Source organism: Ascidiella aspersa, chromosome 9, assembly GCF_963924565.1.
Source record: "Ascidiella aspersa chromosome 9, kaAscAspe10.2, whole genome shotgun sequence".
Lineage (NCBI taxonomy): Eukaryota > Metazoa > Chordata > Ascidiacea > Phlebobranchia > Ascidiidae > Ascidiella > Ascidiella aspersa.
In genome coordinates this window covers 20,703,203-20,842,345 of record NC_139455.1, presented here as the reverse complement: position 1 = coordinate 20,842,345, position 139,143 = coordinate 20,703,203, and the positions used below count along the sequence as shown (strand labels likewise).

Genomic DNA, 139,143 nt, shown 5'->3' with positions numbered 1-139,143 from the left:
ATTGTGCATTGTGACGTCATAGTGTTGCATTGTGCTTTTATAGCTGCTGCGTTGTCCCTGTGAGCTGTTCGCCTGTACGGTAACGGTTTTAAAGCTGTACATGATTGCTTTACTTAAATAACGTGATTCGTTAGAGGTTAACAAAGCCGAGCTGATAGCAAAGAAGCAAGTGCACCCGTCCCATTGATACCATTAAAAACAACGTGTTATTTTGTGTTTATTTGTTTATATTTTCAATGGACCCTGAGCAATTTAAAAAAAATTGGGGGGACCGTTGCGTAATTTTTTTTAAAAAGTTTGAGAACCACTGGGCTAAAGTCTTAATGATGTACTTTATTAGTTTAAAATGTTGTTATGGGCAGAAACGTATTTTATTGTTCGAAAATTACATGTCTATGCATGTTTCTTTACATTTAAATAGATTATTAGTTGGTTTTCTTATACTTTTTACAAGGCATATAAGCAAGTAAGCCATGTGCGATGATAATATATATAAACCGAAAGCCGTTCAATAATACCGTATTTCTTCGGGTCCAATATTTGCGCTAACATTATCTTTACACAGCGATGTTTAAATCAGTTTCTACTTAAACAGAGTGACGTAACCAGCTCTAAAAATGACTGGGAGATAACCTTTATGATTCTTATTTAGATACTTTTACAAGACGAGGCGATCTTTATAACACCTATATTGGTAAATTAATTAAAAATGCCTATTTTGAAGCCGCTGTCGCAACTCAATACTATTTATGTGGGCATGTTTTTCACGCGAATTCGGGCCGCAATTTTTATTTAACCATCGGTACAGGTCCGTCGCCATTTTAAGCGTTTCAGTTGCTTTCTAATCTATCCCCTTATAGAACTTCGGTTTGCTAAATTTAAAAATGACAGTCACACTAAAGTTACAAGGAAGCAGAAAATTTCTTTGCGGCCCTAAAATTGAAGCTCATAACCGCAAGCTTTTCGTAGAACTTATTTTAATATGATCTACCCTGATAAAAATTAAAAAAAAGGCTTTTATGTGGCTCAGAATTCTTAAACACAGAAAAACATGCGGTTTTTGTCAGCCAAAAAGAAGACTTTCTATTTAAAATTCATATTTTCGTCACGAGCACGTTTGTCGTGCTTGATATTGTGTCGCGATGTTAATTTGGGAGAAATAGTGAGAATTGGTTTATTGGTCGGAAAATCCAACCTATATACTGACAAGTGGCAGCAACCCAGACTAAACAGTAAACACAGACAAAATTCAAGCTAAACTTCACGGCACGACCGGATAAACCAATTCGTGTTTTTAGGGGAATGAAATGAATTTGCATGTTGCTTTTTAAGAAAATTTGGGTGCGTTTTTTATTAAACTAAAAATTAGCATCCAACAATCAACACCAAAAGGAAATATGTATTTGAGGTTTACACGCAGTTACACGCATTTATTCTGTTTAAGAAAATCGGTTCACCATGACACATACTATAAAAAGGCTCGATAATAGGATTGATATGAGCGTCTTGAAATATCAATTCTAAACAAAACAAAAAACACGTAAGTCCCCTGAAAATGTTTTGTCAGCATGGTCGCAAAATAGAGTGCCTGCTGATATCACAGCCTAGTGAAATAATTACGGTCGAAATTAAAATTTAATCACAGCGCGTTACGAACAGTGGCATTTTCGGCGTTATTCACATTCCAACGGACTTTTTACACCGTTACTTGCTCTGCAACATAGCACCGCAGGGACGCGAGAGTTATAAATGACTTTCTCCGAACGCTGTTCGGGCACACGTTAAGGCAGCAGTGATTGGCTTCTTAATTTCGACTGGTAACTGCTGTGCGGGAGACCACCTATCCGCCACAAGCTAAGGCGTTACGAAATCGATTTGCGGCTAAATTTAGCGTCTTGCCATTATTTTTGGCAACGCTCAGTCGATTTAGAAGCCGTCGTGTCTGATTGTTGCTATCGAATGCAACTTACCAACAAAATACCATTTTAAGTGATACCCTTATAACTGGCAAAATACCCGGACCCGGGCTTAAATTGAAAAATTTTGATGAAGTGCATTAGATGTGGAAAGTTGTGCTAAAAATAAAACCTTAAAAATTACTTTGTAAAGCGACTTGGCCCCATGAATAACAATTTTTCCATCCTGTTCAACATTTATTTGTTCAAAGTTTACCAATTGTTTTGAAAAATTGTAGGCTATTATCTTTTTGAAGTTTTACTAGAGGCCGAACGTAAATTTAGATGGATTAGTCAAGTTTAGGATAACATTGGAATTTCCACTAAAGCGACTTCACAAACAAGTATTAAGTGCTGAGTGTATTGCTAATGTTAAATAAAATCATATTTCCTGTGTGATTCAATCGGCATTTCTCCAGACGGAAAACAGACGGAAAACTGCACTGTTTTTTTTTACCTTAACCACATTTGTTTAAAAAACACTGTGACTAGGTCTATGACGACAGAACAATTAATCGCGACAAAATGTTAGCCATAAAATTGAAAATATTGCTGCACTGTTTTTTATGACTAAAGATAAAAAAACAAGTCTTGTCTCTAGAATTATACGTGATTTATAGTTCACCCGCAGCGCTTATGTGCATTCCTGAGTCAGACCAAGCTCATGGTCAGACAGTGTTTAATGGGTTACATCCTTTATTTAAGAATCAGCAGTTTATATTTTAGTGTTTTAAGCTATCAAGCAAAAGTCACAAATAAATCGTTGTACATTGTATGTAAACACATTTTTGTTATTGAAAGCATTATTGAAAACTTAGTTTTAGTTCTTAAATACGACATTTATAAGCGTACAAAGTTACTATATTTTTTAATGAACTTTTAAAGTGAATTATTTGTTAAACAAAAGCTATCACTAACAAAACAAGCCAAAATCCTGGCAAACTGCAGAGTTTCCACTAAGTCTTTGAATCTTTAAAAGTATTTTATAAAGTCATTTAAAAAAATTTGCTTTCCAATAGTCTTTAAATAATCTTTGAATTTCATTTATGTGCATTGTACAGCTTAATACAGTGGTTCTCAACCGCCGGTCCGCGGACCGGAGCCTGTACGTCACAATGTTCCAGGTGTTGTGCCCAACTGCTACAGCTCGTTTAAGTCTTAAATTTTAGGACCAGTTGTATGTGAAAAACTTTAATAGAACCACGTATAACACGTATGATATCAAAGCGACAGCAGCAAATTGCTCATTGAATGAAAGTTTCCATTCTTTGCTTTTAAGTTGCATTATTTTGTCATATTTGCATTTTGGGTTGATTTTGATTTTTGAAGGTCCACCGGTCCGCAAAATTTCTTTTGAAATTTTACCGGTCCGTAAGATAAAAAAGGTTGAGAACCACTGGTTTAAGACAATTGTTTAGTTTAGAAAGTGCCATTGTAAAGCAATTATTTTAAATATTTTTCATAGCGTTGACCATTCCATTCATAGTATCCTGCTTCTCTTTCCAAATTATCCATACATCCTATATCGGTACTCAAATTTTAAAGTAAATTTATATAAGATACCATTAACAACTCAAAAATTTGTATATGTTAAACATGTGCTGAGTTTTTATTCATTGCGTTATTTTCATTTCAAACTTGACTTTTTTGCACTGCAAATAGTTAGGAACTAAAATTCACCTTGGATATTTTTGCATACCTGCTGTATATATAGCACTGCAATGTCCGTAAGTGCTATACAATTGCTGCATAACTTGGCTGACGCGTTATGGCTTCAATTTTAATTTTAATCACAACCATGATACCTGCCACTTTACATTTGCAGGACTCTAATTTCAGACAAGCTTAGCTATAGTCGGCCTAATCATGTTTAGATACATAGAACCGCACTAATTTCAACTATATCAATCAATCAAAGCATGCGTGTAGTGCGCTTTAAATGTAAAGAAGCATATTATGTTTAGGCCTATCCTTAATTAAAATTATTTTATAATTCCAGCCTAATCAATCTTGTTTTTAATCAAGTCTGACGATATGGCCACTTGTTATACGAATTAGCCTAAGTCTGCATATATAACAAACCTTGTTTTGTGTAAGACTGTACCTACCTGCTAGCTACTCCTGCCTTCCATTTGTACAACTGTAGAGTAATTGCAAAAAAACTGAAAACCCCTGATATACCTGTTTGTAAAACGTTGTTTAAATGGAATTGTTAAACAGGTGTAGAAAAGCGTTTTTCTCGTCGTTTTTTGTTATTTTGCTAAATTCGTTTTTACGTGTTGGGAAACTTTGCCTTAATACGACATTTATCAGCTATTGAAGTGGCAGCAAACAAAAATGTAAAACTACAATATCTGGAAACTACGTTAATCACATTGCCTTTCTAATGCCGGCCGAAATTTCCCGCAAAAATATGAAGCCTTAACAGAGCCGCTGATATGGTAAATACTTGCGACGTGTTGAGAGCGATTATAAGCTGGAAATGCCCAACTTCTAAATGAAGGTTCAATTAGTTGTCAATGGTTTCTTGATCCTGTTACTAACAGGGCAAAGCTTTCTTTGTAAAAAGAAATTTTCCACCGGTTAATTGGATTGAAAAATTTTACACGAAAGACTCAAAGATAAACAAAATGCATGATTATGTCAACTTACATATTTAGTTTATAAATACACCCATGTTTAGGTAAGTTTCATTAATTCGGGGCCTTCTAGACACATTTGGTAATAGAAATATAGCAGCACTAATGCACAAGCCCAAAGACAGTCAGACAATTACGCTAATGTGTTAATTAAGGGTTTGTCATTTCCGATTTTTTCAAAATGTTATGTGGATATGACATACGCTCAAGGCCAAAGACCAAGGGTATAACTATACATCTCTAAATGTATGCGTGTTGGTTATGCTGCTGATAAGTCATGTTTTGGGTATGGTTAGAACAACAAAACGTCACGACCGCGCAGAAGGTCACCACCTCAAATTTACATTACCACGAACTTTAAAACAAACCCAATATTGGTTATATAGGCCCGGGGTGCCGTACTTTCGAAGTAATGTCGATGTGTTGTGATGTACGTAACTTGATGTTTACATTAAAACAAGATTCAATCGAAACGCAGTGTTATAGTAAAAATTGTAAGGTGTTCCTAGAAGGCTGTTTACTCAAGCCAGGTGATTTTTTTAGCGTATTTTCTGTTTTTTTTTTCATCTATAGAATAGATAGTTATAACACATATCTTGCTCATAGATTACTGCTTTAAACAAAGAACAAACATTTTAGGCATATTTAATGAAAAGTATTATGTTGGACATGAATATTTATTGTCTCTTTTAAAACTGAAATGGCAGACAAGTGATAATAACTCTGTTTCACTATCGTAAACTCATTTTATTGATTGATTTGACCTACATATATTTATTGGCAGTTATAACGCAATAAGACAGACAAACTTTTTTTTTAAATAATTGTATTACACGCATAGGCAGGTAAAAGTTAAAAAGGCACCAAGGTGCTTGCAATAAATTATTGCTTTAAACTGCAAAACGTAACAACAGAGCGATTGTACCACAAAGATATTGCAATGTATAAAAATAAATATGAAGGAAAAAGGGGGGACAAATAAATAATAATTTGACGATTTCAATAGCAGCTAAAACGGGGCGATAAAACTCACGAAGGACATAACACTTTCAATTTCACTTTCACATTAAATGTGAACTTTTGCTACAACCAACAGAGAACAATTTGTCGCTCACATTGTAGAGTCTTTCACCGGCGATGAAATGACACGCAAAAGTTTTTTTTGTGGCAGCAGCATTTGGTTGAACTCAATAAATAAAACACGTGCCGAATAGTAGAACAAGTACATTTGCTGATAAGTTGCGAGTTACAGTGATAGCAAAATGGCCGCGGCCAAAACGTACGGGACGTGCTGTTGACAATTTTTCAATCAAAGTCGGACAATCTCGCGCAGTAAGTGGGGTCGATCAAAAGCTCGTTAAATCACACGGCGGTCTTTCAACTTGGAACGCATCAGCGTCATTATCCACTGAGCTATATTTTCAAGTCGAACAAATTTCCCGCCCCGGTTGCAATTTCGACGCCAATCACTGCACAGGAATGTCCTTCGCGAAACAACCAAGTTCGTACCAGTCACTATAACCTCGCTCTGCTCTGCCTCTTTCCGCTGTGTACTTTGTACTCCACAACCATGGCGACCCTTTCTTGGTCGCCTGACGCTGTAGATTTCGAGGACAAACTAGACGAGGAGTCGGTATGGTTCCGGAGCACTTGCTCTTCTTGTTTTTGGTCTTTTCCGGCCACGATTACTTGGTTGAGGTCGCTGGAACCATCTGCTGCTTGTTGGTTGGTTTCTAAGGATTTGTCATTTCTCCTGTGGGCAGAAATATTGCGGTTTAGGCAACTATATTTGTCTGTGAAGTTTAACATTATACAATACATTTACAAAGTCAGTTTAAAGTTTTAAAGTGCCACATCCCTTATCAATGAGTTAAGTGTGTTTGAAATGACCCAAATAAGTCTATATTTGTTGTTATTCTAGCAGAGCTAGGTCCCCTTGGTCACACTGTGCAGTCTGCCCACCTTTTAACATACTGAGCCGCAAAACAACATCCGAGCATGACTGAAAACAGTCCCAGGGCAAGGTAGGGGGCAACCTGGCCCAAAACACCCCGCTGGCCCCCACCTAGCTGGTTGCTCTGGGTTCCGTCGACGATCATGGGGCCGTCGCCCGACTGGTCAGTAGGAAATCCCCCGGCTACCCCCAAAAGACGGGCCGCACATCGCTCGCCAGAGTAGTAGCGGTTGCACCTGCGCAAAGCAGACAAAACAGATGTTAGCAAACCTCAACAATGCCGGTCTTGTGACGTCACAACTGGTCAAATTTGAACGAAAACCACAACGTTTGGATTTGAATTCTACTGATTGCCGTTGGCGTTTAAGGCGGTGGTGAATTGCGTGGTCTAGTTTATTCAGTCGATTTACTTATGTAGATAGTTATAACTTAAAAGAAACAACACGAAAAGTATATTCGTATTTGTAATACCGATAATAATCAATTAAAATACCGTAATATCGATAATAATTAATGAGATAAAGAATTTACCTGCAGAATTTATTTTCAACGTCCCCGCTTATCGTTTTGAAGCAAATCCCGTTTCCTTGGCAAAAGCTCTGGTCTTCACAAAATACTTCGGATTCGACGTAGGCTAAAAATTAAAAAAGAAAAGCCATGAACGAATGATCTCTCTTCATGGCCTGCAGACATGAAAATCCGCTGACTCAGCATTACCAGGTGTGAAAAAATCCGAGTTGTTTTTTACGGATTTCGGTAATTCTGCGAAACTTATGACATCACGATATAAAAGACGAACTCGGGTGAATGTTCGGCGGTCGCTTAATCATCGACATAAGGAAGTTTCAGACTCCGATATTTTTATCTTGCGATTAACCTGGTGGTCGATATTGCGAAACAACGCCGCAGATTATAGTTTTGGAATCAAAGCGTGTAAACAAAAGCTTTCCCTGTGTACGATCTACGATCCGTTACAGTCAAAAATACTTGCTTTATGTAGTAAATATTGTCAAATGTTTATAACTAATTGTAAACTGTTTAATCATAGCTTATACATAAACGAAATCGCCGCCATTTGTGATTTAAAGATTGTGGTAAAAGCGAGTGTTTAACTTCAGAAGCGTTTCCACAAACATGGCGCCTTCATCATACATATTTAGAACGCCAACCAATTTATCCTCTGAGAAATCTTATAAAAGTCTAATCTGGATGATTTCGGGTCGCCAAAGCCGCCTCACGAATAAGAGATTAACACTTACGTATTTGTCTGCAGTCCGAGGTGTGCTGGAGAAAGACGCTCTTTTCGTAGATTTTCAGCTTTAGGTTTTCTTGCCTTTCGCAAGCGTGCGTCAGTGCCTTGCATTGGCTTGCAGGCCAACGACGGTGCGACATGCAATAGTAGGTTGCGATTTGTTTCTCCGCCGGACTGTACGGCCTACAGTCGATGTTGCACACACAGATCTTCGTAACTGCAGGGTAAAAGTGGAGGACGTTATAGAACCGTTGTATGCATCGCGAACGTTTATTTATGGTGCATTGCTTCGCCACATTACTTACTACTTGATTGATTTAAACATGCTAAATCACGCGATGTGAAGAATTATCTTCTGACAACGCCCCTATTTAGCATTTTAATTTTAGTCTATTTAGGTTTTCCACTGCTCGATTCGCGTTTGTACGCGTCCAGCAAAAAATTGAATTCCAAATGGTTTTATGAGCGAGTCGTACTCTTACCTTTATTACATGTTCCAAGAAAAGAACAATCGTCGTCCGTTTCGCATGATTGTGCGAGACTTGCTCCAATTATCACGACCAGAAGTGAAACTGTAAAATAAACAAGGTGGCGAATAAGTTACCAATCTTAAGCTGTGTCAATACGGGGATAATTTTTAATTTTCACATGGACTTAAAATTTTGTTTCTGTTAATCTTTAGATTCCAAAGGCCTTTAATTTTTGCGAGCTTTGCAGAAACTTTAAGGCCAATACTCTGCTTTTCAAGCCACAGTGTATGTTATACAACGCAAGGCGCCCTATTATGATATCACGTTTGGTCGAAATTACTAGCAGACATGCTTGAAATTCGTAGAGTAGAAGTAGCCGGAGGATTGTGGTTAACAGATAGAAGTGGCATTCGAAATTACGCCGACGGTGGTGTTAGCTCGCTTGTAAGCAGAAACACAAGCCCAGCAGACAGGCGCTGCCGGCCAATCAAATAGCTAGCACGCGCACATGTCGGCTACCAGCTAGGCACGTTTGTGGTATGTTTGGGTTGTAGCACAAGCAGAAGCCTGATAGAGCTCGGATTTGGAGCGGGCAGATTAGGCCTGGCTGGCCGACGGCATTCGACAGACAAGTCGTGCATGATACCGCGACACACTCGCGGGCACGCTTTCACAAACGTGACTGTCCGCACTGGACCTCGATTTACAAACTAGACATCGGCATGTCTTCGATGGACCACTATGTTGATCCTTACCTGTTGCTACAATCGTTGATGCTGTCTTCATCTTCTTTGAGTTTTTGTTGCGTTGCTTGTGTGTTTTCGTTCCTTGGCGAGGTAAATTCTTGTAACGGGGTGACTCTTGTAAAACCAGCAGACGTGTTAAAAATACAACAAACTTTCTGCTTTTAGGGAAATTCTAACAGCGGCGCGGTTGGCTGAAAAAGAGAGATTAAAGAAGTTTAGCCACCAATAAAAAACATGATTATACAACCAATATTTCTGCCTGCTTGATCTGCCGCAATTTTCAAACTGAACTTGCTTTGATAATCTTGGCTGTTCTGGAAGAGCACCCAAAGTGCAGCTGCAGCGTTACAACTCGCCTCAGCAAGAGAGGTCAAAATAGCAGCACGAAACGCAACTTGGAATATCACGAACGGCGCTCAAAACTGAAAGATCGCGAACGTAAATTGCCTTTTCCCGTGTCAGATCTTCTTTAAGTCGCCTTCACAGCAGCAGCATTCAGCTGTGTGTTGCTCGCAAGCCACGTGCTGCCGTCTCTGTGGCAGAGCAGCGTTACTCAGCGTATTTATAAGGCACGCCCGTTGTATGACGTCACAGTGCTTTCCTGCGACGCTCGGAGGTTCGCGATCGCGCGGCGCTGTTTGGTTTCGACGACGTAATACGGATTCGACGGCGATCAAGATGCGGCCAGCGATCGCTCGCAGACAACGGCAATTCTCTTTTTCGCTGCTGCGGCCTGAAAAGTTGTTTGGCGCTATTAAAAGCAAAAAAATTGACCGGTTTTAGCAGATGATACTAAATTATCTTCTGCGCGTTTCCGAAAATACCCGCCCTAGCTTTGATGTTTGATTATTTACCTTTACCGTGTAGCTGACTGGAAGGTCTATTGGACTCATCGCTTCTCCGGCCGTGTATAAGTTCCTTGTCATTCCTTGTGTATTTGAATTTCAGTGCGAACGGAAAATAAATTACTTACTTAATTAGGCTTTTCTATTTTTTAAGGGGCAAAGTCGATGTTTTTACTTCTTTTTTCGGTAATTAATTTCGAATATTCCGTTGTGCGAAATGTCAAAAAGGACATTAGCGATCTTAAAATAGCGGTTTGTGCATGATTAGTTCAACTACAATAGGAGTTTCTTCCACTTAGCAATTATTACTTTAATGTTGTTCGAATTGTCCATGTAAACTACATTCAACTATGTTTTTTTATATCAAATTACTGTCTATTGCAAAATAAGCACAAAACTACAATCCAACTATGAACTATTATTTAGCTTGCACAATATACAAATACAAACGTTTACTAAATCACAATGGAAAATTAGTTTAGGTAAACATGTTGCGCAGCCAAAAATTTGCAAAATACGACAATGTCAAACACCAGAGTGTTTTTTTTTTCACAAGAAACAACGTTGGCAGCTTGGAGACCACAAAAACCACACTCTATCTGCGAGCGTTGATTAGTAGCATGTCGATTTAGGTATGGTTTAACTTATACATCAAGGAGTTGCAGCTGTTCAGGCAAAATAATGCCAAACAGCAGGGGCAAAAAGGCCATGTCAGTTTGTTGTGCCTATCTCACTGGCATTACTGCAATCTTAAAGGGACGATTGGCATCTGGCAGGAAAACGTACGTACATAGAGTCAAAACTCTAGGCCGCCGGCAAGTGTTTTTGCCACCTGACTGCCGGGATTCCTTGCTCTTCTTCGCGGTAAAAAGGGCGTTTTCTTATTAATTACCGCGCGACTGGACTGAGATGAAATCGTTTCGACTTGCAAAGCGAAAGGTATGCGCAGCATCTCTTGGTTACCTGACGCTGAGTCGAAATTTTTTTCGACGATTAGACTTTTGCAAAATTTCTGTAATTTTGTAGTTTTGCCAAATTATTTGTCGGAAACTAAGTTGTCAGCTTTAAGCAGAGTTCTTGTATAGGTGGTCTGGATGAAAACGAAATACCTAAAAACTGGAAAGATATTTTAGGACTCGATTTTGCTTGCCTTTTCTTGCTTATGTTGGTGTATTTGCGTGTTTGCAAACAGAAGGCAAAAGCATATACCCTTACACGTTGATATCTTTTGTATGTATTGCATTCAGATAAAGATTTTGTTAATTGCGTTTTTTTCCTATTAAAAAGAAATTGCTTGGCGGTAACCGTCGCATTGTTCGACGAATCTATGAACGAACACCTAACTCTTTTTATTTTTTTTATTAATCTAAGCTTTTTTTATGCATAGCCTCAGTTTAAACAATCTCAAGTTTTTCATTTTATAAACTTCGTACGCAACGTTTTAAAGATTTGGTAAATTTATTTTGGTGTTCTGAAACTGTGTTGTTTCAGTTGGAAGTGATTATTTCGCAACGGCGCTTCGGTTAAGCACGTGGTCCGGTCTGCTAAGCGTTTGTGAAACTCTGCCAAGCCTTCGGAAATACTTCAGGATCGTTCAATTGCTATCTCGGCTTTGGAACGTAAAGGCAATCAAGAGGAACATCACCATTTGACGTCATAACAATTTTTTGCCCTGGGGTGACGACTGCCTTAGCACAACACTTGAACTGCCGGTGAAGGAGAGATTGCGTAACAAGCAACGGGCATCACAATCATGAATTACTTTCTTTTTGAAAAAGAAGATAACGAAAAATTTCGGACGAAATATTTGACCAGATCGGGCGGTTATATTTTCATATATTACGAAATAGGACTACCGCGGAATTTTTTATTGGGTCATCGTTAAGGACACATACACATAGGTATTCTGGGAATGACGAATCGTTTGGAGAATAAACTTGGGTGATTAAGATATTGTTTCCGTCTGAGAAAGTTATTTTTCCAATATTATGGAAAATCTCGTGCGTTTAAGCTTACGTCCGACGCCGGATGCGTATAACGCCGGAAATATTAGTTGGTGACAATTCGTCATCAAATCATCGTTAAATGCTACTTAAGGAAAGGACTTTTAATTATTTACCTTATATGGGTGCGTTTTCACGATGAACCAAAAAAAACGATTTAAAGTCAAAGGCGATAAATCTTGTCCGGTCGAAATTTTAAACTAGGGGCGCAACGCCAGATTGATTCAGCCTATACGTAACTAAAATTATTTCAAATATCTGAAAACGTCAGGTTAAATTGTCGCGAGGGGCAGTTATTTCGCGCTGACCGCGCTTTACGTTCTTCGACTCGAAAACATAAATATCACGATCGTTCAAGCAAGGCAAGCTGCAGGAAACGGAAGTCAGTATTTGCTCGTAATTTTGTCGCGTGCTGGGCAAAATTGACTCGCTGACTGCTTTCTATACTTAGCCCCAGTCGTGTTATTTCTGTTTTCCCACGTACTTTTGCCTTGATAGGCCCAATTCGGCCCGAGCTCATCACAATTGCCTTTTAGAAGTCGACGTCCCATTTTGCGCCGTGTGTATAGCGTTACCAAATCGCATTTTTAAATCAAAATTTACTCATACAGAAATAGGCTAAACATAGCGAGCGCGGCAATTTAAAACGGAACGGTCGGTATTTTTAACTCATATAGCTTTGTAGTGATGAATTTCGCGAGGGCGATTTAGGTGTAATGTTACTGTTTTTGACCCCAGCAAAAGCGCGACGCGCCAACGTACACGTGCCGGCCGATTATGTCGTTAAGACGCTGGTCCCTTTCTCTCGATATTGAGTTCGTGCCGTTTTTGTGAATGGCGCCCTGCTGAACAGCACCGAGGGAAAACACGCGGCGTACCCGGTTCGGCCGTAAACATGTTGTTTATGAGCCACGCGATACACATGAGTAACTCACGGAGTGACGCGTCTTCAAGCAGGCATCTAGAACACTTATAGTATAAGATTCGTAAACGAGTTAAGTGAACCGCGAAACGGCTGAAATACACCGGCGAAAAATTTTCCCGATAGTTAGGAGAAGGCAAACCTAGCTAACCCTGAGTAAAATGCTCGTTGATGCATTACAAACAGATTACACCGCTTCAAATCGAAAATTGGGGTTTTATTTACCTGTCATTTTATTTCGTTTCTCCCATCACGGCCATTGCGGCGCACTTGCGATTTCGTTGAGTCACTTTTTGCTTCCGCTGAAAGGAAAAGGCCCCCTGATTCAGCAGCGAAAAAATAATTGATTGCGTAAAAAAATATTTATTTTTGGCTCTGTGATTTGTTGGCACGGGTTTGGAATTTTTCGATTGAAATCCTAAAAGGAAGCGGAATATATAGAGCTTTAGAGTAATATTAAATAACATGCAAATTATGTCCGTGGCATAAATCCCCAAGTCGCAGGAAGCAAGATGCTATACGAATTCAAATTTTGCAAACTCATTACGAAATTTCGAAAAATCAACTTTGCGATTTTAATTATGAAACTACTATATTTAGACAACCCACAGTCATAAATAACTTTCTACAATTTTAAATTTCTGAATATAAGTAAACGTCTTTCTAATTATTATAGTTATATTCTCCTTTTATTTCTATAGACTTTGTCGCAAACCATCGTATACAATCTATTTTGACGCAAAGAAATGGCTTCGTCCTCCTAGCGACGTCATCATGCTTTGTTACGTGTGTACCACGTCATACAGTGGTTACGTAGGTCGAACTTTATCGGAGAAACGGTCGCGTGATATTCTTATCGCTGCATACCCTCGGGGTAAAACGTTAGACATCAACTCTTTGATGCCGTAGTGCGCAAAAGGGATTATTATTATCATAAAAGTCGATAAAAGTTTGGTTTTGCATAACAATAGGTCAAGTTAAAAATTAGATTTTAGCAAAAAAATCAAAAAATAATCACACACCTATATTTTAAATGAATTCTGCTTGCAAGTACGCCGAAACTTAAGTCATTAGTTTTGTAAAAAAATTCGGAATGTGACCAATTTTTTTGTGTTCTTCCCACTTTTACAAATTATTATGTTGGAACTGTCGAGTACAAGTAGACGGCATTGGTGCTTATTTTTTTTGTTACCTATATTAACATGACGTATTACGATGAACACTAAACTGTTAAAAATTACAAAGAACAAATTAGTCAGAAGAAATTTAGATTTTGGGGAACGGGAGAAAAAGCTGGTACAACAGGAATAACTCGTGTGGTGGGTTCTTTCAGGTTTCAAGAATTAACGTAAATACTCATGTCCAATGTTAAATAAAGCCGCCATTAGGACGAATACAAGAATAACCCACTTGGTCATGTTTCGTGTAATTCCAAAATGGAATATTTGAACACACCGTTGAGAGTCTAATCCCGTTTTTTTATTAGTCTTTATGTGCCAAATTTTTATGAAGAAAAATCAGTGCCATGAACGGTTTTTTTTTAAGGTTTGGTTTGGGTGACCGCTAAGTAGTTTTAAGAGACCGCAAGTGTTTCATTTAAATACCAAAAAATAGCCATATTTGCTTAAACGAATTATTTATTATTTTTTGGGAAACCGCTGGAGAAATTTGGGGGACCGTTTCGATCCCCCATAACACCTTAAAAAAACACTGGCCATGAAGGCTGATCGAAACTTTTAAATTTAATAGATTATTAAGTTGAGAACAGATTCTGAAAGTATGCACATTGGAGATATTTTTCTCCCTGTATAGCAACAGAAAGTTACAGCGCTAATAAAGTTGTTCTGGCATTCGTTGAGCAAACTCTTCATTTCCCAGTAAACCGGATGGACCGAGCCACAAAATATCAGTTTCTTTGGATATTAGGTTTATAAAATAGAAAGCGGTGTGCCTTTCCAGAACGCTGCCTTCCGATCCCAGGGGATCCAGTTAAGGCCGAATGCGGATTACGTTGCATATTTGTCCTCTTGGAGAACTCCAATGCAACACGGGATGCAGTAGCGTATAAAGTTCTGAAAGGAGCGTGATTCTAAAAATGGCCTGTGCGTATCATCGGTCGCAAGTAGGCTACTCGAGACAATAATACACATGTGTTCCCAAATATAGGTTACGCCGAGTAAACTTACCACCGAGGTCAGAAAACTATTTCGATGAGCGTGGCGTGAAAGTGTCCCGCCGAGAATTCGCTTTACACGTCGCGGTACCGCTGGTACGTCATTTCCGGTGACGTCACTGGGCGTCGTGCAGAGAATCGTTCACGTGACTCGCTTAATAACGAAGTTAAGATATTTCAAACTTCGACCGTTTCAATCACGCGGCTCTATTACGTTGTTTGGCGATAATTATAAAGTGTGAGGGTTTCGCTCCAATAGCCTTGATAAAATGTCGGGCGAATCGTCCAAGGGGAAAATGGTGGTTACTGTAAATTTTGACGTCGCATTTTTAGAGACGTTACCGCGAAAGACGTGCGCTGACCAAATCCCGGAAATATTTTTACTTAACCACAAAGGATTTAAGTAACGCATGGCCTGAATCTTAGCTTCTTTAAGGCCGAGTGACCTACATTGCTGAGATTCCAAGAAGCTGTAAAGTGTTAATAACAAGAATTTCTTCCTTTAGACCAGCGGTCGTTAACCATTTCCCTTGCTGCACCCTTTTCAAATCACCAAACAATTCTCGCACCCCCTCCTTGCTTAAATATCTAAGCCATTGTAATTTTATTTTTATACAAGTAACTAATACTACAATAACACCATACCGAAATGTGAGTTAGTTTTGCATTTAATTGAGCAAAGAAATAAATTACAGTAATACATTTTCGGTGTTTGATTCAGCATCCCCACACATCCTTGGAACAGTTCTCACACCCCTGGTTAAGAAACCCTGCTGAGACAATTATCACAAAGACAATGCAAGACGCAACCACCCCGTTTGGTGGGTTTCGCATTCGCTTACGACAAGGCAATAGTTAATATCCGAAATCGCGTTTATTGCTACTCATTTAGCGCCTCTAACTTCGCGAGCTTAAGGTCGGGCAAAGTTCGCCGCTATCTTGTTTTGAACAGCGAATGGGGTCTCGAAGCTGATAAAGCTAAATGTCACATTCGTGTCGCAAGATTTCTTCGCTGGGCTCGCAATTTCCTCAGAGGAAATGCTGATTCCACTTTCGCTTGCTTCTCTGTAGATTTGGGGGTTTTGCTTGTCGAAGATCGCGTGTTTCGATTGTTAATAATTAATACAAAAACTGTAAAAGCAACGACCAAGTAATTTGTTTATTAAGAAGATGTTTTTGCCAAATCATTACGCTATTTATGGGTCATTATTTCAGTTCTGGGATGTATGATGTAACTGTAATCTAAATGAGTGCTCCGCAACCATGTTTACTTGCGGATCAAAGCCTTTAATTCTTCGGCACGCTTATTGAAAAATATAACTTAAACGACAAAAGACAATCGTTTGTTTCAAAAGATTTCAATTTTTTTCTCTTTAGGGATGCATATGTTTTGAAGTACCATCAAAAAGGTAATTCAACAAGACTCGAGGCAAAAAAGGATAGACAAGCCATTTTGACTAAACACAAAAATTTGTCATTTGCTTCAAGAAGTCGAGTTATTTTTATAATTCAAGGTAATTTGTTTCATAGTTAAAATCGCGTCGATTAGTCATTTAAACGGACAAATTAATAATTTCTAAACTACAATGCGGGTTTGTAAATAAAAATGGTATTTAAAGGATATTTTGCCACAAAATTTGACAATTTCGTGAAACGCGGCATAAAAAAATTGCCATATTGTTGTTTTAATATATGTTCTTTAGCTCTTGTTTAAAATACTTTAACTCAGAGGTCACTTGCTCTAAAAAAGCTATGTTACGAATTTCTAAAGAAAACTTTTCCATAGTTTAAGAACGCGAATATCGCATGTTGATTGGTAAAAAAATCTTTTTTCAAGCGCCTCGTCGCAGAAATAGACTGCGCGTTGCTGGTGGTGAAAAGTAGGCCGAAACGGTCTTTAAGTTTAATTCACGTTTTTAGACGCCCTGTTATGGCGCAACTTTGTGACGTCATCTAAACAATTTTTTTCATTTTTCGGTGAGACAATTTTTGTACCCATCTTTACTATATTATTAAGGTTGTCATAATAAGCAACATAGCAACATTTTTTTAAATTTCTACAACGCTCGCCTCAACTTTGATTGGATGACCGTAAACGCGTGCTATAGAGTTCGAAATTACACGATAAAATAAGAAATATGGGCTTTAAGGCGTAACAAAATATTGTGGAAAAAAAATTTGATTGTTGTTATTAAATTTATATTTAAAACGATGATAAAAGGTATGAGTTATTAAAGTAATTCAGTTGCTGCTCTGCACACCTGGCACTTACCTATGGCACACCGGCGCAGAATTTATCTGAGCATTTCTCTAAAAGCCCATATTTGAATTTATATATTTAGCTCTGGGAATATTTTTTGGAATAGCTTTAAACCTTTGGATTAAATGTGCCAAGAAGTCGTCATACTGAAAGTATTGACTGAATTGAACTGGAATAAGAATTGCGAAAGCACGTTTTTGCTACCGACAGTTTGCCGACTTTATCTATTAAGGCAATAAATGGCCTTGGGCTAAATTCAAATACCTTCGCTGCAGGTGTCATTAACGAAATTGAATACAGAAATTACAAGCTCCACTGCTTTCTGCGGATTTTCCGGCTTTGCGTTTGTTTGCATTGCAGAGTAAGATTTCTCCAGATTAGGGTGCTTTTATGCAAACCATTCGTAGACCTACCTCTAATCTTATATTGGACTTATCTTTTTTTTGTCACTCGAAAAACAGAATATATATTTGAAACGTTGAAGTATTCGTTTTGCATTATCTTATGTACAACGATTACCAATTTTGACATTTTTTGTTAACAAATTCAGTAATTTTTTTATTTATCTAGCATAACGTGGTATTTTGAAACTTTTGAGAGCTTTTCTATTTTAATAAGTCACCAATTTTTTACTCCCTTGCAAAGCGAAAGCCTTATATAGCAAAGTTCATTGTACTTGTTTAACTGTAGGCCACCTGTAAGTCCTTAGGGTTCCAATTATGGATTTGAAATCGCATAACAGCCTATATGGATAAAGGTGTGCTCTTTCTGAACGCGAATTTCCGTTTCGAACAGCTCCAGTTAAGCCTGAGCGTGGATTATCTGCATATTTGGTAGCTTATGATCCGAAATGCAGCAGCACGCTATGCACTTCATAGAAGGTTTAGTGAATGGAGTAACTAACATGCTCACAGTTTATAGAACTCCTCCAAACCACCCGAAATACATATACGAAAAGCGAATTTCCGATGTTCCTATATGAGGGCTGTAGCGCATTTTACAACATATTTTTATGCTACATAATTACAGATGGAATATATTAACTTGTTATAGCTATGTGCATTGCAAAATTGTTAAAGGTTTGACATGTTTTCGAGTTTTAGCTTCCATTGTGTTATGTGTTCCATTCCAGATTTTAGTTGCTAAATCCTTGGAAGGCACGGGTTACACACCTCTAGAAGTTATACAATCTGGTGTCAAATCGCTTCTAAAATAATACTAACGCAGGACAAGAATTGGGACTGCTATATATAAATTTATTAACAGGAGATTTGCAACTTCTATTTTGTAGATGTGGTTGATTTCCGAATATAATGTAGCCCAAGTGAAAATCACCAACTCGGTACAATGTTACCGTTGGTTTATTATCACGTTAGTCTTGTGAAGGTTCTGCTTACACGCGAAAACATTGCTAAAAGGTCGTTTATTAAGTAATGTTCTTTATTTATGGTCTTGTCAATCATATATGATTTTGTCAAATCCTAATTATTTTATTTAGATCTCTCCAGACGTTCACGCGGCCAAAATAAAGTCAAGATACGTCGCCAGGGCTATTTTAACGCTATATTTAGGGTCAGAGTTTCATTCTACAAGTCTTTCACGTTCGGCCCTTTTGCGATTCATTTTGACGCGATGATGATACGTCAGCGTTGGCACGAATAGACAACATTTTCACACAACGTGAATGCAAGTCTCATTTTGGCACAAACATATGATGAAGTAATGTCGTTACTTATAAATAACGATATATGACCTGATTGTGAATCTATTTTTATCCTAAAGTTTTCTGGTTATGCCCCCTGATATTGTGCACGCGCCTCGATATATTCAATTACTATCGTGCCTTATTTCTCCAACTTATGGCTTGCGGTTCACTAGGAAAAGAAAAATATATTGGCTGCACATTATTTCAACGCAATAATATCATAACTTGACACTCACTGATACCCTACACAGCAAGGCAATAGGTAAATACGATAATATTGTTCGTTTTTTATTATATGGTTTAAATTCCGCCACGCATGCTTGACTATATGCCTATTTGTAACACAAAAAAATTATTTTCCCAGATTACAAAAAAATCGCGCGGCCAAATTAAGAATCTTCAGAGGGTAGCCTACTGGTGTGCCTCGGCAAACATTTTGATAATCACCGCTGAAGAGACATACCTAACTTACATTCCCTTAGTTTTTAAAGTTTTACAGACGTTACGTTTATAAACAATAGATGTAACTCAACATAACGACGAATAATGTTTGTACATTTTAGCGTAGATTTGCGACCGCTGGCTCGCGACTGCCAACAGCGAAATTAGTAAGCCACGTCTAACTCTGCATTAATTTTACATTTAATTAGCGTTATCCTTCATTTAGGCCTACCTTAACTGTAGCCTACTTTTTCTTCCTTTCAAATCCTGAAAGTAAAAACGAATGAAAAGCAGCTTTAAAAGAGTTGCACATTAATTATGCACTAAATCAGACTACGTCAAATTTATTTAAATTGGCACTTTAAAAAGTTTGGGGGAGGCCTGATCTAAAATGTGCAAAAAAAAGAAAAAATTAGAAGAAAATTTGAAAAAGTTACAACTTAAAAGTTAGTACAACGTACTCATTTGCATTTTTTGTTTCCGGTTCTAATGGTCATTTTCACTTCTGTTTAGTAGACTAAATTAAAAAAAAAGAACTCAAAGATATTGAATGAAAATCCTTAGAAGTAGGCCTAAGCATTAAGTTAACCTTCGCAAAACGACCTTTTCAAAACTTTTTGATTGTACATGATATAACAGAATTAAATGGTTTGGAAATATGGTTATACCGTAAATTTATTTGCAGCCTAGTCATGTCACTTTGCGTTTTTCAATAGTGATTGCCCTTTGCTGCCACCTAGAGCCAAAAAATTACACACATGTATTAATGGTGCATATCACGTGCGTTTCTATAGTTCCAAAAATTTGTTTTCAGGGAATCGGTTGTCGTATTCACTGACACGCATTTTTAGTGTCTTTCGGGGGGAATTAGTGGATTAACTTACAACCACTATGAATTGCACCGGTATTTATAATTTTACCGCTATCATTAACTTACATTTCTAACATTTTTAGAAATTACATGAGTACAGTATCCATATTACTGACAAATATTTCCAGACTAGATTACATTTGGTAACGAAAAGATTTTGTGATTTAATAAGATTTTCTTTTTCATTTAATAATTTCAACGCTTGACTAATAACTTGTTTTGCTACGTTACGCTTCATTAAACCACGTATATCTAAATTTTTCACTGAGTTGTCTTCCTAACAATTTTAAACTTAGAAAAATTCACCAAAAACTTGTGTAATGCCTTCGGGCGTAGAATTGTGGGTCAGTGATCAACTGCATGATATTCTGGGACTAAGTGAAAAGGTAAGTTCGTGCTGGTCTAGAATCCTACCACAACGAAAATTACTTTTGCTAGGGTGCGGGTTGGCGTCTGGGTTTGGGTGAGTCAAGTAATATTGAAATCGGTATGCCGCCTTCAACATATAGCCAAACTTGTACTAACTTTAAAATAAACGGACTGCATTTGTGGTGTTTTTACCTAATACAGAAAAATATATTTTGCATACTTACTGTATCATATCTGCGATCTTGGTGAAAAGTGCCATAAAGTGCAGATTGGCATGTAAGGCAGACTTTTTTGCATTGGTTATTATTGCAAAACACTGAGGTTAATTAATATAACTACTCTAGCATTGCCTGGCCCAGCAAGAGAATTCAAAGTGATAGGCTGATTTAAAATTGCAATATCTGTTATATATACTTATAATTTTATCCTAACTCCACATGGGACCTGTAAACTGCTTAAGTTTCACAAACCGATGTTGGGAACCAGTGGTGTATTAACAGTAAACGGAAAGTAAACTTATGACATTTTACTGGTCCTTTAAAAGTGAGAATTAATAGAGAAAATACTTCATAGTTATTGGGTCACAGCTAGCAAAGTTAGAAAACACCCGTCGACAAGTGTTCCAACAGTTCAACTATAAAATGCTAAAATATAAGAACTTGCCTGGATGGATTATATGCGTGTATGTTGGTGTTAATAAAATCTAACCTAAGTTTTGCATAGCACAAGTTTACAAATATATTGTGCACACATACATAGTTCTGTTTTTGCTTTGGATGTGCATGTAGTTGAAGAATAATTGCAAACTGTCTTGTTGTAAATTCTCGATTTGTTTTGTTTTAGCATGTGACCGCATACCTCATTGGATTGTGTGAAAAAAGTGCAACTTCGGATGAGTTTATTCGTAAATTACGTAGCACTGGTACCTTGGAAGTAAATGCAAAAATTGTTGAGTTTGCTAAACAGCTGTTCGATAAGGTATTTTTGTGTTTAAAAGCTGTTATATCTTTTAATGATTTTTCGAAATTACATATACCCGTTAACCTGTGTTAAAATACAAAACCACCATGGTACTATAATAACCTAATTACACAACTTAGTTAAACTTAACTGTTAATTTGTTTAACTTGTCTAACAAACTGGTTAGATTTGATTTTACTTGTTTATAAATTTGTACGTAGGTACACAAATTATGTGTAAAGAAATACTCTGTTAAAACATTTTCGACTTGCTAATTACAATAGGATACTCTTTAATATTTCACCCAATCGATGCCCCCTTGTTTTGACAGTACTAACCTGTATAGACACTTTTAAAACAATTTGCCTAATTCAAGGTGCCTCACAAAAGAAAAGTCGTTACATCAAGCAAATTGGCCGAGCAGCGAGCAGTGGCACTCCAGAAGAAAACCAAATCTTACGCTCTCATCTCGTCTGATGAAGAGGTTACCAAAGCCCCTCCAACAAAACAAAGCAAGAAAAAGAAAATTAAAGGTTTGTATGCTTAGAGGTTCAAGCAAAATAAAACTTTTGTCAAATATATTTTAGGTATGTGTGCAAAGTGCAATTTTTTTTACTTTTAATACCTTGAGACTATACTAAATTATAAATCTTGAAAGCTGCATGTTTTGTATGACCATTCATATAGATTACTGCTTACTTACTTAAATTACTTTTTCCTGCCTGAGTATGAATATTTTAAATAGCTTAATTTCTGTTTAATGCAGTATGTTTCTCAAGCTTTTATATAACTTTCTTTTATCATCGGCATTATGGGTTCTGTTGGAGGACAAGATACTGTTGTGGAACACATACTAAGCTTAAATAACTAAGTTTTGCGTTTATTTAATATTAGGGCTCTAACACTGAAAAATGCGATTTGTAGTACTTGTTTATCAAAGTTTTTAGGTTTGAAATTGTATTATCTTTTCTAATTTTATGTCTCAGCTGAACCGAGCAAGAAAAAACCGCTACCTCGACAAATTCGACATAGAAATACTTCGCAAGCTTCTTCCTCAGAAGACGAAACTATTGTTGCTAAACATGAGTCAACAAGAAAAAATGATAAAAAGGTGCTAATGTACTCTATTTTAAAATAAAAGAATTTCCTAAAAGTTATATAATTATTTTTTCAGATGTTGCATAATTTTGCAGTATATAATAATACCACAATGTATTTTGTAGATTTTGTGTTAAGCTGTATCAATGTAATTCCTAAACAAAACTAAAAAGTTGCTTAAATAGTTGACGCAACTGCACCACTCTTTTGCTGCTATTTCATAACCTTTCACAAGGCAAGGGCTGTAATCTTACTCACTTCAATCTGTGTTTTGCCTAAATATGACAAAGTCAGAGAAATTGCCTATAATTTACAGATTAATTTTGCTTCTATATTTAAAAGCATTACTGGTAATGTAACAGTATTTTGTGTGCAATCCAGGACTCTTCATCTGAAGATGACTGGGACAAAGAGGAAAAGGACCGCAAGAAAGATCTCCTGGAAAGAGATGAATTTGCCAAGAGGATGCGGGAAAAAGATGAAGCCAAAACAAGAAAGATCGTGGATGCTAAATTGGTGAGCTGACTTCTAAATTTTTCCTGCTGTCGTATTACCCTTTCTATTAATAACAGAGATAAAATAATTTTTAGGCTGAAACAATAAAAATACAGAGATGAGAATCATTGAAACATTTAGATTGAGTCATGTGAAATTGCTAATTTTAGATGGTGTATTAAAATTTGATTTAAGTTAAAGAAATTAATGTCACAGTCGTTGGATAAGAGAATAAAAATTACCAAACTGACAAGATCAATGTTAGAATTAATCTGGCTAAAAATTGTTAGATAACAAAATATTACAACTGATATTTGGTGTTCGAATTCCAACAAATTTGGCATACATGCATAAAATGATTTTCATTTGTAATGTGTTTTGGTATTTTTTAAAAATATTTTTGTAAAACCCAAAAATGAGGAATTACCCAGCGCTGTTTCCAATGCAGTTTAAGTTTTTAATACCGTCATTCACCTTAGAACCAAAAATATATTATTTTTAGGCAAAAGAGGCAGAAGATGAAAATCTGACAATCGAAGAGCTGCGAGAAAAGTCGAGGCGCGAATATCTGAAGATGCGCGAAGAGGTGAAGATGCAAGAACTACAAGACGACATCCGCGATGATGAGTACTTGTTCGCAGGTGTATATATATCACAAAAACTTAGTTTGCGAAAATATATAAATATACTTACTTTTGCTTTACGCACTGGATCGTTAAGTCACAAAGAACCATTTTAAAAAAGATACAAAAGAATTGTGTATCTAGTTAAAAATCAGGAAGGTTTTTCATAAAAATTGATAGCTTCAAGAAGTCTTGAAAGTATACAGGTTAAACTTAAAACATTAATTATACACAACCTCATTAGAGCTTTAACTGTTTTTTTTATTATGCTGGTTTGATAATGATTATTTTTTTGTTGTATTACAAAGTGTCCATAAATTGATATTTTCGACCTTTTTCGCTTTTTATATTTCAGAGGAAGAGTTAACTGAGCGTGAAAAGCACGACCTTGAGTACCGACGTAAAGTAAGGGACGTGGCAAAAAATTACAGAGATATTTCGAAGCAGGATAAACGGGGAAGGTAAGAGTAATATATCACAGTAAACCACTTAGTTAGTTTAGTTATGTATTACTGTTTTTGAAGTTTTAGATTTTAAATTTCTAATTTTTTGAAGATATTTCTTGCCGGAAGAGAAAAGAAGGAAAGATATTCCTGACGAGTATGACGAAATGGACAACGCAGATGGTGGGTAAAACACTTGTCGAGTTATAATAATTGCAAAGAAATAATATAGAAGAAAAATAATACCTAACCAATCACCTCTACATGCATCGTTCGAATTTCTAAATTTGATGTTAATTCTACAAAATAACAAGTGGAAATTGTTTAATGAAATTATTGCGACGATGAATTTGCGAAAGTTAGGTATGATAGAAAAATTTAGACAAGATTATGCTCATAACTGAAATTTCCTTTAGTCTGGAATAACAAATACAATTAAATTAAATCATCACCTTGTTTTTGTTTTGCTTCAATTTAAGGACAAAACGGTATTTTAACGACGATCAAGTACAAATAAGTTAAATCAATACCTAATTTTTGTTTTGCTAATTGATTTAATGACAAAAAGGCACTTTAACAGCAGTAAACTATAATTAAATTAATTCAATACCCAAGTTTTGTTTTGCTAATTCATTTAACCACAAAAGGGTTGCAGTCTTACAACTGAAGAATACCCTTTGGAGTGATAAGCATTTAGAACGAGTAACGCAAACGCTTTTAACAACACGTTAACAATACGTTAACAATACCTCACAAATTTCGTTTCAATCCTCGCAATTTTCTACGAAAGCGTAAAGCACACGAAACAATGAAATTAAAACTTACATTTGGCACCACAAGGTTACCACACCAACGTCGAACACCAGCGTTGGGAACAGACCAGGTTAAACGCGGCGGTCACTCACTACGGCGCTAAGGACGCCCAAGCCAAGAAGGACAACTACGAACTTCTCACCGAAGATGATATGATCGAGTTCGTGCAAGCCGCCACCAGGAAGGGGACATTAGACGATGAAGGTAAATCCTTTACTCACATCGCTTTGTGTGTATGCTCGTATATTTATCCCCATTTTTGTAGGGCTGCGGAGTAGTTTAAAAATAATCCGAGTCCCGAGTCCCACCAAATGTGCGGTTTCGTCGACTTTGACTCCACAACCTGTATTCCGCCAATTTGCATAACTAATTTAAAGTGGATATTCAGCAAACCACTAATAGGGGTGTCATACAAATCCATCCACTCACAATACATGGTTGGAAAATATTTCACAATTTGCTATTCCGCCTTTACAATTTACAGTTAGCGGCCATATCAGTTTCAAATTTTGGTACTGCGCATGCGCACGTCGTACTCGGGACTCTGGTAGTTTTACGTGGTCTCACTCGAGTCGCGAGTCCGACCTGAGCAAAACAAATCGACTTCGTTGAGTCCTGAGTTGGACTCCGACTCCGCAGCTTTGCCATTTTTTACTACACTGAATAAACAAGATTAGACAGGAGATGTTAAAATGTTTGTATTGCGTCACGTTGAAACTATTCCTGTCTGTACCAATATAATTTCCTTTCAATTTTACGTGCGCTAAACAGTTTTGTTAAGGAAAAAGGAAACAGAATAATGAAGTATAAATTAGTGCCTCTTTGGTTTTATATTTGGAAAGTACTTACGAATAAGTACCTCATTTTCCAATCCACTGTCTGCTACATTATATGCACCAATTTGTATCTTATTGCGTCTTTTCTTAGAAGAAAAATTTGATATTTAGAAAAGGGAACATATTCGAAATGAGGCAAAATTTTAATATCTAAAATATGTTTTTTTGTATTCCGAACCCTAATTTATTGTTGACTTCTCTAGTTATTGTTTTTTCTTAAAATAATTATCGTTGTTATTAATTCAGAAATGGAATCTGCTCAGATGAGCGAAAAACAGAAAAAAATGCAAACTATCCAAGAAGTGAGGAAATCGCTTCCTATATTTGCTTACAGAGAAGACCTGCTAAACGCAATTGAAGAACACCAGGTTATTATTTCCGCTAAATAGTTGCCGATATCTGGTTGTTAAGCAAACCCATTTTTTGCAATCTCTGTTGTATTTACGACAACATAAACTTAAGAAGTGACTATTTGCCCGGATCGCTCTTTAACGCTTGTACCTGTCCTATACGTGATTATGCAATGTTTGGGTTAGGGTTGGGGTTGGGGTTGGGTTTGGCGTTCTGGTTTGAGTGGTGGTAGTAATAAATTTAAATTACCGAGTTTTGCATAATTTCCATGCAATCTTTTTACTTTTTTTGTCACAGGATTTGCCTCCTGAAGTTCCTATGGGCTTCTCATTGCAATTTTACGCTTGCACCCATTGGCGATTATATGTCGATTTAAACTACTTTAGTGTCCGGGTAGATAGCCTCTTCTTAAAAGATGGTAATTCATAGATCCCGGTATTCGATGTCTTGTACGATTTTTGAAAACTAAAAAATGTAAACTAAATCGACCATGCTATTGTCAACTGTTACTCAAAAATCATGTTCATTTTTAAACCTATAGGTTCTGATCATTGAAGGTGAGACCGGGAGTGGTAAAACCACTCAAATACCCCAGTATCTCTACGAATCCGGTTATTGCAAGGGCGAAATGAAAGTTGGATGCACGCAAGTGAGATTTTGTTGTTTAAAATTCGCAACTATATACAATATGCATTTGATATTTGTTTTGGCTTTGACAAGGTTGTAAGTACAAGCCCTTAAAATTCGATGCTGTAATAAAATTTCATGCCGTGTGATGGCGCTTTTTCAGTTATGGCAACGATGTTTTTTTTTACATTTTCCTTTAGTTTCTTATATTTTTGCTACCGATTCTTAAAACTGTACTGATGAAAATTTTACTGACTTTATTCTAACCATATAGAACTAAATTTTGTACAATTGTCAAGTTAAAAGCTTTTTAACTGATTTTGTTCTTATTTTGGCATTTACAACTTTAATGGAGCTAGCGTGGCCTAAAGTAATGTATGTCGTCGTGCAGAAAACGGGAGAAATCAAAATGGTAGCACCATAAGTTTTTTGCGCAAGTTCTCACAAGCCCATATTTTTCTTGCCACCCCTGCCTCTTAAACGTTGTAACTTGTAACCAGCTTAACACACAGCACTTAGATCTCTTTTCAGCAACTCCAGCCGTAGTTTAAAATTTATGAGTTGAAAGAGCCACATAAAATGGATTGAAGTTTAATTTTGTACAATCACATAAACATGGGCTTTGTAGGCCACAACAGAATTTTGGAAAACATGTTATTAAATTTATATACATGGTACCAAATTTGTTGGCAAACTAGTTTAATGTCGGCATTCCCTTATCTATAACCTTGTTTGGTCACAATACAAATTATAAATATTTAATGAAACGCAAAAACTAGTTTAAACATAAAATACACCTCTTAATATCTTGTGTACTCTAATTCTAGTTCTAATCTAAGTCGAATTTTACTAAAAAATTCTACTTTGTCTAACGGCATTTTACGTCTCTTAGTCAAAAGAAAGAATTTGAAACAGTTTTGTTGTGGAACCAAATGTAATTCAGATTCGTTTTTTGAAGAATTCGGTAATTCTACTCTAATTTGGGAAAACCAAAAAGATCTAATTCTAATCTTGTTTGGAAAAAAGTGAAATGCTCTCATTCTAATTCTAATCTTTTTAAAAAAAACAAAATAAATCTAGTTGTCCAAGTCTGGTTCTGACCAACGTCAGTCCGTTTTTTCCTTTCCCCAGCCTCGTCGCGCAGTTGCTTCAGTTGAAAAAAAATGCTATCGTCCAAAAGTAACCAACGAGCTTTTTAACGTCAGTCTGTTTTTCCTTCCTCCGCTATCAGCAACATAAAAACAACTTTACATCTGAAAAACAATTCTATCGTCCAAAAGTAACAAAAAATTTCGGTACAACGTCAGGTCGTTTTTCTTCCACAGCCTCGTCGCGTTGCAGCCATGTCGGTTGCGTCGCGTGTCGCAGAGGAACTCGGAGTCAAGGTGGGAGCCGAGGCAGGTTACAGCATCCGCTTCGAGGATTGCACCAGCGAACGCACCAAGGTCAAATATATGACCGACGGAATGCTGCTTCGCGAGTTTCTCACCGAACCGGACCTGAAGACCTACAGCGTCATCATGATCGGTAAGTAGGCTTCTTCGTCACGTAACAAAGATATTTGGGTTAAGTAGAAATCGGTATTTAGGTGCTTAAACTACACAAAACGACAAAAAGGAGTGAATTAAAGTGTTATTTTCTTCACGTACCAAATATATTGGGGCCGATTAAAATCATTATTTAAGTCCTGAAAAGATGCAAAATGGTAAAAAGTAAAAAAATAATGGCTGGTTAAAGAAATGTAAAAGTTCTACAGGGTCACCAATCGGTAAATCGCGCTTATAGAGTTTTCTTCACGTAACAAATATGTTTTAGGGCTGATTACACATCGGTGTTAGAGTCTCACAAAGACCCCAAATGAAAAAAAGTCAAAAAATGATTAATGGCTAGTTAAAAAAACAGTAAAAAATCTTATATAACCTTTATGGTCGGTAAAGCGGTTATAGGTTTTTTCTTTTAACAAAGATATTGAGGTTGAGTAGAAATCGGTGTTGAGTTGTCACAAGGAATCAAAATGACAAAAGGTCTTAATTTGGTGGGTAATAAATAGAAAACATTGGTATTTAAGTGCTGAAACGACTAAAAACGGCAAAGACAAAAAATAGTGGCTGGTTTAAGAATAGTAAAATTTCTACATGATCATTATGTTCGTTATAGCGAAAAATATTTTCAAATATTGTAGCACTAGAGGCGAAAATAAATATTTAGAACGACCACAAAATCACTATTCAAATGTATCAACAAACCCTTGTAGCGGTATCATAATTACAATAATGCCTTTTTGAATAGTTATTTTCCTACTTTTCTAGACGCAACTAATATAAAAATGCCCACAAATTCTGTTTTATATGCTAAAAAGACTCAAAATAGGTGAGCTATTCACCACGATCACGCAAACGCAACAAATTTATTAAGGCCACTGTTACGTGTTTATCAACACAGTAAACACCTAAATTGGTTAATTGTCATAAGCCTATAATCTCAAAGTTCTTACTATCATTATAAAAGATTACGAATTGTTAAATAGGGTTTTAGGACGGCGATAATTGTCGATCAGTTTTTGTGAATCAGTTCAAAAAATCAGTTTTCGTGTGCTTAAAATGCCCTAAACACAAGGTCGAAACTTTATTTAACGCCCTGGTGCGCAGCAGCGCCACCTGACGCCTAACCCGCACGACGTTTTCTCGACAGACGAGGCGCACGAGCGCACGCTGCACACCGACATCTTGTTCGGTCTGGTCAAGGACATTTCTCGCTTCCGTCCCGACCTTAAGCTGCTGATCAGTAGCGCGACGCTCGACGCTGAGAAGTTCTCGACCTTTTTTGACGACGCACCCATCTTCCGCATTCCGGGCCGGCGATTTCCCGTCGACATTTACTACACCAAGGTATTATATTTTTTTTCCAATAGGGCAGGTCGCGAAATCCTTTTTTTTAAGTCCACCTGCTTCCAATTGATTTGATAGATCACTTAAAACCGTTGTATAAAATAGTTAAGCTTATTTGAACATGTATTTGTGTGAGAAAATCGGGTTGAATTTTTGCTAAAATTGCAAAATCGGGTAAAAATGCGATATTTCAGCTAAAGCTTAATCTATATTTTTGTTAAATTAAATTCGTTTGTTACGGCTTTAGTCCTATTTTTTAGAAAGGCGAGTGCTTTTTAGTGCTTTTTAGGTAGGATTGTGGCAGGCTACTGTTCCCCTTGATAGTTTTATCTCTTACCTCAGTATTATCTCACGATATCTGAACGATTACGCTATTATGATTTTTTTAAGGCGCTACCAAATTTAATGTTTGTGTATGGGTCTTAGCCGATAGTTCTTAAAACTTTTTTCTAGTTTTTAACGTAAAGTACATATAAAGAAGATTAACATACAAAGAATAAAAATAGGTTGAATCAATTTTAAAATTCCATAACCCCAAAAAATAAATCAAATAAAATTAGACCATAACCAAAAAATAGAACTAAATGAGTTCGGAAAATGAAAATTTTCAAATTATTTTATTTCGTAACTCTATTTTTGCAGGCGTCCGAGGTCGACTACTTGAAAAAAGACTGCATCAATGAATTTTTTTTTTTTTTATTAACCTCTAGGAAAAAAAAATCCCAAAAAACAAAAACAAAAAATAGGTATATAAACAAAGGAGTTCGGAAAATGCAACTTTTCAAATTACTTTATTTCGTTACGACCTTATTACAAGGCGCCCGAGGTGGACTATTTGAAAATAGGCTCAACCAATGAAATGTTTTTTTAAATTAACCTCTAGGAAATAAATACTCCCAAAAATTTATAACCAAAAAAAAACAGGTCTAAATAAAGGGGTTTGGAAAATGCAACTTTTCAAATTACTTAATTTCGCAACAACATTTTTGCAGGCGCCCGAGTTAGACTACTTGAAAATAGACTTAAACAATGATTTTTTTTCTTTGTGCAGGCGCCCGAGGCCGACTACTTGGACGCCTGTGTTGTGTCTGTCTTCCAGATCCACCTCACTCAACCTCCCGGTGATGTCCTCATCTTCCTCACAGGCCAGGAGGAGATCGAGTCCTGCTGCGAGATGATGCAGGTATCAATCAATCCTTTCTTCTTCTTTGTATTCCTTCGTTGAACAAAGTCACAGACCAATTTGGCTACCTTTTGTTTTCTTTAAATAGTTTACAAAATCTAAATCACCCCCAGAGTTCCATCTGCTGGTTTCGAATATAACTGCGGTTAATTGATTTTAACGCTGTAACTATAGAAACGGTCATTTTTTCAGAAGTGGTTTTTGCAAAGGGAATTAATACTGGTCTATATAACTTGTCGTTTTGCAGTGTATAAAATATAAATCTAATTCTAGTTCGAAAAATCCAATTTTAGGACTGGTTTGGAGTAACGTTTATGCCTGAGTGTAAATTTGTAATCTGTAAAGTCGTTTTGTTACCCCAATATCAATCGTTTTTTTTTTTATTTGACTTTAAAGTTATCTCATCCGGATTGCTTAGTCTCCGATAACCTTAATACTGTACGATATAGCTTATCGTTTTACAGATAAAACATAAATCCAATTCTAGTTGGGCAAATCCTGTTTTATGGGCTGCGTTGCGCATGGTCTGGAGTAAAATTAGTGCCAGTGTGTGGCTTAGTAATGTTTAAAGTCGTTTTGTTACTCCAACTTGCAATATAATAATAATAAATTTTCTCCGAAAATAACACCCATAATTCTGGTAAACTCCAGTAATATCAGTTGTGCAGCTACAATTTTTTTTTTATGTAACAGTTAAAATTTCTATTTTAATGTATTTAAAATTTGTGTTGAAGACAAAAACTATTTCGATCTCCTACTAACAGGAAAAGGCGCGTGCATTGGGATCGCGCATCAGGGAGTTAATCGTCCTGCCCATCTACGCAAACCTACCCTCCGATATGCAATCAAAGATATTCGAGCCAACGCCGCCCAACTCGAGAAAGGTAGGTTCTACGAATGAGTATTTCCTTATGTATTTGACATAACCAATAGGGCAGGTCGCGAAATCCCTTTTTTTAAGTCCACCTGCTTCCAATTGATTTGATAGATAGACACTTAAAACCGTTGTATAAAATAATTAAGCTTATTTGAACGTATTTGTGTGAGAAAATCGAGTTGAATTTTTGCTAAAATTGCAAAATTGGGTAAAAATGCGATATTTCAGCTAAAGCTTAATCTATATTTTTGTTAAATTAAATTCGTTTGTTACGGCTTTAGTCCTTTTTTTTAGAAAGGCATGGACTGCAAGTAAGTTAGACCTGCAGAGATAACATTTTATTAGTTATGAAAAAAGTATTAAGCATTGAGTTTTTGCAGAAAATTTCAAAACTATGTTCAGTATTACCAAGCATAAAGTATTTTGCGTGACAACCGTACGTTGACGTATTACCCCCAAACCCAAATAAAATCGAAAAATCTTCTTCGCAGGTCATTGTTGCCACCAACATCGCCGAGACGTCGCTGACAATCGACGGCATTGTTTACGTCATAGACCCGGGTTTCTGCAAGCAGAAGAGCTACAATGCAAGGACCGGGATGGAATCTCTGATAGTAGTTCCCTGCTCAAAGGTGCGTGTTTTTATTCCGCTGTTTTTCAGCCCTTTTTTGGAGGCACACAGCACTTACACAATAAAGTAATTCTGTTTAATACCAAGAAAAAGTTTATTTTAATTCGTGAAAATAAACAACAACTATTTCTTGTTTAATGCAACCTCAGGTCAACGCAATTACAATCCTGTTATTAACCTTATCATTTTTTAATTAATAATGAACAATACCTAATTAAGCAAAACACGATGGAACAGTTAACTGGTAATGGCTTTCATAACACCAAAGCAACTCACGCAATATCTGGGGTCTGCAATTTGCTCGATTTTGTGAAAAAATGTTTATTCATACGTCACATGGAGAACCACAGCTAGATATTTTCGAAATAAATTGAATATCGATAACGAACTTCAAAGTCAAAAAGGTCGAGTAGATCGACATCATCTTGATTAAGATGTTTCAATCTAAACTTGTTTTATCTTCCGAATGTGTACATTAAGATCCGTGCATAGTGTACCCAAATTAAAAATTGCTATGCCAAATGAGAAATAAGACAATTATTGTAGTTTATAACGTGTTTGAAATATCTATAACCAGGTACAGTGAGCTCTGTACCGAGTATATCAAATAAGAAAACACGTTTTACTATAATTTAACTAACAAACGATTATCCTTTATCTAACTTGATCTCTGAGCCACGACATTTTACAAATTTATTGTTTTGATTACGTGCAGCAATCGGCCAATCAGCGCACGGGACGAGCGGGGCGTGTCGGGCCCGGCAAATGCTTTCGTCTTTACACAGCCTGGGCGTATATGCACGAACTTGAGGACTCGACGGTTCCTGAGATCCAAAGAACCAACCTCGCCAACGTTGTGCTTATGTTAAAGAGGTAATTCATTGATTTGCATAGATCACGTCCGTAGCTATATGTTCTGTCTGTTTATGGAAGCTATTGAATCATGTCCATGTATTATCGGAGGCGTATCCAAAAAAAGTTGAAAAATTAAAAAAAAACGTTGTTACACCAACAATTATTTTAGCGCAGACAGCGAACAGCAAGAAACATTAGCACGTCTAACTCGACGTTTTTAGCAAAATTTTAGACGAGTTAATTTTTTTTTGCGAGAATTCGTCCAAATTTTAAGTAACTTAAGCTCCTATAAACGGTTTGTTATTTTCGCTTTTTATGCATACAGTACTTAGAATTGACATTGGAAATTATGTTTGTTAGTAGTGTTTTTCGAATTTTAATTTTTAAGGAGAAAAAACAAGCTTTTGCCAAAACGTCTATAACTTAAACTCGTCCAAAATTTACGTAACTGAAACTCATATGTACGACTTATTGTTCCTCGCATTTTTATGCATCCTCAGCTTTGCAAATAATGTTTGTTATTTTTTCTAATTAAAAAAAAAAAACGATTTTTTCCGAAAACGTCTGTAACTTAAACTCATCCAAAATTTAAGTTACTGAAACTTTTTTAAAAAACGACGTTATTTTTGCTCGTTTTCATGCATCCTCAGCCTTGTCATTGGAAAATGTGTTTAATAGTAATGTTTTAGAAAAGAAATAGGATTTTTTGCAAAACGTCTATCACTACAACTCGACCAAATTTCAGTAACTGAGACTTATTTTTTCTCGCTTTTTATGCATCCTTATTCCTCAGCCTTGGCATCAACGACCTCATCCACTTCGACTTCATGGACCCCCCGCCCCACGAGACCCTGGTGCTTGCCCTGGAGCAGCTGTACGCCCTGGGGGCTCTCAACCACCTGGGTGAACTCACCAAGATGGGGCGAAGAATGGCCGAGTTTCCTGCCGACCCCATGCTATCCAAGTCTCTACTCGCATCAGAAAAGTGAGTACGACTGGAAAGTGTGTTTAATATTTGTAAACTGGTGGTTCTCATCCGTTTTATTTCGCTGCCCATTTTCGTTGCAGGGAAAATCTTTGGCTCAATAAATTTTATGAAAGAAAAAACTATAATAAATGGTTTAGAAGAAAAAAACAAAACAGAAGAACATGTTTCAAACTAGATTATTTATTCAACCGTGCATTAGTGAGATCATTGCTGCCAAACGTTAAATTTAAATTTCATTCACATTCTTTCTCAATTCCTTCCCAAGCCATTATCCCTGTAAAATTAAGTATAGTGACAAGTGACACAAATGAAACTAAATTGGTCTGTGTCCACTTTAAAATGTTTCCATGGCCCACTGGTTGAGAACCGCTGTTACAGATACTCTGTCGAGTAACGAATACGCACAAGGTAGTAGTTGCCAGTGCTCTAAACAAGTAATTTTGAATTGACTTAAAATTAACGTCCAAGCCAAGACTAACTTAATAAATCACTAGTCAAGCCATTGCCATAAAAAATACACTTTAAGCTATTAAAATTGGGTAAACTCGTCCGATTATCAGCAATACCTTAACTAAAAAAAACAAGACGCAATATACATCAAGCCAAATGTTTTATGTTAAAAAAATGAGAATAAATGAAAAAAACATTTATACAAAAAATGCTTATTGAAAGCACTTCCTTTTAGCTCAAGTCATTTGTTTAGAAAAACTTTTGTTTAGAAATTCAAAGCCATTTTTATCCGTGACTTAAGTCATTACACCACTGGCTTCACCCATTCGACTTGATCCTATTCGACAGGGGTGGATAAACAAATGGACGTTTAGTTGGCAAAGAAAAAGCTTTCTTGTTTGCCAAGGTACAAGTGCTCGGATGAGATGCTGACCATAGTCTCGATGCTGTCGGTGAACAGTGCCATCTTCTACAGACCGAAGGACAAGATGGTGCACGCCGATAACGCCCGGATGAACTTCTACTTGCCCGGCGGCGACCACCTTACCCTCATGAACGTCTACAATCAGGTGTTTGTTTTTGGACTGGACATTTCAGTGCTAGCGGGCCCCAAGTCACAGACACAGTAAACCCTGGGTTAAGCAATAATAAGCATGTTGGTTAAGTAAACCCAGTAATGTTTTAATATTATCAGCAGCTTTTGTTTTATCGCGGTAGCAAATGGCAGGCTTGTAAAGTCCATGAAATCAGATCAGGCAGTAATAACCAAGCCAATAAAGTTCAAGAGACTTCATAAAAAAGTAAAAAGTGGCCCGGATCGCTGATTTATGCTCGCACCCATACGTGCTTATTTATTGATTTCGGTTAGGGTTGGGTTTAAGTTTCAAGCTGATCGGAGCTTGAACCCTCTTTGTGATCTTCAGGTCATGATCAATACGCAAGGTTTTTAGGTTGTCGCGCACAGGTCACGAAATTAAGGGACGCTTTTATTAATATTTTTTTAATTCTACAAAGCTTCCCAATGCACCCGAAACCCGACAGCGTGCAGGATTTGCAGATACCATGTGTATGCTCGAAACCTTGCTTACCGAGCACTAAAGCGTTAATTGCCAATATATTGTCAGCATAATAGGTTAAGTTTTAAAACTATTTGTTGCACTAACACTCCTAATTAACACGTAACTTGGCACTTTTTATCACCGCTAAGGACCAACTACATAGTTTTTTTTTATTTACATACAAGTTGACTTTTATTACTTTGGTGATCATAGGCCGATGAAATTTAACAACATTACTTTTGGTGTTTAACTAATGATAAAAGTGTAAAGTATCACGTTTTTTGATACTTTAAGGTCGCGCATTATTTTTTACTATGATAACAAACAGGCATTTTATCATAAATTATTTTTCCATAGTTATATTTTTTTTAATTTTTATTGTCTCTATTTTTTAAAGAAGTTTTTCTAGTTCCCATATCTCCACTCACGTCACTTTCCATTTTTACTATTTTGCAATTTTTTGTGGGTAACACTCTATAGTCAATTTAAAATGCATACAACCACAATTTTATAAAACGAACTTAAACACTTGACAGTAACATAATTTGCTGTTTCCCCCTCCAGTGGGCCGGCACCGACTTCTCGATCCAGTGGTGCTTCGAGAACTTCATCCAGCATCGTTCTATGAAGCGAGCCAGGGACGTGAGAGACCAACTGGCAGGTCTCATGGTAAGAGTCGAGATCGAGCCCTCGTCTAACCCGGGCGACAACGTCGGAATAAGAAAGGTGTGTAATGTGTATGTGTCAGACTTGGACAACTAGATTTATTTTAGCTTTTTAAAATTAGATTAGAATTAGGTGGACCATTTTAGTTTTTTAATTAGATTAGAATTGCAATTAGCTGTATTCTGCTCTAATCAATTGAATTAGAACACTAGAATTATCTAGTTAAGTCTGGTGTGTGTAGTTATGGGGTTGCTGTAGAGACTGATATTTTTTAAACTTTTCAGTTTTGTTGCAACCTTGCGAACCCAATGGATTTTCATTATTTACCTGTTTTAAATTAGTAACAAACGATGCTGTTTAGTGTAGGTAAATTTTATTGCTAAAAAACGGGGATCCGTATTTTTTTCTTGTCATTTATTACCGGGTAAGAACTAAAAATTTTTATAAAACTTAACCCTTTTTTCATTTTTCCCTATTATCATCAACGCATTTCATTAACACCACAATTTTTTCTTTTTAAAATTGTGTTAGATTGCCTTTTATTCTTGTCTTTGAACCATCGCCAATCCATAAATTCATCGATCCGACCCACTCATACTTTAACTTACAAAAGCCCGGCCAGCAGTTGGCAATCTCCTACACTACTGTATTGTCACCATAGACGTGTTTCCCGGAATGCAAATTTTATTACCCAATCAACAGCTCCTCTGGCAACTATATTTATTCTCCAACGTTTCAAAAACATATTCAAATAGCCTTTTTCTGGGTAAATGACATCACGCTCTGCATAGCTCTTAGTAATTTAAGCGACGTCGAAACTTAACGAACATTTATGTACTTATATAGTTTTTTCAAGCTTGGAGCAACCCTTTTAATAAAAGGCGATTCTTTTGGGCGCTAAAACTCCTATGTATAACCTGTACTTACTCAAAAAAACAAGTTACCTATTTAATTGCAGACTTTTGTGCTTTGATTTTATCACCCCTTGCTTGTGGTGGCGCCTTGCCTTATTGAATACCTTGGTTGGGTTCCTGCTGACAGAAAATGGGGCAAAAAATCTTAATCGCTCTTTCTATGTGTTCTTTTATTTTCTTGTTGGGCGTAATCCGTACGAATCGAAACATTTAAAAAGCTGAAAATCAGACTTCGGTTTCGATTAATATTATGTGGTAACAATATATTGTATTAGTCTCTAACATTCACCTCTTGCCGCCGTCGAAGAAAAATAAGTTTAGGTTTTTAAAATTGTTTAATTTCTTTAAATTGTTCAAAAACAGGAAAATATTAAAAATAATTATTTGTTAAAGTAATATAACTATGCAGCTCAGTTTGGGATTATGTTTTGTACAAGTGCAGAAAATACGGATGTAACACTTCGAAAGAGGGGTGAGGTCCTATTCGTGACCCCAATTTGGGAAGTTCTGGTTTCAACTTTTCTGTACCAGGGGTTAAAGTATAAATTGTCGAATCGGGATTTTTTTACCGTTTTAGGCGATCACGGCCGGTTTCTTCTACCACACGGCCCGCCTCACCAAGTCAGGTTACCGGACAGTGAAGCAGCAACAGACCGTTCACATCCATCCAAACAGCAGCGTGTTTGAGGAACAGCCAAGGTGGCTGGTCTACCACGAGCTTGTCTTCACCACCAAAGAGTTTATGAGGTAAGTTACCGCCCAGGAGTTGTTCGTTTTTTGGGTGCATCACTTCTAAACTTTTTTTTAACTTTTTATATATATGCAGGGTGTCCATAAAGTCTCTTTACAACTTAAACAAATTATTAAAAAATGAAATGATGAGATATCGCAATGAGGTTTGTTTTATGTTAATCAGTATTTCATAAAGTTTTTATTGACACTAAAATTTATTGTTTCAGACAAAAATTCTAAATTAATCGTTTAGATGTGCTTCGTGCAACTAATGGTGTCCATATAAAAGTGCAGTGTTTTTTTAAGGTGTTTTGGGGGACCGAAACGGTCCCCCGAATTTCTCTAGCGGTTTCCCAAATTTTGGACTTTTTGGTATTTAAAGCAACTTTTTGGTATTTAAATGAAACACTTGCGGTCTCTTAAAACTACTAAGCGGTCACCCAAACCAAACCTTAAAAAAAACCTGTAGAAGTGTATTAAATAAAGTAATAATATTTTTAATTAAATGTTTAGAAGTGTATTTAATGTGTCAATAAAAACTTTAACATAAAACAAACCTCATTGCGATATCTCATCATTTCACTTTTTAATAATTTTTTAAGTGTAAAGAGACTTTATGGACACCCTGTATATATATATATATATTATTAATAATAATATAATTTAAAAGGGCGCATCTTTATGGATTGCAAAACCATAATTGGCAGCATGTTTCTGCTTGTCGATCAGTGTTCAGCTGGCGCGTACAAAAATAATAAAACGCAAAGTTTAAAAACCCGAGTAAAACCAGGATCAGCCTTTTTTTAAAGGAGTATATACTGGTATCGTCAGCTCCGTATTCAAATGTCTATTATATTTCTTTTTAAAAAAGGTTTTATTTGGGTTTTTAAATCCTTACGTTTAATGAACAGAAAGTTTTGCCATGTCTGCATTTTTCCACGATTGTTTAAGTAATATTAACCTCAAGGTATTTTAAGTTTTTTACGTTAAATGTGGAATTAGCGTACAGAAAAAAAAGTAATTGCTATATATGAAGCTATTAAGTAAACTATATGTAGACCACGCGACCTGTAAGACTTGTTGCGCTGCCCTCATTTTGGGAAATTATAGTTTAGCGGACTCCGTCGTTCGAACTTTCGCAGTGCTTAAAAGAGGGCGGCTCTTTCTAATTTTATGCGGCAAAATAATCCGTAATCTATCGAGTTTTGGCGCATAAGACGACAAAAGTTTATCATCAAGCTTTCAAAACTACCAAGACCAGCCACAATTAACTTTTAACCACGCTGATTCTACTGGCTTTCTACATTTCGAAACTAAAGACCTCCGTATAAAATACAGTACTTTCAAGAAACAGTCACCAGGCAAAGTAACAAAACTTGCTTTACCACGGAATATTCTACGCGTGACACAGTGAATCAGAATCTGTACGTTTGGAAAAACATCAAACCAATACACAAAACACACAACCGCACTTTTTTATCGCATAACGAGGTTTGTAAAATATAAAGGATATTTACGGCGAAGTATTTTTGTAATAAGGGGCTTGACTGTGCATATTACCAAGCAAAATAAATATGCACACAGAGCTCGAAATGTCCAGGTGCCTACGAGTCGCCAAGATAGAAGTATCGGTTTTACAACAAGAAGATATCACCGCGTGAAAATATTTTCTATATCGGACTAAAAATCATTTTCGAAATACTAGCGATGTTGTGTTGTTGCATTCCTGGTGGTAAAACAACAACAAAAATTTAAACAGCGTCAAATCGTTTAAGCGATTCTATCCCTAAATATGTAAATAGTATTCCCGTGGCTGAAGCACATGAAACCAAAATTTTACAGGCGACACTAAAACCCGATGAACTTGCGGATTATATTCCTACTTTGTAGAACATACGAGCACAGAGAGTATTTTTGTCGAATTGAAATAATGCATCGGGGTAATTACGTAAAACCAAACGTCATTCCGCACATTAGAGAAGCCGGTTTGATTAAAAATTTGTCCGAAAGCACATAAAACCAAAATTTTACAGGCGACACTAAAACCCGATGAACTTGCGGATTATATTCCTACTTTGTAGAACATACGAGCACAGAGAGTATTTTTGTCGAATTGAAATAATGCATCGGGGTAATTACGTAAAACCAAACGTCATTCCGCACATTAGAGAAGCCGGTTTGATTAAAAATTTGTCCGATATTTTTTTCCGGTTTTCACACTGTGGGTACGACGTTTTATATAACGTTAATAAAAGAGCAGAATACTCTAGCAATTCAGGTCAGAAAATATTAAAATATCTTAATATATGTACATTTATATATATATATATATATATATCGTCAGCAAAGGTTTTATTTTTAATTAAGATAATTTATTTCATTTATTCGAATGAAGTTAAACCTTTGCTAGAGTATTCTGCTGTTGCAGGAATTAAGGTGGACATTTATCTTGCAAGGTTCAAGGCGATTTCCATTATCACATATTCAGTGCTACATAATAAAAACTAATTCAGTTCCCCAATATCAAACTTACAAAATTGTCAATTTATTGACATAAAGGCAGGTGATCGAAATCGAGAGCGGCTGGCTGCTGGAGGTTGCTCCGCACTACTACAAGAACAAGGAACTGGAGAACGAGACGCGAAAGATGCCGCGCAAACAGGGCAAGGCGGCCGCCGAACTGGGCTGAGCGAGCAAACCCAAACAGAAGCCTTGATCCTCGCCCTGCAGCACGGCCCGGCTACACAGCGGCTTTACGTTGCTGTTGCTGATAAACAATGGCTGGCAACTTGTCGAGTTTTTGCAGCGAGTTTGGGGTTAGTTTGCCGAGTGCTGATATTCCTGTACTCGGGTTCACTCCGACGCGTGTAGTGTGCGAAAGATGGGCAACCTTGCTACCGAAGTGCGCCTGACGGTTGGTGCTCGACTTGCGCGGACGAGGCACAAGGCCCAGGTCGCCCAGGTTGTAATGCGGCATCTCTTTGCCCGTCGTTGTCCCTCTCCCCGCGGCACCACCAGACCCGACCCGGCCTTGAACCGGCTTCTGAGCGTCTTTGACGATCGACAGCGGCGCCATCAGCGTCTGTGTTCAGCAGAGTTGGATCAATTACATAAATTCAGCTCAATTGCAACTACAATTACTACCTTAAATGTTTCAATTACATACAATTGCAATAAAATCTGTAATTAAAGGCCCGTTTACACTACAGCTGCACTGAGCTGCGCTGGGCGTAAAAATCGCTCCAATTTTCTATAGCTGCACGGGGCTTGAGTTTCGCAAAGCTTGAAACTCTCACCACAATAAAATTTAAATGCAAATTACGCTTTGCTCAGCTCAGTGCAGCTGTAGTGTAAACGGGCCTTACTACATCAATTACAAATTAGAATTAATCTAAGTTTTATATTGCTGATGAAATATGGAACAGTTTTAGTCTCATCGCCTCCCAAAGAAAATAAACAAGATGGAGCATTATTGAAACTTCAATTTCTCACTATTAATTCAGCCAACATTTTAGCAAGTTACAGTTACAATAACACGGAACGAAAATGCCTCCATAACAAATTACAATTGATCCAATTCTGGTGTACAGCGGCGGAATATAAACGTTTAGAAGTTATCGGGTGCTTTGTTTCGCGCGCGCTCTTTCGGAATAAATTTCTATTATATACATTTTGCCTTGTGCCTTTTGTTAAATTTATAGTTTCGTTAAATTTATAGGTTTTCAAAGGTAAATAACGTGTTTTAATAACACGGTCAATTCGAGCAGTTAAAACTTTTTTCCAGGGTAAGGTAATATAATCTATGAAATTAACAACGTGGTTTTGTGTCCGACTCCGATTACTCGGTCAAAAAGTAGGAAGTCCAAAATAATCCACAATATGTAGTTAAGTTGATTTCATGCACAATTAAAAAATTGAACCTTTGCAGAAACGTTAAGTTTTACGAAGCAAACTCGACCCATAAAAGTCTACAAAGACTTCTAATCGGGTTCTGGAATAAATTTCACTAAACGCTCTACTGCGTGTCGGTTTTGTATTTGTCCAGTGGTATTTTATAACACATATCTTTATTTTTTTAAATCTAGAGAAATTTTAATTTGCCCGATCAGTCAAGCAGTTAAAAAAAATTTGCCAGGGTGAAACAATGTTCCAAATAACCAACGTAGATTAGTGTATTTTTAATTGAGTTTGTCCACAATAAAAAATATAGGCCAAGTAAAGCAATAACGCCCACTTGCATGGGAAACTATTGGTATGTGTTGTCACGGTCAAGAACGTAGGCCTAAGTAGTCAGAACACTAATCTAACCAGAAAAGCGTGAAAGCCAGTTTGTCTATAAAACACACACAGTTTCACAAAATTATAACTTTCCATACCTTATAAAGAGGTTCTTCTGACAAATATGTATTCAGCGCCGAACATATGATTACCTGTACGGGTTTTAAGTGCAATAAACTTGTAACTTTACAGAAGGGTATATAGTAATACAGTAAGTCAAAAAGACAAAACAAGGTGGCAAAACGAGGCGACAAAAGGAAACAAGGCGCGAATAACGGGATAACGCAATAACCGGCTGCAGCCTTCTATTGGCCGCTACTGCACAAAAAAGTTGCAAGTTTATTGCCCTGAAGAAGATTACCCGTAAAGGTAATTAAAACGTCGGCGCTGAATACCTATTTGTCAGAAGAACTCCTTTAGAATTGATACAATGCCTGCAACAGTATATTCTTTCCATACCTTGGCTGGTTGTTGGAAGAACTCGGCGGGTGGAGGGGCTTTCCCCAGAAGAGCTGCGGAGTTGAGAACAAGCAGAAGTCTTTCGATCATCGTCTGTCGCTTCACTTTGCGATCTATCTCATCCTCGTCTGTCTCGATCGAAACCTGAAAAAGAGGTAGAAAGGTTTGTTTTTTCGAGTCAGTGGTGTGACAGGTTTCAAATGATTTTCGTTTCTCGTCGTAAAACCCAAGTTTTTTTTTTCTGAGAAGCAGTGTTGTAAAATGACTTAAGTCACCTTTTTTAAATTACCTGGTTTGACGAAAGTCTTATGGACAATTGACTTGACTTCTGACTTCAGTTAAAACGACAACTTTGGGTTTAAAAACCTTTTTTGATAAAGATATTTCATAAAATTAGGTATTTATATGAGTTTTGCGCATAACACTATATACTTGTTCTTTGTAACGTTTTTGAATATTTTTCAACTGCCAATGACACAACGTGACCGTTGCTTTGCCAGTGGTCGATTTGTATATAAGACAAAGTTCATGGCGTTACTTTAGGATACCAAAGATGACAACCAGGGCAAAATGTCACACGCAGATAAGTTCGATTTTAGCATTGTAATGCACATACCAGTTTTGTGGGAAAAAGTCTTAACATTAACAGTAAAATGGTTATCGTTTAAGCTTTCTATAAAAACATTTTGACAAATAAACTTCAGTTAGAAAAAAATACTCGTGTGCTTTAATGATGCAGGTGGAGGTTTGAAGACCTATAAGAAGCAAATTCTCTTGTGTAGCCCTTAAGGAAGTATTTTGAGAGACCTTTTTGGTTCCATAAAACAGCCTAAAATACACTGAGTAGGTATACTTAGGTGGTTGTTTATTGTCGTGAAGATTTTCACCGATATTCAAGAAAAGCTTAACCAAAATAAAGATTTCGAACAAAGCTGTAAGTGCAATCAGATTTATAACCGGCCTAAAAGAGCTCAAACTTATAAAACCCTAACTTCAAGTCCGTTTACTAGATAAATTTTGTCGTCAATAAACAACATTGTAAACATAAAGTTGCAGCACTACAAATTCTACCCACTTGCTGGAGTGTAATGGCGGCCGCCGTCAAAATGTCTTCCAGCCTTTCTTTGCCTTCTCGAAGTTCGCGCCGCTCTTTCTCAGTCGCTTTCAGCGTTTCCTTGGTTTGTTGCAGTTCGTCCTCCATACTATAAAATACAAAGCATATTTTTTTTTAACTGCTTGTTCTTAAACTGGCGTCCACTTTGATCCAGGCACTGCTGACATCGTCAAGCAATGAAATCGCACACATTATTTTAAGAACAAGCAGTGAAAAAACAAAAAATTATACTTGCAGATTTTCTTGCACTTTTAAATAAAACAAAATTTAATTAAACTCTACTTTGCAATTATTTCATTTTTTGAGGACACCCTGAATATATATAAGTTCAGCACGCACCTGTCCAGCTTGGCAGTCAGCTCGTCGTTCTCGTGTCTTATGTGAGTCGACTCTTCCTCGAGCTGGCCGTACTCCTGGTCACGAGCCTCGTAATCCTCAAGCGTCATTTCTTGCTGGCGAGCGCGCGCCGTGATCATTTTGAGCACCTTGCGTAGTAAATTGAAGTTTGGATCAAGTGAATTACAGTTTTTTTTTCAAATGGCGTATGTTACAGTCAAGGTCGTTAGCGAATTTAGTCCAATTCAAGTCATTTTCAGTGTTAGGTCATTACTTGACTTAAGTCACCTGGGAAAAATGACTTCATGTTGCGTTTTAAGTTATTGCTTATAATCGGAGGAGTTATTTATGGCTTGACTGGGGCTTGATTGTGATTTATTGAAAAAGGCTTAACTGGGAATTAAGTTATTTTACGAATTATTAGACTGGGAATAAGGCATTTTAAAAATGACTTGTTTACAATACTGGCCTTTTTTAACAAATAGCAACTCAAGTCCCAGTCCAAATCAATGTTACGCAAGTCAATTTCAAGTCACAGCGCATCTAAAATTAATATTAGGCATCTAAAAATGGTTAACACGTTCCATTTTGACCAATATCAACACACAAAGGAACAAATAGCAACAAGGCTTTTATTACAGTAAATAATTGAATTAAATAACCCAATTTTACAGAAAAGTTATTATCAATTAAAGCACCTTACCATCCGTCAATCATTTGTGTAATTGACTTAATTGAGACAAGTCATTTTACACAAAAGACAAGTCTTTGACTTAGGTCATTACAATGCTGGTGAGTTCACACAATCATTGTATAAAACAAGTTTTATGTCGATTTAAAACTTCATACTAACTACATCATTTGCTTTACCTTAAGGTTGCTGTGGTTCTTTTTGGCAAGATCCTCTTTGCAGGCCTCAAGCAATTCAATTTGCATCTTCTGCTGTTTCTCTTTTTCCCTTAATTCATCATTTTCCTGCAACAACCATACAACATTATATATTGTTTACAAATAGCTTGATTATGAATTACAAAGCCAAAAAAGATGGGTAGATCGACATCATTTTAATTGAGACGTTTCGATATGAACTTGTATTAGATAATCTGACTGAGAAGTAAATCAAAGCATGGGACGCAATTGTTATCATTCGCAATTGTTATCGAGTTTCTATTGTTGGAGCATTAATTCGCTTTATCAATAGTTTTATAAAAAGTTGAAATATGTTTATTGTACAGTATTATATTGGAAGTAAAAAATCCAAAGAAAATATTATAAATTTTGCATTATTATTTGACTTTAATAATCTTGCTTTAGTTTAGTACCTGAACCAGCTCCTTTGTCTTTTCTGACATTTTAGCAAGCTGTGCATTGATAGACACATTTTCCCTGATATTTCGTTTAGTGGTGTCTGCCATCTGCTTGTTTGAAACTTTACGGAACTCGGCGGCCACTGTGTTTACTCGAAGCACCATTTCTTTCTTCAGTCTACAAAACAATAGCAGCTTACTGAAGCAGAACTTCTGGGTATGTATTAATTCGGTGACATTAGGATTTTAAGTTTGTATGTTGTAGCAGTGAACGTAAAATTAGATAAGAGTGAAAACCTACTTTCCAAGTAGATCCACCAAATAGGATAAATTACAATTTTAAGGTAAAATGGATAAAAAACATTAAAAACTACATTACTACTGCAACAACACGAGTAAAAACTTCTTTTGACTTTTTATTACACTACACCAGCAAACTCACTCAACCACTTACCTATCTTTATTGACAACAGCGTTTCTTTCCAAATTATAAATTTTCTCCTCATGGTCTTTCTCCTGTTGAGCAAGTCTACCTTCCATGTCTTCAAACTTCTTCATAAGGTCTTCTTTTTGCACCTGTGTAAAGCAATGTTTATAAATTTATCGATAAACCATTATTTTTTAGTTTTACACAATAGTTATATGACTTTTATAGATTTATCTAAAGTAAACAATATGGCATTTCAAAATTGTTTGTAGGTATGTATTTGTTAAAAGTGTTAAAGTTTAAAAGCTTAAAAAACATGTTTTTTGATATTACAGTTTTAATAACCTACTAATCTTCTATATGCTTATTGTATAGTTTAACTTTTCTTTAACCAAGTATGCAAGTTTTTTTGGTGTCAAACTATACAAAATTAACTTTAATTAAAGTTTAAAAATATTGCTCGCCCTACAGATTGGCTGTTTAAGGTGTATGTGGTTTGCAAGCTGAACTTACATAGTTGTTATGTATTGTGTAAATACCAACCAAGAGCTAGTTGGCAAAATTGCATTTTAATGACTTTTAAGCTGTATATATATATACATATAGAGACCTTAAATTCTTCCAATGAAGCAAGCTTTCCTCCAAGGATCATGTTTTCTGAAGTCAGTTGATCTCTGACCTCCTGAAACTCACGCTTCAGTTGGGAAAGTTGGTTTTCGTAACTCTCTTTTTCAGAGTCCTTTGCCTAAAATCATAAGACACACATTTTAGAATGAAATTAGTTTGTAGAAAAAGTTAAAATAAGCAAATTGGTTTATAAACTTTATTTAAATTCACATAGGTTAGGCTTTTAAACAACAACACGTCAGAAATACTAAGAGTAACTCAAAATATACCAAAACAAGTGTAAACATGACTGAAAATTAAAACTATAGCAAGTATGTTTAAACAAATGTGATTTAAAACTACCTGCTGCAGACCAAGCAATCGGTCGTTGAGATCTGCAATATCATCTTGGCGTTGCTCAAGTGACTTTTTAAGGAACTCGACAATTTCCTTGCGGTCTTGCTGTAGTTGCTTGTGCCTTTCATCATATTCTGCATTTGAGGCGCCGAGTGCATCACACTTCGCTTGATATCTAAAAATAATGTACCGTATTTAATGCCATAAAGTGGTACTTGATACAAAAATTGACCAATATGTTGAGAAAAACTTTAAAATTAGTTCACACTTTGACAATATTTACCTTGATAACCTTTGTTCTAAGTCCTTCACTTGAATGAGAAAAAACTCTTTGCTGAGTTCGTTAAGTTCTTTTCCTTTTCCTGATCCAGCCCGCTCTCCGGCAGTGGACCCATCATCATCTTTTCCACTCTTTTTACCTCCCTTCTTACCCTTTTTCCCACCCTTCTTTTTAGGTGGCATTGTGTTTAACGCTTAAGTTGAAGTGGTATTATTTAAAACCTAAATCTCATGTCTCTACCCGAATTTCAGACATGCGTGCCTTTGTTAAAAATAAGCAATAGTATTGGTAATGGTAACTCTTGTATCAACATCAGCAATTACAATTCAACTCAGGTTTTATTTATAGCATCAGAACAATAACAAGTATCACTTTTGTGGGCGCTGGTTTGGAATCCTATCACAAGGCAAATTATTTGGGTTGGGGGAGGGTAAGTATTAATAAAATAATAATGCTTGAGCCACCCAAGCCAAACCCAGACGCTATAATCCGCACCCTAATCCCAATATTGTGCGTTGATTTAATAATTGTTTGAATGCTGTGGTAGGATTCTAGATCAGCGCCATTTTATGTTTTGTTTCGCTATTTCGTGTGATTAAGCAATCAGTAATATGTTAAAGCAAATAAATAAATATTTTAGTTGACTGGTTTGTCAAACAATATGGCTGCTTCCCGGTTGCCATGGAATCATTACTGCCGCTTGGTGCGCTGTAAATAGAAAGCTTAATCGCGAAAATAACTTCAACATAATTCCAAAATGTTTAATAATTTGTAGCATTCCCCGGTGTTGTAATAGATCAAGTCAATGACTTGACTTAAGTCACGGTTTTTAAATTACTTAACTTGACTTAAATATTTTCGACAAATGACTTGGGTTGAAATTGACTTGCTCTAATTATGACTTGACTTGTCATTTATTTCAAAATGACTTGACTTGGACTTAAGTTCTTTCAAAAAACACTTGATTCGGCAATGACTTAAATCATTGTAAAATTATTTGTTAATAACACTGGCATTCCCAATAACTTTCGCTATTTAAATGGATATATTCGACTCTACAGCCTGTATTTAACCCATTTACGCAATCAAAATAAGTTGGATATTAAACAATCCACTTATAGGGATATCATATAATACACCCACAATACATGGTTGGTAACATTCACCTTTGCAATTTCCAGTTCGCTGCCTTATCAGTTTCAAAATTTGGTATTGCGCACGTCGGACTCGGGACTGGAGTAGTTGTACATATAGACTTACCAGAGTCCGACTCCGCAGCATTGGTGTAAAATTACTGTATAAAAACATATTTTTATGTTTTACAGGAAGTATACACGATACTGTGTATCTTCCTAATTGGAGAATAGGTTTCCTTCTTTCTAGAACTTTCGTAAAACAAACCTAAATCAACAACATTCCTTTATTAAATTCAACCGCCTGAAGGCCGGCATCTTGAGCTAAAACCCGAAAAAAAAATCGATTTGACACGCTAAAGATACCATCTCCTTCAGTCAGAAAATCTCGTGACCGCGGTTAAAACTTTCTTGGCAAGGGAAAGCAGTGGTAATCTAGTGTTGCAGTGGACAGAAAATAAACAACAGCGCATTTTGACACATTATCAACCGCTGATAGTTGGTGGGCCATGTTTCCTGTCAATATAACGTTATAAACATATGGATTTAACGTTAATTATCTACGTCAAGAGAACATATTTTTCTAAAGGTGAGAGGTTTTTTTGGCATCGCACGTTTCATTGTTTATAGCCTTAAGCTGCGTTTCGATAGAATTGCTTTCCAGCTTGTTTATAGTTATATGCTATTCGTGAAGAGTTGAATAATTGCCCAAAATTCAATCACAGGTGTGTAAATTAATCATCTGAATCTTTAGCAGATCATTTTCGCAAAACAACGTATATCAACTGTGGTCGACTTACTGCAGGTGAGTATGGCTGGAATGAAGTAATCCCTAATTTTTGTTATTGCTTTGTTTTTCGTAGAAGGCTGATTGTTTGACAATGTATTTTGGGTTATAAAATATTACCGGAAACCTTAAAAAAATGTTCCTAATGTGGTTACCTATATTAAACACAAGGCAAAATTCCACAACAGGTTTGCCCTGCCAACTTCAAAAATTTCGGCAACTGTTAATAGTTTGTAGTGTTGTAAACAAAAAATCCAAAGTAAGTCATGTTTAAAAATAACTTAATTACAAGTTAAGTCATTTTTAACAGAACTCCAAATTCAAGTCTCTTTGTATAAATAACAAGATTCCCAGTCACGTCAAATTAGAGCTTAAGTCCTAGTAAAGTCAATTTAGAGCAAGTCAATTTCAAGTAAAGTCCTTGTCATAAAAATTAGAAGTTAAACTATTAAAATTGGTAAACTTTTCCGATTATGAGCAGTAACTCAACTAAAACATAACATAAAACGCAACCGAATTGCGCTGTTATTACAACACTGTTAGTTTGATCTTAGAGCGCTTTTATTAATTACACCCGTTTGACCGCCGCGATATTGATCCCAAGCGGAAGATGCCGTGAAGATAAGAATCCCATCTCCAAACAAGGTTCTTCGTGTCCACTGAGACACCGGGCTCAAAACAACACCGCACATCTTTAAACACAAGATTCGTGCGTCATGCTGGATGCAGCGTGTTTTTCTCCTACTGGCAAACTCCTTTTTTATTTTCTCCGCTGTAAGTTACTCGTGCAAAGGAAACTGTCGCGTTTCGTTAATTACCCGATGAAGGATTAACGAATTAAGGCGAGATTTGTTTTTCGACGCCGCTTAATCACTAGAATACGAGACAACTCTGGTCGTTTGTTTAAGTGTCATTTAAGTCAATAACGAGCTCCGGTGGTCTACATTTAGAAAATAAGGCCGTCTGCTGGTTCAATCCTACTGCGAATGTGTCAGGTAAATTTGCAGACAGGCTAAGGAAAAATAATCTCACTCGTCGACCGCGATCCTTTTGTTTACAGCTTTTCGACCGTACCTTTGCTGCACGAAAATATTTTTATTAAAAACTTGCACCTTTCGGCAGAAATCGGGCTTAACATTATCGCTGGTTAAAACTTTATTTGCGATCCTGCTTGCCATGTTTGGAGATATGGTATATGTTTTGTAACTGGAAACTCCTTGCTGTATAAGCGTAGGCTTCAGTGTTGTAATGACATAAGTCAATGACTTCACTTGACCTAAGTCTTTTGGACAAATAACTGTATTAAAATTAAATATTTTTATTAAGCATTTGTTCGTGAATTTGGGTTATGTATCCTATATTTTGCACATAAAACAATTTGCTTGCCAAACATTGCATTTTTAGTATTTTTTAGTTAAAGTATTGATCATAATTATCCGACGAGTTTGCCCAATTTTAATATTTTTTTTTATTTGAAAAGACTTGTTATTTTTCATATGACTTAACTTAGACTTAAGTTATTTTAGAAATTACTTGGCTGGGTCATTTCCAAATGACTTGTTTACAACACTGTTAGGCCTTCCACTTTATCAGGTACGTTTACCGAAATAATCGCAACGGTTTGACTTCTAACGAACTGTGGACAAAAGCCAAGGTTCTTCGTAAATCAACTTGGATTTCTAATGGCGGCTTTATATAAACAGGTCTGGCCACTTGAATACATAAACCCGCAAAGCAATAGTTCGGTGCCTTATCCAAGACGTCACTGACCCTACTGTTGTGTCTTTAGGTGCACACGAGTGGTGGTCGGTTTGATTCGGATTGGCGAAACACAGGAATCCGAAGAATTTCCGGCCGTAAATCTAGAGCAAATGTTTTCGTTCTTAAAAGCAGTTTAACACAAAGGATTTTTGCCGAAGGGAAAGTCAACGAGTGGCCTACCTTAAAATATGTAGCATTGTTTTACAGAAAGAGCTTTCGGGAATATAATGGTTACGTTATGTTATCTCATTTTCTTACAATATGAGCGGATACCTAAAGTGCACGTTATAAAAACAGATTAAGCAACTTTTTTATCGATTTTATGATTAATACTGCATTATTTAATACTGAATTCATAAATGTTAGACTAAATACACCTCTCCATAGGCAAACTAAATTATTTTTTTTGGATAATTGAGGCAACACTTGTCATCAATGAATTATGATGGAGTAGTAAGTAGAATACCTGCGGACAGATAACCAATCATTCAAATAACTGTATTAACTCGTTTAAGTCATGATAAATCGTGGTACTAATGTGTGCATTTATCCAACTTTTTTTATTTTGATGTAACATACACGGGGATCGGCCAGCCTTTGATTTTCAAGCAGAATAATATAGATGCTTTGTTATAATGTGATCATTGCGTATGTTTTCAGTAGCGTATTTTAACGAATGAACCCATGCATTTATTTGCCGCCTTTAAAGTTTTGTCACGATGCCCGTGCTGGCTGGTAGCCTTTGACCAAAGTTGCTCAAATGCGGTCGCTGATACGCTATCGATCGCCATCTCGATCTTGAAGTTTTCAGCTTACAGATGAGCTAATCCGCTTAACTAGACAGTAAAAGACATTCAATGAACCGAGAACAGTGGCTTAAAAACTCGTGTTCTAGCTGACATCAGCAAACAGTAGAAGGCTTTAAATTACTGCCGAAATGCCTAAAAAAAATTAGAACTTTACAACGAACTTTAAAACGTTTTGTCATTTTGAGCAATTTGTTTTTGTATGCATCTTTTTACTGTTTTGAACGAATAACTCTAATTTTGGAAGTGTTTCAAAATTTCAACCAAACGCAAAACCCTAAAAGCTGCACGAACAGCCGCAGTAGCTGCTTTGCTTACATTTGAAGTCATATCTCGTTTTTCACGCAAAGCTTCGTTTCACGTTTTCCATCGAAGACAACACCCCGCTTAGCTCAGAACTGCCTTTTTCTCGCCAAACGCCTTTCCATCGGCATTTTTCGAACTCTTTTAGCGCCTCCAAAACGGAACTTAAACCCAACGCCGACTGCAGGCTGCGTTCTTGCTTATTTAATACTTGCAAGAAAATCCGCTTTAGCAAAGAGTGTAAACATTTCTTCGTCCTGCCCAGCCCACCGGTGCAAGTTTTAGCCAGGTTAGGAGTTGGGCGGAAGTGTTGTTTTGAGTCGTTAGTCGGTGAAGCTTTGCTATTTACCTCCGGCAATTGGCCCATGGCGAGGTTGGGCTCTTAACTTAGGTGTTACGCACCATGTTGTGTCAGATCAGTGACAATTGCCAGTTGCGAAGTTTGTTTAGTCGCACGCTTCAAGTGCTGGCAGCACGTTTTGCCGAAGCTGGCAGAACATAACTTGCGCGCAGATCGATCAACACTCAACAGTCGTAACTTACGAAGTGAGTATTCATAAAGGACCTTTTAGTCTGTGGATGGAAGCTTATAAATTATAAAAAAAAATAACTGCAATGGGATTGAAGGTATATACTTGTTCTTACGTTAACGAAGAAAGTATATCGAAATTTAGAGCCAGAATCGCCAGAAGGTGTAATAAGAACTAATGAATTATTATAGTTCTCTTCGAGGTTTTCTCTGCAAAGTTTCGGCATGTCACGATGGCCATGAATCAAACTGCGTCAAAATAAACATTCTACCCTTATTTATTTTGCGTGACCGTACAAATGGATGTGGTACTTACGGGCTTGTTTTCACTGCGTAACGCACAAGGCTTTTGTTGGGTCAAATCCGCGAAGTAAATAACAGGCTTAAGCAGTTGCCCGCGTTTCAAACTACTAAATTAACCCTGAATGAAATATAATTTTAAATCGAATGATAAATTTGCCGCCAGTCAGACTTTAAACAACAAATGGCATTTAGTATAAAGTAATAGTGATAACTTAGAAACCCAGTCAAAATTTCCAGTTCAAATGCATAAATTCGATTAAACACATTATTTTAAGAAAATCTAAAATATCCTGAATTTTATTCGGTACCTCTCTCTTAACAAAGCAAAATTTTTCTTAAAGGACAGCTTTTTTAGGCAGAAATTGCGCAGACCGCATTCTACAATGGCCAGCTATGGCTTCTGTGGTTTTACTACGAGAAACAATAGATAAAAAACATCAGTTGAAGATGGGAGCGAGAAATAAAATACTGACCCCGGATTTTATTGAAATTCTTGAGGTATCGGGTTCAACAAGGATTTCACCTCATGCTCGGGCGCATTTTGTTTAAATGTCAGCAGTGGTTAAGTGGTTTACAATGTAATTGTTGCTTAAACAGCGATCAGAGAACAAGAGCTTCGAGCGTCTGAACAGAAAATCGCTTTGTGCTAGCGCGGACCGGACGTGCCTTGCGTTTTCTGTGCAAAGTTAAGCACGGCTTTGGAAAATTGCTTTTTCTCGCAAACCTCGTGACACCTTTGGTATAACACTTGGGATAATACGCAGGTGCACAGGTTATCATTTAGCGCCTGAGAGAAAACAAGTACAGTGAGTTAAATATTTCGTTGTGCAGAAAATTTTCCTACTACTGTATACTTCTTTTTAGGGTACGTATTACGAAGCGACATTGCTGTGTTTAGGAAAGAGTACTTATGTAAGTCGTTAAAGCATGCAAACCAATGCTAATATATCTACTTATGGAGTATCGCCTGAAGTGGAATCATTCAGGTAAGTCGTTTATAGATTCAGCTTATTTGTTATTAAGTTTTGTGTAGCCGTAAAGAGGAAACAAAAAATACAAAATGTTTATATAAATAGTCGGCTGGTAACGGAAAAAAACGTTTAATACATATATTTATATATAAGATTTTTATGAGTTTGTGAAGCTGTTATTAGACGCCCATTTTTTCGTATAAAGGAAACATATATCTTTATGACTTATCATCTGTTTTAAATTCTAGCCTTTAAAAATTCGACATAACACACGCGCAAGCTTGAAAAGCCAGACATATTTCTAATGTGGTATTTGGATTGTATGATAGCAGTACGCGACTCTTCAATTTTCGCGAAACAATATTTCATTGTCGAACAATCAGTGCATATCGCACATTACGTCATTAAAAGCCCATGATTTTGCCCAATTAATATTATTAAGTCCTTATATTTTTCGTATGTTAAGTCTGTCTTTGTTAGCTTACAATGAGGATAATAAAAACCGCATTAAACAAAACACCTAAGTCGTAAGCATTTATGGTCCTGACAGCAGTGCCTTCAAAACGTCCATTTTGTCAGATTTGAAAACATGTGTTTTTTAAATTTATTTTTTGTCAATTTTATTTTGGCAAAATGTGGTGCAAGTGAATAAAAAATTAAATGTTTATTTTAAATTGCTTTGTAAGCACAGACACACTTACTCTTAAACGTATAATAAGTCAAGGCGTTGTAATATAACAAAACAATTATGACTCATGATGCTTGGCAACTTCCAGTTGCCAAAACGAAACCTTAACGGTGTACAACGAACACACCCCGAGATACAAAAGGGTTGCAACCCCAAGATGTTTCAAGTTTCTAAACAGAAAACTTGGCAATTTGCAGGTTTCTTGGCATCGGCATCGGAATCTTTGCCATCGTCACCGGTACCATTGGCAACCTGCTGACAATCGCCTCAGTGCTGCGCAATAACTATCTGCGCAGGAACAGCTTCAACATGTTCATCGTCAACCTGAGCATCATCGACCTTCTAACCGCTTTCGTTATGCTGCCTTTCAACGTTACCGGCTACGCTCTTATGCGCTGGTAAGTTGAAATTTGGGTATAAGCCTTGGAGCTGGCAATGCCCCGCATAGATTTATCACCCTGAATAAGTTGGGGGATGGTGACAAAACATTGGTAAAACTATGACTAGAAAACAGCCAAGGTTCTTTATAAGTCAACTCTTATGCGCTGGTAAGTGGAAGTTTGGGTATAAGCCTTGGGCTGGCAACGACACGCATAGGTTTATCACCCTGGATAAGTTGGTGATTATGTTAAAAGTTTAGTAAAACTGAGACCAATAAAAAGCCATGGTTCTTTATAAGTCAACTCTCACGCGCTGGTAAGTTGAAGTGTGGGTTTGAGCCCTTTGGACCGGCAATGTCCCGCATATAGACTTCACCCTCAGTAGGAGACTATGAAACTCAAAGCGCGTATTTCATCTCACTAATTTTCGGGGCCATTTTTATATTAAAAATATGTTTTTGTGCCATTGTACATACAGTGATGGTAAAAAGTTGAATTTATTAAGGGTGGCTTAAACCATGTAAAAGGTTCACGCATGCTATTTAGTCGTGGGGAGTTTTGTAACTTGCTATTTTCCAGCTCATTTGACTTTAGAGCTTAATGGCTGAAGCTTTTCGTTATACGGGAAATTAATATATCAATACTATGTTGAAAATGGTTAAATATTTATTCGAAACGTTTAAAAAATGCTACCCACTTCTATATGCGATTGACATTCATTATACCTTTGACTTGTGCTGTGCTATGGCGCAAAGCGTGTGCGAGCAAAATGAATCTACCATTAGAGGTATAGCCTAGCCCTAATATTATAAGTTTTCTTGGATGGCATAAGACATGTTGAGGACCAACGTAATTGACATAAGTGGGTTCGATGTGGCTTTTACGCGCGCCGAATTTGCATTCGATAAGGTCGTTATGTCGTGGGTGGTGGAAGAAAAATGTGGAATTCGAGAATGTTCACTGCAATCTTCGGATGCGAAACTGCACAAAAACGTAATATCGCAGTTTCGAAATCAGGTAGTGAACGGCTTATAGTTTCACAGTAGGGGCGTATAGGTCAAGTTTACAGAAAAACAAGTGACTTCTTCGTTTATAAGTACACCTTGCCTCGTTCCATTTATAAAGCGTAAATAATGACTCTAATTGCTTGTGGAATTAGGCTTGTTTAGATATATCGATCGTCATAAAGCGTTTGTGGTTACAAACTAGGCACGATAAAAAACGCAAAATGCAATTGAGTAATAAACGTTCTTGGCTAGCAGTTGTTTCTTCGCAGAAAACTTGAATTTTGTTATTAAAATCAAACTACAAATATTTAAAAAAATAATTGAACAAGATAAATCGATTACAAGAACCGTAATTAGTTAAATTATCTTGAAGTAATTTTAACGTTGCACCCGAAGCAAAATGTAATTATTGGCTACTAGAACAACTTAACGGACTTATTTAAAAATAGCGTTAATATCATAGTTTTGTTTTGCCCAGACAAGTTTTTATTTCAAACAAGAGAATGTGCAAGCGTTTCGGACAAGTGCATGGATCAGCAAAACGGAAATAAAACCACCAAAATGGCTAACTATACTGAACCACAGGTTTACAGCTTGACATACCTGTGAGATAATCTGAACCGATAGAGACTGTAACCGATCATTAACATTGTGCGGTCGAGACACAGATTTGCTACGATTTTTGACAGGCGTGATACCTGTAACAAGTGACACAATTGGGCAAATCTCAGCTTTAATTGCCTGTTTGCGCGAAATCGCATGCTGCTGTAAGCGAACTGTGTGTAGAAATTTGAAGCTAAAGGCTGCGTTTTCATTACACTGAACTCGATTATAAGTTATAGTGGAATAAATTGGCCATCAGCTTAATTTCGAGCAGTAGCGTGGGAAAAATGGATATTTTGAAACACAATGCTACGGTTTCTAAAGTAATTGACGAAAACACATGTGAATTTGACGAGAATTTTTTTTTCCTTTTTTTGTGATATATATTAATTATTATCGATAAATTGTAAGGCGTTGCTTTGCAACATACCAAGGAATCTAATACAATGTTAGTTACTAGCACACAGTTAAATTCTCAATTCAGACGCCTTATTAAATGTTTAAAAAAATCGTATACATTAGTCCGGTGTTACCATTTATTAATTGTAAATCTAAACCAAATACACCATTATGTTTTAGCCAATTTTTAAATGTACAGGTCATACTGTTTACGCTAGCATTCATTCACTACAACCTTCTCTCATCGAAAATATGGCATATACCAAAATGATCTTCCAGCAAAGATTTATCGCTTCCTGTATCTGCCACCTCGTCACAGAAATTTAATTCAGATCCACGAACTGATTACGATTATCTGGTGAAGATGTTAACTTTGTCTGGCCTCTTGGCAGCAAGTGTTAGTATTACGACCTGAATTTTATTTGACACCGAGCTTGTTAGTTTTTGGGGGGCAAACATATAATATTGTTGCACGTGTCTTATTTAAGTAGCGGAGGTTTCCTATGATTACAACGTATACTTAAAAATACAAAATACTTGCAAACAGCATCAGATTACTCAAAAGTACAAAAAATATTGTAAAAATGGCCAGTAAAGCGCAAAAAGGTGAATTTAAGCATTTTTGTCTTATACTTTATTGCAAATATGAATTAATATTATCTGCTGTTTGTTTTAAGCCATATTCAGATAGCTTTGTTTTTAGCATATTTTGTTTAACCTAAACTGTTTGACGAAACCAATACATATGGATCTTTAGCTGTGGTACAATGACAATGGGCCTTTACCCCTTTAGGTACATACACATACGTTAATGAAGAATTTACACAATTGACAGGTAACTCTTTATAAAACCCCGATAACGATATTATAGCTTGACTTTTACCGATTTATTCAAACAGACATTTTCCCAAAAGCTTTACAACATAAAAAAACGCACATAAACAGTCAAATGACTATCACATGAGAATATCAGTTAAGCCCCTTGTTGACACTTACGTAATATAAGTTAATGACCAGTTAGAATAGTACAACTTATCGCAGCAAAAGCTTTGAAGCGTAATTCGAACTCGCGGGATTTTTACCGCCCTGGCACAGCCTAATGACCGTTCAATCAACTGGTAAGTGGCGAAACGCTAGTTAAGCGCTTTACATTCTTAACGTTGCAAGCATGTAACTGTGCGCAATGGTAAGTTAGCATTACCATTGCCAAACGCTGGATTTAAAAGGTTCCGCCGTTTCGCTCAAACGAAATGCAGCTAATTATGCTGTCCGGCTGTCAACCAGGTTTTCAGGATTTCTATTGTTCTTAAAACGGTTAAAACAACAAGCTTGGCCTTTGACATTTGCAGTTGCACATTTTTGCAACCATTGCTAATTGGATGTTTTGTCTTGAAAAAAAATTCGTACGACAACGACAGCTTAAAAAATACTACTAATGGACATGTATATCCGGTTAATTGCCGTTTTTTATTTATTAAAGCGAAATGTTCGAGGGACGTTAGATAAAGTATATCAATTTCGTATAGCTGCTGCACATCATTAGATGAACCCAACTGAACAAAGTTGGATATAAAATATTTAGAAGCACAGACATATTTGATTTAATAAACCAACAACATCTTTATCGAACAATAAACTGTAAGTTTCGACAAAATCAAATATTTTTTCAAATTACCTCGAAAAATTTAAAATTCAGCGTTCGTAATCGAAGGCCAACATCACTTGTTTTGTTTGGTTTACACAACTTGTATTTAATGCCACGACTTCCAATGCTTGTTTGCTATGCTGTTTTATAAGGTTGTAAACAATGTAAACAAAGGCTACTCTGTGAGTAAATAAAACTCCCAATTTCGTTAACCGATGAAGTAAAGAAAAACCTTAGAAACCATTGTTCTTGACCGATCTTAATGTTCATTACCCGGTATTTTCGCGTGTCAACCTTAACGAACGGATATGGTTCTCACAAGCACTTTAAGATGATTCGTATTTAGCTAAGTGCTATTCGATTTGTGGGTATTTTGTTCAACATGCTACCTCTTTATACCCTTACACCATTCGTTTCAAAAGTGACATTTATTAAGCTTAGCAGCTGGAAGAAAATGTTCCCATTAGGCCTGTGTCAAACCTGCACACACTCTTCTTTAATTCCTCCCTTTGCTTTGTATTGTTACAGGCCGTTCAGCGAGGAGGCGTGCATACTGCAGGCTTTCTTCTATTTCTCATGCGGTTATACTTCGGTGGTGTGCCTCATTTCCATCACACTCAACCGATTTCTTGGAATCGTGTTTCCAGACAGGTTGGTGCTGAGATAAATACGGATGAAATTTGAATCCAATTGTCGGTGCCGGATGGGCCGAACGTTTATAATAGCTATATTGCGGATATCTTAATAAGCAGAAACACTTAGCGTGCCGTTTTAATGAGACTCTTTCCATTCGAGCCCTATCTATTTGACATGGGAATTTATTATGCCAACTTGAGAGAACTTTTTTTAATCCATTTCAAGACGCATTGAAATAGTGTTTCGAAAACAAAACGTTTTAATGCTGTTTTTGTACTTTTAACGTTTTCCTCTTTCCAAGCAAATTCATTTAGAGTGGACTTCATATTATTCCCATGTCGTTCTATACCTAATACTGTGTTTGCATGAAGTTAAGGCAAATGTCCTGAATCAACTTTCACCATATGCCAGGGTACTTCTCATTTCCCTTTTAGACAAATGGTAACCTAAAATTGTTAGTTTACAATTCCTACCACTTTAAATTACTCCGAACGTGATTTGTCTTCCGGCAGGTACAACCTGTTTTTCACCAGCGGAATGGTTCGCGTCTGGTTGTTCCTCTGTTGGCTGATCGCGCCGGCCACGCTGCTACCGTTCCTGGTGGTTTCCCTCTTCAACTCGGCCAGCAACCAGAAGCTGATGACCGGCTGGCGTCCCGACCAGTTTCTCTGCACCTTCGTGTCGCTCGATCAGCCTTGGAAACAATACATGCAGGTTGGTCTGACTTGGAAATCGTCAATTCCCTGTGCTATGTTAGCAACTGGTTTGCGGAGTCGGACTCAGTTTGTTTTGGTGGAGTCGGACTCGGGACTCGAGTGAGACCCCGTATTAATACCGGGTCCCGAACCTGGCGTGCGCTTGCGAAGTACCAAATTTTGAAGCTGATATGGCCACAAACTGTAAAGGTGGAACAGCATATGGTGGAATTGTTTCCAACTATATGGTGGGTGGACGAACTAGATGACACCCCTATAAGTAAATTGGTAAATATCCACCTTATTTAAGCTACGAAAATTGGTGAAATACAGGCTATAATGTCTCGGCCAATGATTTATCCGCAGGGTCGGACTTGTCGGACTCTTTTTTTTTTAAAGCCGACACCGCAGCCCTGGTAAGCAAGCCGTTAAATTGACAACCAAACCCTATCAACTATACATCAACTAAAATACGTTTGAAGCGCCATCGATCCTAAAATTTTCGCATTTTAAAACCGTTTTCCAGTGTCCATACGTCTGATTTCACAGTTGTGTATCTTGTGATTGCACTCCACCATTAAAAATTGTTTTCGTGGCATTTTTTTTTATTTCTTTCTAAAGAATTTAAACGAGAAACGTACACTAAGGCATTTACTGTGTCAAGTGAGACTGTAAAAAATCTCCTAAAACTCGTACGTAACTTTAATTTTAATTGACCAAAGTCATAACTTGGAAAGCATAACCCCAGATACTTATCCATACGTTTATACCCAATGCGATATAATTAAATTATTGGCATAAACCTATACAAAAGCATAAAGGTACAAACCAATTTACGACTTTATTTTTAAAATAATATTGAGAAGCCCTAATGTCTTGTGATTCGTCATCGTATGAGGACTTTGGCTGCTCAATACTTTATAAAGGGACCGTAAAAGAAGTTTAAGAATCAAATACGTCCAGCGTTATGCGCCTTTGGTTGATTTACCCATAAAACGATTTTGACCTTCTTTGGTTGTTTGCCATTTTGTCTGTTGTCGTCTTTTGATTGAGTTTTACAATATGCAAAACCATTTGTAACACAATACACGTTTTTTGGTAATTTTAATAAAACACTACAGCCATTATATTCGATAAAATTGACAACGTTTTGGCAATACGGTTTTTGTGTTTACTTGTAATTTTACACTCATGGTGGTATGAGGTATTGCCAGGGTTACCATACCGTGCTTATTTCTAAGATTTGTGCTTATTTTTGGGTGCAGTGTCTTAAAAAACACAAATGTGCCTATTTCTAAGAAACGTGCTTATTTTAAAGTTGTGTGCTTAGTTTGTCTTATTTTATTTTTTAAAAGCGTTCTTTATCAATTCTTTTAAAAGCGACGTAGGAGTGAGATACTTCATTATTTATATTTACCAAGTTCTTTAACCCAGATTATGACAACAATGCATTAAATTACACAATAACAATGGATTGTGATTATTTATTCTAAATCTAAAAATTACATTGTAGCCTATATAAGTGGGGTATCTTTAGCAATCGAGTAAACTTTCGGCAGGCATTTTTGTGTCAGTACAGACAAAATGTTATTGAGAGAACGAGTCAGCATAAGCACGTTTTTGTGATAAACATGAAAATGAATTTTCTTATGTCAAACGAAGTCGAAAGGAAAAGAGCTACGATCATTGCTGTTATTGTGATTGTGAATTCAGCCTAGAGGCTATGGAAAACACAATGTTACCACAAAAAAAATTGCCAGAAGCATTACAGTAAATCATTCAATAAATAATTTTATTACAAGCCAAACTCCGCCAAGTGAACTAAACTTAACTACCAGACAGGGTCAGCTTAAGGCGTTTCATGCTGCCACGGTTTAAAACAGGGGTCGGCAACCTACGGCCCTGGGGCCGGATCCGTTCCGCCAGAGAAAATCATCCGGCCCGCGACCTGTTTCACAAGCTGAACAGTGGACACGACCAATCGGCCATGCCTCTATTTACCTATACGTTAAATAGAAAAATGCAAAAAAATTTCTTGCCCTTATATACATTTTTGTTCTTTAGAGGGCTTCTCAGACCAAAGGCATCATGTAAATGGTAGCTATATCGAAATGAAAATCATTTGTAGCATGAAACTCTATAAAATTAAAGTTTATTCAACTTAATCTAGTTTTCGCTGATGCATTCCTTCTTTTACGATAAAGGAAATCTATTAAGGCCCGTCGAGGACTTACTGAGTTTGGTTTGGCCCGAGACTAGAAAAAGGTTGCCGACCCCTGGTTTAAAAGGTGTACACTGTACAGGTGCGCTCTGACGTAAAAAAGTTGGCAAAGGTTGCATTCAATAAGGGTGATTAACTATTTTTTTGCGCTTCGCACGATTAAGCTACGTTTTGCGCATACACAAATAGGTGTTTATAAGTTTTTATTGTATTTTATGACGTTATTCCTGAAAGCCTAGATTTCTACCCCGAAATCCTGGATCTGCCCCTGGTATTTAGTAACGTGCTTATTTTTTTGGAGTAGCGTGCTTATTTTTTGGTCTGAGCAGATAGTAACCCTGGGTATTGCCGAAACCTTGTAAACAACTATATGTCGATTTTTATCGAATATAAAGGTCTTATAATTTTTATTAAAAACCATTTCGTCCTAAGTTTTAAGAAACTGTAATACCTTGTTCGAGATCTCTTCAATAACTCGAGCGACAATATCTGAGATTTCTCACTGAAAGCCTGCGTTTAACGTTAGGCCTTTGGCACGCTCGGCAAATCCCAACTGCGTCAAACGTGCTGACAAAGCCTATGGTTTAGTCCTACGGAATGTAATTATACGTTCTTGCAGCCATACCACTTCCAAACATACGTATATATGTATTAGGGGTGTGAGTGGGAACTTTTATACGGTGGATTAGTTTTGTTTGACCTAGCCTCAAACGTCTCGTCTCGGCACAAGACCTTAATGTTAGGTTATGCTTTGCTTGAAAATAACTTCAAATGGAGGTCGTAGTTGTAATAAATGAAAGTCATGTAAACGGAGTAAGTGCCATGTATAACTAACCAAAGTCAACTCTTTGCTTTGTCTTTGCAAATTCATTGTAGCGCCACACTCTATATGGCTTGCATACACTTCTCCAACGCATATTCCTTAGTTTAGAGCAGCGTTTCTCAACCGGTGCGCCATGGAAGGATGCTATAGGTGCGCCGCGAGCGAAAGGAAAAAAACATGTCAAAATAAGTTCAAAATTAATCGGATTAATTTAAATCGGAAGACTTTAATGGACAAAATAACGTTTTTAGTCTCGAAAGCTGGAAGTTATTTCAAAGATATGTATAAAACTATAAAACCCATATAATAAAAAGGCAGGCAAGTGAAGAGAAATACCGGTAGCGTACACCTGAAAAAACGTGTACATCTCGCTTCGCTCGTAAGGTGCGCCGCCACGTTTTCATACGTCTTTAGGTGCGCCCCAAGTAAAAAAAAAAAAAAAAAAAAACTAAGAAACACTAGTAGAGACACTAAAGCACTATTAGTGTGCCTTGAGAGATTGTCAAGTGTGCCAGAAACTTGTTGTAATTTTGGATAAAAACTATTACCAATAGGCTTACACGCAATCTTTTTAGACTTAAATACGCACTATCCATTAGGAATTTGTCGTGTACAAGGACGATTGTAACATTGCTCTGTTGTTGTTCTGTTAAAACTGTGCCGCGAAATATTTAAGTTTTTTTTAGTATTTCGCAACCTAAAAAGTTTTGGAACCACTGGACTATAGAGTCATTTGAGCTTTCGTTTTCAGGTTCTTCGCTTTTTGTTTCAATTCCTTCCTATAATTCTGATGACCTTCAGCTACGCCGTGATGATTTACTTCGTGCATAAAAGCAATTGTAGAATGGACGCTCATCACCCTCCAGCCTATCTTGTGTACAGGGTAAGGATGTTCATTGTTCAGGCTAACAAAAGTCAACTTTTCTATACGCAGGGATTCCCAAACTTTTTACGATCTCGTACCATTTGGACGCTCTGTTGTGTCACGCCACGCGTACCACTTCTTGAGGAAAACTAATTTGTTCAAGTCATATTTTTATCTATTTTTAGCTTACAACTATTATTCAACAACTAGCCTTATTCACATTTTGAAGATCGCATTGTTTCGAAGCAACATATAGTTACGTAACAATAAGAATAGGCTTCGGCAAAAAATGTTTATGTAAACAAAACCAGACAAACAAAATATAAAGTTGTGAATTCAGGGTTTTGTAAGAAAAACGGAAGCTATTTGCGCACCACCTAAAAAACCTTCGCGTATACCACTAGTGCAGTGATGGCGAACCACTGACCCGCGGGTGACGAAGTGACCCACCACAGTTATTTAATGACCCACTTGTCTCTCTAGATTAGAAATACTGAAATGATATCCATTATTTTCAGGAATAGATAAAAGTAAAAACAATTCTTCGTTAGATAGCATTATATAAATCAGGGCTACCCAGTCTGTTAGTCGTGCCAAAGTGTTTTAGGAGTGACGAGTAGGCCACCATTAGCTGTATTTCAACAAATGCGTGCAGAAAAGCAGACAACTGAAAGCATTTTGTTTATCACTGTAAACGAAGGGTGGCGGTCTTTTAAGAGAAATTAAAAGTTTGCAGACTGAAAATTCTGAAAACCCTGGTTAAACTATGCTGAAAAACTTTCTGCTGAACTCCTGTAATTCCATAAAAAATACTAAGGTATATATTTGTTAATTATATTTAGGTTCTAAATATTTGTGGGAACCCAAATTTAAAAATCGTCCAAAAACCTTAAATTACCAACCCAGACAAAATAACACTTAAACGACGCAGCAGACTTTCGAATAAAATTAGCATCAATTAAATATATGACCCACTTGTGCATTTTGTAAGCATTAAGGTCGTGTTTGCGCATTGAAAAGGTTCGCCATCCCTGCACTAGTGGTACGCGCACCACAGGTTGGGAACCCCTGCTATACAGCAATGACCATGTGTTTTAATTTTTACATAACCCAAAATCTTTCAATTTGTTTCTGTGAAACATTCACACATATGTGTGTTAATAACTGCGATCTAGCCCTTCGAAGCTGCTTGTTGACCAACGACTACGGCTTACGTATAATTAGTACACCGAAAGCCGTAGTCGTTGGTCAAAAAGCAGCTTCGAAGGGCTAGATCTCAGCTATTAACACACATATGTGTGAATGTTTCATTGAATAAATGATATGGTACTGTGGATCCCCTTCTATGAGGTTGCTTGTACTAACAGGTTGAGCAAGCATTGGCGTATGGTTATTTCTCGACTCGCTCCTCTCTGAGCCTGCATAGCTCAGTTGGTAGAGCGACGCTCCCGGGTTGACCGGAGATCGTGAGTTCGAACCTCACTGCAGGCTAGTTGTTTTTCTGGTCTGCTCTGCTTGCATCATAGATCCACAGATTCGGTGAGTCTGCGATGGCTTTCAGTGTACTTTGTTTCTGTGTTGTCGATTTTTTTTAAATCTACATCAGGTTATAATTTGTAAAGTCTATTTATGCCTTATCTAATGTTGTCAAGTCGATTCCAAGTACTATCAATGCAGCATGCAGTTTAACGGTGTACCTTTTACGGGCTTGAAGTAGACTATTTCGAGCGCCCGTTCATTTGTTTGTCCGCAAAAGAGATTTAATCGGGCTATGGGAAGGATTACTAAACTGCGCTAAGTCTTGTTTAGAATTGCGGTGGGATTTACTCGAATTGTAGGAGCCGCTACCAACCGATTTGCTGCAAGATTTTAAATGCTGCTAAAGTAGAGGTTTATGCAAAGTTCGGTATGCAGTAATCTGAAGCCATGTTAATAATCGACGCACCCTTTTTGCTAATAACATGTCGTTGCATAATGCAGCCAAACTTGACCAGGGGTAAGCAATTTGCGACTCGTCAACATGTTTTTTTGCGATTATCTTGTTATCTCTCATATACAGTTACATTTTTTTCACTTTTGTCTTGTTAACAAATCAGTATATTTTTGCGGTCTTGTGAACCTATAAAACTTGATGTGGTTCACCATTACAGTAAATTTGCAAATATAATGAAATCAGACCGATTTCTAAGGAGTGATAAACTTAAGCTTCATAGAGCGAATCAATCAGAAAATGTTTTAGCCTTATTTTTTAGACTCCATTCGAATATTGTAAAAACTCTGGCCAATTTTTTTGACTGAATTGGACCAGCTAAATAACAAATGGCTTAAATCATTGCACGCAACGCATACTTATTTTTGTATCGTTGACACTTAATGTTTCACCAAATTGTCCAGGAACGAATGCGAAAGAAGCTCAGCAGCACCACCACTGTGTTGCACGTCAGGGACTGTCCCCAGGTGGATTGCGAGTGCAAAGATCAAATCGCCGAGCACCTAAGTGACAAGCAGCTACAAGAAACGGAACGAAAAAAGCCCGGGTAAATGAAACATTTCTACCAAGTTATGGGATTTCAACCGGTTTCTAAAAGTGAAAAAGTCCGCTTAACTGGTTCCTTGCCAGCTTCCTCAGAGTAAACCTAATAATCCTAGTCACTTTACGGTTAAGCCTTTGAACAATTTATATTTGTGGTTAGTATGTCCAAGTTATTTGAGCATTGCGTTCATATGAGGTTCGATCAGAAATTTAATATATCAAATCATGATTCTCAATCGGACGGTATCCTCAAAGTGATGCATCCTAGTCCCTTGCCATCAGTTATGGTTATAGGCGATGTGGGTAATCTGCATGCTGTGAGGATAATAGAATTATTATAACCTAAATCAACTAATTTTTAATACCCGTCCAAAGAATAAGTTGACCTTCAAAACTGAGTAAGTGAGCGAACCAGTCTGCAGTGTTGTAATGACTTTTGTGAGTCAATGACTTAACTGTGCACTTAAGTCACTGGTTTCAAATAACTTGACGTGACTTAAGCCTTCTGGACAAATGACTTTGCTTTAAATCACGTTTTTGCAGCATTTTGTTATAAAATTGGGTTATTTATCTTAATGTTTGAACAAAATTTACTTTCCATATGATGCGTTGACGTTATTTTTTAAGTGCTGATACTCGGTTAAGTTCACCAGTTTCAATAGTTTGACGTATTTTTGCGACTAGGAATTGACTTGAAGTTGACTTGGAAAGCTGATGACTGTGACTTAACTTGCTGTTTATTCAAAAAGAAGTAACTTGAACTTAATTGTTTTTACGAATGGCTTGACAGGGACTTTGGCCATTTTAAAAATGGTAATCTGCATCTTGAGAGGACAATAGAATTATTAGCTAAATCATTTATTATTTAATACCCCTACACAGAATAAGTTGACCTTCAAAACTGAGTAAATGAGAGAACCATTCGTTAACTATAGAATGAATCCTAGCACTGTTTCTACCTTAATTACGGCTCTTCCTGCTGCGATACCACCATTAGAATAACATTTAATAAATCTTTGTTATGATTGTTAGGACTTTAGTGTTGTTAAGATTTCAATATATTTCTAAAAAAAGTTATATTCTTGACATTAGTATTTTGGGCCGCGACAAAAGTTTGCCGGCGAAAAAAAAATATATTCATTGGAAAATCACCAAAATGTTCTTCACCAACCAGGTTGTAGCCTTTGAACACGACTTATTTTATTAGTTGAAAAAGTTGAACGCACAGGGCCTAAACAAAACATTAAACCCTCTACGAGCAACATGTTGTCCGAAAGTTACAAGCAAGTCGTGAAGACACGCGGAGAAATGTTGTTGCGAGGTTCATAGAATCGTGCTAACACCGACCTTGGGCTTTGCTGTTCTAAATTGTGCCATCACCCCCTTTTGCGGTCTTCTGTCCGGTTGTCAGTCGATGGCTGTCTGGTTGTCAGTCGAAGCTTTATGTCTGTACCAGAGAGCGCGAGTAACACCCCCATGCGAATAACACCCCCCTTTGCGAAGTCTGGGTCGTCTCAGAGCGCACTAAGTTCAGTTAATGTGCTGGTTCAAACCATGAACAGCCTGGAAAAGTCGGTGTGCTGTTGTTTGTCGCACTTGTCTGCTAGCGGTCTCGCTTATCGGGATCAAGGACAGAAGGCACGCGACCGTGATGCCTGTGTTGTAATATCGTTCCGTAAGGAGAAAGGGCACGTATGATTCATAACTTACCACCCGGCTATAGAGAACTTGCTTGGATAGATAAACGACAGCCACGTGGAAATTTTGAACAAAACTCGTGTCAAAGATATGCTTTGTTGACTGTTGGACCGTTTGGAGAAATCCCTTCGGACCGGAGGCCATGTTCAACAAGTATCTCTTGTTTTCTCCCAATTCTGTTGTGCCTTTGCCGCCAATTTGTGTATGGGTTTCCGGACAGACTTTTCGCGTCTTTTGCAATCCCGCGGCTGTGGATTAATTGAAAGATACCTGCGGTGGGATTTACGCCCAGTCACCTTTGGCTGAATCATCGAGAATATTTACCATATTTTTGTTACTCATAAAAAAAATAAATAAAAATCAGTGCGATTACATTTATTATTATCTTACGGCGAGTGAGATGCCTTACCTGAAGTCAGTTGAAAGTAAAAAAATCTTATTATCGGATTATTATCACCCAAATGAGTTGCTGTGTTAATTTCTCCTTCACGTTTTTATTTTAATTTGTAATATCCATCTGGATTTCTTATTTTATACAAAAACTTTGTTTGAATGGTAAATATATACCTAACACGATTTATGTGTTTCTCCCAGTGGGTGACGAGTAGAAATAAACAGACTATACGCCAACAGCGAACATTGTATACCAAACGCTCATTAACATTATTATTGCACAGGTTAACTCAAAACATTATTATTGCACAGGTTAACACGGAGTATGAGTGTCATCAGTCGTATTTCCAACGCCGTCTTCAAGAATGACAACAGGACCGACATTCCAGAAAACGTAAGCTTTATATATATACACTCATAACATCTTGATCATTAAATGGTTGCACAATTTATTTCCGGAAATAGAGTAGAGATCGCACAACAGTAAATCACAAAATATTCCAATGGATTTGCTGAGCGTTGGTAGTTTATTATTTATGACAAAAAATGTGAATCATTTTGATTGTATAATTAGTATTTATTATAAAGGTCCCGTTTATTTTGGGCATCGCGGCTCTGACTGATACAAAAATACACGTGGTCAATATGACAAACATACTTGTAATTGGTTTATGTTTCTTTTTTCTCCATTAACTATACGCCAAGGCAACATACATGTGTGGTATATCAATTCAGTTGAGAGATCGCATTGGCAGTCTTTACTTTATAAGAAACAAATAATAATATAATTGTATCGTAATAAATGTTGCGTTAGTTGCATAAAAAGTAATGCAGTTTATTTGACCCCATTAATAAAAATACTGCCTTTGCGGTTATCCAAATTAATAAAAAAAATGTTCACGGTTTAATATAGCCTACTTGTATATAATAACTGGGCATCAAAGGTTTTGGACTGCCAATTGCGAACACATTAGACACAACGGTCTACTCCTCGAAATTGTTTTGCATTTGACATATTTGCTACAAAACTGCCTTTAACTTCAGCTAACAAATGTTTTGAGCCTCAATATTAACAAAAACCTGTAAAACTACCGAACCGTTAGTAAACAATAACATGATTTGGCAAAATGCGTTCATCAGAGAATGCAATGTGCATACAGGGTAGCCTACTGGAATTACCAATTAACTCGAGGAGCGTAAGGCTGTTTGGATTTCGGGTCGTTACAGTGAAATAGTAGAGTACCCTGTGGCGGGTATACTTTCCTAAATGGCGTTGTGGGTTTGACTGACGCGGGGAAAATCGGTGCATTTGTGGGTGTTTGTTACGGATGAAAAGGTTACACCGCATTTGCATGCTAATGCGTGCGACTCCTGTCTTGCTGTTGTAGAACGACTTCTGTCTTGCTGAAATTGTAGAAGTTTTACCACAACCGCTAAAGAGTTCGTGGAATCGTATGGAGCCTAGATTGGCAAATATAGGGCTTATATTTATTTACGGCACATAATTTGTTCTATTGTTGCCATTTATGTTTTATGGTACCCTAAAAAGTCGCACGTGTCTCAACTCACTCAGGTTATCTCCTTATGGTCGATTAGAGGCATTAAAGCAGTGTTTCGCAACCTTTTTGGACTCTGAGTAAACAAGATTGAAACCTCACATTAACTGTGCAACCAGGTTGAAAAAATCTTTTTAATTTTTTGCGCATTTATCGTACACAAAAATTGTTTAAAAAAAAGAAGCTTATTAAAAGACCGGAAATTGGAATCCTGACGAATTTGAAATATCTCTCGGCACCCTTGAGCGTTAAAAACACCCTCCTGACACCACTGCATTAAGGATTTTCACGAAATGGCATCCAGGAAAAAGAACCCTAAAACTGTGTACTTTTATATTGAAAGTGTATTGAGTGATTCCAACCACGAAAAATGTTACACTGCGACTAAAGCTATAAAGTGTTAGTGGTACACAAGATGCCTTCAGACCGAAGTCAGTCATTAATTGATTAGGATTGTAGTGCCAGCAAGGCCACTTAGGCCAAACTAGAAAAACAACTATAACCTGTGGTGAGGTTCGAACTCACGATTTTCGGTCCTAGCGGGGCCGTTTCAGCCTATCCGAACGCTTTGGTGTACTATATATATCGTTGCCGTTTATTTTTGACTACGGCTCCCTACCCTAATCCGACATGCGCAGTACCAAATTTTGAAACTGGTATGGATGCCAACTGGAAATTGTAAAGGTGGATTAGCATATTGGTGAAACATTTTTCAACTATGTATTGTGAGGAACAGGGCTGCGGAGTCGGTTAAAAATAACCCGAGTCCGACTCCGACTCCGACTCCCTGGTGGGGAATAATTGATATGACACCCCTTTAAGTTGATTGCTGAAAATCCGTGTTATTTTAGTTACGTAAATTGGCGGAATACAGGACGTAGAGTCAGGGCCGGACTCGGGACTCGACAAAATCGCACATTTGACCGGAGTCGGACTCGGGTTATTTTTAACCTACTCCGTAGCCCTGGTTATGTTATAATAAAAGACCTCGCTAATCCCAAGCCGTTTTGTTGCAGGAATTGAAGATTCCCGTGTGCACTCAGAGACGACACGTGCACGAGAAACACCTGGTTTATATCAGCATCATCATATGTCTGGTGTTCACACTTTTGTTTTTGCCGAGTGTTGTTATTAACCTCATACCTGGCAAGTAAGTGTGCACACAAAAAGTCCTATACGGTTTAATTACCAATATAGGCTAATGCTATTTAAGCTCTTGTGGAAAACAGTCCGGTCTTTTAAATGATGCGTAAAACCTCTTCCTAAAGTCGATTATGATCTCGTACTGCTTTTCATATCTCTCATTAAAATCTAGTAACTTAATAATTTCCAGATCTGTTATACGAATATCTTGGAAAGCTATAATGTGGAAATAAGTCTGGTCGGTTAAATGATGTGTAAAACCTCTTCCTAAAGTCGATCACGATCTTATAATGTTTATGTTATGTTTCACGTTAATATATCAAGAGATAGACAGTAAACCGATATATTTGGTTTCTACTGATATATCGGTATTGGTAAATGTAGGCCGATGTTTCAGCCGATATTTTAGTACAAAAATTTGATATAGATATTTTTCTGTACTGGTACAACAAACAACTTAACTATTTTTGATAAAAAAAAATGGTTTTTAGCATCACGCCGAGTTAATATGCTAAATAATAGTTTAATAATTAATAAAGTATTAATAATAAAACGGTAGTTGGATTTTATTTTATATAATTCCAGTTTTTTCCCAGGTATACAAAAAATCGGTATCGGGTATCGGTTGACAAAATTGTAAAAATTCGGGTATCGGTATCGGTCCAAAAAAGCGATATCGGTCGATCTCTAAATATATCGGAGCTTAGCGATTATTTTACAATTGAAAAAAACGTTTAGGTCTATCATTGCAAGCCTTCTAACTGTTTCCTATTTTTAACACCATTGCAGTCAGTTCTTCGATCCGCGCGTTCACATGGCCGCCTCCAATGTGACGTGGTTCAACAGCTGCGTGAACCCGTTCGTTTACGTGTTCATGCACAAGGGCATGCGCAAAGAGTACAAGACCCTGCTGAAGCTGCTGTACGATCGGATCAAGCAATGGTTTTCGTTCACCGACCGCTCGACGCCCTGTTGCTGCTGACTGTTTGGGACATTGCGCGATTCGGCAAACCCAGGAGGGCCAGGCTCGAATTCTCTTCAAAGACGAGAAAAAAGTTCCTTCCTATAGCTTATATGCCTTACGGGAACGCAAACCACAAGCTGTTTTGTTAGGAGTAAAAATTATGATGTTGTGGTTGAGCGGAGTAAAAAGTGTTATAGTTTAAGTCAATAGTTATTAAAGTTTTCTCTCGAGTGTGTTTTAATTTTCGCCAAAGTCGGTTCTAATTTCGCCTAATAATGATTGATTTCTGAAGTGGACCCAGCCTCGATACATGTTGTTTTATTATCCATTTTTGTTTTGTTTTTCTATTTCTTCCATGCATAGCTATTCGATATGTCCAAATTGTTTTATTTTTATTTTGATTAAACTGATTTACAGATGTTTGTGATACAAATCGACTTTTAAATAAACAAACCAAACCTGAACAACAGGAGGCTGTATACCAGAAGTATCCTTTAACCTTTTCGTTAACCTTCTTACTAATAAAAGTTTAAAAAATGTCTTGTCGATGTTTTTCGCAGCTCTATGTTTTTCTAACGACTGAGCATGACCTCGCTGTAAATCAATGTTGTACTAAAACACAAGTTCCACAACCTAGCAATTAGCGAGGAATAGTAAACGCCTTGCTTGTAATGCTTGCGTACCAAACAGTAGTTCAATTCCAAAAAGTGTTTAAAGAAAACCCAATTCGACCGCTATACTAATTTTTCTTTAATTTTTTTCTTATATTTTATGTGTTTTGTTGTTTTTACGTCGTTTTTAACGTAGTGCCAATAAAAATGCCAAGTCTTACTTCTATTGCTAAAAATTATTGCATTTCAAGGGTCTTTGAATAAAGCTCGTTTAATTTAAATAACTGTTGTAAACCTCCTTGCGTTATAAACAAAACAAGACCATTTCGCAGTACGCGACATCCGGTAAATGTGTCGCAAGGTTTTGCACACTACGCGACACACATGTTTTTTTGCAAAGTGCAATAAATAACTTTACTTAAATCTTTTTGACAAATAAACATGGTTAAGATTAGACGTTTTCATCATACATTTTTTATAATATATGAAACAATTTGTTTGCTATAAGTTTTTGTTTTGTGTTATTTTTAGTTGTGTTGTGGCTCGTAATCTAATCGAACGAGTTTACTAACTATAGTTAAACATGTAATTTTAATGACCAAACTTGGCCTGGAATTATTTTGTTCTAATTAGGGCTTAACTGGGACTTGACTTATTATTTATTAAAAAACTTGACTTGTTATTTATTAAAAAAAACTTTTTTTGACTTGAACTTGAGTGAATGCTTTTAAAAATGACTTGACTTGAACTGAAGTATTTTTACAAATTGACAACAAACAAACATTACGATAAGAGTGCTTTAACATTCTTAAGTATATACTTAGGTCATTTCATTTTGAGTGTTGTAATGGTGTTAAACTTAAATCTCTGGTTTTTAAATAATATTGCTAAATCAATTTGACTTTAGCAAGTGTTATTTTGACAAATCATTTTGGCCCTTCATATTAAATAAGTTTTTTACATGCTAGATCATTTATTTTAACTTTAAAAAACATAAACTAATTTCGGCGCTCTTTCACTTATGTACGTGAAAAGTTATGCAAAAAACAAAACAAAATAATACCGCATACCACAACACATATTGTTAGGGTGCAGGTTAGTGTTTGGGTGAGGGTGGGTCAAGTAATATTATGTTTATTATTAATAATAACTTGACCCACCCTCAACCAAACACTAACCCTAACCCAAACAATATGTGTTGTGGTATGCGGCATTTAAAAAAAGTTTTTTTTTTATTAATTTTGACGTACAATAGTGAAAGAACGCCCTAATTTCTTTGCTGAGTTATTAGTTTTTCAGCCTACAGAATAGTCCTTGGAATAGATTAATGTATGTATAATAATAGTTTTAACCCAGACTGGAAGGTTTTTATACTGTGGGGGTGGATGTTTATGTAGCTTTAAATTGGTCGGCTGAAACAAAGTTACTGCTTATATTGTGCAGCTAAAGTTTCAGGCCAGACTTTCTAATCTGGATTTTACCCATGGATTTAAAATTTAATGTTTGTTTAAATGACCTGACTTTGAAGTTCTGCAATAACAAGTTCTGCATGCACTGGTCTTGACTTGTACGGTATCAATACTGATGACTTGCACTGGCACTTGCTGTTTGCTTAAAACGGACTTAATATATTTGTTATTCTTATTGAAATGATTTTAAATTAAAACTCATTTATAAATATACCATTTACAGTCAGTGACTCCCAAAACAAATTTGCTGTAATTAAATTTCGCGAATCCAGGTGTCGACGTTAATCTTCTTTCTTTTATATTTTTGTTTTTAGTCCGGTGTCAGAGGAATGTACGCGTTAAGTAAATTTGCAAATGTGAATGGTTATCAGAAAAACAATGGATTTATCAATGGACACACTTGTTTACACTTTGAGAAATGCAATCAGTCAAGATTCCAGCCAATTTCAACCTGCTTCTCAAACTTTAAAACAATCTGAGCGCATCCCAGGATTTCACTTTCATTTGCTTAAGTGTGTTTTGGCACAAGATTCCAACATAGAAGTAAATGTCCGATGGCTGGCAGCGTTGTATTTAAAGAATGGCATTGACAGGCATTGGAGAAATCATGGACCTTCTCCAATCCAAGCTGATGAGAAAAAATCCATCAGAAACGAAGTTTTAGGTTGTTTCGAAGAGCGAGTTCATCAGGTATTCATATAATTATAAGCATAATATAATGTTTATTGAATTTTGAATAACTACTGAGTTGTCTCTATCAGCTAGTTAATAAACACAACCTGGGTGATTTTGGAAGGCTTGCGAGCCATTTTTATTAGGTTGCGTGCCACATTTGGCATTCGTGCCTCATGTTGGACACCCCTGCACTAACCCATTAGATAATGTGGACACAAACTAGTGTACTACTACGTACAGCACAGTAGAAAAGTAAAAAAATATTGTCATCACTTTTTCTACAAAAAAATAGATTTTATAACCTTAAAAACAAGCAATTGGATATGCCATAATATTACCTTTTTCCTAGATATGCCCTCATATTAATGGATAATGTGCGTTTAAGTCTTGCATGTACAAAAGGTTTATTTTCCAAACAACCCAAAAAGTTACACATAACTTGAGAATCTCTCGAGGCACACTAGTGTCCCCCGGCAAACAATTTGAGAAATACTGGCCTTCACAGGACTATATTTTTACATTTGGGCAGTAGTTTTATAGCTGTTTGAAGCTCATATTTTAATGTCATTTTAATCTATTCCAAATCAACACGTCTAGAACAGTGTATGTCAAACTCTTAAGATTGATTGCAGTTGCATATAATATGTTCTTGCATAATATATATTTAAAAAGTCCTTGAAAAAAATAGAATGCTTAGCCGTAAAGATGTTTCACCTTTATCAGGATATATTGATGTTTGACTACTGTTTGTAGTTAATTTTTGTATCTTTTTGCTTATCTACATTTTTTTTAGATTTCTCTTCAAATGGCAGTTGTTGTTTCGAAAATGGCACGATATGATATTCCTCGTTACTGGCCTGAGCTCTTTCCAAATCTTTTCCGGGAACTTGGGTCAATAGATCCAACTACGGTGTGCATTAAAGACAACCCCAGGCTCCTTGTGTTTAGATATCTCATGAAAGAACTTTCAACTAAAAAGCTTCCGAATGACCGGAAAGTGTTTTCTCAAGTTTCCTGTGGCTGTTTTGAGCAAACTTTTAAACTTTGGCAGGCCTTTTTCACATACACAGTCAAGGAATTATGTGAAAGTACTGGAGGGCCAAACGCTAGCCAATTGCTGGACAAAACGATTCATATGACCAAAGCTCTAAGATATATGTGGGAATCTTTGGACCAAGAAGGACAAAGTCATTTTTTCTCAACAGTTTTGTCAAACTTAAAAACACTATTGGAAGGTGTTTGCACATCACAAATGAATATACAACATGCAAACGTAAATTCTAAGTTGCAAAAGCTCTTGCTAGTTTACTCAAAGATTGTTGACTCAGACAATGAAACTTTTCACAGTTTTGCAAAAGATATTTTTGCAATTAGCCGCCAGTGTATGTTTGTTTATGCTCAAAACAGAGAACTCTTTCAAGAGCGTTTTGTGGTCAACTCTATGAACCAAGTAAAAACCATTCTCTCTGTGTCAAGTGTGGGAATAATTTCTCTTCAAAATATGGAAGAACTTTTAAGGTGCAACAAGTAAAACAACATGAAGTTTGGTTTATATTTAATAAATATCTTAAAGACATTATAAAAATTAGTTTTATAATTATACTGTGTTAAAAGTTGTCATGTATATATAATATCTATTTTTATGGTTTTACATTTTTTTTTATTATTTTTTATGTACTAAAAATTAATTTTTTGTTGGATATATTCTGTGAATATTTTTCTATATTTATATACCCTGTATTTTAGAACTCTTGTGTTCTCATATTTGCCCTTGACAACAAATGACCTTGAACAATGGGAAGATGACGCAGAGGAGTTCTGTTCTGAGGAAATCGGAGAAACATGGAAATACAACCTTAGACCAAGTGCAGAGGTGGATACAACAACCTAAATTAAATGACCTCTATTTTTCTATATAATACATTCATTACAAAACTTTTAGGTTCTGTTCATGACTTTTTTGCACTCAAACCCAAATCACCTTGTTCCTGTTATTTTGTCAACGTTGCAATCTGTAAATGAGAGCTCTTCCTCTGGTATGACAGCATTAGCGATTTTTATTTTATTAATTATGTTTTTTACTTTCATGAAGCTTTATTTCTTTGTTTCCCTAGTTTTTTTTTTAACTGTTGTTTTTTTAAGGTTTTATTCATATGAATTATATGAAGTTTATTTTCGCAGGACAGGAGCAAACTTTGGAAGCTATTCGTCTAAGTGATGCCGTGTACACAGCAGTTGGTTTGGCTGCAATTGAACTATTTGACAGGCTTGATTTTGAAAAGTGGTTCGTTGACCATTTGTTACCGAGGGTTCAGCAATGTCAAGGTCATCCTTATGGAAAGATAATCCACAGGTTAATTTTAAACTTGTATTTCTACTGTAACATATAATATAGTAATAAAATTAATAAATATGCTGTTGTTACCAGGCTTAGTGGTTACTAAAAATAAGCCTTTCTGGTATTTATTTGTAAAAACATTCCCTAATGAAGCCATCCTAGATAGGTAGCCCAAACGTTGAACAAACAAATAAATAGCACAAGAACTTATTTTTAGTAATATAGTACGATTTTTAGATAAAAAAAATTAGGATATAGTTGTGACATAGCTTTCAGAACTTATATTAAAGCATTAAAATTATTTTAAAAAGTGATGTAAACTCCTTTGTCAATAATAATGAGTTATACTACTGTATTTTTAAGAGTATTGGGCATAAACGTTCTAAAATCTCCAGAGCATTTTGTTGAAGTGATATATATGTATAATATGTGATAGGAGAGTTCTTTGGCTCATAGAGCAATGGATGGGTGTGAAGCCACCAGCAGAGACGAGGCCTTTGCTTTATAACTTCATCATTTCTTCGCTTGAAAGCAATGTGGACATGGTTGTTCGCTTGTCAGCTTCCAGCGCTTTAAGGCAAATTTTAGACGAATTTGAGTTTGACATGGGTAAGGATAGTTTTGTAGTTAATTAGAGTAGCACAGCGAATAACCCTTAAAAGAAGTTTAAATAACTTCTAGTGAAGCTTAAACACTCCAGAAGTAAGGAGTCTTCCGCAGACAATAAAATGTATAAAAAATATTCTTGCTTTTGTATCAGATAATTTAAGACTGCATATAAAAACACGTATAAAACATTAAATCATATCTTACACTCTTTACAGAATATGCCTTCATAAAGCGAAATATATATTTCTGTATTAATTTTAAGAAATTATTTTATGTTTTATAATTCTTTTTAGGGGAGCATTTCATTATATTTTCTGAAAACAATATAATTCAAAAATAATCTGTTTTCGATTTGTTTGAATTCTTCAAATGTCATTAATTTTGTAATCGATTTAGCAATAATTGAGTTAACTCAAAAGGGGAGTTATGTTGCTCAAATTTATGTCAACCTAATTTAACCAAAACAATAAATACACATACATATACATTGCAGAGATTATTTACTTGATCGCGACTTGCACTCTCTGCTTGATCTTCGGGCTACGGTTTTCAGGTGCTCAGCCCATAAGCACTACGCGTATAGTGCTCAGCCGGGAGTTGAGCCCCGGATCTGAGGACCAAAACAATAACACTATGACATATTTGTTGTTGCTTTATATCTCTCAAAAACTATTTTTGCAACACTTCCTGTACTGTACTGTAAACATAAAGATATGTTTATAAGTAAGGATGCAATAGGCTTGTAATATTTTATTTTTTATAGAAATTGTATAACAAACTGACAATATGCTTAGGCTAACTAGATATTCCTTTAATTTACATTTTACGGAAGGCACCACCAAATTAAAATAAATATAAAAAACATCTTAATACAGCTCTAACTGAAAAATATCACTTATTTTTTCCAAGAATATCTACAGAGCAAGTGCAACTGATATGTACATATAGACAAGTCGTAGTGGCCCACAAAAATTGCGCGTACGAATTTAGAAGATCTTGATTACGGCATACACTTTGTGTGTAAATGTACGTTTCAGTTGCTGAAATACGCGCTGTTGACCCCCTTCAATTGATGTCGTATGTACTAACAGTATGCAGTGCCCAGGCAATGGTGCTATATGGTTGTGTCTCGACTGTTCCCCAGTTGAGCAACCCGGTATGACCAAAAAGGTTGTGACTTAGACCCTTACAAGAAGCTAGTTGTTTTTCTAGCCAGGTCTTGCTCGCAATGTATTTTTGATCATGCTGACTGATTTCAGTAAGCGTTTCCGAAGGCATCTTGTGAACATAGCAAGTGTTTTTGTAATGACTTTTATTTAATTTACTTGTCATTACTTTTCAGCCGAGTTTTCTCCTTACCAAGAGCGTTGCACGGACGCCCTTTACAACCTGCTAAAGTCGGTTCAGAGCGGAGATTGCAAGATGAGAGTACTTCACGTTCTCAGCTTCGTCATTGAGAGACTGGGGACGCGGGTGATTTCGTGCATCAACAAACTTGCACAAATCCTGCCCGAGATATGGATGGAGTCGGAGGCGCACAACATGCTAAGGTGCTTTTAAGGATTTTAAACCACTTTTAACTTAAAGAGCTGGGTTGATATAGAACTAAAACTTGCACTCTCCAGCAGGGATGCGGAGTCGGTTAAAAATAATCCGAGTCCAACTCCCGAATCGCACTCCAGCGAAATGTGGGATTTCGTCGAGTCCCGAGTCTGGCTGCGACTTTACAGCCTGTATTTCAACCATTTACTTAACTAATATAAGGTGGACTGGATTTTCAGCAATATTCTCATTTGGGTTTCATGTAATTCATCAAAAGAAAAAGAAAAACAAAATCCTGTATCTTTAGATGCGCCGTCGTATCGGCCCTCATCAACGTGGTGGTCGGCCTTAAGGAGCAGTCAGCCAACCTCCACCCATTCCTGCTTACCGTGGTTCACCACAGCACCGACGTTACCTCGCCAGCTCACGTCTACCTGCTGGCCGACGGGCTTGAGTTGTGGATTGCCGTGCTGCAGAACGCCACCCAAATGAGCGACGACCTTCTCCGCTTGTTTGGAAACATGTTCGGTAGGCGCTGCCATAGGTGCCGAGTTTGTGCTGCTTTGGGTGCTTCGAGCATACTTGAACAACTAAATAATTCTAGTTTTCTAATTTAATAAATTAGAGCAACATGCTGCTAATTCTAATTCTAATCTTATTTGTGAACCGCTCGTGTGCTCTAATTCTGGTTCTAATCTAATTCCGATTTTACAAAAACTTCTACTTTGTCCAACGCCATATTTATCCTCTTAGTCAAAACAAAGAATTTTAATCCAATCCAAACTCTTTGGTTGGAACTTAATTTTTACAGTTTGCAAAGCATATGCTATGCTAAAAGGCATTAAAATTAGCACACACATAAGTATCATTCACATTCCTATTAGAATACATCTCGATTTAAATGAAATTGTGTTGTAGAAATCAAATGTAATTGTAGTTCAAATTCGTTTTTTTTTTTACGAATTCGATCATTCTAATTCTAATCTAATTTGAGAAAATTCAAAAGATCTAATTCTAATTCTAATCTAATTTGAAAAAAAACTGAAATGATCTAATTTTAATTCTAATCTAATTTTAAATAGCTAAAATAAGTCTATTTGTTCAAGTCTGGCTCACCCGTATGTTTTGGTGTCGACGTTTCGACGCTCCCGTTTGGACGCCGCTGTTTTAGCATTTGGGTCGTTTTCCCCCGTTTATGGTTAGTGGTGGGTAATGGGTGAGGTTAAAAATTAATTTCGGTTTCGAATAATTAGTGATGATTTAGGATTGCAATTTGAGGTTAGGTAAAATGTTGTATTGGCCTGATTCTGGCCATATAGTCATTCCGAATTTTGTTTTTTTTCTGACGTTGATGTTGTTTTAACTTTCTGTCTTTTGGCTGTAAAACTGCAAAATCAAAAAATGAAAGAGAATAAAACGACAAATTTTCGGGGCCTTCTATACGTTTGATCATAAATACTTTTGTCCATTCTTTGCGGTTTTACGCGGCATTCTTCTCCCTGGAAAAAAATTCTCATAAAAATGTAAACGGCAACAATTGTACAATTGTTCTTCCGGACAAATTTTATAAATAAATATGTTTTCGCCTATAGGTGCAATTATATTGTCCTGAATAAGTTTGCCCGAATAGGTGCTCGAAACGTTGGCACTTTAACAAAATTTTGACGGAAGAACAATTTTTATTTTGCTTGTTTGATCATAGTATTGCCATCATTTGGTATTACTATCGGAGCAAAATACCTAAAGTTTGAGACATCACTAAATTTACTCAATCTTACTTGTGTTTCAGGCTTGCTAGAAATCAGTTCGGAATCTCTCAAGGAGTGTCTTCACATTGTGGAGTGCTACGTCGTTCTGGGTGGCGCCGATTTTGTGGCTAGTCACCACGGGCCGACACTGGCAGCTGCCATCCAGTCACTTGTCACTGACGTGCGCGACGAATGCCTGACACTTGTCACGCGCCTCATCACTCGGATGGTACAGGTAACGCGTTAGGGATAAATATGCAGGACTTTTTTGGTATTTTACAAGTGTGTTATCAGCCTTGGATATCTAGTTGTCCAGTTTGACCAAATAGATCGATATACTCGTGTCTTTAATCGGATTTGTAAATTGCTTGTGTTTTATTATTGTAGTTCTAATGTGATTTCCGTTGCAAAAATACTACTTTGTCCAACGGCGTGTATAGTTTCTCATACACAACAAATTTCCAGCAATACAGCTGATCAATAAGGCATGAAATTGGTCAACCTATAGCTGTAATTATCTCTCAAACACATTGTGACATTAGGATGGGAAAAACATGCGATTTAATAAAAAAATTGCGTCTAGATGAAACGTAATTCTAGTGAAGATTTTAGTTAAAAAAATATGAAAGTCCATGAAAAGCAAATAAAATTCTGTATTTTTTTCACATTTACTGTACGGCCTTAAAAATAGTTCCTCTGAAAACTGTTTTGACTTCGAAAGCCATCCCAGACTCACCGAATCTGTCGATTAATGATGCAAGCAAGGCAGGCTAGAAAAACAACTAGTCTGCAGTGAGGTTCGAACTCACTACCTCCGGTCATACCTGCCGAACCTTAATGTAGGATAGTTGTTTTTCTGCCTTGCTTGCATCATCGACCGACAGATTCGGAAGTGTTCGCTGGCTTTCGGTAAGCTAATGATACGTAAGCCGTAATCGTTGGTCAAAAAGCAGCTTCAGAAGACACAGTTGTTAAGCACATATGTGTGTGTATCTTTCACTGTATCGACATCCTGTGACAAATCCTTTCTTTTTTTTTACAGGTAGCGCCCGTCGAGAGCGCGCGTGTATTCGCTGCCTTCATTCACGCCACCTTGGGCGAGATACTACGCGCCACAGAGTGGTCTATTCTTGCCACCAGCCGCCTGCTGCTGGTCGCCCGTCTGGCGCTGCACGCGTGCGACACCTACTGGGCACTCGTCGAGGCTTACGGGTCGCCGCTAGATGTCGCCGACCACCTGTTGCGCGTGTTCTGCGACAGGATCGACAGCGTCGTCGAAACCGAGCAGCGCAAAGTTGTGTCGCTTGCCGCGCTGCTGATTATCGAACGCGTGTCGCTCGATTTGCAGGCGCTCGGCGACTCGCTGCCCCGCGTACTCTGCGTTTGCGTTCAGGTTGGTCCTCTCATCTTGTTTTTGTTTTGATTGCGAACGTCACTTATCCGATAGTTAACAATAAAACTCAAAGTTTAAAAACCCGAGTAAAACCAGGATTAGACATTTTGTAAAGGAATATATATTTCGCCTATACTGGCATCGTAGGTTCCTTATTCAAATAGAATTATATTTGTATAAATTATTTTGTATAGGTATATTCATTTCTATATTCCTTTAAAAAATATATATTCCTTGAAAACTTGTTAATATACGAGTCAGCGGAACAGTAATCGACAAGCAGAAACCTGCTGCCAATGGTTTTGGATTCCATAATTCCATAAAGATACGCCCATTTATACATATTTATCCGTTAGTTGGTTTGGGTGTCGATGTCAGTCTATTGTTTCTTAACAATTACAGCATTTTAATAAATAAATACCAATGCATCTTTACATACATGTAGGTATAAAATTAATACCTTACGTTATACGTTCAAATTAAGTCAACTTGCAGACGATTAGCGCTACCGAATTTTGTAACAAGGCTTCTGGTGCAGATGTGTCTATTGCAGACTTACATATGTATTTTTTTGTTGACTCTTTCCTCTAGGTTTATTTTCTGTCAGCAGGGTACAACGAATTACCAAATAAAAAAGGTAGAACACTTTTTTTTGTGTGTGTGTGTGGACTGGAGGGGGGTTTAACAGTGTTTAGGCTAGTAAGGGAGGGGAAATATAAAGTAAACAATACAACTTATTCCGATCTTAATTTCCGACAGGTCCTTCACGACGTATGCGAAGACGACAAAACTGACGTCACCGTTCTCACCCCGGCCGCGCCCACCAACACCCCCGAGGACGACCAATGGGAGCACGCGCATTCGTTGCGCATGAGAGCGCACATGTACGCCGACCCTAACCACAAAATTTCGCTGGTCGAGCTTACCCGAAGACAGCTGACCCTGGTTCAAAGCAGATTCACTTCGGCCGAGGTGTTTGAGCAGTTTTTGATTGACAACATTGACCAACAAACGCTGAAAGACCTCCGGGCCTTTTTATGACCTTGGTTTTGCAAGTCTTATAGCGCAGTGCTTCCCAACCTTTTTCAGTTCGCGACCCACTTTTAATGCAAGTTTTATTGTGCGACCTACAATAAGATATGACCAATTGTTTAGCAATGATTTAAAATGCAACTTAGGAAGTAAGTATAACAGTTAGACACAAACTGCATCTTTACTACTAGTGTACCAGAAATGCTTTAAATTTAAAAAGCAAAGTGCCCACTTTTTTTCAACATTTTCAGTTTGTGGAGACAGAAGTTATATTTTTGTTGTATTTTTATTTGGAAACCTGGTAATGTCAAGCTTAAATTGTTTCAGTTTAGTACCGATCTATAAAATATTTTTTAAAAGTGGAACCTGAAGATGGATATTGTTAACAATAAAAATACAACAGTTTTTGTTGTTCATTTTGAATCGTGGTATTTAAGTTTGAGCACTACAAAGCATAGCACTTTATCTACAAGTGTCACCAAACTTTTTCATAAAGGCCTGACGATCGTAAACTTTTTGTACCAACTTTGTAAACTTACTTATCGTTTAACGAAGAAAATGCGACAAAACCTGTAGTGAGCTTCAATAAACTGTCGCTCAGTTCAAAATTTAGGTAGGAATTGCACCCGCCAACATTTTAACTGTTTTTGATCCTTATTAAGGAACATCCCCTCTGCGAGGCTGTATAGTTTGGTTACCCCTAATCAACAAATTAATAGTAAATGGAATTTTTTGGACATATCCAAGATGATTTTAGTGAGAACCAACTATGTAAAGGTTATTTGATTTAAATTTTCGGATTTTTTTGTAAAAGCCACTGTTTTCAAGTTAATTGACTTTAATCGTTTTAATAAAATGACCTAACTTGGTAAATCTTTCAGACAAATTGACTGGGACTGTCACGCCAAAATTGGTCCGGCCGGATGGATTTTGGTCGTAATCAAGCGCCAAAACAGGTCTGGCTAGGGTTAGGGTTAGGCCGGACCTGTTTTAGCGGCTGTTCCAACGCCAAAATTGATCCGACCGAATCAGTTTTGGCCCCGGACCAAATTTCGCGTTACAGGACTTGGATAATTTAAAAATGTCGTATTCACAACGATTTTTGCTGCCAGTTTTTAGTATAACCCACTTTAACGCACATCTGCCACTGTAACGTAATAAAAAAGGCCTAAACGAAGTAAGTGAAACAAACTGTTACATACCAATTTCATTTGTAACAGGAGTGTTATTACAAAATACAATTGATTTGTTTGGGTGTTGTTTATTTAGACTAAATATTTACAAAATTTTAGAGCATCACAAAGCACAAATCTCTTCTTGATTGCATTCGTTCTCCGAGCCGGGAACAAACTGTGAGTAAGCATTTAACCAAGCTGGCAAGTCACACAATCCTTTCCAGCTCGAACTGCCAGTCGTGCAGGCTTGGTAGTCTCGAAGCAGCCGTTCGTTCCAATAGGTTTGAACTTTAAAGGTTGTATTGTCGCCTGCTGTACAGCGATACAAAACGAAGACGAGATTGGCTGCGCTCGGCCCGAACTTACTCACTCGGAAGACTCGCGATTTCTGTGTCTCAAAGTTTTCGGCCGTTGGAGGTGTTTCTCTCTGCGAAAGAGTTACAAACATAACGCTGAGTTAGAACTCCTGCAAATAATAAATAAGACCTAAATTAAAATCACATCAAGGTATGTGTGAAACCAAATATGCAAACATAGCAAATTTGGACTAACAACTAAAGCTGAAAAGAAGACTAAAAATCGCCAGAACACGACTGAAACCACTAGAAAATAGCTAAACAACCTTATGCCTATAAGTCCCAACAAAGGAGTTAAAATGAACCCAAACTTTATAAACCGGTTTTAGGCCCATTTTTCTCCAACCGTAACCGAACCTGTACCCTTTTTGTAAATTTTTAAAAAGTCGAACCGGAACTGAAACTGAAGTATTTTAGAAGAACCTGAACTTGTAAAAATACGGTTCAATCCAGTATGACGTCGCACCTTTATTTTAGAGTCAAATTATGCTAGAAAGTTTATGATTACGAAATAATTATTGAACCTGAACTGGAAAAGTCAATCGGTTCAAATCCCCGCTCCTAAACTACCTTAAACTTTATGTTTTACTTCACAGATACCTTACTTATTTTTGAGGATATAAAACGTTTTCCGATCGGTTAAGACCTCATTCCGTTGTAGATTGCGCATTTAGTTTAATTATGTCGTTGATCTTTATACTGTGGTAGGTTAAAGATTGTTCCTCCGTATATTACATGCGCGTTTAGGCAAGAAATATTCCATTTAAATGGCAAAATGCCTGTGCTCCTCCGAAATTGCATCTTATATATAATATACATTTTTTTCTTTGTTGTAAGCTAAGTTTATTTCTAATCTTTGTTTTACCGCTCGAAAAACGAACAAGCGATCCAAAAAGAATTTAGTGACTTTATTAACGTTGGTTAATAACCCCTGTGTTGGGAAACACGGCGCTGTAAGCGCTTCAACACACCGACTCGCCCATCCAGAAAAAAAATTTAATGCTTATAACCAACAATCATAAAGTTAAGACGTGGTTATCAAAAGTCTCTGGTTACCTTATACAATCCCATGTTTGCTGCGGGAACCACCACGTTGGAAGTGTGGGCGAACCTGAACGTAGCTTGTGTGTAGCTGGCATTGCTAAGACTTCTTATGCTTGCCTCCTTGATGGCCCCGACTATATATTTTACTTCTGAGCAAGTCCATTCGTAAGCAATAGGTGATTTGAAACTCCGCTCGGCGTAATCTTCAAGATCACTGGCGTATTCCAAGACTAAAAAAATAGTTTACTGTTTAAATGTTTAGGTATAACAATGCATTTGTTTACGAAGCAAGTTTATAAGATGATTCAGGCGAGGGGCAGTGGCGTAGCCAGCCGAAAATTCTGGGGTGGAGGCAAAAAGTTAAACTTTTTTGTTTAACTTTTGCCATTGTATGAACTGCGTAACGAACACGAATAACAATGCTAGCAAACCGTTTCGAGCAGCAAGTGACCGAGTGTTAACGCAATACTCAAAAAACATTCAAATTCGGGCATAGTCCCGGGTCGTAAGTTGGCGTATGCGGATCCAGAGCAACACGCATTCATGTAAAAACAAAAAACGAAAACAACCTAATATTTTAGTTGTTTTTTAAACCATACTGGTTAAAACGTTTCGTTATGCCAACCGTAATCTATCTCTAATTTAATGAGCCTATGTTTATCAGAGGAAATATTCGAAAGTATTGTTTGCTGTAAAGCACATGAGGCACCACACGCAGAATTAAATCGTCCCTTTGCATATATATGAAATAGCCATTGGAGAAATGTCATACTTTTTAAATCTCTCCTTGAGAAAATCTTGCACCACGGGGCCGATTTGTGTCCGATCCACTGTTGATAGTAGCATCCTTCGGCATAGATGATCCACAGTAGATTGCTGGATATCGAGTTTTTGGGAAGTCCAAGTCGCCTGGTAATTCTTCGAGTTACCCGGTTTCCATATGGCCCTAGGTCGTTTACAATCATAAATAACGTTAAAAGAAAATGTTATGTTAAATTTTACGCTTCCAATGCGTTAAGTAAACGATACTTAGAGAGGAGGCGGTCTATAAATATCTTAAATGTGTCGCAACAAGGCCAACTAGAGTACTTGGCCAATTACTATCAGTTCGAGACAATGCGAAAATTGGATACACTTTACAAAGTACTCAATATCCAGATTTAAATTAAACGTACAATGATGATTCAATGAAACATGCACACACATATGTGGGTTAACAACTGAGATTTAGCCCTTCTGAAGCTGCTTTTTACCAACGATTACGGCTATACGTATCATTAGTACACCGCAAGCCATGCAGACTTACCGAATCTGTCGATCAATCATGCAAGCAGGGTTGTTTTTCTAGCCTACCCTGCTTGCATCATTGATAGACAGATCCGGTGAGTCTGCAATGGATTTCGGTGTACAATGATGATATCATAAATTGAAAATTACAATCTTAAATTCAAGAGCCGTTCTATATAGTAAAGCGAACGCCTAATTGCATTCAACTATCAAAAGCCTTGTAACACTTAGAACCTTTGTAAGTATACGTACATATTACGGGAGTAATTACACAGTGGTGCCATAATAACTGTGACTAAACAATTCCAAAAATGAGCACGCATATAGGAATTTACACGACTTTTTTCCGGTCCCATATACCTGTGAGAAATTTATTATAATCCTCTTCTTTGCTGGGATGGTCGTCAACATCCCTCACGTACTTCGCGCAATTCTCGTCCTTCATCGGATTGCCCCGATCAGGAATGACGCGAAAAGCCCCTTGTTGGGATTTAGGCACCCCCAGCTCGTCAGCGAAAGCATACATCGAATCTATACTTCTAGAAGATTCCGTGCTCTGAAACCTTTAAACACAAAACCGTTGTATCTCGTAATGTTATCCCAGTGTTTCTCAACCATTTATGGCTAGCGACACTCGTCAGAAATAACAAATAAATTGCGGTCCCCCTACAGGATTTTTTCGTAGGTAATTCGCTACAATGCCGCAATAAACGGAACTGGAACATAGCACATCAACTATTCACAACGTAGGAAGTTATATTTGGTTTTATTTCACTCTAATGTTTCCAAAAATGCTGTATTAAGTTGGGCAAAAATCATTTCCTAAACATTCTTAAGTATTTCTTGACACCTTTGAGCATTAGAAATAGCACCCCGGTTGAGAACCACTGTGTTAGCCAGTGCACATGGGTATACGTCAGACGTGGGAAACTGCGGCTCTTGACATTTCTTTTGTGGCTCTTCTATTTGAAAGGTGATACAGATAAAAATGCACAGAGAAGTCAGAGGTGCTTAGGCAGTGGTGGGATTCAAATTTTTCGTCACCCGGTACTATCACAAAAGTGATATATTTCAGTCGGTTCTGTTACAAAAAGTCATATATTTCAAAAAATAATTAAAGTAGTTGCGAGAACAGGCTGTAACCCCAGGTTCGAGCGAATGTTGCGCACCTCTGCGAACCGGCTGAATTTCATCACTGCTGACAGCCACACTAAAAAGCAGCAGTCGTCTCGTGACTCGTACTTAGACGCAACAATTAAATTTCCAGACAAACAATCACTAAAGGAAACTACTACAATTATAAAAATTAATACCATGTATGACTGTTACCCGCGACCTTGACCATTGCAGATTTTAACTTTTATTTACCGCTTTTTTTGGGGAATTTTAAAGATGACGTCATAAATTGTTGTTACCATACAAATAGCAGTGTTGTAAACAAGTCATTTTGAAATGACTTAAGTCCCGGTCAAGTCATTCGTAAAATAACTTAAGTCCAAGTCAAGTCTTTTTGAATAAATAACAAGTCAAGTCCCAGTCCAAGTCATCGGTTGCCCAAGTCAAGTCCCAGTCAAGTCATAATTAGAGCAAGTCAACTTCAAGTCCAATCATTGTCAAAAAAATAAAACTTTAAATTATAAAAACCGGCAAACTGCTTCGATTATTATGAGCAACTCAAGTAAAAAATAATATAAAAGCAACATATTACAAGCAAATTGTTTTATGTGCAACGATCGGGATAAATAACGCAATTTTATAAATAATTGCTTAATTAAAACAATTTATTTTAACCCAAGTCTTAAGTCAAGTCAAGTCATTTGCCCAAAAGACTTAAGTCAAGTCAAGCCATTTAAAAACAGTGACTTAAGTGCACTTAAGTCAAGTCATTGACTTAAGTCATTACAACACTGACAAATAGACTTTAAAAATATGTTGTTTTCGGTCCAAAAATAAGAAAGCGCAATCGAGTAATAATATACATTAAGTGCAAACACGTTTTATTTTTAACTCAACATCTTTTCTAAACGATGTTTTTTAGATATACACTAATATTTCAAATAAGGCCTCATATGGACCCCTTGAAACTAGTAGACGTACCCCCAAGGGGTCGATGGATCTCAGTTTAAGAACTCCTGGTCTAAATCAATCAGCGCATGTCGTTTGTTTCGACTTTTGTTCACATTCGAGTATTATAAAGGTGTATTTAAAGAATGGTGAATGTGATGCTTTCTATTTAAATTGCTTACTTTTCTCTAGATGAAATTTGTTTATTAGCGTATTTTGTTTACTAGTGTCCGTCAATCAGACAGTATGGTTTAATTATTGCTGGATGATCAAGCTAATATGGTAAAACAATTTTTTTGCCGACGATTATAACAAGCCAGTCCCGAAAACAAGTTTTTTAAGTCATTAGTTTCTTTACAAATATTTAAGAGCATCGTAAATACCCAAACAGATGAGGTAAGCCGCCTCCCATGATTTCAGGTAGAAACTGTCGAAATCTTGTAGCGATTCCAGCCATTTCTGCCCTTCCGTTTTCTGTCAAATTCTTTGCGGAATATTCGTCGCTCCATATTTTCCAGTTTTGTAGTGCCTTAATGTTTAATTCCAACACTTACAGACATATACCACACGTATTTTGTTATCACAAATGTTATCGAAATATTAAAAGGCAGTTGGTCCATATTTTGTTGCTTCAATGCAACTTCATTTTAGTGTCGTTTATAGTAAAAACGTAGTAATCTAGATTGTACGGAAAGCTGTAATTTGATTTGTACTTGGTCAAATAGGACTTTATGGCGGTGGTTTACACGGCATGGATAGTTAAAAATATATGTTTACAGTTTTTTGAAAACACGCCAAAATTTACCTTCAAATCTTTTCTACAAAGTGTTGCCCTTCCGGTGGAATTTATTTTTTCGCTAAGTGCTTTTAATTGTTGTAATTCCTCCATAATGTTACCGGGAAGTCTAGCGCCGTGACGTATAACTCCGAAGACGTATACCGGTGAACACCCTAGATTCAATTCAATTCAAAGTATTTTATTTTGCCATAAGCATTTTTTCAAAAAATATTTATCAAACTAGGCGAAAAAAAATAAACAGCGCTTCGGCAAGGTGACACCGATTAACCCGGGAGGGTTTACGAGTCTGATGCCGCTTTGGTATGAAATAAGTACCGGTGAATTACAAATAGAATAAAGGATACTTTAGATTTTTTTATGTAAGGTTGAGAACAAAAGAAGAATCAATGCGACAAAGAAGAATCAATGCGACAAAGAAGAATCAATGCGACAAAAAGACAAATGCAAGAATATTTAAGCCATGGGTTCCCAACTTTTTTTACACCGTGGCCCTATTTGAAAATTTTGAGAAATAAATGGCTCCCCTATTTATTTCAACCTTTTGAATATACTGTCACCGACAGTTAGAATGATAAAATGGTAGTACCGGTAATACAATACACAATAAATATGATAGGAAAGGAACAGCAAAGGCATGACAATTTCGTTAAGTTTGGTACGAATTGCTTAGTTTTTGCCCAAAATGCTGTCAAGCTATCTTTTTCAAGGCTCAATCGGGTTGCCGTCTCTTCTTTGCGGCCCCCTAGGGGGCCATGGCCAACATGTTGGGGACCCCTGATTTAAGCCATTCGAAATAAGTGATTGGAATTAACGCAATGCAAACGGTTTGACATAATGAAGATGTAATGTAAAGTATCCCAGACAAAAGATTTATGAAAAGAATGTGATAAAAACAGGACACAATACTTCATTTATTATTATGTTAAGTACTATTGTGACTTTTGTAACAAAATATACGAACAATATGGTTCATAACGAACCAATAAATTCGGATTTCACAAGAAGGTTAGGCATGAGTTAATAGACCCTGTCCGAACTGCAAACACTTTCCAGCTAAACCGATGTCAAACTATGAATATTAGATAACTCACCATTTGGAATTCTTCGGCCCGAACTGGGAAGACGTCCTCTAACTTTTTCGTAGAGTGTTTTCGTTCCAAACAGTTCGTACGGGTTCTGACTGTTAGCACAAAACCCACTAGCAAAAGGCAGTAACAGTAAGAATAAAACGCAGTACCCAAGATTACCCATCCTATTAGGCGCTCTGTTCCTACAAAACAGTTCAAGTTGGTTTCAATTTATCTAATCTTTTTAATATCTCTAATCCACAATGTTAAATGCACGTACTAAGAATGTTTTTTTTTTGAGACCGAACGCGGCAATCTGCATATACATAAGCCAAAACGCTACAATTTGAAACTAACTTCAATTAATGTCCCCAAAACATTTTCCATTTGTTTTAAGCTTTAGGTTGTCTCAGATAGAACTTACGTTCCAGTCTTCATTACTTTAGCAAGTTTAGCTAACTTCTTCCAAAAAATAAAAGCAACTTTTGGTAACGCTATAGGCTCAGAAATTAAAAATACTCTAAGGCTATCACTGCAATTGAAAGGAGCTTTAATGACAAAGTCGTGTAAAATTACAGCCTTAGGGCAGGTTGCTTTGTGTAAAAAAGTTGTTTTCAGTCGCAAGAGACAAAAAGCCCAATGTGTTGCCAGAGGCGCCCGCAGAAAATTTTCCAGGGGGGACAATCAGGGGCGTATCCAGAAAATCAAAAAGGGGTCTTGAATTTTTAACTGGGGGAATTCCCCTAATTTCCGTCTGACGTTAATGAATAATGACGTCATAAAACAGCGACGGTATGACGTCATTGGATGGTGATTGCAAGACGTCATAAAAAAAGTAATCACAAACAGCCAAATAACGTCCTGCAAAAGCGAATGTTTAGACGCAAAACGAACACGTACGTCGTGAACAATCCTGCAAGGCGCCAGCTTCCAAACCACAGTATGCAATCGTTAGCTTCAGGCGAAAAAATAAACCAAGACCGTGAAATATGTGTGATTAATTGTGATATAATCGTACATAATTCGACTATCAGCAGCGCAGTTTACTAAATTCCATGAACGGAACTAGCGCCTAATTACAAGCACGCATTTTGCCACCTGCAATACTAAACAAAGAACGTTTTTCCCGGGTGTTATTATGCCACGATTAGCGCAACATCTGCGCCTACAGTTGCGTGCCAAGTCAGCTAAAATACAAGTTGCGGTTGAGGAAAAATAAGTTGTGTCAGTTGCACACTCAACACGTGGTCAGAATATGCTTAAAGAGTATAGTTTTGCGTTAACTATCATTACATAAAAATAAAGACTTTAAATTGCTCACGACAGTCACAATTATACCTCCTTTTAAGAATCTGCTTCAGCTAAACAAATGCCGATGTTACACAAACATTGGATATTAGCGAGGAACATTAACTGCGCCTAGTTCGATCTGCAGTGCTCGGGTCACAAACTAGTTTCTCAACTGTTGTATTTAACATAATTATTTGTGGGCGTTAAACCTGTTGTTCACGACTAACCGTGCCCCAAAAGTGGAGTAATGATTATTGCGTTAAATCAGAGCAATCAACGTTAAAAGTAAGCACGTGTGTTTTTGAGCGACTAAGAAACCAAGCTAAAAGCGAAACTGATATAGTTATCACTTCTAGGTATCGAAGTATAATCGAAAATAGCGGTCACAGTATTGTGTTCGTGACAGTTCGTTGTACTTCTAATGACCCCTACAAGTGGATTGCCGAATTTTCATTTTATTTCGGTTACGTAAATGGGTGAAATACAGGCTGTAAAGTCGGACCCAGATTAGGGACTCTACAAAATCGCAAATTTGGCCAAACTCGGGTTGTTTTTCACCGACTCCGCAGTCCCGGTTGCCAGTGCAAAACCAAATATAGAAAAAAAAATGTTTTGCATGCGAGTTGTTAATATTTTACATTATTCATAAAATGCCACACTGCATACGAAAGGTTGCCGACTCCTGACCTAAGCGAATAACGAAAACTATCCGGCGTTTACGGTAGACCAGGGGTGTCCAACTCAATAACTTTCTTCCCGTGATAACTTTCTTTCCTATAACTTCTTTCCGTGCCAAAGTTTAGTAATATAATTCTTTCTAATAACAAAAGCGTTTTTTTACAAATAATAAAAACGTGTAGTTAGCAGTGCGCATTGCTGCATCTTAATGTCCGTCGGTGAGCTGACTTTTGCTTTTTGTTTCTTCACACCAAACTTTATAGTTATGTGAATGCTAGCCTCCACTACAATATAATGTTATATTAGAAGTAATTGTTAGTTGTCTTGATTGCAGCGATTGCTTTATATTGTGAATAAACAATGGCAATTTATTGTATAAAAAATTAGGTATTTTTTTACAATTGGCTGAATAGCAAATTAAGTAATTTAGGCGGGTTTGCGCGTCATTTTTTATTTGGTCGCGTGCCACATTTGGCAGCTGGACACCCTCTGGGGTAGACCGCAAAATACGAAAAACGGCGATTTGCGCTCGATTTTGGTTTCGCATTAGCTTGAGACGCGTAACCCAATTGCTTGTAAAGTACGCTTCTAGCAGTTTGTTAAACCGTGACAAAAAACGATAATATTACCTACGAAAAAGGGGGTAAGAACCCCCACCCCCCTGGATACGCCGCTGGGAATAATGGATAATGTTTAATATTTTTAACCTTTATAAGTAATACATATTACACTTACAAATAATACTTGTATTCGCATTTTGAAATTCCAGGGTGGGGGCAAGTGCTCCTCCGTGGGGGCGCAAATGTGTGTTGCCGTGAGCAAACTAACACGTGATATATTTATATCTAAAGGTTTTGTCTAAGGTTTTCACGTCATTTTACGTTAAGCGGTGCGTCATATATAAAAAATCTAGTGAAATTTTCTGATGTTAATTGTTATTTGCCCTGCATGACATACACTGGTAGTTCATTATCTTACTGTCGTGATGTAACGATTAGGGTAGTGATTCTTTACCATTTATATGTGTGGTTACCCCTAAAAATAACACATTTCATTTCCCAATTTAAAAACGTTAAAGTTTACTATCGGTTATTAAACAATGTCCTGTATATTTCATCAGACTCCATCAAATCAAAACAGGTCAAATTATCTAAACATTCTAACGTGCCTATTGTCAGATCGCAAGATTTTGAAAAATAAAACACAACTCCGCGTTTAATGAATACAGTTCACACCGCAGCCAAACACGTCTCGCAAGGATGTCATTCGAATAGTTTAGCTCAGTTTAGTATTGACGATAATGCGGTGGAAGATATAAAGCACAAAGGCAATTGAGTTGCGGATTAGCTAATCAATTGCCGACTAGATAGCCATACCGGCTCAATAAGATTAAGAAAATCGAATTAAATGTTTAACAGTTTATCAGCGAACACGTTACAATCGCATGCACAAACAGGTTTGATAACTTGCAAATGATTTGTTCCACTTATGTTTTCGCATGACTTTACTTCATAGCCTAAAGTTTGTTCTTGTTTTATAAATAGACCAACATATTTTTTTTATCTAACAATTATAAAAAGACCGGTGTTGGACAAATAAAACGTATTACGAACAGGGAGTCGAACCGCAACCAAACCGGAACTTTATGAACCGGTTTTGTTCCAATTTTTCCCGAACCGTAACCGAACCTGAACCGTTTTATGTAAAATTGTAAGGAGCCGAACCGGAACTGAACCCAATATTTTGAATAAACCTGAACCTTAACTGAACCCGAACCTGTCAACAAAAGCGGTTCACTCCAGCATGACGTCACAACCTCTATTTTACAGAGTTAATCTATGCCATGTTTAAAATTTTATAAAAAATAATGAATAGTGATTACATAAAACGTTATTTTTTTATTTTTTAGATATTTCGATAACGAGCAGCTTGTTTTCGCCTAGTAACTCTACATTTATTGACCAACATTTTCATCTCATATTGCATCCGAACCGGAACTTTATAAACCGGTTTTGAAAATAAATTTAGTCGAACCGGAGCTGAACCGGAACTTTTAAAATGCTCGAAACCGAAACCGGAACTGAACCGGATTCCGAAAAAATCCTTGAATCCGAACCGAACCTGAACCGGAAAAGTCAAACGGTTCGATTCCCTGATTACGAATTTATTCAATATTTTACGTGATTTTAGCTCCTCGCGCGACTTATGTTATTTGGCTTTTAGACAACAAACGTTCGTTAATGAGTACATTCTGGACCAAACTGACTTTTTAATGAGAATGTCTTCAAACTTTTGTAAAATTAAACCATCTAATATTTCCTAAATACCTTAAAAAAGGTAAATAAAAAGTTTTCCCTCAGTAAAGCCGCTAACCTTTACCATCTGACTTTTCACCTTTATTATCGCAAAAATAGAAATGTGGGATTACTAGAAACAGATGTTTTTTGTTTGGTATGGTATGTTTGTCAAGTGCTAAACTACATACTTCCAAATGTCTTATATTTATCCCTTCCACTAATCTTTGGCTTCAAAAACCGCTCATGCGTGCCGTTAGTTGCGCTCACTAATCTCTTGCTTCCGACATAAAATGTTAAAACATGTAAAGCGACACGACACGATACACGACGTAAAGCGACATAATTCAATATTCCCGTCTTTCGTAATTTTCAGGTACTTAATGTGCAATAATCAGCATTAGTGTTTCTGCTAAGTTTGTTTTGCATTTTATAATCAAAGGCAAGATGGTCGAAGAAATTAAGGCTCAAGGGTTCGACGACTTCATGAACAAAGTTGCGGCTGTAGAGAAATCGGGAAAAATTGTTTTGTGCATGTTTTGTGGCGACAAGGACGCATCAGGCAACAGTTGGTGTCCGGATTGCGTTAAAAAGGAACCGGTAGTAAAAAAGGCCATATCGGAGGCCGATGGAGACAAGGTTGTGTTCATCTACTGCACAGTTGGTGGGAGGGATTACTGGAAAAATCGCAGCAACGAATTTCGCACGCATGCCAAGCTTAAACTGACAGGCGTCCCGACTCTTCTGGTTTGGGGAACTCAACAAAAATCAACTGAAGACAATATTTCAGCTGATGTTATATCAATGATGCTCGAAGAAGAAGATTAAGTTCTTAATTGAAATGTTGCCATGCACATCCACAGTGCTGCTTTATTATTTCAGTCATTGCTTATATGATTTTAAATCAAAGTATAATCAAACTCTTAAAAGTTGCCAAAAATGCCCATTTACTCTTGTTATATTATTTAGGTGGATGTTGCTTATTTAATTGTGTCATCAAGCTATTTTACAATTTACTTTTAGGCGTTCAAATCAAATTATGAATTGCTATTTTTTTATTTGAAGATACATTTACTGCAATTGCTTGATTATATGCTGTGACTTGGTGTGCAACAAAATTCCACTGAAGTGTAATTTCTTTCCATTTTGCCATGCAAAAGTGCCAATTACTTTGACTGCTATTATTGTTTAGTAGAAAATGTTGAAATTGCCATAAGCTCTTTTTATTCAATGTGGTGAATATTACGGATGACTATGTTTCAAAGGTTGAAAAACATTGTTTTGGGCCCGAACATTTACAGAATCCACAGATCTTGCGATGGACAAAATAGGGTAAGATTTAACCTTTTAGATTTTCTTAATTTACAAAAAATTACCATAACTATTACCTGCTTGTTTTTAAACACTATAATTGTTCAAGTATGTTTATGTTTTTTTAATTTTTCCCCGCTATTCAACTGCATTCATTAAATGTCTATTTTTAGGCATACAACTACCCAAAAAACAGCTGGGAAGAACGCACTCATTTATTTTTAAGTGCTATGTTCACCTCAAAACAGTTTGCTTACTACACATCCCCATTATGGACTGTATTATTATACAGAAGAGGTTTGTTTTCATTTAATTAGTTGTAATACAATATATTGGTGTTTATATGACTGTTAGAACAGTATGTTATTCAAATGACTAAAAATAAAGGACCTTATAATTATTTATTTGTGTATTAAATGTAAAATGGTATTTTAGGCAGTACATTTTTAAATAAATGCTGTCCTCTATAACATTTTTTTTTCAAGAATATAGATAACATATTCTATATTTAATCTTACAAAATTTTTTTAGAAAATATTTTTGTTTAACAGTGCAATATTTGTTTTGTTACTAATTTTTTTTACGAATTCTAAAATTCTGCCTAAATGAAAGCATAATTTTACTTACATCAAAATACCATAGAAACATAAGAGATGAGACATCTTGCTATGTGATTTAAATGGAAAATTGAATAACTTGCCAGTAACTACAAACTTTTTAGGTTATTTCAACATTGAGACTGTATTTGAGCTGACCAAACTAGCAGGGTATCCAGTTATTATTCTCATGATTGTTTTGATCTCCAGAGGTGCGAAGATGTTGTTAGTTTAAATGTTTTTGGTTTTAAGTGTATTTGTACGGTTGTTTCATTCATTTCAAAATAATTTATGCCAAACTAGTTAATACCTTAAAAAACTTTTAAATCCTAATAAACCTTTCAAAACTTCATACCTAAAAAAGACCTAAAATCTTGTGTTTCTGTGACCATTTCAGCGATTGGAAGACAGAAGAACCAAGAGTACATCTCATTTCTAGATGTTCTCGAAAAAGTAGAACACAGTCCAAATAACCAACATGAACGGGTAAATTTGTTTCATATTTCCTCATCAGAGTTGTTAGTTGTGGTCAATATGCATTAAGGTCTGGTAAAAATTTGAAAGAGTAAAACCTTTGTTGTTTCTGTTGCCAAATAAGTGTCATAGGAATCATTAAATAATAATTGTAAGTTGTTTAAATTATTCTTTATTTATTATCAACTTGTAAGTAATTTGCTAATAATTTGAAACATTCACAAAAAGCTACCAAATTTTGCATGTTTTCCAAATTCATTCTATGTCTAACCAAAGTTTTCTTAAAGCAGAGTTTTTACTGTATTGAACTTGATGACAAATATGCGCTTCATATTGATACAAAAATGATTTAAACCACAAGAGTAAAAGGTACCCTCTTCGGTTGACTTTTACTTATATTTTGGTCATTAGAGGCGCATAGTGATTCCATTAATATCTCAGCTCTGTCCAGTAGTTAAATGCATGTGTACATTGTTATCCCTTAACATTTGCACTCTAACTTTAGTATTAAGAAAAAATACAGCTTTTGATTTTGATTTTTTTTTAATTTTAGGTGAAAATTAGTATATAAATTTTTATTGCTTGATGCGGCGCAATTTCTGATTAATTAACTTTTCCAAAGACAATGCAAGAAAATAGCTTGTGAACCACCGGTGTAAATTTGAAGGTCTATTATTTTAAACGTTATATATTTTTGTTTTTCAGAAAAAGTTAAGAGGATATGATTTTGATTTTGCCAGTTGGCCAGTGGATTTTCGTTTCGATGATGCGGAAATCAGAAAGCCAAAAGCATTCGAGTTAGAACTCTGGCAGAGGATTATACAAAAAACAGATGGAAGCCCGTGGACTAACATTGTAAATCTGCCAAAGGAGATTCTTGCTTATATTGTTTCGCATTCATTTGGCATCAGAGTAACATATCCTGGAAGTGTTGGGCTTCTCAAAGCAGCAATGGGTATGTAGTGTCACTTTTAATCTTGGCACAATTAAAAAATCGAAATAATTTATTTGTTTAATAGTTAGACAACTGGTGGTGTTGTGTTGACTTGATTCAAGTTACTATATATCTTATTGACTTGGCTGTAGGTTTCTAAAGCAAAGTTACTTTGATTTGACTCATTTATACTCAATCTGATCTGTACAAAAGGTTGTCGATCAGGCCGAAAAGAATGCCAGGATTTGCTAATTTTTTGAAAAAAAATGTATATTTATTTTTACTTTGCAAATAAAAACAGTTTCTTTGCTTATGTTTGGATTTTAAATATACCCTAACACAGTGATTCTCAAACTTTTTCTAAAAAATACGCAGCGGTCCCCTAGCAATTTTTTTAATTGCTCACGGTCCCCTTAAAAATACACACAAATAAACATAAAATAACACGTTTGGATGAGAAGGGTGCACTTACAGTCTTAGGTAGGCTTGTTGATGCCATATTTAGTATTGTAATGCTAACAAAATCACTTTATTTGAGTTTATCAACCAAGATAAGTTTTAAAACCGCGACCGTACAACCCACAGTGGCAGCACAGCAAGCTGGAGAAACGTAATTCTTATTAGCACAACGCAAAATTATGACATCACCATGCACAGAGTTCAGCTCAAAGCGTGCAATCACGTGAATGACCAACTAATCGTAGCTTTTGATGACGAGCGCAAACACGTTAAAATTAAAATGTTCTTCTTCAGGAGCGTCTAGTTGATTTTTGTTAGGTGCTTCGCGGTCCCAGAAAATTGTCTCACAGACCCCAAATGGACCGCAGACCCCAGTTTGAGAACCACTGCCCTAACATAACTTGAACTTTATTTAAAAGTTGAAAAATGACCTGTTCTTAACAATGTTCATGTGTCAGTTTTCTTTCTATTGACTAGCTACATCGCTTTGTAAAATGTAGTATAAACACTATCTGCTCTGAGACTGTGTAAAACTATAGTTTGTCGTCCTCTCCATAAGAATCAGTTTAAAAATATTTCATATTTTATTTTTCAAGGTGCTACATTAGATGCCAGTCGATATAAAGTAGTGGAAGAGGTAAAATATAACGTTACATTATTTTATTAATGTATGGGTAACACTATTTTCACAAATGAAAAGAGACTAAGATTGAAATAGTATTTACATTTTTTGAGGTTCCAATTATATTTGTGAGAAAAGTTAATAGAAATTCTATCTGCGAAAATTTGGTCCAAATTTTTTTATTTGTCAGGTTTTATCATTCTTTTCATTGAAATTTGATGTTTGTGTTTTGCAGCAAGGTGGTATTAGAGCAAAGCTTCGCACTCGTGAGGGAAATGACATTGACACTATGTTTGTTGACAGACGGGCAAGGTACTTTCATAATGTTGATGCCTCTGTGTTGTACAATTAAACTGTACAAAATGTAAACTTGGATTTTCTTAGTAACTTAAATAAAAGCACTGTAGTATTTTATAAAAGTATATTACTCTTCACAAATGCCTCATGTGATGGTGACATTATTTTTACATATCATAGGAGAAAAATGATTGACTTGTTTTCTTTTTTATGTGTTTTATCACCTCTGTATGTTTATCTTCACTTGAATTTTTAGACTGATGATAGCATGACATTTTGCGAAACATTTGTAAACAGGGAAACATTGATTAAATATAAAAAATTCAGACTTTGACATAATTATTGTAACTATACTTACTATTTTACAAATGAAAGACCAACTGTTCAAGACACTGTTTGTTTAGTGATAGTTCGACACTTGCCTTTCAGAGATGCTGAGTCGCGCTTTGACCCTGAGGAAGGCCCAGAAGTGCCGACTCGCAACGCTGACATTCTGGTTGTCTGCTGTGAGGGAAATGCAGGATTTTACGAAGTCGGGTGTATGTGCACCCCCTTACAAGCCGGTTACTCGGTGCTAGGCTGGAATCACCCTGGCTTTGGATGCAGCACTGTAGGTTTAGTTTTATTTGCTAATTAACCATTAATTTAAATGGTGCCACACAATTACACACACATTGTTGCTAAACCGGGTTTCTGCTCGTATTTTGACATTGCTTCATTCACAGCATTCTGTTTAAGATCTTAAGACCATAGGCAGGGTGTTAGCCTTTTGTGTCATTATTTAAATATAATTTCTTATTTTTTTTAGCTATGAAACTTGTCTTACTTTGTCAGTGATTTTGTTTGCGATTTTTTTAATGGTTTTGTGATCCTGTGACCATTTATGGAATAAAACAAATCAAAAAAATTGTTTATCTTAATGCTATTGTAGTATTATAGGCTTTATAGCAAACCTATTAGAATATTGTTGCAGTACTGTATTTAGCATTTGCTGCTGCTTACACTTCCCATATAGATTAGATATTGATTTGTTGACGTTTGGTAAATCAATGGTTTGTTGATGTTTATTTAGGGCCAGCCATTCCCTGACGCAGAAGACAATGCAATAGATGTTGTGATGCAATATGCAATACATAAATTGCACTACCCACCAGAGAACATTATTTTGTTCGGGTGGTCAATAGGTAAGTCGTAAATCCTATATATTAACACTTTAATATATATTCCAAGCAAAAATAATTTTTTTTTTTCGGAGTTTTGCAAAATATGGGTGTTTGTTTTGTTTGATAACGTTTCAGTTTATTTGGGTACACTATGCACGGATCTGTAATGTAGCTTAATAATAAATTTCAAAGCCAAAACTCAACCTTTTTGGCTTTGAAATTTATTATTAAGCTACTTTTCACTTTATCATTTATTGATTACAAAGTATGACTAAAATGTAGTCAGATCTGCAAATTGGGCATCTAGGCTTGCATACACGATTTTGAATATAGGAAACCCATATTATGATGTTTGAATATCACAAAAATATTTGCTTTTAACAAAAAATACATGCACTCTAATGGGGTCATAACTTCAAATGCTAATTTAAGGACTTACAAAATCATGTTCATGTTTGGATATTGTAAAGAACTGTTTATGAAAAAAAATCGTTGGTTAAAAAAAGTTTAAATTGTGTTAGGTTTGCGGTAAAGCCATTTACTTGAAGTTTACCCCACTGGCTCATATCTATTCAACAGTCATTTTTGCAATTTACCCAGTGTTGCTGAAGAAATTCGAAAAAGTATAATCACGTTTTGACAAGAATTTTAAGTATAACCGTTGGTTGCACTAAAATTGACTAAACTTTTTCTATACATTGGTACATAGAGATTATATCCTGAAATATTTTTAACAATCTGCTATTCTTTTATTTATAAAGGTGCATTCACTGTGATCAATGCGGCCAATATGTATCCAGATGTTCGGGGTATTTTCTTGGATGCCACTTTTTACGATATCATGCCCTTTGCCAAAACCATGATGCCAAAAACCTTTGGTGAGTTGTCAGTTTTGATTAGATAGAAACTTTTTTTTTATCATTTCAAAAGACTATGTTTTACAAAAAATGTTTATTGTCTTTAGCCTATGTTATCCATATAAATTTTGATATTTTTTAACTTAATTTCGCAATAAAGCCTTTAAATTTCCTGTACTTGGTCATTTCAAACGTAGCAGTAATAGTCATGAGTATTTTAGAGAAATTTTTACTGTAATTGTTATTGACTCATTGGCCAATCACAAACCTGTAAATGTAAAGTTTTCAAAACTAACATATATGATAAGAAAATTTTGTCAAAATTTACATGTTAGGTCAAAATTTTTTTAAAGTTGAAATCGAATAAAAATGCACATAAATCGTTTACAAAATTAAAAAAAAATATATAATCAGCTTTTTGAAATTGATCGTTCAGTTTTTTTTTAATTTATCGTTAAACTTTATCAAAAAACTTTCGTTTTGATTTGTATTTAAAGTCATTTTAACCAGATTATATCTTCATTAGAGAAATATACCGTATAAAAAACGTGTTAATAACAACGCCTAGGTTATTTGAATTAATGTATTTCTAACAGTTGAATTAATGTAATCTAACAATTATTTTTAGGTCAAAATTTGTCAAAATTTTAATTTTTTTGGTCAAAATTTCTTAATATTCAGGTCAAAAAGTAATCGCCCTAAAGATGAGCAATTTAGGACTTGAGGGATATTTTTTTAATTTCCCGGAATGCATATGCCACCATTAGTTAAAAATGCTTGTTAAACATAAAATCATACATTAGTTATCTTTGCGTATGTCATACTTTATGTTCCATGTTTGTATTTTATTTAAAGGGAATAGCAAGGTGTTTTTATGTTTAGAGGGTTTTGTGAAGTTTACGGTGCGTCAACATCTAAATCTCCACAACTCAGAAAACCTTAACAAGTACAACGGACCAGTGTCGTTTGTGAGGCGGATACAGGACGAAGTCATGAATATTGGTTAGTTTTGGAAAACAAATTACAGTATATGCTTGAATTTTGTGTTTATCTTTGTCTCCATTTTTTATTGACTAACAACACCGAAAAAAATGTAAATAGTACCTCATGTTGGTTTTGACTATCTTAGTACAATTGCAAACTTTTCAAACGGCCTACAAAAGATAATGGCTCAATTTGCTGTCTTGGATTATAAAATATTTTTTTAATTAACGCTTTTGGTTTAAAGCACCTTTCATTTGTCAACATACGTGTTTTGTGTGTGTCTGTGTGTTTGTTTTGTCTTATATATCAAAACTTCGGGCTAATTTAGCATTAATAGGTGTTTGTTGATGTTTGTGTCATTTCGGTCAACATATTTATTGTATTGGAAATGTTTGGGGGTTCGGACCCCCCTTTTAGTAAGTGCTTTTATCGTTTTTTGGCATTTTTGTGTCAGTGTTCAACTTACTGCCCGATTTGCCAATTTATCTTTTAAAGTGATTTAGTCACGCGCTAATGCGAAACCAAAATCAAACAAAAAACGTCGTTTTTTTGTCTCTTAGTTGGCACAATGGTTTAAATGGGGAAATTCACCTAATTGAAAATTCGGCCCCCTTTTTCCGATTTCGAAACACGCCCCCCTCCATATGTGCCCCTCGTATACACTGTATTGTCCTCCTCGTAATAATATGTTTTAAGTTTGGTATAAGCCCGTCGCCGTGTACGAATGTCGAAGTTCGGTCTTTCAAACCGACTTTGGACAACTAGATGTTTTATCTATTTAAAATTAGAACATTTCAGCTTTTCCTAATTATATTAGAATTAGAATTAGATCATTTTAAGTTTTTTCAAATTAGATTAAAATTAGAATTGCGAATTCTGAAAAAACACGAATTGGAACTAGAATCGCATTTATTATTCATCATAAATCTCATTTAAATCGCGAATTATTCTAATAAGAATAATTGTGCGCTAAGTTCTATACCTTTTAGCATATCATATGCTTTTCAGACGATAAACATTACCTACAGTCGTTCCATCCAAAGAGTTTAATTTCAAATTCTTTCTTTTGACTGAGAAACTAAAAATGCCGTTGGAAAAAGTAGCATTTTTGGTAAAATCTGAATTAGATTAGAACTAGAATTAGAGCCCACAAGCAATTCACAAATTAGATTAGAATTAGACGCATTTTGCTCTAATTCATTGAATTAGAAAACTAGAATTAGCTAGTTGTACAAGTCTTCTTCCAAACCTAGTATCCCACTTAAAGTCTTTGCTGAAATCTAACCTTACGACTTGCCCGTGTTAACCTATCCAGGGGGTCCAACCAACATCAAGAGCAACCTCGGAAACTTGCTGCTCGAAAAGTTCCTACGTCATCGATTCCCGCTGCTCTTTGAGGGAAAGCCCCCTCGTTATGACCTCCCGGGTGACGACGAGCAAAGCATGGCGCTTTGGGATTGGCTCAACGCCAAAGATGATACTTCCAGAGGTGCCGAAGTAGTTATTCTTGCTCTTGTTTTGCTAAAGAGATTGCTGGCTACAGGTCGACCGATATCACTTTTTCAGACCGATACCAATAACTGATTTTTACAAGAGGAAACCAATATTTTTTTTAACTGATGAAAAAATATTGGTTACCTCTTGTTCGAGCTTCATGTCGTAACCGGTCGTGTAGATTCCTAAATGTTTTTTTTTTATCTCAGCGTAGACGACTAGAAAGGTTTGCGTAAACGCACAACCTGTGTCCGTTTTTGAAACTTAAAACTGTAAATTCACTCCAGATTCGATCCTATCATCGCACGAAGTAGATTCCGATGAGTGCAAGGTTTTGCTCGGCTCATACGTACACCAACACTCCGCTCATCCGCCCATCAATATCGGAGAAGATCTCAGCTCGGAGCAGAAGACGCAGCTTGTGCTATTTCTGGTAAAAAAATCGTCACTGGTCTAGATTCCCACCACAGCGTTGAAACATTTATTAAAGCAACGCACAATATATGGGATAGGGTGTCTGTTGTAGTGTTTAGGGTGTGGGTGGGTCAAGGGTAATATTTAATAATATTGCTTAACCTACCCAAATAATGTTCGTCGTGGTAGGATTCTAGACGTAGAGGAGGGATGCAAAATTTTTTTTAATACGCAAAAAATATATTTGACGGGCTACGTACTGTAATGTAACATGCATATAATGATCTCTAATTTGACGAAACGTTTTCAGTGTTTTGCAAGCCTGATGTAGATTGTTTTAAACTCGAATGTTACCAAAGTGCCAAAAGTAAAATGCTTAGCCGACTGTTTTAATTAGGTTTTATAAAACTTAGTTCCTGTTTGTAAAAGACTTTGCGTTAATATGGATTTGTATTACCTGTAAGTTATCTTTAAGATGCTCAGTGTAGCAGAGTAATTCAATTTGACCGACTCCCATATTTTTTAATAACTGTTTGCGCATTTTATTAAACTTGCCAGGCCGACCAGCACATGCTCAACTACTCCTCCTCCCATTGCACGCCGCTCCCTGCCTCCTACTTCTCTCCTCCCTGGAGCATCGAGTCGCTCTCCTCCGACTCCCTACTGTCTCCTGCTCCGTCTGCGTCCAACCGCCAATCTGCCGACTCCGAGTCCTCCAGCGATTTTGAGCTGATCGCTCCAAACCAAAACCTGTGATTGATGACGCGGTAGTTTGCTTGGCCATTTAAGGCCAGTATACACTACAGCTGCGCTGAACTGAGCTCGGCGTGAAAGTGTTTAAACCACAGCTGAGCTGAGCTGGGCGTAAAATTGTTTAAACCACAGCTGAGCTGGGCGTGAAATTGTTTATACTACGGCTGAGCTGAACTGGGCGTGAAAATGCGTTTGTACTATGGCTGCGTACTGGACTAAGCAATCCACTCGAGTCAGATGAGCTGTCCCGTTTACGGGGAATGTGTATGGCTGTGTAAATCACTTTTACGCTTAGATGGCAGTCGAGCAAAGCGTGAAAACCAAAGCGTAACTTTTTCTAGCGGCATGGATCTTGAGTAATGAGTATAGCAAGCGTAAAACGCTCGCCACAATAGCTATTAAACGTAATATACGTTTTGCTCAGCTCAGCTCAGCTCAGCTCAGCTCAGCTCAGCTCAGCGCAGCTGTAGTGTAACAGGCCTTTAGACAGCAGCCGGCTTCTTTTTGTTAAAGGGTCTCCAGCTATTTTTGTTTTTTAATGTTAGTCCCCCGAATGGTGATAAAAGCCCAAAGTCGAGAAATACAGGGACTGCATGAAAATGTCTTCTTATTAGCGACACAATTTTCGGAGATATTGCCCTATAAAACATATCAGCGCGCCAATTTCGCCCAGATGAAATAAAGCCCCTTCGAGGGCGTTTTGGGATAGGCTTAACTTCAAACCGCTATGCTAGGCAGTTTAATTTGTTAGGTTATCGAAAAATATTATATATAATAAATATATATGACAATATATATAGATATATAAATGCTAAATATTATATCCATAAATATGAAAACGTACACTATTTTTATGTTATTTAAATTGTGGTTTTTACTCGCCTCTCTACAGGAGTCCAACTAAAATTTCGTCTTTCCCGTAGTTCTAAACGTCGCGAAAATTTGGAAAGTCTTATTGATCATCTAGAATACCGTATTTCCTTGTCAACACGTTTTTTGTAACGCCAAAGTTTGTCTAGGCTTTTTGATCGTTTTTTTTGTATTTTTAACGGGATGAAACGAAACATTTTTCGTCGACTCCAATATTTTTGTTAAAATTTAGGGTTAAAATCGTCGCATTTATGCACACCTTTCCTTCAATTTTATTGCTGTAAAGCCAATACCAGTTTTTTTCGTTTTAATATTCTTTCTATTTCAGTAAAAAACAACAACAGGGAAATTGGGGACCGAGTGTATTTTGCGAGTTAGACGCTTCAACTTAAACTTTAGCAAGTATTGTTCACAGTTAACTTAAAGGATTTCTTGCGTTTAAAATTGTTTTACGCTTTACTTTGTTTACTATAAGTTGGTGTTTCCGATTATATTTGGCCCTGTTGCTTGTTGATAATAGTAATTGGTATAATTGCTTGCATTTTTGTCCACGTTGAAATAAAACTATTGTAACTATTTTTTTACTTATTGTTTGATGGCGCAACGTCCGACATTCAGATTTTTTCTCGATAAACTCATCGACGTGTGTCCCAAATTCCACAATGAAAACAATTGCACTAGAGTCGTACCCCAGCCTGTTACGGCGTCTAATCATACGTTTTTAGACGGAAAACAATAAAAATGCCGACGATATTTCAACATTATACAAAGTACGATTCGATCTACTTTCACTTAGGCCTGACTCTCTTAGAGCGTTTTTTTCTATTTTTATTTTTTTTTTATTTTTTTTTTCGTATGGTGATGTATGGACCCTAGCAGATATTCACAGAACTAAAGTTAAAAAGCGCCAACAAAATGTGTCCCTACCTATTGACCAGCATAGAAGTGCTTTGTTACTGTTCGTATGCGCAAAACAGGGTGAACTTACTGTTTCCAACAACAAAAGATTTTAAATTTAAGAAAGTCTTTTAGACCAGATCTGGTCAAAGCTTTTGTTGCATTTGTAGAAGGTTTATTGCCCGTGGGCCTTGAAGTAAAGTAGAATGAAAGAACGAAAAACGCGCACGGTTATATAGGGAGCAGAATGCACCATTCCAACGGAAACCAATAATTACTGCGCCTTAGCGACTCTAGCGAAATACCAACGCTTGCACAAGTCGTTCATGTTGCATGAGAGTAGACTCAGAGTGCGACAACGAAATACAGCCATTAAATTGATACGATGGTCGACTACATGACACCTCCAATAAGTCTGAAAAACAAATGTTTTGGTTAAAGCAATGGTCGACAACCTTTTTCTAGTCGCGGGCTAAAACCAAACTCAGAAAGGTCTCTGTGGGCTGCACAACATAATATGTTAACTGAGATTTTGTGATATTACAATTTTAGAAGAACTGTAAATCAGACGGGCCTCGGATTTGTTGCACTTTAAAAACGTGATTAATTACATTTAATGAGGCAGTAAAGTGTTGTGGCAAAGCGCGAAAAAAACCGCTTGCTTGATTTCAAATTCAAGTCCACACGTCTTCATCCATGCTATAGTAGTACACTGATGAAAAGTGCAGTGTTGTAATGACTTAAGTCAATGACTTGACTTAAGTGCACTTAAGTCATTTGGGCAAAATGACTTGACTTGACTGAAGTCTTTCGGACAAATGACTTGACTTGACTTAAGTCTTTTGAACAAATGACTTGGGTTGAAATAAAGCATTTCTTTAAGTATTTTTTTTAATAAAATTGAGCTATTTGTCCAAATTTTTGCACAAAAAACAAACTACTTGCTATATGTTCCGTTTTCCTTATTTTTTAGTTCAGTTATTGTTCATAATCATACGAGTTTAAAAATTATAATAGTTTAACGTTTTATTTTTATGACAAGGACATGACTTGAAGTTGACTTGCTCTAATTATGACTTGACTGGGACTTGACTTGCGCAACTGATGACTTGGACTGGGACTTGACTTGTTATTTATTCGAAAAGACTTGACTTGGACTTAAGTTATTTTACAAATAACTTGACTGGGACTTAAGTCATTTCAAAATGACTTGTTTACAACACTGGAAAAGTGTAATAAAACTACTTTGATGCAGCCCGATAATTTAATAGTTGATCTAGTTCGATATTTGTTAACCTTTTGAAGTCAGGCCATATACCGACATTTCTTGCGAGTTTTTCTTACAATTAAAAAAAAAGGGTTAAAAATGGAAAGAGTTGCCGCGGTGTATGAGCTCTCTTTGATCGTCTCGGGTTCGTGGGACCGTACTCGAACTCGTTTCGAATGGGGTTATGACCGCTGGTGTGTCTCTGGTCGGTGCGGAACCGACGTTCTCAGGGACTGCATCACCGGTCGACGAAGACAAGGAATCAGAAAGAGGAAGTTCGCCGGGGTCTTCGATCTTGGCATAACGTGGGGGTAAACCACTCGTACGTTGACACTGCGACTTCCGTTGATAAGAATAGCCGGAACCCAGTGAGGTTGGTGGTACCGCCTTGGACCAACGTACACAGCAGTGGCTCTCAACCTTTGTAAGCATCTGAGACAAATGAAAAAAAGCCGCGTAAATATCCAGCAGTTTATTAAAAATAAATTTTAATTAATAACAACAAACCACATCAAAGAAGGCAAACGGTTTCTCTTCTCATTTACTCTAGTCCAGGGGTTTAAAACTCAAACATGCCGACGTGCCAATTTTTATCTTACAACTTCTTCCCGTGCCAAAGTTCAGCAACTATTTTTTTTTCTAATAATAAAAGCGCTTTTATACAATAAATGAAAACAGTATAGTGCAGTGATTCTCAACCGCGGCTCTCAGAGCCGCATGCGGCTCTCAACTGAACATTTTGCGGCTCTCTAACCGAGTGAAAAATTAGTTACAAAGTAAGTAAGAGAAATCAAGAATTAATGAATTGTATCAGCAAGGATCCCGAGTACGAAGTACTAATGTTACCGGGTACTTCCACCGTCTCTTTAAAATAATTTTGTGGTTTGTTACGTCACAATATATTTAATCCTGATCGACAAGCTATGGCAAACACTGTTAATTAATTAGCCTAGGCTAGCGTAATGTATAGTTGTTGTTTTCTAGTTGCTTTCTTAATGTTTTTTGATTATATGCCTTCTGTTGTTTTTTATGCGGCTCCTTGCAAACCTTAGGTTTGAAATGCGGCTCTTGCTCTGAAAAAGGTTGAGAATCACTGGTATAGTGTTATAATATGAGAAGTAATTGTTTGTTGTCTTAATTGCTTGGGTTGTTTTGTATTGTGAATAAACAATGACAATCGACTGTGTAACAAATTTAGCCTTTTTGACAATTGGCTGTATTTCTTGGTGCTTGCGTGCCATTTTTTATTAGTTTCGTGTCTCATGTTGGACACCCCCTGCTCTAGTCAAAAGCATTCTGTTTTCCTGCTAAATAGGCAAGCTTTCTTCGAAAGTTGTTTTGGCATAGCGTAATGTCATATGAAAGGGTGGATCCAGTATTCTTACTAAGGGGACAGTGGCGTAGCCAGCCGAAAATGTTGGGAGGAGCCAAAAGTTTGAACTTTTTTGTTTAGCTTTTGTTATTGTGTTAACTGCCGTAACGAACACAAATAACAATGCTAGCATACCGTTTTGAGCAGCAACTGACTTAGTGTTAACGCAACACACAAAAACCATCAAAGAGCAAAAACTGTCTAAAAAAACTACGTTAATGACGAACAAACGTAATATTAACTACATCGTTTGTGACGTAACATTGCATGATAATTGAAGTGGTGGAATGCCTGTGATCGACGGTTGTGATACTGCTCATAACTGCTAAAAAAAATAAAATTATTAAGAGTAAAATATTTATAAATTTTTGGGGGGCATGGTCCCCTTATCCCCCCTGGCTACGCTGATGACAGGGATGACGTAAAAAGTTACGTCATTAAACAATTAATCCTAAAACAGCTTTGTAATATTTTAGTTGAGATATTGCTTATACACAATTGTGAATAGTTTTACGTTTTATTTTTATGCGAATGAGTTGACTCTAATAATTGGTTTGCAATTCTTCAACGAAACCTTTAGTATTTGTCGTCTAATTAAAAACTCTATTTAGTTTAGATTTACATTTTAGCTGGATATAGTCCCAAGTCTGCCTTGGGTCCATGGCGCATAGTTAATTAGTTAAACTCCAAATTAAACCTCGTTGAGAGACACATATTTCTGTGGAGAAGACGAGACATAGCAGTTGCCACCCAAGAATAAAACTGCAATACGAAGGATACATTGTCGACGCCCTCTATGTTTATTTTTATGGATTTTTTATTCATTTTTTTTAATCTGCTGCGCGTCAAAACTGACGTCTTGCTTGGGACTAAAGGGCAGTGTTGTAGACAAGTCATTTTGAAATAACTTAAGTCCCAGTCAAGTCATTTTTCATTGCTTTTAAATGACCTGACTTCGGACAAAATGACTTGGGTAGGCAGAATTTTAAGCAAAAAAAAACATTTTGTGACGCCATAGCTTTACTAATATCAATAGCATACTACAGAGCATATACGAGAACAGGTAGAGTGTTACTACAGAGTTATATCAAAGTTATCTGGTACTGGTATGGAAAGTTAAAGCCGCAAAAATACCACTTTATGGATTTTAATGAGAAAGGTATTTACCACCTTTTGACAAGCAATAGCAAAATAGCAACTAATAAGACAGCACAATTAACTTTTCGCGTAACACAGGTGATTTCAACGTGACAATACAACTATCGCGTACAAATCAAACGGCATAGTGTCGAAAAATAACATCTTGCGTTTTTTACAACATGTTGAATTTAAGAGAAACTGGGAGAATGGCATAACAAAAAGGCAAATGACTAAGGAACATCACGAATTAAATGACTACTTTGCGAATCAAAACAGCAACATATCTAGCGTCTTTAGGGTTAGACTAGACCAGTGGTTCTCAACCAGTGAGCCATGGCTCACTGGTGGGCCATAAGAATATTACAGGTGGGCCACAGACGAATTTAGAAAAGCTAGATTTAGTTTCATTTGTGTCACTATAATTAATTCTATAGGAATAATGGCTTGGTGAGGAATTGAAAAGGAATGTAAATTTATTGTTCAGCCGCTAGTATCTCACTAATACACGGTTGAAATAATAACCTGTTTTGAAATATGTTCTGCTGTGTTTGTTCTAAACCTATTTTACGTTTTTTTTTTGCATAAAAAATTATTGGGCCATATAATTTTTTTGCAACGTAAATGGGCCACGAAAGAAAAATGGTTGAGAACCTCTGGACTAGACCTATTGCTAAAATCTTAACGATCGTTAAATTAGACGTTTGATTTGACACGTTTCTAAAATCGTAAAGATGGCCATTCGCCATGTTGTTGTTTGATTCGCAAAGTAGCCATTTCATTCGAAAGACTTTCATACAATCGTTGACTATAGAAGTTTCTTTCGACTGTCCACATGTTCAAATCCTAAACCTGCGATGCCATTTTTTATGTTGCGATGTGAATTGCCTTTTTCTTATGCCATTCGCCAAGCTGCTCTTGAATTTAACAGGTTGTGAAAAACGCAATAATGCCGTTCGGAGTGTTCGGTGTTAGGTTGTTTGATTTATACACGCCGTCACGCCGTGTCAGCAAATTTAAAACAATAGCTGCATTGTCACGTTAAAATCCCCTATCGCAGTGCTTCCTAAACTGTTTTAGTTTTGTTTACCCCTAGCATCTATCTCCAGATTTCATTCACCCTTGTCTCATGATATGATAAAACTATCTCGTCTATATATAACGGTATAAAATGACTTAGGTTGTTTCGATTTTTGTTAAGATCAACTCAAGCTAAGTTTTACCATTGAAAATCTACGATTTCTCGAGTCCAGAAATATAAAGCTACTAAAGCACAAAACACAGTCACCAAATTTTTGTACTTGAACATACCAAAAAAACAACAGTTCAGTAGTCAATTTGCTGTAGAGCTGCCATCCATTTCTGATGGTTCACCCTTGGTCACCCCTTTTGGTTGGTTCACCCCTGAAAACAATTTATTCACCCTGGGGTGAACCATTTACCAGTTTAAGAAACACTGCCCTATCGTACGTTGTTAAGCAGTGCTTCCCAACCTTTTTCAGTTCGCGACCCACTTTTAATGCAAGTTTTATTGTGCGTTCCTCAATGCTTGGAAATAAGTTTACCAGTTACCGTTCTTAAAACCTGCGTCTCTGCTACTGGCGTTTACGTAGTGAAATAGTTAATGTGACACAACACATCTAAGTTTTACGTATTTGTTGCATTGTTGCATAAATGTTACGTAATTATAATGCAAAAATTTCTCCATCTAATAGAAAGCTGTAACATTTAGAAATGGTTGGGAAGCACTGTTATAAAGTTAATGTTGCTGTCTTATTAATTGTCGCTTCGAAAGCTTTTTGGCTATTACTTGGCAAAGAGTTTGCAATAAGTTTTGTTTAGGTAATAACTAATAACAAAACTTTGTTAAATTTACACGTTAGATCAAAGTTTGTCAAGATTATTTCAAGTTAAATTAGTTAACAAAAAGCACACACTTTGTTTACAAAAATAACAAAAACTGTAGTGAGAACTTAGAAATTGTCGTTAAATTTATTATTTAAATTTAGTTTTGATTTACAATATTTTGAATGTCTTATATCAGCCAAAGTTGGCCCGCGAACTGATAGTCAGCTTTGCTTCAATCTAGCAATATCACTTCAATTTTTTTTTTTAATTTTTTGGTGTTGAAATTATTTCATAACTACCCTAACTGAACAAAGGTATACATTCCATAAAGTTAGTATATACGCCATAGGCTATGTATAATTTGCCAGCAATAAGCCTAAGAATCGCAATTTAAAAACATTGGCCCGCAAGGTAAAATAAACCTTGTTTTTGGCCCGCGATGAAAAGAAGTTGGACCACCCTGTCTTATATGATAGAGGAATATACGTTATACGCGAGTCGGCAGAAACACCGACGCGGGCCTGGTTTGTCGCATTAGGTTAAGCCCAAGCTTCTTTTTTGCTTCATATAGTTGTGTATCTCTCATTTCGACAATTGTATTGACCAGTATTTACTGTTTCTTTTTTACTTTGCTGTTTGCTGAACAATTTTGTAAAATACCCAACTTCTTGTTTTTCTTTAGCCTTATTGTTTTTTTAATAGTTGTTCGTACTTTTGGTATGCCAAAAATAGCAACTAAACATTTTAAAGAGTTTTGTAAAATCCTGAAGGAAACTGATTTGTGTTCCACCGATCGTCAGAAAACAAACCAAAAAATGACTGACGACGCCAAAACACTAATGCAGTACTTCATAGAACAATGCATTGCTTAAAATTAAATCATTATGTTCCTAATACAGTAGGTCATCATTTAATCTCAATAAATAATTAAAAAAGAAATACTGATTAACATAAAACAAACCTCATTGCGATATCTCATCATTTCATTTTTCATAATTTTTTAAATGGTAAAGAATGGACACCCTGTTTATGGACACCCTGTGTATAACCATTGCAATTTGCATATAATGTTCTTTATCGAACTTTAATCTGGTAAATTCGCACGAAGCGTAAAAAAAGAAAAACTTAAAAAGCCTATGTGGCGCATTAAAAACACAAACGAGATTCGCGTATTGTTCGCATTCGCAATCTATAGTTTAACAAAAATTCCACTTTGCAGAATTTATGAGCAGACAATGTGACATACCATACTATGCAATGTTGCACTAAATATGTGAAAAATAGAAATCACCTTGACCCTTGCAAGATAAATGTCGACCTTAATTTCTGATCAGTAACAGCAAAATACTCAGGACACACACAATAAACAGGTCTTAAAAGATATATATATATATTTCGCCAATCAAGGCATCGTCAATATATCTTAATTCGAATGAATGAATTCTTTTAAGATCTATTTATTGTGTCTTACCTGACCTGAATTGCTAGCTTTGCTAGAGTATTGTGCTGTTACCATACTATGCATATAGCTTTTAGTCTAAATTAGGGGTGTCCAACAAGCGGCACGCGTGCCAAATGTGGCACGCGACTTAATAAAAAATGGCACGCAAGTCCCCCAAAAAACACTAAAATTGTTATTTAGCCAATTGTAAAAAAATACAATTGGTTATTCAGTCAATTGTCAAAAAACACTAAATTTGTTATACAGCCAATTGCCATTGTTTGTTCACAATATGCCATTTGTTTTGTTCACAATATACAATCGCGGCAATTACGACATCTAACAATTACATCTGATAACATAAAATTGCACTGTGGTAAAGGGCTGGAGGCTAGCATTAACATAATTATATAGCTTGGTGTGAAGAAACAATAGTTAGCTCACTGACGGACACTTAGATGCAGTAATGCGCATTTCGACTACACAGTTTTTCAAGTTTAAATAAACGTTTTTGATTTTGGTAAAAAAGCGATTTTATGATTAAAAATATTTGGTTTGGTTAAGAAACTTTGGCACGGCAAGAAGTTATAGGATAAAAATTGGCACGCTGGCATGTTTGAGTGGGGCTTAGGCGTCGACCTATCTTACATATTTCTGTGTAGTGTCCGGTGACGGGCAATTTAACGCTTGGCCTGTGGCTACCTTACGCCATTTTGTAATGTTGTTGTGTTGGGTGTTCGCATTAGCAAAGGAAAGATCAAGTTTAATGTCGTTGTCCCGTTATTTTTAGTTGTGTGTATTTGACGTCTAAATTCTGTTTAAAAAACATCCATTTACCTTTGTCATAACACAGTACCGCTTGAAGTAGCACCCGCAGCATAACTTTTCCATATTTTGGATCTATTTTCGTGAAAATTGTCAAATTATTTCACCTTACCCAGCGTAAAGACTATATTCAACTATATTTACGTAAACCTTTAATTTATTTTTTGACAGGGTGTAAAGTGGATAATAACATTTAATATCTGTATATCTTTACTATGGAATAACATTTTATGGATCACGAAATCGCCTGAGCTCGGTTTTGCAGTAAGACAGCAAGACAAGAACGCAATCAACGAACATACCCTGTTTTCAAAGAATAAAAAAACAGGAACAGGTAAATAATATACTTAGGTAAAAATACAATATATAACTTTTCTCCAGGCCACAGTTGTACGTTTAAAAAAACAATCAATGTATAACCCCCCAACAACCTGGTTGAATGCAGTTTTTACAGATATTCATAGATATCAATGGTTTCAAACCTTCTTTAATTCGCAGATCCAATTTTTTTAAACTGCGAGTAACCGTGTACATTCTTTGTGGTATTTTAGCGTTTGCTATATTAATTATTCGTAACACCCGCAAGGAAGCCGATTAGACCCGATTTTGATAAACTTGGTTGCGACCTTACACACGAATCGCCTGCAGCAAAACAAATCTAGCTGTGTGAAAGGTTAATTATTATGCCAGTGTTGACATGGTTGCTTAAAGTTTGCCCAAAAATGTCCTGCAAACGACAGGGGCGAAGCGGAGTGATTTTATTCATTATACCCTTTCGCGTATTCATGCGGTTCACTATGTTGACGCAATACTTCACTTACGTAAAACGAAATCTTGAAACGTAAAACGAATCTTGGTCCTTTTTTATTTGACAGTTCCATGATATTAAAGACATTATTTTTTTTTCATTCTAAAAGTGGAAAGCATGTTTATCCAATCGCGGGTCGCCACATAAATATGGTCGCCAACTGCAGTAACTCACATTTCGATTTGTTGAGACTGGTTCTGAGCAATTTTCTCCAAAACTTTAGAAAATTATGGAAACAATTAAAATACATATATGGCTCATACAAATTAATAAGTGTTGCTTCGAAAAAGGGTGGAGAAGAACTAATATAACTTATCAGCATACAAAATAAGAGATGTTGTGTGGACCCCTTCCTTTTTTGTCCGCGGACCCTAGTTTATAAACACTGCTTTAGAGATTGGAATACAATAAATTATTATGTGCAATAGTCGCCATCTCTACTTGATCATCATTTAAAAGCTAATTTAGGTGTTTTAGCAACTTATTACAGAAAATATACCCTTTGTTTTGCGTCCCCTGGAAATGTGATTTTTGGGAAATGACAGTAACATAAAAATAAAAAGGTCTTATTCAATAAAATGTACATTTCGTTGTTTACAAACGTTTCGGCAATACCTCGTGAGTGACAGTCACCTTTAATTTTTGCACTGATGATGGCTAGAGGTATTGTCGAAACTTTTGTAAACAACGAAATGAAAAAAATAAAAAACATAGGGTTCATTTTGTTTGAATTGCACACAAAAAATTGTTCATTGATGATTATCGTGCTGATTTTGATAAACATGTTGTGAAGGCATCGACTCCAAAGTTGTAAGGCTGCGCAGAAACACGTCAAAATATCGCCCGAAGCGCAAAATTTAAATATTGCATTAAACGTGTACAAAAAGGTGTGGTGACATTCAATACAAAGCAGGCCCTGCTGCAAATTAAATTGCAATTCACGCGAAAATAATCTGGGTATTTCCCATTTCGTGGTAGAGGAATGACAGATTAGCGCGAAGCGCAAATTGTTTTCGCAGTTTTGTTGTCAATATTGGCAAAATTCCATTGTTTCATGGTATTAAACCCCTGTGTACAACTTGGAACTCCTTGAACCATAACACACTGTTTTGACTAATCATAGCCTAAATCGGCCGTAGCAAATATTGTCTAAACAGCTAAAAACTTTTACCACATAGTAACTCAAAAATTAGCGAATCGCAAAATCAAGAAGAAATCTTTGCCCCCCGTTAAGAACCGCTGATCTAGGCCATTTTGGTTGGGCAAGTTAATCGGAGCAAAGTCTAACTAGAGTTTAACAATCGACTTTGGATTTTAGCCATTAATAACAACTAAAACAGCAAGTTTATGTCAAAACAATCGCAGTAATAACACTTCTTTATAAATTATATGAGTTACTAGCCTAAAAAGAACATGTAAAAAGTAAAAGCATCACATCGATAACTTTTTTAATTTAAACAATTTTCCCACGACACCATACAGCACCATACAATCAAACCAAACTAAGGTTTTGACCCAAAATGATAAAAATAAGTTCCGTTTGAAAAAAGTCATCGTTGCAAAGTGTAAGAATATACGCCTAAGTCGGATTTTTTTTCGTTAGTATATTTACCCCTCAAAAGCAACTTTAGGGCTATGATTGAATATTTTTAAAAGTCAAAAGGTTATGGCCAACAAAAAAGAAACAAATAGCACCAATAAAAAAAAATAAATAAAAAACATGTGTAATTTTGTTAATATAATCACTGTTTTCTAATATATGCCACCTATAGCTTTTGAGATTGATGATTTTTTGGTGTTTTTTCTTTTTTTTTGTACTTTGCACGGTTGTACTATAGAGGTATAATGTCAGCTATAGTCAATGCGTTCGCACATTGTGCTATGATGTCTGTATTATTTTGCAATGTTTCGTTGTGTGGTAGATTTATTTGTCTTTCGCATTTTGTTGTCGAAGCAACGTTAATCTTACCCTAGTGTTACAAGTTATTCAGCAGTTTGTATTGGCTTCACAAATGATCGGACATTTTGTTCCTTTTGGGACTTACAAGAGTTACTTACGGGCTCACTAGAGTATCTTAACTGGGCCAACACAATTAAGACCTTTTTGATTGATTATTATCGACTTGCTTACGGTAACTGGCGCTGCTAAGCCTGGTTTCTCTATTACGAAAACAAGTCATGGATGCAATGACGGAGCACACCTTACAAAGAAAGGAAATCAAGCTATCAAAAAATAGATAAAATTAAACTGGCCCCTAAAAAAAAAATTTTATTAATAGCTAATTCCGCATATTTGTAGCTGGGTTGGTCACGAATAGTGGACGTGGAGGTAAAGGTAAAGCCTCATCAATATATAGGCCACCTGTTTTACTTAAACTAAAGAAACAGAATCAAAACAAAACTTCTTTGCATTTTTATGTGTTGATTCGTACCCAGAAAACAATAGAGAACTCGCTGTTAAGATTTTCTGGGCGTATTACAACTCACGTTTTGAACCACCAAATGGAAAGTGAACTTTATAACAGTGTTTCCCAACCGAGGTGGCTTTGTAAAGTTCAGGGGTACGGAAATATAATTCAAGAATTTAGTTGCTTTAATTTTGCTCTATTGGCAAGCTTTTCAATGTAATTGTCGGAGTACGATTAGAATGCAAAACATCCAAATATATTTACCTGTATGGTGCATACTTAACTTTGGTTGTTTCGATTTTAATAAATTCTTGTAACTGAACAAAAGGCGACTTAGTAAATTTTCAAGTAAGAGCGTCACTATGTATTTATCTTTCTTGTTGTTGATTAAAAAAACACTGCCTTCGCAACCGACGCCTTTTATTTCTTTAAAGCCACTTTAATTCCAATATATTTCTTTAAACAAATAAATAAAATTTTACAAATAAATAAAAAAAGGCAAAAAATACCTTCGAATAAATGACTATTTAATGCTGAAGTTAACCTCTTAACTTGCGGGAAAATGGCGGACGCCTTATACTCCATAACAGTGCTTTTCAACCTTAAAAATTTCCATCCGCACTTTTTTATTTCGGAAAATTTCCATCCTCACGAAACAAGCACAGTAAGTTTGCAACCTTTAGTTTTATTTGTGAAATAACAATGAAAGAGTCCGTGTATTAAAACCGTGTGCCTAAGTCTTGACCGATATAAAATAGATAGCTTAAGCTGCAATGTACCAATACGAGACAATATTACTGTACCTGTAATTCAGAAGTGGGCGCACCAGCTTAATTGATTACTGTATTATACATAATGCAAGAAAATATTATGCACGATTTTTATCCGCACAACGTTTGTCATCCGCCCAACATTTTTGCAGCCGCACAAGTTAATGCACCATCCCACGGGTTGAAAAGCACTGCTCCATAACAATAGCGATGCACCTAACCACCTATTTGGTTTCAAAGGAATGTCCAACTTTGCTAAGTTTTTCGTATTTGTCAACGGTGACAGCCTGTGATTTTTTGTGCCCTGCCGTGCTTTGTATATACATGATACACAAATTGACAACTTTTTAATACCACGCGCCCGAGAAAGCCTAAAAGCGGTCTCAACAATTCAAACCCTTAAAATACATGCTGGGTTAGAGAGAAAAAAAAAAAAAGAAATACGACGCTGGGTTAGAGAAAACATGATAGAACTGTTCTGTTTACTGTTAAGTGCACTGTTAGGAAACAATTGTTGAGCAAATTGAATTAAATTAGTAATTATCCCCTATTTTCGACTTTTAACTATTTTTATGTATTTTTCTGACTGTGTACACCAGGGGTATCCAACAAGCGGCACGCGTGCCAAATGTGGCACGCGACCTACTAAAAAAAGCCCCTATAATACTTAATTTGTTATTCAGCCAATTGTCAAAAAATGCCTAATTTTTTATACAGTAAATTGCCACTGTTTATTCACAATATAAAACAATCGCTGCAATCACGACAACTAACAATTACTTCTAATACTATTTTATAATATTGTACTGGAGGCTATAATTCACATAACTATAAAGTTTGGTGTGAAGAAACAAGAAGCAAAAGTAAAATCCGAATTACATTAGAACTAGAATTAGAGCACACAAGCAATTCACAAACTAGTTTAGAATTATTATTAGCCGAATTTTGCTCTAATTCATTGAATAAGAAAACTAGAATTATTTAGTTAGTGAAGCTTAAGTGTTTTCCTAACTTCATTATTGTTTTTACCAATATTTATTCATTTAACTTAATAAACCCTGCAAATGCAGATCGGGTATTTGTCTCGTTGGATTGACTTTTCAACGAGATCAGAGTACAATGATACTCGCAAATCAAATGATGTTAGTTTTATAAACCTTTGCAAGTGATCGTGTGTGATTTTCCTAACGCTCCTTGCAATTCATCGATTGCAATTCGTCGTTTGCAATACTAGATAAAATCGCTGTATGCTAAACTCAATTAGACACGCGTTTGTCCAAACTCGTGGCGACGTAACACAACAACCCCCGCGGCTAAACAAGCCTATCAAACTGTGTGAAAGGTCAGTTCCTAATAAAGTATTGAAAAGGTGGCTTAAATTATGCTCTGCAAAAGAAATGAAGTTTATTTTCTCTAAACTGTTTTGCAAATTGCAGGTGTCGAAAAATTTTTTACCATGTCGCACGTCTAAAAAATTTTTTACCATGTCGCAAGTTTTATTAAAAATATAAAAAAGGATATAAAAAATCAACCCTTGCAAAAATTTTTGGCTAATATGCACTTCCTTTTTAAAAGGATGTAATATAATGCAGAGGCGTAGTGAGGGTATTTTGCGCCGGGAGGCAAACTATAAATTTGGAGCCCCCTCGTCCATGTTTAATCACATTTTTTATTGAACTAACATAATATACCTACTTTATACGGAAAACAGTTAAGAAGCGTTTTGGTTATACAAACTACACGTATGACTCACTTATGGTCACTGTCAAACATGAATGATTAACAACTATAGATTATTTTTCTTGATTTGACTGTTGCAAACTGGTCAATCACGTCATCGAAATTTGTTGTTCCCAATGTTTCTCTTTCAACTCTAAGAATAGCAAAGTCTTTGAGACGATCCTGTCCCATTGGTACACGGCGTTGCACGCAGATACGACAAAATAAGTTTCAATTTGCTGAACGACCGCTCACAACTTGCAATTGAAACTGCTATTGTTAACAGAATTTGTAGTGAAGATCGCATATTTGGAAATACGTCATCATCATGAAACACAATAAAACCAACAAACTCTAAAGGAGTTTCTGGTAGAGCTTCAGTTCGGTTACTGAGCAGCATTCGGCAATCACCAATTTCAATGAAAAGATCGTTACCATTGATGTTCGTGTCGTAGAAATTCGCAAAATCTGCACAATTTCGACGCGTTGCATCCTCGTCTGTGTCAGATAGAAGAGTCTTTAACATCCAGCAAATATCCAAATTTATTGTTCAGGTCTTTTAGTCGTGAAAAAACGTGTTGACATCTCCTATTGAAGCCGATCAAATACATTCTTCATTTCTGATGAAAGTCCTGCATTTCTTGCCAGTTGTCCAGGCATTCTCTTACGTCACCTGATTCTTTCCAGCCCAAATCACCAGATCGAGTATTTTGTTTTGGCCTGTTTTACAGCAGTGTGGCTTAAACCATCACGAAATGAGTCTTGGATTTTATAGTGATTTTAATGGTTTAGTTTGGTCTTCATTCTGTTTTTTATGATGTCCTATACCAGGGATGTCCAACGTTTCATTATAGTGGGCCGCATTGACATTTGAATTTTAATGGGCCACATAACCTATTAAGTTTCAAGATTAAGTATTGGCCTTTAGAGTTATAACGGGCCTTTAGAGTTATATATATATTTTTTTACACATATTATACTATTAGTGCGCCCCTAAAAGCTGAATGGTACATTTTAATTAGGCTAATATTGAACGTTTGAAATACTACTTGGGAGTGAAAATGACTAGCGGGCCGCACAAATATTTCAGACGGGCCGCAGGTTGGACATCCCTGTCCTTTACTTTACATTAAAATTGCACGTGTAAGTAACTGAAGACATAGTTCATGAATTTGCGATTTGCGAGCTTCGCTACTAATTTTTAATAGTTTTTCAGTTGCTGGACTATAATTGCTACTTTTACGACCGATTAGGGCTATGTTTAGTCGGAACAATTATAGGGTAGGCTATAGTTGTGCATTTAGGTTGGGCACCACTATTACGACTGTACAAACTCCCTTTTTTGCCCAACATAACGATTGAAACTTCTAAAAAGTTCTCGTTTATTTTCTTGTTTTTTTCCTGTTTTGTTGACAGTTGTATTTAGCACAAAGTCTCTGTGAGTACCATTGCATGTTTTTCGAAGAAAAACGGTCCTATTTAAATTATAGTTTGGCAAACTTATAGATAAACGATAAAAGTTATTTTATATGTGATAACAGGCTAGAAACACGGAGACACGAACCTTTTTTTAGCTAATTTAACCAAATAAACAGAACTTTTTCGCGCTACGTGCGACCAACGATACACTTTACTCTTTTTTATGTTGTCTAACTAATATGTAATTCCAAAATACCAAATTGCTTTTCGTAGGGGGGCGCGAAGTGCAGGACAATTACCAAAGGGGGGCGCGGTTTAATAAAGGTTAAGAACACTAAGCTAGACGAAACCAGCTGCACGCAGAATCAGTATCTTGGCTGCTGTGATGGCTGGGAACAACATCAGTCCAGTTGTGGGTTGCGTATCAGATGACGTCTGCCACAGCCGCTGGTGCCATCTTGCTTGTGGTCGTTTTTTGCCCTTGTTGTGAAAAAATTGTAAGCCTCATTTTTGCGCCCCTTTACCTTGGCGCCCGGGGGCATATGTCTGGATTTCCTTAAATCTGTTCATAACATGGTCCAAGTGGCGAAGGGCGAATTCTAGTTTTGGTGCCTTGGATCTGACCATGTCATATTACAACTATACATAACGATGTTTTTTTATATTTATGTATTGTACAGCAATATATATTTTCGCTATATGTTGCAATTGAAAATAGTTAAGAGGATGCAAATCTACGAAAGCAACGAACGCAATAAACCGATTCATTTTAATAAAGGCAAACCTAAAATGTATAATTTTAACCGAAAATTTATAAAAGTAAAGCATTCAGTAAAAGTAAAGCAACCTGCGGCCCGCGGAACCAAAATATGTGGCCAGCGGTTAGTTTTGGTTTTTTGCCCGCACCACTAAACATTCAGGTAACTGTTAAAATATTGAAACTTCCTGACTGTTCCTTAGTCTAGGTCGCCTTATATAGCATGTAAATTAGTTTATTGGAATTAGAATAGAATGTGACCTGCTAACAAAATAAAACTACAAAATGTGTTTGGATGCTGTTTGCTGAAAGTGTACATGTTTGCTGAAAAGCTGTTTGCTGAAAGTGTGCTTTTTTACCGCGAACATCTCGATCTAAATAAGTTTCCACAGCTGAGAAAATTCGTCGCTTTTAAGGTGGCATTGTTCGGTTCAACGGGGTATGGGGCGATCGGGAGCCCTGGGCATGGCATCGGCCCTTTTGGTGTTGACGTTTGGGCGCCCTAGTTTGAAGGGCGCCTTTGTGGCGCTTCTGTTTTGGCACCTGACTGATTTCTGGCCCTGTGTGGGGTTATTGGTGGGCAATGGGTGGGGACGTTTACACCCCAAAAAAGAAGATAAATGACATAAAAATGAAACGTTAAGCTATTCAACTTGGTTAATTCGTTCGAGTAAAACCAAAAACGTAATCAAAAATAATAATACAAACGCAATATACAGTAATAAAAGTGTTTAATGTACATAACTTGGAATAAATAAAAAAACAACACTTAATTTAAGACGTAATAAGAATATCAAAGCCCATACAGAAGTAGGTATCATTTTGGACGTTTCGAATAACTCTTTATTCATTTTCAACATAGAGAGAATGGGTTCCCCGATCGCCCCTCTGCTTGCTGATGTTTTCATGAACTGGTTAATTGATCAAACCGTGGAAAACCCAGCACAACCCCATCTTTTATGCCGCTATGTAGATGACATTTTTGCCGTATTCTACAACAGTGATGAAATTGAGGCTTTTCTCTGCACTCTAAATGGCATCCATCCAAATATCCAGTTTACCTGTGAGTGGGAAAAGGAAAATAATCTGCCCTTTCTGGATGTACTGGTTAAGAAAATGCCTAATGGACACAGCACTCACGTATATCGCAAGCCTACCCATACAGGCCTCCTAACAAGATGGTCAAGTTTTGTGCCATTTAAATACAAGCGCAACCTGATAAATAGCCTATTACACCGGGCTTACAGAATTTGTAACACTTACATGGGGATGCACCACGAATTTCGCAATATTTCAAAAATGTTGATGATGAATGGTTACCCCAAGCAGTTTATTGATACTGCCATTTACAGGTTTCTTGACCAAAAACACAAGGACGTGCAAGACAAAATGGTAGAGCATGAAGAAAACAAAACGTTGTATACCATCACAATGAAGCTCCCGTTTATTGGTAAAACATCGATGAACGTATGCAAAGAACTTACTACCTTCGTAGCGCGCAACACCGAAAATAAAGTCAAATTTATTTTCAGCCACGAAACCACACCTATCAGTTCGTTTTTTATGCACAAGGACCACCAGCATGTGTTACGTCGTTCAGGAGTTATATACAAAGTGCAATGTTCGTGCGGATCTACTTATATTGGACAAACCAAGCGTAACCTACAAGTGCGTATGGACAACCACGACCCTTCATCACGGTCCACGCAGGACACAGACGTGGCAAGGCATTTGCATCAAAATCCTGGTCACAAAATCGATTTTAAAAACCCCAAGATTCTTGCGACAAGTCGGTGTTGGCGTCGTCTTTTGATTAAGGAAACCGTTGAAATAACACGGCACAACCCGGAAATTAACGCAGACCAAGCTTCTATACCACTCTATCTTTTCAACATCTGATCACGTGGATGGCCTTATCTGCTATCGGCGACCTACCTTCTAATCGCCGCACATCCGGTTTAGATTATGTGTCTATCCACGTTTCCTTCTTTCTGATGTCTGCCTTTGCACTATATATACACTTCCATCAGTGACTTCTCTCTATGTTGAAAATGAATAAAGAGTTATTCGAAACGTCCAAAATGATACCTACTTCTGTATGGGCTTTGATATTCTTATTACGTCTTACTACAACCTCCAACCATTATGCTCCAAACACTTAATTTAATCCCTAGTTATTTGATAAAATGACTTGTCCAAGTCAGGCCATTTATCAAAAATTCTTAAGTCAAGTCAAGTAATTTTGGTCATAAGACTTAAGTCAAGTCAAGTCACTGATGCCCACTACCTCACAAATCCTGCAGAAAACAACTTTTTGGTGTGTTTGTGGCGCATATCATTTTCTTCTGATTTTCGGAAAAAAAATTGTGTTTAGCCTACTGCAGCCTACTGGCCGGCCGTTGTTCCACCAAAGTCAATCAAGCAGCTTGAAAGTTTACCGTGTAATCAGGGCCGGAATAACCAATAGGTTAATAAGACTATAGCCTTAGGCCATGGAAAAATTCGGCCCTCAATTTTTTAGGGTTAAGTTTTTGTAAGTCTGATAATAATACAGACCCAGTACCTTTACAGTGCAGTTTTTGCTTAAAAACGAATGACTGAGTCCTGTCAATATGTGCCTTATGTGTGAGTAGATAAATAAATCGTTTGATTTATGCTGCAAACGAGTAAAGAATTATTTATCTACGTTCTGTGCTGTCCCTTTTAAGGGGAACACACAATAAAACCTAAAAACCAACAATACCTAAAGCAGAAAAATCTATTAACCCATAGTATTACCACCAATGTCATAAAAAAAAGAAATACGCAGATTCCTGCCCAGTACAGAATAAAATCAAAATCGTCTAAGATCTAAATCTGTCAAAATACGTCCTAAATTACTTATTTTAATTTAGACGGTACTACTACTGTTAGGTATTGGTCCTAATTTGGTCTTATTCAGAAGTGTGTTTTATTGTGACGTTGATGTTGTTCTTATTTCGGTCCTGGAGTCCCTTTTAAGCATAGATAGTGATGTTGTTAGAGGTTTGAATGTCGATGGCATCATTCATAAGGTTGGTTTACAATAGACGCGTCTGGCGTTAAAGTAAAACGTTTTTAAAATCTTGTTTGCAGAAGTTGAAACAGTTCAAATTTGACGCTTTCGGTGAGGAGCGAGGAAATTTGCCGTTAACGCTGGCAACCCTTTAAGTTTAAATTAGACGACGCTAGCGTTTTGCGCCAGACGCTAACGCTAGAAGCAAAACGCATTTAGTGTAAACCAACCTATACGTATGCTAGCTGTAAGGCATGGAAAATGTAATTTAAAATATAGGCTACCGTACATTGTAATAGGGGAGATGTAGGTCCAGTGGATCATAGGGACCAGCTAGTGACTAGGGGATTTTTTTCCATTTCAAATAGATATTTGAAGATTGAGACAATAAAACGATTTTTGAGGCAAAAAAGTAAAACTAATATGTCATCTAATAGATTTTTATTTTGTTTTAGAATCTTGGGTTTGTCAACTGTAACCCTCAGCCCCCTTGGTGACCACGGAGAGGTCATTGGAAGGCCACGGACATAACTCTCTAGCTATATAGGTCGTAGTTTGCAAAACCCAACTACAAAATGTATTTATTTATAAAATTTGCCTGTTAACTTAAATTTGTGGTTTTAATTATGACCATTCTTGTAACGTATTGTAACTCATTTTTCTGACACGCTCTTTGATTTACTCGCAAGTAGGGATATTCCAAGTAGAATAGTGGATCCTTTACTACGTTTTGTCGCGAAGTTTTACGCCTAATCGTACGTTTGCGAGTGACAAGATTGGATAAAGGCCTATCGCTGTGGCGAAACAATCACTGTGCTGCTTTATATATGTAGCCATGTGGTTTAGCGTCAGCGGGCAGCCATTTACTTGACGATAACCTTCGCCTAATCTTTAAGTTTCCGTCGAATGCTGTTGGGCAAGCAACTAACTTGTAATGCCTAGTGCAGAGATTTCCCAATTTCCTTAAAGAGTTTGGAAAAGAACATTCCATCGTAAATAGCGCAGGGTGTTCTACTGGGTTACTCAAGGTCAAGTTTAAGGCCAACATTCAGCTATTTTTGCAAATAATATTAACGCATTATTAAAATAAAATTTAGGAATCATCTCGGCGAATGTAGTGACAGCTGACAAAAAAAGTCGAATACAAAAATACACCTGCGGAGTCCAAAAACAAACTTTGCAATGACTAACTAAGTTAGTTTGATTTAAAATGACTGATTTGTTAAATAATTAGAAAATAGGTGCATTTATTCAACTTTTCTCTTCTTACATTTTGAGTTAAATGCTGTGGCATGTTGAAGGGTAGATTAAACTTCACGTTACGACATCTAAAAATCACTTAATTACATTTATTACGTGTTTTTATAGTAGGTTTGTGTATTTTGCAGTTAATAATTTCAAGTTTTCATGTATGCATTTTGACTACTTTTGGAGTTTCGTTTGCAAAATTAGGCCCTTCCCTGGTATATAGCCTCAGGCCTACAGCACCCTTAATCCGGCCCTGCGTGTAATATATATTTTTTGGAAGATATTGATCTGAAATGTTTGCACGTTACTCAAAGAAATTTCAAAAACGTTTTTTTGTTTGCAAACTTAACATTCTTTCACCAAACTTCTGAAAAAGGTTTTTTGTTTGCAAACTTAACATTCTTTCACCAAACTTCTGAAAAACGTTTTTTGTTTGCAAACTTAACATTCTTTCACCAAACTTCTGAAAAACGTTTTTTGTTTGCAAACTTAACATTCTTTCACCAAACTTCTGAAAAACGTTTTTTTGTTTGCAAACTTAACATTCTTTCACCAAACTTCTAAAAAACGTTTTTTGATTGCAAACTTACCATCCATTCTTTAACCAAACTTTGGAAAAACGTTTTTTGTTTGCAAACTTACCATTCTTTCACCAAACTTCTGAAAAACGTTTTTTTGTTTGCAATCTCACCATCCATTCTTTAACCAAACTTTTGAAAAACGTTTTTTGTTTGCAAACTTACCATCCTTTCACTAAACTTCTGAAAAACGTTTTTTTGTTTGCAAACTCACCATCCATTCTTTAACCAAACTTTTGAAAAACGTTTTTTGTTTGCAAACTTACCATTCTTTCACCAAACTTCTGAAAAACGTTTTTTTGTTTGCAAACTTACCATCCATTCTTTAACCAAACTTTTGAAAAACGTTTTTTGTTTGCAAACTTACCATTCTTTCACCAAACTTCTGAAAAACGTTTTTTTGTTTGCAAACTTACCATTCTTTCACCAAACTTCTGAAAAACGTTTTTTTGTTTGCAAACTTACCATTCTTTCACCAAACTACTGAAAAACGTTTTTTTGTTTGCAAACTTACCATTCTTTCACCAAACTTCTGAAAAATGTTTTTTTGTTTGCAAACTTACCATTCTTTCACCAAACTTCTGAAAAACGTTTTTTTGTTTGCAAACTCACCATCCATTCTTTAACCAAACTTTTGAAAAACGTTTTTTGTTTGCAAACTTACCATTCTTTCACCAAACTTCTGAAAAACGTTTTTTTGTTTGCAAACTTACCATTCTTTCACCAAACTTCTGAAAAACGTTTTTTGTTTGCAAACTTACCATCCATTCTTTAACCAAACTTTTGAAAAACGTTTTTTGTTTGCAAACTTACCATTCTTTCACCAAACTTCTGAAAAACGTTTTTTTGTTTGCAAACTCACCATCCATTCTTTAACCAAACATTTGAAAAACGTTTTTTGTTTGCAAACTTAACATTCTTTCACCAAACTTCTGAAAAACGTTTTTTTGTTTGCAAACTTACCATCCATTCTTTCACCAAACTTCTGAAAAACGTTTTTTTGTTTGCAAACTTAACATTCTTTCACCAAACTTCTAAAAAACGTTTTTTATTTGCAAACTCACCATCCATTCTTTAACCAAACTTTTGAAAAACGTTTTTTGTTTGCAAACTTACCATTCTTTCACCAAACTTCTGAAAAACGTTTTTTTGTTTGCAAACTCACCATCCATTCTTTAACCAAAGTTTTGAAAAACGTTTTTTGTTTGCAAACTTACCATTCTTTCACCAAACTTCTGAAATACGTTTTTTTGTTTGCAAACTTACAATCCATTCTTTCACCAAACTTCTGAAAAACGTTTTTTGTTTGCAAACTTATCATTCTTTCACCAAACTTCTGAATAACGTTTTTTTGTTCGCAAACTTACCATTATTCAACCATACTTCTAAAACCGTTTTTTGTTTGCAAACTTACCATTCTTTCACCAAACTTCTGAAAAACGTTTTTTTGTTTGCAAACTTACCATCCATTCTTTAACCAAACTTTTGAAAAACGTTTTTTGTTTGCAAACTTACCATTCTTTCACCAAACTTCTGAAAAACGTTTTTTTGTTTGCAAACTTACCATCCATTCTTTAACCAAACTTTTGAAAAACGTTTTTTGTTTGCAAACTTACCATTCTTTCACCAAACTTCTGAAAAACGTTTTTTTGTTTGCAAACTTACCATTCTTTCACCAAACTTCTGAAAAACTTTTTTTTTTTTGCAAACTTACCATTCTTTCACCAAACTACTGAAAAACGTTTTTTTGTTTGCAAACTTACCATTCTTTCACCAAACTTCTGAAAAACGTTTTTTTGTTTGCAAACTTACCATTCTTTCACCAAACTTCTGAAAAACGTTTTTTTGTTTGCAAACTCACCATCCATTCTTTAACCAAACTTTTGAAAAACGTTTTTTGTTTGCAAACTTACTATTCTTTCACCAAACTTCTGAAAAACGTTTTTTTGTTTGCAAACTTACCATTCGTTCACCAAACTTCTGAAAAACGTTTTTTGTTTGCAAACTTACCATCCATTCTTTAACCAAACTTTTGAAAAACGTTTTTTGTTTGCAAACTTACCATTCTTTCACCAAACTTCTGAAAAACGTTTTTTTGTTTGCAAACTCACCATCCATTCTTTAACCAAACATTTGAAAAACGTTTTTTGTTTGCAAACTTAACATTCTTTCACCAAACTTCTGAAAAACGTTTTTTTGTTTGCAAACTTACCATCCATTCTTTCACCAAACTTCTGAAAAACGTTTTTTTGTTTGCAAACTTAACATTCTTTCACCAAACTTCTAAAAAATGTTTTTTATTTGCAAACTCACCATCCATTCTTTAACCAAACTTTTGAAAAACGTTGTTTGTTTGCAAACTTACCATTCTTTCACCAAACTTCTGAAAAACGTTTTTTTGTTTGCAAACTCACCATCCATTCTTTAACCAAAGTTTTGAAAAACGTTTTTTGTTTGCAAACTTACCATTCTTTCACCAAACTTCTGAAATACGTTTTTTTGTTTGCAAACTTACAATCCATTCTTTCACCAAACTTCTGAAAAACGTTTTTTGTTTGCAAACTTATCATTCTTTCACCAAACTTCTGAATAACGTTTTTTTGTTCGCAAACTTACCATTATTCAACCATACTTCTAAAACCGTTTTTTGTTTGCAAACTTACCATCCATTCTTTCACCAAACTTCTGAAAAACGTTTTTTTGTTTGCAAACTCACCATCCATTCTTTAACCAAACTTTTGAAAAACGTTTTTTGTTTGCAAACTTACCATTCTTTCACCAAACACCCCAAAAAAGAAGATAAATGACATAAAAATGAAACGTTAAGCTATTCAACTTGGTTAATTCGTTCGAGTAAAACCAAAAACGTAATCAAAAATAATAATACAAACGCAATATACAGTAATAAAAGTGTTTAATGTACATAACTTGGAATAAATAAAAAAACAACACTTAATTTAAGACGTAATAAGAATATCAAAGCCCATACAGAAGTAGGTATCATTTTGGACGTTTCGAATAACTCTTTATTCATTTTCAACATAGAGAGAATGGGTTCCCCGATCGCCCCTCTGCTTGCTGATGTTTTCATGAACTGGTTAATTGATCAAACCGTGGAAAACCCAGCACAACCCCATCTTTTATGCCGCTATGTAGATGACATTTTTGCCGTATTCTACAACAGTGATGAAATTGAGGCTTTTCTCTGCACTCTAAATGGCATCCATCCAAATATCCAGTTTACCTGTGAGTGGGAAAAGGAAAATAATCTGCCCTTTCTGGATGTACTGGTTAAGAAAATGCCTAATGGACACAGCACTCACGTATATCGCAAGCCTACCCATACAGGCCTCCTAACAAGATGGTCAAGTTTTGTGCCATTTAAATACAAGCGCAACCTGATAAATAGCCTATTACACCGGGCTTACAGAATTTGTAACACTTACATGGGGATGCACCACGAATTTCGCAATATTTCAAAAATGTTGATGATGAATGGTTACCCCAAGCAGTTTATTGATACTGCCATTTACAGGTTTCTTGACCAAAAACACAAGGACGTGCAAGACAAAATGGTAGAGCATGAAGAAAACAAAACGTTGTATACCATCACAATGAAGCTCCCGTTTATTGGTAAAACATCGATGAACGTATGCAAAGAACTTACTACCTTCGTAGCGCGCAACACCGAAAATAAAGTCAAATTTATTTTCAGCCACGAAACCACACCTATCAGTTCGTTTTTTATGCACAAGGACCACCAGCATGTGTTACGTCGTTCAGGAGTTATATACAAAGTGCAATGTTCGTGCGGATCTACTTATATTGGACAAACCAAGCGTAACCTACAAGTGCGTATGGACAACCACGACCCTTCATCACGGTCCACGCAGGACACAGACGTGGCAAGGCATTTGCATCAAAATCCTGGTCACAAAATCGATTTTAAAAACCCCAAGATTCTTGCGACAAGTCGGTGTTGGCGTCGTCTTTTGATTAAGGAAACCGTTGAAATAACACGGCACAACCCGGAAATTAACGCAGACCAAGCTTCTATACCACTCTATCTTTTCAACATCTGATCACGTGGATGGCCTTATCTGCTATCGGCGACCTACCTTCTAATCGCCGCACATCCGGTTTAGATTATGTGTCTATCCACGTTTCCTTCTTTCTGATGTCTGCCTTTGCACTATATATACACTTCCATCAGTGACTTCTCTCTATGTTGAAAATGAATAAAGAGTTATTCGAAACGTCCAAAATGATACCTACTTCTGTATGGGCTTTGATATTCTTATTACGTCTTACTACAACCTCCAACCATTATGCTCCAAACACTTAATTTAATCCCTAGTTATTTGATAAAATGACTTGTCCAAGTCAGGCCATTTATCAAAAATTCTTAAGTCAAGTCAAGTAATTTTGGTCATAAGACTTAAGTCAAGTCAAGTCACTGATGCCCACTACCTCACAAATCCTGCAGAAAACAACTTTTTGGTGTGTTTGTGGCGCATATCATTTTCTTCTGATTTTCGGAAAAAAAATTGTGTTTAGCCTACTGCAGCCTACTGGCCGGCCGTTGTTCCACCAAAGTCAATCAAGCAGCTTGAAAGTTTACCGTGTAATCAGGGCCGGAATAACCAATAGGTTAATAAGACTATAGCCTTAGGCCATGGAAAAATTCGGCCCTCAATTTTTTAGGGTTAAGTTTTTGTAAGTCTGATAATAATACAGACCCAGTACCTTTACAGTGCAGTTTTTGCTTAAAAACGAATGACTGAGTCCTGTCAATATGTGCCTTATGTGTGAGTAGATAAATAAATCGTTTGATTTATGCTGCAAACGAGTAAAGAATTATTTATCTACGTTCTGTGCTGTCCCTTTTAAGGGGAACACACAATAAAACCTAAAAACCAACAATACCTAAAGCAGAAAAATCTATTAACCCATAGTATTACCACCAATGTCATAAAAAAAAGAAATACGCAGATTCCTGCCCAGTACAGAATAAAATCAAAATCGTCTAAGATCTAAATCTGTCAAAATACGTCCTAAATTACTTATTTTAATTTAGACGGTACTACTACTGTTAGGTATTGGTCCTAATTTGGTCTTATTCAGAAGTGTGTTTTATTGTGACGTTGATGTTGTTCTTATTTCGGTCCTGGAGTCCCTTTTAAGCATAGATAGTGATGTTGTTAGAGGTTTGAATGTCGATGGCATCATTCATAAGGTTGGTTTACAATAGACGCGTCTGGCGTTAAAGTAAAACGTTTTTAAAATCTTGTTTGCAGAAGTTGAAACAGTTCAAATTTGACGCTTTCGGTGAGGAGCGAGGAAATTTGCCGTTAACGCTGGCAACCCTTTAAGTTTAAATTAGACGACGCTAGCGTTTTGCGCCAGACGCTAACGCTAGAAGCAAAACGCATTTAGTGTAAACCAACCTATACGTATGCTAGCTGTAAGGCATGGAAAATGTAATTTAAAATATAGGCTACCGTACATTGTAATAGGGGAGATGTAGGTCCAGTGGATCATAGGGACCAGCTAGTGACTAGGGGATTTTTTTCCATTTCAAATAGATATTTGAAGATTGAGACAATAAAACGATTTTTGAGGCAAAAAAGTAAAACTAATATGTCATCTAATAGATTTTTATTTTGTTTTAGAATCTTGGGTTTGTCAACTGTAACCCTCAGCCCCCTTGGTGACCACGGAGAGGTCATTGGAAGGCCACGGACATAACTCTCTAGCTATATAGGTCGTAGTTTGCAAAACCCAACTACAAAATGTATTTATTTATAAAATTTGCCTGTTAACTTAAATTTGTGGTTTTAATTATGACCATTCTTGTAACGTATTGTAACTCATTTTTCTGACACGCTCTTTGATTTACTCGCAAGTAGGGATATTCCAAGTAGAATAGTGGATCCTTTACTACGTTTTGTCGCGAAGTTTTACGCCTAATCGTACGTTTGCGAGTGACAAGATTGGATAAAGGCCTATCGCTGTGGCGAAACAATCACTGTGCTGCTTTATATATGTAGCCATGTGGTTTAGCGTCAGCGGGCAGCCATTTACTTGACGATAACCTTCGCCTAATCTTTAAGTTTCCGTCGAATGCTGTTGGGCAAGCAACTAACTTGTAATGCCTAGTGCAGAGATTTCCCAATTTCCTTAAAGAGTTTGGAAAAGAACATTCCATCGTAAATAGCGCAGGGTGTTCTACTGGGTTACTCAAGGTCAAGTTTAAGGCCAACATTCAGCTATTTTTGCAAATAATATTAACGCATTATTAAAATAAAATTTAGGAATCATCTCGGCGAATGTAGTGACAGCTGACAAAAAAAGTCGAATACAAAAATACACCTGCGGAGTCCAAAAACAAACTTTGCAATGACTAACTAAGTTAGTTTGATTTAAAATGACTGATTTGTTAAATAATTAGAAAATAGGTGCATTTATTCAACTTTTCTCTTCTTACATTTTGAGTTAAATGCTGTGGCATGTTGAAGGGTAGATTAAACTTCACGTTACGACATCTAAAAATCACTTAATTACATTTATTACGTGTTTTTATAGTAGGTTTGTGTATTTTGCAGTTAATAATTTCAAGTTTTCATGTATGCATTTTGACTACTTTTGGAGTTTCGTTTGCAAAATTAGGCCCTTCCCTGGTATATAGCCTCAGGCCTACAGCACCCTTAATCCGGCCCTGCGTGTAATATATATTTTTTGGAAGATATTGATCTGAAATGTTTGCACGTTACTCAAAGAAATTTCAAAAACGTTTTTTTGTTTGCAAACTTAACATTCTTTCACCAAACTTCTGAAAAAGGTTTTTTGTTTGCAAACTTAACATTCTTTCACCAAACTTCTGAAAAACGTTTTTTGTTTGCAAACTTAACATTCTTTCACCAAACTTCTGAAAAACGTTTTTTGTTTGCAAACTTAACATTCTTTCACCAAACTTCTGAAAAACGTTTTTTTGTTTGCAAACTTAACATTCTTTCACCAAACTTCTAAAAAACGTTTTTTGATTGCAAACTTACCATCCATTCTTTAACCAAACTTTGGAAAAACGTTTTTTGTTTGCAAACTTACCATTCTTTCACCAAACTTCTGAAAAACGTTTTTTTGTTTGCAATCTCACCATCCATTCTTTAACCAAACTTTTGAAAAACGTTTTTTGTTTGCAAACTTACCATCCTTTCACTAAACTTCTGAAAAACGTTTTTTTGTTTGCAAACTCACCATCCATTCTTTAACCAAACTTTTGAAAAACGTTTTTTGTTTGCAAACTTACCATTCTTTCACCAAACTTCTGAAAAACGTTTTTTTGTTTGCAAACTTACCATCCATTCTTTAACCAAACTTTTGAAAAACGTTTTTTGTTTGCAAACTTACCATTCTTTCACCAAACTTCTGAAAAACGTTTTTTTGTTTGCAAACTTACCATTCTTTCACCAAACTTCTGAAAAACGTTTTTTTGTTTGCAAACTTACCATTCTTTCACCAAACTACTGAAAAACGTTTTTTTGTTTGCAAACTTACCATTCTTTCACCAAACTTCTGAAAAATGTTTTTTTGTTTGCAAACTTACCATTCTTTCACCAAACTTCTGAAAAACGTTTTTTTGTTTGCAAACTCACCATCCATTCTTTAACCAAACTTTTGAAAAACGTTTTTTGTTTGCAAACTTACCATTCTTTCACCAAACTTCTGAAAAACGTTTTTTTGTTTGCAAACTTACCATTCTTTCACCAAACTTCTGAAAAACGTTTTTTGTTTGCAAACTTACCATCCATTCTTTAACCAAACTTTTGAAAAACGTTTTTTGTTTGCAAACTTACCATTCTTTCACCAAACTTCTGAAAAACGTTTTTTTGTTTGCAAACTCACCATCCATTCTTTAACCAAACATTTGAAAAACGTTTTTTGTTTGCAAACTTAACATTCTTTCACCAAACTTCTGAAAAACGTTTTTTTGTTTGCAAACTTACCATCCATTCTTTCACCAAACTTCTGAAAAACGTTTTTTTGTTTGCAAACTTAACATTCTTTCACCAAACTTCTAAAAAACGTTTTTTATTTGCAAACTCACCATCCATTCTTTAACCAAACTTTTGAAAAACGTTTTTTGTTTGCAAACTTACCATTCTTTCACCAAACTTCTGAAAAACGTTTTTTTGTTTGCAAACTCACCATCCATTCTTTAACCAAAGTTTTGAAAAACGTTTTTTGTTTGCAAACTTACCATTCTTTCACCAAACTTCTGAAATACGTTTTTTTGTTTGCAAACTTACAATCCATTCTTTCACCAAACTTCTGAAAAACGTTTTTTGTTTGCAAACTTATCATTCTTTCACCAAACTTCTGAATAACGTTTTTTTGTTCGCAAACTTACCATTATTCAACCATACTTCTAAAACCGTTTTTTGTTTGCAAACTTACCATTCTTTCACCAAACTTCTGAAAAACGTTTTTTTGTTTGCAAACTTACCATCCATTCTTTAACCAAACTTTTGAAAAACGTTTTTTGTTTGCAAACTTACCATTCTTTCACCAAACTTCTGAAAAACGTTTTTTTGTTTGCAAACTTACCATCCATTCTTTAACCAAACTTTTGAAAAACGTTTTTTGTTTGCAAACTTACCATTCTTTCACCAAACTTCTGAAAAACGTTTTTTTGTTTGCAAACTTACCATTCTTTCACCAAACTTCTGAAAAACTTTTTTTTTTTTTGCAAACTTACCATTCTTTCACCAAACTACTGAAAAACGTTTTTTTGTTTGCAAACTTACCATTCTTTCACCAAACTTCTGAAAAACGTTTTTTTGTTTGCAAACTTACCATTCTTTCACCAAACTTCTGAAAAACGTTTTTTTGTTTGCAAACTCACCATCCATTCTTTAACCAAACTTTTGAAAAACGTTTTTTGTTTGCAAACTTACTATTCTTTCACCAAACTTCTGAAAAACGTTTTTTTGTTTGCAAACTTACCATTCGTTCACCAAACTTCTGAAAAACGTTTTTTGTTTGCAAACTTACCATCCATTCTTTAACCAAACTTTTGAAAAACGTTTTTTGTTTGCAAACTTACCATTCTTTCACCAAACTTCTGAAAAACGTTTTTTTGTTTGCAAACTCACCATCCATTCTTTAACCAAACATTTGAAAAACGTTTTTTGTTTGCAAACTTAACATTCTTTCACCAAACTTCTGAAAAACGTTTTTTTGTTTGCAAACTTACCATCCATTCTTTCACCAAACTTCTGAAAAACGTTTTTTTGTTTGCAAACTTAACATTCTTTCACCAAACTTCTAAAAAATGTTTTTTATTTGCAAACTCACCATCCATTCTTTAACCAAACTTTTGAAAAACGTTGTTTGTTTGCAAACTTACCATTCTTTCACCAAACTTCTGAAAAACGTTTTTTTGTTTGCAAACTCACCATCCATTCTTTAACCAAAGTTTTGAAAAACGTTTTTTGTTTGCAAACTTACCATTCTTTCACCAAACTTCTGAAATACGTTTTTTTGTTTGCAAACTTACAATCCATTCTTTCACCAAACTTCTGAAAAACGTTTTTTGTTTGCAAACTTATCATTCTTTCACCAAACTTCTGAATAACGTTTTTTTGTTCGCAAACTTACCATTATTCAACCATACTTCTAAAACCGTTTTTTGTTTGCAAACTTACCATCCATTCTTTCACCAAACTTCTGAAAAACGTTTTTTTGTTTGCAAACTCACCATCCATTCTTTAACCAAACTTTTGAAAAACGTTTTTTGTTTGCAAACTTACCATTCTTTCACCAAACTTCTGAAAAACGTTTTTTTGTTTGCAAACTTACCATTCTTTCACCAAACATCTGAAAAACGTTTTTTGTTTGCAAACTTACCATTCTTTCACCAAACTTTTGAAAAACGTTTTTTGTTTGCAAACTTACCATTCTTTCACCAAACTTCTGAAAAACGTTTTTTGTTTGCAAACTTACCATTCTTTCACCAAACTTCTGAAAAACGTTTTTTTGTTTGCAAACTTAGCATTCTATCACCAAACTTCTAAAAAACGTTTTTTGTTTGCAAACTTACCATTCTTTCACCAAACTTCTGAAAAACGTTTTTTGTTTGCAAACTTACCATTCTTTCACCAAACTTCTGAAAAACGTTTTTTTGTTTGCAAACTTAGCATTCTATCACCAAACTTCTAAAAAACGTTTTTTGTTTGCAAACTTACCATCCATTCTTTAACCAAACTTTTGAAAAACGTTTTTTGTTTGCAAACTTACCATTCTTTCACCAAACTTCTGAAAAACGTTTTTTTGTTTGCAAACTTACCATTCTTTCACCAAACTTCTGAAAAACGTTTTTTTGTTTGCAAACTCACCATCCATTCTTTCACCAAACTTTTGAAAAACGTTTTTTGTTTGCAAACTTACCATTCTTTCACCAAACTTTTGAAAAACGTTTTTTGTTTGCAAACTTACCATTCTTTCACCAAACTTCTGAAAAACGTTTTTTGTTTGCAAACTTACCATTCTTTCACCAAACTTCTGAAAAACGTTTTTTTGTTTGCAAACTTAGCATTCTATCACCAAACTTCTAAAAAACGTTTTTTGTTTGCAAACTTACCATTCTTTCACCAAACTTCTGAAAAACGTTTTTTGTTTGCAAACTTACCATTCTTTCACCAAACTTCTGAAAAACGTTTTTTTGTTTGCAAACTTAGCATTCTATCACCAAACTTCTAAAAAACGTTTTTTGTTTGCAAACTTACCATCCATTCTTTAACCAAACTTTTGAAAAA

At 36.2% G+C, this 139,143-nt stretch overlaps 10 protein-coding genes and 1 non-coding gene across 12 annotated transcripts; 8 read left to right on the top strand and 3 right to left on the bottom strand.

Moving 5' to 3' along the window:
• Nucleotides 1–5,398: 5,398 nt before the first annotated feature.
• Nucleotides 5,399–9,540, bottom strand: LOC146133537 (uncharacterized). The gene is made up of 6 exons (XM_083396898.1): nt 9,026–9,540; nt 8,283–8,372; nt 7,808–8,017; nt 7,080–7,182; nt 6,557–6,784; nt 5,399–6,347 (listed from the first exon to the last, which is right to left on the bottom strand). The coding sequence occupies exons 1-6, from the start codon at nt 9,054–9,056 to the stop codon at nt 6,110–6,112; spliced, it is 900 nt and encodes a 299-aa protein (XP_083253024.1). The 5' UTR covers nt 9,057–9,540; the 3' UTR covers nt 5,399–6,109.
• A 10,945-nt stretch (nt 9,541–20,485) lies between these two features.
• On the top strand, nt 20,486–40,834 carry LOC146133536 (pre-mRNA-splicing factor ATP-dependent RNA helicase DHX16-like). 2 transcript variants are annotated; one of them, XM_083396682.1, is made up of 22 exons: nt 20,486–20,622; nt 21,449–21,583; nt 21,942–22,098; nt 22,552–22,676; nt 23,045–23,179; nt 23,661–23,799; nt 24,137–24,242; nt 24,337–24,407; nt 25,065–25,241; nt 26,120–26,241; nt 26,766–26,873; nt 28,177–28,378; nt 29,543–29,739; nt 30,791–30,922; nt 31,687–31,806; nt 32,291–32,431; nt 33,146–33,303; nt 34,079–34,270; nt 35,130–35,292; nt 36,346–36,507; nt 37,939–38,108; nt 40,653–40,834. In XM_083396682.1, exons 1-22 carry the CDS (start codon nt 20,557–20,559, stop codon nt 40,780–40,782), a joined length of 3,108 nt encoding a protein of 1,035 aa, XP_083252808.1. In that variant the 5' UTR covers nt 20,486–20,556; the 3' UTR covers nt 40,783–40,834. The 2 variants fall into 2 exon arrangements, with proteins under 2 accessions (XP_083252808.1, XP_083252809.1); XM_083396683.1 differs by having other exon boundaries at nt 21,942–22,104; nt 22,573–22,676.
• LOC146133535 (cilia- and flagella-associated protein 157-like) lies at nt 40,834–47,502 on the bottom strand. The gene is made up of 10 exons (XM_083397780.1): nt 47,261–47,502; nt 46,984–47,152; nt 46,625–46,759; nt 46,042–46,163; nt 45,603–45,765; nt 45,151–45,255; nt 44,284–44,429; nt 43,906–44,032; nt 42,831–42,974; nt 40,834–41,175 (listed from the first exon to the last, which is right to left on the bottom strand). Exons 1-10 carry the CDS (start codon nt 47,437–47,439, stop codon nt 40,834–40,836), a joined length of 1,632 nt encoding a protein of 543 aa, XP_083253906.1. The 5' UTR covers nt 47,440–47,502.
• A 6,239-nt stretch (nt 47,503–53,741) lies between these two features.
• Nucleotides 53,742–72,799, top strand: LOC146133533 (G-protein coupled receptor 84-like). The gene is made up of 9 exons (XM_083397368.1): nt 53,742–53,865; nt 54,736–54,936; nt 59,101–59,223; nt 59,721–59,922; nt 63,699–63,830; nt 66,207–66,349; nt 68,749–68,830; nt 71,009–71,142; nt 71,925–72,799. The coding sequence occupies exons 1-9, from the start codon at nt 53,807–53,809 to the stop codon at nt 72,115–72,117; spliced, it is 1,269 nt and encodes a 422-aa protein (XP_083253494.1). The 5' UTR covers nt 53,742–53,806; the 3' UTR covers nt 72,118–72,799.
• On the top strand, nt 65,229–65,303 carry Trnap-cgg (transfer RNA proline (anticodon CGG)). Its single transcript has one exon. It is a non-coding gene; the product is annotated as a tRNA-Pro (tRNA).
• A 1,722-nt stretch (nt 72,800–74,521) lies between the features above and the next one.
• Nucleotides 74,522–83,573, top strand: LOC146133532 (importin-11-like). The gene is made up of 11 exons (XM_083396922.1): nt 74,522–74,869; nt 75,648–76,372; nt 76,601–76,727; nt 76,797–76,890; nt 77,036–77,207; nt 77,629–77,801; nt 79,144–79,351; nt 79,651–79,871; nt 81,133–81,326; nt 82,134–82,484; nt 83,244–83,573. Exons 1-11 carry the CDS (start codon nt 74,540–74,542, stop codon nt 83,523–83,525), a joined length of 2,877 nt encoding a protein of 958 aa, XP_083253048.1. The 5' UTR covers nt 74,522–74,539; the 3' UTR covers nt 83,526–83,573.
• A 1,239-nt stretch (nt 83,574–84,812) lies between these two features.
• On the bottom strand, nt 84,813–91,499 carry LOC146133531 (multiple inositol polyphosphate phosphatase 1-like). The gene is made up of 7 exons (XM_083397458.1): nt 91,333–91,499; nt 90,248–90,393; nt 89,826–89,971; nt 87,739–87,941; nt 86,864–87,037; nt 86,104–86,321; nt 84,813–85,118 (listed from the first exon to the last, which is right to left on the bottom strand). Exons 1-7 carry the CDS (start codon nt 91,490–91,492, stop codon nt 84,813–84,815), a joined length of 1,353 nt encoding a protein of 450 aa, XP_083253584.1. The 5' UTR covers nt 91,493–91,499.
• Nucleotides 91,500–96,017: 4,518 nt separating this feature from the next.
• On the top strand, nt 96,018–96,398 carry LOC146133530 (thioredoxin domain-containing protein 17-like). The gene has a single exon (XM_083397779.1). It carries the CDS (start codon nt 96,018–96,020, stop codon nt 96,396–96,398), a length of 381 nt encoding a protein of 126 aa, XP_083253905.1.
• A 3-nt stretch (nt 96,399–96,401) lies between these two features.
• On the top strand, nt 96,402–106,242 carry LOC146133529 (phosphatidylserine lipase ABHD16A-like). The gene is made up of 14 exons (XM_083396590.1): nt 96,402–96,902; nt 97,055–97,178; nt 97,603–97,689; nt 97,875–97,963; nt 98,657–98,906; nt 99,941–99,981; nt 100,202–100,278; nt 100,693–100,873; nt 101,336–101,447; nt 102,188–102,304; nt 103,166–103,285; nt 104,583–104,756; nt 105,049–105,194; nt 105,734–106,242. The coding sequence occupies exons 1-14, from the start codon at nt 96,819–96,821 to the stop codon at nt 105,929–105,931; spliced, it is 1,800 nt and encodes a 599-aa protein (XP_083252716.1). The 5' UTR covers nt 96,402–96,818; the 3' UTR covers nt 105,932–106,242.
• Nucleotides 106,243–124,333: 18,091 nt separating this feature from the next.
• LOC146133528 (uncharacterized) lies at nt 124,334–125,365 on the top strand. The gene has a single exon (XM_083397778.1). It carries the CDS (start codon nt 124,334–124,336, stop codon nt 125,363–125,365), a length of 1,032 nt encoding a protein of 343 aa, XP_083253904.1.
• A 6,011-nt stretch (nt 125,366–131,376) lies between these two features.
• Nucleotides 131,377–132,540, top strand: LOC146133527 (uncharacterized). The gene has a single exon (XM_083397777.1). The coding sequence runs from the start codon at nt 131,377–131,379 to the stop codon at nt 132,406–132,408; it is 1,032 nt and encodes a 343-aa protein (XP_083253903.1). The 3' UTR covers nt 132,409–132,540.
• The last annotated feature ends 6,603 nt before the right edge of the window (nt 132,541–139,143 follow it).

Excerpts from the sequence above, each read along its gene's own strand:
- LOC146133536 (XM_083396682.1), top strand. The coding sequence starts at position 20,557 with ATGCCTTCGGGCGTAGAATTGTGGGTCAGTGATCAACTGCATGATATT. Across the intron at positions 23,180-23,660 it reads AGATCGTGGATGCTAAATTG|GCAAAAGAGGCAGAAGATGA; the intron begins GTGAGCTGACTT and ends TATTATTTTTAG. Across the intron at positions 24,408-25,064 it reads CGAAATGGACAACGCAGATG|GTTACCACACCAACGTCGAA; the intron begins GTGGGTAAAACA and ends TGGCACCACAAG.
- LOC146133537 (XM_083396898.1), bottom strand. The coding sequence starts at position 9,056 with ATGAAGACAGCATCAACGATTGTAGCAACAG. Across the intron at positions 7,183-7,807 it reads CTCGGACTGCAGACAAATAC|CCTACGTCGAATCCGAAGTA; the intron begins GTAAGTGTTAAT and ends TTTAATTTTTAG. Across the intron at positions 6,348-6,556 it reads GCGGCTCAGTATGTTAAAAG|GAGAAATGACAAATCCTTAG; the intron begins GTGGGCAGACTG and ends TTCTGCCCACAG.
- LOC146133527 (XM_083397777.1), top strand. The coding sequence starts at position 131,377 with ATGGGTTCCCCGATCGCCCCTCTGCTTGCTGATGTTTTCATGAACTGG.
- LOC146133535 (XM_083397780.1), bottom strand. The coding sequence starts at position 47,439 with ATGCCACCTAAAAAGAAGGGTGGGAAAAAGGGTAAGAAGGGAGGTAAA. Across the intron at positions 47,153-47,260 it reads TTAGAACAAAGGTTATCAAG|ATATCAAGCGAAGTGTGATG; the intron begins GTAAATATTGTC and ends CATTATTTTTAG. Across the intron at positions 45,256-45,602 it reads AGACAAAGGAGCTGGTTCAG|GAAAATGATGAATTAAGGGA; the intron begins GTACTAAACTAA and ends TGGTTGTTGCAG.
- LOC146133532 (XM_083396922.1), top strand. The coding sequence starts at position 74,540 with ATGGTTATCAGAAAAACAATGGATTTATCAATGGACACACTTGTTTAC. Across the intron at positions 74,870-75,647 it reads TCGAAGAGCGAGTTCATCAG|ATTTCTCTTCAAATGGCAGT; the intron begins GTATTCATATAA and ends CATTTTTTTTAG. Across the intron at positions 76,373-76,600 it reads AATATGGAAGAACTTTTAAG|AACTCTTGTGTTCTCATATT; the intron begins GTGCAACAAGTA and ends CCTGTATTTTAG.
- LOC146133530 (XM_083397779.1), top strand. The coding sequence starts at position 96,018 with ATGGTCGAAGAAATTAAGGCTCAAGGGTTCGACGACTTCATGAACAAA.
- LOC146133529 (XM_083396590.1), top strand. The coding sequence starts at position 96,819 with ATGACTATGTTTCAAAGGTTGAAAAACATTGTTTTGGGCCCGAACATT. Across the intron at positions 96,903-97,054 it reads CTTGCGATGGACAAAATAGG|GCATACAACTACCCAAAAAA; the intron begins GTAAGATTTAAC and ends GTCTATTTTTAG. Across the intron at positions 100,874-101,335 it reads CTGGCTTTGGATGCAGCACT|GGCCAGCCATTCCCTGACGC; the intron begins GTAGGTTTAGTT and ends ATGTTTATTTAG.
- LOC146133528 (XM_083397778.1), top strand. The coding sequence starts at position 124,334 with ATGGGTTCCCCGATCGCCCCTCTGCTTGCTGATGTTTTCATGAACTGG.
- LOC146133531 (XM_083397458.1), bottom strand. The coding sequence starts at position 91,492 with ATGGGTAATCTTGGGTACTGCGTTTTATTCTTACTGTTACTGCCTTTT. Across the intron at positions 87,038-87,738 it reads TTATAATAAATTTCTCACAG|GGCCATATGGAAACCGGGTA; the intron begins GTATATGGGACC and ends TAAACGACCTAG. Across the intron at positions 86,322-86,863 it reads CTCAAGGAGAGATTTAAAAA|TCTTGGAATACGCCAGTGAT; the intron begins GTATGACATTTC and ends CTATTTTTTTAG.
- LOC146133533 (XM_083397368.1), top strand. The coding sequence starts at position 53,807 with ATGCAAACCAATGCTAATATATCTACTTATGGAGTATCGCCTGAAGTG. Across the intron at positions 53,866-54,735 it reads CCTGAAGTGGAATCATTCAG|GTTTCTTGGCATCGGCATCG; the intron begins GTAAGTCGTTTA and ends GGCAATTTGCAG. Across the intron at positions 59,923-63,698 it reads CTTGGAAACAATACATGCAG|GTTCTTCGCTTTTTGTTTCA; the intron begins GTTGGTCTGACT and ends TTTCGTTTTCAG.